The following is a 132,006-nucleotide window of genomic DNA, read 5'->3' as shown; positions in this document are numbered from 1 at the left end:
TTATCTATATTCTAAATATTTGACGTATAAAGATAAAATTTGGCAGGGAGTTACTTTATAATTAATAGATGTTCTCTAAGAACGTATTTTGCGGGCCAAATCAAAAGGCCTAGAGGCTCTCGCAAGTTTTTATGAAAGTCCTAATTTCTTATACCAAAAGCTTGAAATTCAGAGAGAGAACAAGAAAGAAAGGTAGTTAATACTTAGTAGACGTCCGCTAAGACCGTATTTTACGTAGGGCTGTAATAATGAGGTTTAAGGGTCTCGCAAGTTTTTATGATAGGACTTTTTCGTGCTACAAACTTGAAATTTGAAAGAGAAGTAGAAAATGTCTACTAAGAACGGATTTTGTGCTACTAAATTTAAATTAGACAGAGAGGTAGATAACAGTTAGTAGACGTCCACTAAGAAAAAATTTGTAATAGGGCCGCATTAAGAAATTCTAAGGGCTCTCGCAAATTTATTGTGAAAGTCCTTAACTTTTTGTGCTGCAAATGCTACATATTTACACTTAGTAGACACTCTGAGAGTAGTCTAGTAATTGTAGCGCTTAAAAGTTGAACCATAATGTGCCAAGTTTTAAATTATTGTAATATATTATGTAGGTACTGTTTCAGCACCTCTGTAACTATAATCAATATCTACGCGAGCGTAGCCGCAGGCAATATTTAACTATATGTTTTTGTTTATATAAATCAATATTAATAAGGACTAAGAATTAAAATCATAAATTGTTTACGACATATACTTGTAGGTTTTTTAAACGACTTCAAAAAGGAGTAGGTTCTCAATTCGACTGTATTTTTTATGTGGATTACCATTCCAGCCTATAGGCCTCCACAAGTTCGCGCCAAAAATGCATGAACTCATGTGTGTTGCCCATAGTCACCACGCTGGGCAGGCGGGTTGGTGACCGTAGGGCTGGCTTTGTCGCACCGAAGACGCATGTGGATTACCTCAAAAATTTCTACTGGGAGTACCTATATAGGTATTGTATGTATATAATAGGTACTATATTGATGATTCTTCTTTAGTCGAAAGCTGGTGATTATCACGTGGATCCCTTTTAAATTTGATCCTGATCTGACAAGTAATTTTTGAATTATCTCTAATACACAATTCGTTTTCACTAGACTATTTTTTGGTTTACTTACATTATATTGTCGATGTATTGAAGTCGTTTTTTTTTTTGTTTACAATCAATTAAAATAATAAATAGTAAAACTTGTATGATCACAACAGCTAAAGTTTGTTACAGTGTCTATATAAGAAAAAAAAAGAAAAGTCCCTGAGGCGCTAAAGTATAATATTGGTAGATATATATAATATTGACTGAGTAACTATTGTATGAACCTTATACAAAACGAATACTGGAGTCTGAGTTCAATGATGTCAGAGGAGAATAAACGCTAGTCAATAGAGAAAATATGACTAAAATTTGTAATTACAAGAGACTTTGTTTCAGCAAAGGTTGTCGCACTTGCTTACGAAATAACTTATATAAATAACTTCAAGCTGAGAATGTAGTAATTAACATTTGATTATAGTTTGGAGAATTCGATGTTCACTTAACATTATCACTTTAAAATGCAAGAAATTTAATTTTATGAAAAACTTTAATAAGTTGAATCTTAGTGACCTAAGTGGTGGGACTTTTTACGAAACAAAAGTTAATTATACTGAAATACCACATTTAAAGTAGAGTCTAGAAACGTGAATTCAATAACTCGATCTTGAAATATGTTTGAGTTGACAACTTCCGTTTCATCGACATTGAAATTAGTATATCGTTTAATTAATAATATTTTTGATAATGTTTGTGTCGTTCCAGTGTATTGCGAAATATTGTCTTACTGCTTAAAAATGCATGATTGATACTATTTAAGCTTAAATGTGACGCCAGATAATTAAATGATTTTCTAGAACAAGTATTTTGTGTAGTGTTAAAAGTTTACGCAATAAAAATACTCGTAAATAAATACTATTTTTATTTCTGTTATGCTTATATAAATAATTATGTAACTTATATACCTGTTATGTTTTTTTTCTTAAGTTATAAAATATTAAAGTCTTATAAAGTTAAGTATTATTAAAATAAGTACATATGTATATATAAATAACCGTAAAGTGTATTATTTAAAATAAATGACACAAAATGATACGTGAGTCGCTTAGAGATCATCTGAATAATATGAATAAGATTATATAAAATACTAGCCGACCCATGGCCACTTCGTTGGGCGTTAATTATTATTTTTGTGATGCAAATATTAAAAGTTTTCAAGTTTTCATCTCGCTCGTATTTCTCCGACTTAATTTACATATACATTATTTTTCACTGAATTTTTTGTTCAATAACAATAAAGTATAGCTTATATCACTCCTGAATAGTGTAGCTTTTTGTTAGTGAAAGAATTTTCATGACCGGATCGGTATTTGCGAAGATTACCCCTTACAAACACACAAACTTAAAAACTTTACCTCTTTATAATATTACTATAGATATAGATTATATATAAGATTGTGATATAAAATTATATCTTTTAATTTATTATTACTATTCTCTGTGTCACTCCAGATATCTAATGCCCGTCTTTCAGTTAATAAGCTTACATATATGTATAAGTTAAATAGTCGTGGAGTATACCCCAACAGGAGTTCAAACGGTGCTGTGTGGCTACGGCACTAAAGAATTTAGCCACCCCCCGTGGCTATCTGGCATCTTCCCGTGGGTGTCGTAAGAGGCGACTAAGGGATAACAAGGTTCCACAACCATCTTGGAACTTAAGAAGCCGACCGATGGCGGGATAACCATCCAACTACTGTCTTTGAAATACACAGGCCGAAGACGGGCAGCAGCGTCTTTGGTGCGACAAAGCCAGTACTGCGGTCACCAACCCGCCTGCCCAGCGTGGTGACTATGGGCAAAACACATGAGTTCACGTTATTTTTGACGTAAACTTGTGGAGGCCTATGTCCAGCAGTGGACTGTATAGGCTGTAATGATGATAATGATGAGTTCAAACGATTTGAGAAGGCTGAGAAATCGGCCTAAAATACTCGTCAAGTATTACCACCTTCAGCTTCCTGGCTACTAGTGAACCATCACGGATCTCCAGTTACCTCAAATGGTGAGCGAGGCTAATCGAGATCAAATTGTTGGCAGATTGTAGATGCTTGATCGAAATGACGTAAAACAAATTAAAAAGTTTAATGTAAGGGAATATTATTAAACGCTTATTTAATATTACCAAATTTCGCACTAAGATGAATATCTTATATTCCAATATAATATATTTCACTAAACTTACCAGCGAAATGTGGAAGGCATATTTAAAATTACAAAACCTTAAAGTTTTTTTTTTTTTTTACCAGTGACGAGATTTTATCGTGCATGAGAATTTAAAAATTCAATGTTAACAAGTTGCGAAATTCACAATAACTTACAAGGATTGCGCTGTTCGTAAATATATTAATTGGGTAATTATTTATATTAATATTTTACAGATTTACGATTTGTATACTAATTGCTTATAGACCGCCTTTGCATGCTGTCATTGTAACTACTTTTTGTTTAATTTTATTTCTGTTCTGTTGTTTTTTTTTTCTTCTTTTTTTTTACTACGTAAAAGTGTTTGATTATATGTATGCAATAAGTAATAAATAAATAAAATAAAATTAATATAAGTACCTGGGTGACCGAGCTTAACTCGGTATGTTTCGTAAAGCGTAAAGGATTAGCAGAAGAGAGAGTTAAAATGATTCGCTGCCGGTTTGGATGAAGTATTTTTAACCGACTTCAAAAAAGGAGGAGGTTGGTTACTCAATTCGACCGTGTATATATATATAAGAAGGAACGCCGAGCGAATTCTCATGATAGACCGGACTCTCTTCATCATCGTTATTCATAGCGGGTGCTTCCTTAGAATTGTCCATCATGGATGTTGTTTTACAAAGATTTACAACAAATAATCATACCACTACGAAATATTATCGAACTAATTTTAATTGGCAAATTAATTTAAGAAACTAAATTTAAAAAGATTACAAAGAATCAAACTGATTTGGAGCTGATGGGTTTGCAAGTACATGTCCGATCTCAATAAAAAAAGTGACCAGCGACCGAACTGACACCAGACTGACAACTCCATCGAGTGTTTACCCGCTCCAAAATACAATAATCGTAATAAAGCACGTAATTCGTTATTAACGAAAACAATTTCACATGGCAACAGTATTAATCAAATCAAAATTTAATTATTTTCTTTAAAATATATCACGCACCGTTATATATATATATATATATATATATATATATATATATATATTAAATTCTCGTGTCGCGGTGTTTGTATATGATTCATGTTTAGGATAGTCTAATGTAAATACTGGCGTTAAACAAGGTGGCATGTTTTCTTCTCAACTATTTTTAATTTTATATGCTACCAACTTAACGTGTTTGATCTTAAAATTTACTTCTATACAAATTTGACTGTTTTAGCGACATCTATAAATAACTCGAATAAGGACTTAAAAGACTTTCATATTAGGTGGAGCTGTTACAGATTAAATCTTAATCCCTTAAAATATCACGTCATTATCAATTCAAAAACAGTATGCTAAATGGATCGGTCACTTGTAGCACCAGTGATCCTTATTAACGCTGATTCAAGTTAGAGTGACAAAAAAAAAACCAATTTCACTTTTTTTTTTAATATCACTAGGTCGGCAAACAAGCGTACGACTCACCTGATGGTAAGAGATTACCGTAGCTTATAGACGCCGCCAGCAACACCAGAGGCATCGCAAGCGCGTTGCCGACCCATCCCCAATCCCCCCTAGGAGCTCTATTCACCTTACTCACCAACAGGAACACAATACTGCTTGAAAACAGTATTATTTAGCTGTGATCTTCTGTAAGGTCGAGGTACTACCCCAGTCAGGCTGCTCCAGATTTTGAGCAGGAAATTCCTGCTGTCCCCTACTTCAGTTAATATAACCTTTTGTAAATTTCTCTCTTAAACACTTACGTTTTAGCTATAATTTATATTTTATACATTCAGTATTATCATTTCCTAATCATTTTTAACCGACTTCAAAAAAGGAGGAAAATTCGACTGTATATTGTATGTTCGGGGATAACTCCGTCGTTTATGAACCAATTTTGATAATGCTTTTTTTGTTGGAAAAGAGATATCCCTAGTGTGTCCTCATGATAAGGAAACCAGGATCTGATGATAGGATCCTAGAGAAATTGAGGGAAACTCAAAAATCCGCATAACTTTTTACTGGGTGTACCGATTTTGATGATTTTTCAGAATTCAATCGAAAGCCGATGTTTATCATGTGATCACATTTAAATTTCATCGAGATCTGATTACAACTTATGGAGTAATCTTTGATAATGCGTATTTACTTGACTAGTTTTTCGTCTACCTACGTTGTATTACTTGTCAATATAATTGAAGTTTTTCTTCGTTTCGCGCAAACACAGTTATTATTATGTCATATCCTGTTGCCAAAGGTTGACAAGTATATGTTTCTATAATAAAGCAAGTAATATAAAAATAACTGTACAAAAATTTTAAGCGCAATAAAGGTTTTATATGAAGCACAAAGAAATAATATAATTATATTTCTTCGTTTATCATAATACTTATTTTGTTAATTAGCGGATGCAGTAAAGAATATACGAGTATTAAGTTATTACTTTTGTTGTCTTATAATTTTGTTTCACATATTTATAATCGTAGATATATATTATATTCCGTATATAAAGAGAACACAAACAAGGAGAAGGCATGGAACCGGTCAGTGTCGCTCGTAATTACAATATAAGAGGGGTTATATAATAGTACTAGCGACCCGCTCCGGCTTCGCACGGGTATAAAATATAATTATAGCCTATGTCATTCACTGAAAAAATGATTAAAATCGGTCCAGTAGTTTTGATTTATTCATTACAGCCCGTGGCCCGCACGCGTTAACTTAGAGTAAAAGCCGGCCGGAACCGCCGCAAACGCTACGTACCGCAATTTTTAAATCTGTAATATCTTCGAAAATATTCACTTAAATCATATGCTGTAAAGGGCCATATAGATCTATATTAAATAAAAAATATATTTAAGGTATTTAATTGGATAAGGATTAATGCTGTATTGGTTAAAATCACTTCGAAAATTAGCCATTATTTGTCGTAAAAAGTAAATGACAAAAAAATGTTATTGTGGGATATCCATAAGAGTACCTATGTACACCATCGCGGAGTTTTCTGTAGGCCTTTTCAATGTGTACAATACTTAGTACATTATTTTGATAAATCTCGTAGGGTTCAGCATGCGTTTGCAATTTAAGCGAAAAATAAAAATAATTATTTACGACATAACATTAGAAAACTCAAAAATAACAGTATTTCTCCACTATTTAATGGATGTTATTATACATATAAACCTTCCTCTTGAATCAATCTATCTATTAAAAAGAACCGCATCAAAATCCGTTGCGTAGTTTCAAAGATTTAAGCGTACATACATGTGCAGGGACAGAGAAAGCGACTTTGTTTTATACTATGTAGTGATAATCAAAATTGCTAAACGTCTATATTATAAAATATATACTACTAATTTTTCTTTAATTTTTTTTTTTTTTTAATTTTATACTTCTAATTATACGTACTAATTTTTCTAAATTATATCCACGGACGCAGTAAACGCAAGACAAAACAGTAAAAAAAAAACTAAATAACTAAAGTTTACTACTAATTTTCTACACGGCAAGATTAAAAAAAATTCACAGAGATCATTGAACTACATGGTAATTTGAGCATGCAGAGTAATGTGGTACTTAATTTTTTGTTTGATTTTGTTTGAAGGGTATTTTTAATTAGATATCAAAAAAACTTATCACCCAGCAACATATTTTCATTTTTACATCAAATACACACGAAGCAATTCAATTGATTATCAAAAGTGGCATAACAAATATTTCGAAAAATAAAATCAAAAGTTGCTTGTATTTTTTCTCTGATGTTAGAAAAAAATTGTTTTGTACGCAAAATAATTTATTTCAAATGTACGGCAAATTAACTATTCTTGCAGCAGTGTTTCCTATCAGCACATCAAAACTAGCTGAACATAAAATACTTAAAATTTCAAATGAAACGCTCAGCAAATTTATATGTCATGGATCAAGTCATAAATAGAATCTAATAAATAATGCTTAAGGCGGAAGATATAATTATAATTCATTCTTTATCACAATGCCTCGATTATCAGATAATTAGTTTGTTGGGTTAGGTTTAAAAAAAAAGGTTGGGTTATTTTTTTAACTGGCTGTGTATATTTTTTTACTGCGCTGTTTGAATAATTGGTCAAGATTAATCACTTTTGACGATTACAAATTAAATTTGTTTTTTGTTGTTGTCTTCAATCTGTTGTGTTTGTTGTGTTCTATCTGTTGTTGACAGAAATCAAAACCTGCTCTAAAATCTTTACGAATATTACAAATTCGAAAGTAGCTCTGTCTGTCTATCTGTGTGTCGCGCTTTCACGCCAAAACTACTGAACCGGTTTAAATGAAATTTGATACACAAATAGTCTAGAGCCTGAGAAAGGACATGGGCTACTTTAATGCGAAAAAGGGGTGTAAGTGGTTGAAAGGTGGGGATAAAAAGTTGTATGGAAGTATCGTCATTTTTAGAGCTAAAAGCTTGAAACTTATTTTTTAGGCTGTTGATTCGATATAAATAAATAGGTATGCAAAGTTTGTAACATTTTTATCCTCAAGAGAAAACAATAGGGAATAACAATAAGGAATAGAGCATGAAAGTTTGTATGGAAATATGTAAGGTTTATATGAATGTTGACGCTGCGTTGGCGCAACGGTTACAGCTATGGATTGTGCCTGTTGCGCTGGCGGTTGCGGGTTCGATCCCCGCACATGACAAACATTTGTATTGGCCATACAGGTGTTTGCCGTGGTCTGGGTATTTGTGCAGTCCTTGTGGGTCTCCCCACCGTGCCTCGGAGAGCACGTTAATCCGTCGGTCCTGGTTGTTATCATTTACACCTGATAGCGACCGTTACTCATAGTAGGGAATATATCCGCCAACCCGCATTGGAGCAGCGTGGTGGATTAAGCTCTGATCCTTCTCCTACATGGAGAAAGAGGCCTATGCCCAGTAGTGGGATATTACAGGCTGAAGCGTATATGAATGTTTTATAAGTTTGCGACCAGAGACAAAATATTAGAACTATTCTGGTGTCCAGAATAAACCAAAAGATATATCCAAAAAAGCTGTCCAAAGCGGTGCGGTACGTTGCACAAACCCAGGAGCATAAAGCAGGGTCACAACAAACTGCGCCAACGGGCTAGTCAAAATAAATAGTTAATCAGAAGTACCTAGACTTGTTTAAGAGTTTTCTTGTGCACGATACTGTTTTGGTATATCGCGTAGAAAACACGTCACGCCAATCCTAAATGATAAGAACGTCCTCAAAATGTTGATTAGCTCGTTGGCACAGTTTGTTGTGAACCTGCTTTATGCTCCGGGGTGTAATATTTGTATCAGTCAGTTGTTACTTATAACCATATAACTATAACACTCATAAGTTACTTACCGTAGAAACAGTCGTGTGTGTATGTTATATAAATAATAATAATAATAATAATAATAATAATACGGTTCGCTCGCAGCCAGGATGCAGAAGGCGGTGTTACTTGACTCGGCTAGGATTGTCCGCCGGTTTCTCAGCCTACAGCCCTAACCCCCGGCCGTTTGATCTCCCTGCCGGGGCGTATTCCTCCACCCGCTTATATTTATATATGTAAGTATAAGTAAATTTACTATATTATTTATATAAGTAGTTATTATAATATATGTATCTATTATGTATTGGGCGGGCGGAGTGACATTCAGTAAGATAATAATAATTGAATCTCGCCGAAAAATGCATTTGGCGACATTTGGCATCTTGAGCACTAGTTTACCAAAATATCTGTTTTAGATGAAACTAAAATAAAAATAATAATGACGGCATGGACGAAATTAATAAATTCATTACCTGCGTTAAATCTGGTGAGTTCTCTGCTTGCAATTACACACTGGTGTGGGAACTTTTGTGAGCACTTTCATAATAAACTTTTATTAATTAATAATCATGTATATGTAATATATACGTTTCATACTATCAAACCAGATTAAAGTCTTCTTATTATCTTGATGTTGCAATTTTCAATTTAAAAAAAAGTAATAAATAATTAAAAATAGTCATTTTTAATATAATAGGTCTATACCTATGAAATTGCCGTTTTTGATTGAATAAGTTAACGTACTTTTTTTTATATTTTTTATTTTTATTATTCAAAGTAATTACCCATGGAATCAAGGCATTTTTGCCAACGTAGTTGTAACTTATTAATGCCTTTCTTGAAAAACTCTGCTGTACTGTCTGTCTGTTGTTTCGGCTCGTTCGTGCGCTATTTTATAATTAAATATCGAAACTAATGTGTAATAATTAATTAATAATTATATGTGATAAAAAATGGAACCCTTGTTTTATATACAAAAATGATGAGTTTACTGTGCGCTAGTCATTATTAGATATGCGTTCATTAAAAAGTTGTACATTTAAATAAATAGCGATTCGCCACGAACAAAATTTAGTTTGCTGGGCAATTAGTACTTTTGACTAGAATTGGGATGTTTCGTTAGTACAAAATGAACACAACCCCACCTGCAATTAAAAGAAAATACAAGTAAATCATTTACAGTTAACATAACGTCACAAAAAAAAAACACTTTTATGACTTGAAAAACAAGTAAAATACTGTTATCTTTTAACGCTCCAAGAGCACACGTGTTGTGTAGAATTTTAATTGTTTTTGTTTATTTAAAAATAAAATATTATTTAACATTTAAATAGTGCAAGGTTTTATTTTTGCAGTAATAAACAAACAGAATATTGAAGGTTTCAGGTTTGAAGATCAATATCTTTATACAATGTTTTGTTTGTAACTGTGAATGTAGTACAGAAAACAGAATGTCTCCTACATTAATCTGACTGGAAGACTCCGACAAATCTAGACCCGTTAACACAGAGATAACCAGTTTTCGAAGCACCACGGTTCACCTTTTAGTGTTACTGACTGTCGGGTGTCCGTCAATAATATTCAACCAAAGGTCGCAGTGGAAAGTGGCGATTCGCGTAGTGCAAGAATATTGCAAGGAATCTATTGAAGCTACGACAATCCTGGCACGCCTTCGTTAATAATATCGCCCCGTTAAGTACCAGTCCCAAGGCAAAGGATATGTAATTTCTTTCTAATTTTATTTAATTACAAGTTTCAATAAATCTCTCTGTAAGTTATTATTATAAACCCTTCATTCTTAGGTATGTCATATTAGCTCTACCTGCCACTTCGTTCGCGATTGACAGCCGTTGCCTAAGACGAGCTGTTCGCTTAAATTATTTTCTACAATCCATGTATTAAGTTATTTGAAGCTAATGCTGAGTGTTCTGTTATGATTTATAATTCTGATAATTACTGAACTTAAACGACAAACATTTAAAAAAATTACGGAATAATCTATAAAATATTGCTATTCCAACAAAGAATGAATGAATAAAATTTGATTAAACGTTGATGAATTACAATATTTTGAATATTTAAAGACATAAAAAGTATCCAGTAGTCAGTCTTTGTGTGAACTCAAATCGTGTCCATTTAAATTTATATTCATTACATCGTTTCAGAGGGATGCGCTACTAAACTGCACACAGACAGACAACACAACGTAACCATTCAGGTAAATGAAGCATGTAGCGTTTAATTTGTAACAAAAACAATTAAAGTGACATTGATAAATTATATTACACTAATCAAGAATATATTAAAAGCATGGAAAATTTAAAATAATTGTTTTAGTAATAGTTTTGTAGAATAGCTAGTATACGCTGTGTGGTTACGGAATTAAGAATATAACCACCCCCTCTCTTCCTGTGGGTGTCATAAGAGGCGACTAAGGAATAACTTAACTAACACTTCCACTCATCATCATTATCACTTCAGCCTAATACAGTCCACTGCTGGACATAGGTGTCCAAAAGTTCGTGACAAAAATGACGTGAACTTATGTGTTTTGCCCTTAGTCACCACGCTGGGAAGGCGGGTTGGTGACCGCAGGGCTGGTTTTGTCGCACCGAAGACGCTGCTGTCGGCCTATGTATTTCAAAGCCAGCAGTTGGATGGCTATCCCGCCATCGGTCGGCTTTTTAAGTTCCAAGGTGGTAGTGAAACTGTGTTATCCTTTAGTCGCCTCTTACAACACTAACCAGCACCCAAAATCGTAATCTATTAAAAATTACCATTTACAAAAGGTAGTACATTTGTAATAATTGATATTTTTAATATATGTATTTTAAGCAAACCCTCATGTGTCTGCGACTCAAAATGCGAGGAAACGGTACTCTCTTTTCTTTTAGAATACCCGCGGTTTGGTCAAAGAACGACACAGAGCACAGCAGCTATACAAGCTAGCATTTCTCAAACTCCTGTTGTGAGGTCACTGCGAGGTGTCCCAAAAATGCTGCGGAGAGGGCTTGGGAGAGGAGAAACACCGACAGCGTCTCAATAGACCAACCTTTGTGCCACGTTTAAGGAAATACTCAGAAAAAAACGCCTGGGGAACCAAGTATTAGGGCGCAAGGTGCAACTCTTTTCCTGAATGACCCAGCAGAAAAATAAGCATCGGCTTTTGTCGTTTAGAAGGTTCGGATCAATTCACGGTATCGCTGGGGCTCACCCTACTGTTAAAAGAGAGTACCGCAAAAAAACAACCTAAAGCGCGATAAGATTAATGCTCTAGTCTTGCGAGTGTCTGCTTAAAATGTTTAGCAAGATAGTTCCTGCTGTGCTCTACCTTATTAAATTAAATAATTTTATGTAGCGTAATCCCTAATCTATACAAATAAATAAAATTGGAGTGTCTCTCTGTAATATTAAAATAACCGCCTTTTACTAAATTCATGTGTATGTTAAATACACGGTACATATACCAAAATCTGGGGGCACGGTAGTCCCCCCGCCAAGACGAGCCAAAAACGAAAAGCACTACCTATCTTTTCTCGAAGCGCTTCGTCGTTTTTTTGAACCCTCATAACTTGGGTTTGGATTATACCAGATATACAAAATTCTGGGGTTATGATGTCAATAGTAGACTTATGAAACGTATAAAGTTTCAATTACATAGCTCTTATACTTTAGATTTTATTGATATCTAAAAAACCCCGATTTCGTCACTCACTGATGATCATCAAAAATCTTAGAGTACTTCCTGAAGTCCCAGAAAACTGGAATTTGGTACGTAAGCTAGTATTAGGACACAAACAACAAAAAAAATCTAAAACTTGGAACCTTTACCCCCCAACCCCTTAAACTAGGGGATAGAAGTTTGTATGAGACTTCTGCAAATTTTGATGCTAGAGGTCTGAAAATTGATATAGGGACTCCTTGTTACTCCTTGTTATAAATAATAATAATAAAATACATAAAAAATAAAAATCGGTTATTAGTTTATGTCGAAAATTTACTTTTTGTAATTTTGGTATTTAAGTTTTGGCGGAGGTCAACGTTTGCATATCAGTTCAACATAAAATCAAAAACAGCGTACTTAAACCGAATATGGTGAAGATTGGATGATATTTATGGTATAAAATGTGTCGGAGGTAAAATGCAGCTATAATATTGTCATAAGCAACTTACAAAAAGAAGTGAAATCCCACCAAAAACATTTTCATGTAAAATGTTGCCAAGATGAGATCATATGACACGCACTGTCAAAAAGTTATCAGATCTCATGTAGAGCCAAGCTTCTAACTCTACACGCCCTAACTCTACAAGCCCTAACTTCACAAACTCTACACCTTGGTCAAAATATGTGGCTTGGCCGTTACTAACTTATCATCCATGCTGTCCCGCGACGGGGCCAAAATGAAGAGGCAGGGGGCAGCATGGCCAGCAGCAGTAGTCCACCTCACCAGCAGTTGTCATCTACAACATCGGCCGGTAGTAACGAAACGGCCAAGCCACATATTTTGACTAAGGTGTAGAGTTTGTGAAGTTAGAGCTTGTAGAGTTAGGGCGTGTAGAGTTAGAAGCTTAGCTCTACATGAGATCTGATAACTTTTTGACAGTGCGAGCCATATGATCTCGTTTTGGCAACATTTTACATGAAAATGTTTTTGGTGGGATAACATTTTTTACAATTTTTTGCTGTCTGTCTGTCTGTCTGTTTGTTCCAGCTAATCTCTGAAACGGCTTGACAAATTTTGACGGGACTTTCACTGGTAGATTTAATAAGGGTAACTTAGGCTACTTTGATTTGTTTTTTTTTTATAATTGCGAATTGAACAATATATAGTTTGTTAAATTCCACGCGGATGAGGTTACGGGCATAGCTAGTAATATTATGAATGGAAGTTTGTTTGTTACGCTTTCACGTAAAAATTACTTAAACGATCATCATGAAACTTTGTATACCTACATAATCTTGGAGATATTAGAAGTACATAACATAGGATACTTTTTATTTTAAAAAAATCAATGCGAGCAAATTCATTTGCTTTCGCTGCCGAAGAGTACAATAACTCTTAAAAAAAGCAGCTTAGAACTCATAAAAAAAAAGGAGTAATATTTGATATTTTATATATTACTAGCTGACCCCGTAAACGTTGTTTTGGCATATATGTTATTACCCCCTTAATCCCCCTCCCCCATTATAACTTAGGGGTATGAAAAATAGATGTTGGCCGATTCTCTGAGTCACCCGATATGCACACAAAATTTAATTAACACCGGTTCAGCCGTTTCCGAGCAGTATGGTAACTAATATTGTGATACGAGAATTTTATATACGTAAAGAAATAGATAAACTTTTCTTTGATTTGAATGTTACGTACTGGCCGTAAAGCAGTGCTGTCAATGCAAATGAAGAGATTATAAATTGATGGATTGGGAAAAGATGATATTGCGGTTAAGACTAAACCTTATATAATTTGTTTAGATTATTAAAAAAGATTAATAAAGAAATTGACACTGTGAATAATAAACGTTAAATGTCGTTTCTTTGTTTACAGAGCAACACGTCGTTTTATTTCATTGTCAATCAGATCCGTACATTATATATATAAGACTAGCTGACCCCGCAAACGTTATTTTGCCATATATATTATTAACCCCTTAATCCTCTCCCCTCCCCTTATAACTTAGATGTTGGCCGATTCTCAGACCTACCCGACATGCGCACAACATTTTATAAAAATCGGTCCAGCCGTTTCGGAGGAGTATTGTAACTAACATTGTGATACGAGAATTTTATATATAAGACTAGCTGACCCCGCAAACGTTATTTTGCCATATATATTATTAACCCCTTAATCCTCCCCCCTCCCCTTATAACTTAGATGTTGGCCGATTCTCAGACCTACCCGACATGCGCACAACATTTCATAAAAATCGGTCCAGCCGTTTCGGAGGAGTATTGTAACTAACATTGTGACACGAGAATTTTATATATAAGTTAGTAGATTTCGCTAAGCTCACGGAGTGCTGACAAGATACGAATGAGTTTGTCAATCCAACCTGCGTCAAAAAATCGCCTAAATCAACTTTGCCTCTCTGGCACGACTGTGCGCCACTAAACTCAAGAATTTAATTAAGTTAGAACAGTTTTTAATTTAATTTTAGCCACTTATTGTTTTATTATCTCATAAAATTAGGCAAAGATCACAGTACAGACCGTAGGCTGTATTATTCTTATCAACAAATCATTTTTAAAACTGTGAGCGTATTTTTAAATCACAGAAAAGCTTTCAGATATTCACAAGTTTTAATAAAAAAAACGCGTAAATACTTTCGATATTTCATTTAAAAAAAGAATGCATCATTAAATATCGTTCATGACGCATCTAATTAAATTGATGCATCGTATGGTAAACAATGGCATTCATAATGCATCGGTGTCATTGAACGCAACTAACCTACGGAGACTGTATAGACCACAAAAAAAATCTTTCAACTATTATTATATGAAGCCAATAACAAAGTTTACATTACCTACTTTATATTTTAACTTCAAATTAACAACTATAACACACAGTGTATGTACTACACACAATCTTAAATAATATTGATAACCATATTACAACCTATTGACGTTTTAATTGATAATAAACATATTGGTACTTTTTAAAAATATGTGATGAAAATTAGGCAAATGAAAAGATGTTTTTATAGCTAACGTGCGGAGTAATAAAATTTAATTACACTAATAAAATTCATTTAAGATAACTATTTATCGTTCAAACAAAATCAAAAAAGTAACATTTAAATGTTTTTGCTCTGCCGAATTGGTATTGATTCTAAAAATAAAAATCAATTTAACTGTAAGTTATTCTACACCACCCACATAGGGAAAGAAGATTTAGGGTGGGCGTTGCCCAGCTTAGTGTCCTTAACTAACAATAAGTAAAACAAGAATCTACCATCGATGAAATCATGGAAGTACTTAGTCTAATCATTAGTTGACACTCTATTTTGTTAGGTAGACCATAGGACTTGTTAAGTTTTTGAAGACGAAAAAGGATGAGATATAGGATGTATAATAAGTTCTTACTTCATCCACAAGAGAAAGTAGCATTCTGCATTAAATGGAGAACAGCTCAGAAAAACAATATTAAATTTGTTTTAAATCCGGTTGTGGATGTCCCATCAAGTTCAACCGATTTGATTAGATTTTTCAAATTAGTTATAAGTAAATATTTACGGATCGGCTAATACGAGTACATGTCATAGCGTGCTATCTCATAGACTTCTAAGATCTTCTAAGATCTTAAATCTATATAATTATTATAATACGTGAAGCAAAAACTTTGTACCTACCCCTTTTTATGAAAATTGCGCGGACGGAGGAGTATGAAATTTCGCACACTTATAGTTTACATAGAGAAAGAGTGTATTCTGCTATTTTTTTCAATTCTGCATAAAAATACATTAAATCTATATAAAAAAAAAACATTACACAGCTACCATGTTTTTGACACACACATGCATATATACTCTTTTATTATTATTATAGAATTATAGTCTTTGACAACAGAACCTTAATAATGTTCAAGCTTTAGTTTTTCGACCACTAGGGGATCACTAGTTTCTTTAAATCTGTCACCTGTTACATTAATTAACCGTAACAAAAAAATATTTGGATTTATTTATGCAATTCTTAAATACCCTTTGTCTGTGTTACATAAATTATTTCGCCATTGGTTATGGGAAATGTTCGCATCATTAGTTGTAAACGATAGTATGTCCATAGAGCTAATTCTTTATAATATAATTATAGACCTACTAAGCTGAGCCTTGCCAGAGGATCAAAAACAATAATTTCTAACTGCCGAGATTCGCAAATGTATTAAACACGTGACTCTGCAGCGATGTTTGCAGTTATGTATCAAAACAAGCACCTTTCTTTTACTGCGTCGAAGGATAACGTCGTGACTAATCACTAACACAGCTTATGAAGTTTTTTCTTGCTTAGCATTGAGACTAAAAAAAAACTTTTTAATTATCGTTTGCGATGATCAATTAAACTGTTACAAAAGTTAAATATTGTTTTATATATTACGTTTTAAATAAAACTTAAAACGTTAAAATTAACGAAACAGACAAACAGTTAAATGTTATTTTTTTATATTTATTCTAAATGGCCAATATTTTTTGTTTCGATTGTTCTAAATGATATCCAAAATATATTTTAACGATCACGCTGACCTTGTTTATCATTTTGGGCAGAGTATATTAACGGCGAGTTTTATTTTTAATATTATTTTAACAGATAACACAGATAATCTCTTTACATTTTCATATAGAACAAAATAATAAAATAATATATGAGAGTTTTAAAATATTAATTTAAAACGCATTATAAAAATTAATAAAAATATATAGCGCCATCTATTGATATATGGCGAAAATATTAAAAACTATACAGTTTTATTTCAGTACAGCTATTTAACGCTAGATGTATCTGTCTAGACCAAAAAAAATTATGTACACATGAAATATTTACTAATTATTTTATATTTTTTATTTCATTGGTTATTACTAAATAGCATTGTCATAAACCTGCGTGGTTTTTTAATGCTGTTTATAATAAAGTACCTGGTTGACCGAGCTCAGCTCTGTATTTTTAGTAAATCGTGAGGGATTAGTAGTAGAAGAGAAAGTTAAAATGATTCGCTGCCGGTTTTGATGAAGTCTTTTTTAACCGACTTGAAAAAGGAGGAGGCTACTCAATTCGGCCGGAGGAAAATCAATATATATATTTATGTATGTTCGGGGATAACTTCGTCGTTTATGAAAAGATTTAGATAATTCTTATTTAGTTGGAAAGGAGAGTACTGTGTGGCTACGGTACTAAAGAATATAGCCACCCCCTCTCTTCCCGTGGGTGTCGTAAGAGGCGACTAAGGGATAACACAGTTCCGCTACCACCTTGGAACTTAAAAAGCCGACCGGTGGCGGGATAACCATCTAACTGCTGGCTTTGAAATACACAGGCCGAAGACGGGCAGCAGCGTCTTCGGTGCGACAAAGCCAGTACTGCGGTCACCAACCCGCCTGCCCAGCGTGGTGACTATGGGTAAAACACATGAGTTCACGTTATTTTTGGCGTAAACTTGTGGAGGCCTATGTCCAGCAGTGGACTGTATAGGCTGTAATGATGGAAAGGAGATATCCCTGGTGTGGTACCATGATAAGGAAACCAGGATCTGATGATGGAATCCCAGAGAAATCAAGGGAAAATCTCGAAAATCCGCATAACTTTTTACTGGGTGTTCCGACTTTGATGATTTTTAACTTAATCGAAAGCCTATGTTTATCATGTAGTCATATTTCATCGAGACCTCATTACAACTTCTGGAATAATCTTTGATAATGCGTATTTCTTGACTATTTTTTCGTATACCTACATTGTATTACTTGTCGATGTAATTGAAATAGATTTTTTTTCGTTTGCCTGCAAACACAATTATTAATAATGAATTAACGCAAAATAAAAATAAAACTTTACGAATAATTAAAAATTAATACAAAATACACAATTACACGATTGAGAGTAATTGCTTCACAAAAACTGATAGGCGCTCCAACAAATCGTTTTTTTTTTGAAATCATATTTAAATACGAATTACATATTTATAAAATATGAATAATATTTTTTGTACCGACAATAATAAAAAATATAAATAAATATATAAATTAAAAATTAAAAATTAAAAATAATTAAAAAATAATAATGATGAAATCCGAATGAATAAACCGACATAATAATAAAAAATAAGAACTGGCTATTTAAATAAAAAATCATGAGTACAATTAGAAAAAAAAATGGAAAAAAATAGTCAATCTGAAGACGTGGGGATTTGAAACGTGGTCTTCTCTTTTGCTTCCGACCGGCCGATTACCCGTCTAAGCTATTATAACTTTATTGACATCTGCGAAATTTACCTTCGTATTCTAACGATATTGTAGCCATTTTTTCACTGTCTAAAACTAGGATAAAACGACATTTTCTAAAAATGAATCCTAGTTAGGTGGATTTATCTCCCCCGAAACCTCCTATATTCTAAATTTTATGAAAACCGTTGGAGCCGTTTCCGAGATTCAGATTCTATATATATATATATATATATATATATATATATATATACAAGAATTGCTCGTTTAATAGTATTAGATAGATATATAGATTAGATAGATAGATAAGTACATTATTATTTATTTGATAAATAAAATTAAATCACTAACTTATCACGAAATCTCATTTCTCCAAAATTTAAAACTGGTAAATATTAGAATAATGATGCTTACACACCATGCTATGCCAACTCTAGACATTGTGAAATATCATGTTGCTTTTCATCATATCCGTGGCGATGGCGGTTATTCCACCGTGCTATATCGTAATAATTGTATTTTTTAAATTATTAAATCACCTAATGATTTAGCAGTGTAAGTGCAAAATACCGAATAATATATTCATACCATACACAGCTATAAATATACCCACAGACCACGACTATTAAGTTACTACAATATAAAAATGCAATATACGTATGTATAGAGTATTGTAGGGGCCGGTTTTCCCCATTGTATAGTAGAGTAAAGTTTATTCTGCTAAAACGTTACGAATTGACTTCAACAGCAGGAGATAGGGTATTAGGTATTCAATATCTAATAAATATAGTGTATTTCAATGGTGATAATTGTGTTTGCTGGCAAACGAAAAAAACCGACTTCAATTACATCAACACGTAATACAACGTAGGTAGACGAAAAAATATTCAAGTAAATACGCATTATCGAAGATTACTCCCAAAAGTTTCAATCAGATTTCGACGAAATCTAAATGTGACCACATGATAAACATCGGCTTTCGATTAAATTAAAAATCATCAAAATCGGTACACACAGTAAAAAGTTATGTTTCCCTCGATTTCTCTGGGATCCCATCGCCAGATCCTTATCTCCTTATCATGGTACCACACTTAGGATATCACCTTTCCAACAAAAAAAGAATTATCAAAACCGGTTCATAAATGACGAAGTTATCCCCGAACATAGATAAAAAATATTGATATATATATAGAGGGTCGAATTGGGTAACCTCCTACTTTTTTGAAGTCGGTTAAAAAAAGAATAATATATCAAAAGCGTTTATCGGTTGGACACCGTCTTCTATCAAATAGCGTTATCCACATTCAGCGAAACAGGCCCTAACTCAACTAAATTACTGATGCCAGTAAGTACCATAGTTGTAGTCTATCGGACCTAAGAAAAATTCTTACTGATGTTATGAAGCGTAAACTAAATTTTATATGTACAAATATGTGTCTTGAGTGAGTACTAATCGAACCGCCAGCCCAATAGCTAGATATTGAGGTCGTTGCACCTAGACGACAAACAATTTTATGAAATGAAAAAAAAATCTCTCCTCCCTTCCCGTCTCAATGACTCGTTTGTTGCCTTGTCGTATTGATCAGAGGTCATGTCAACCAATGTCAAAGCAGGAAGCTAAAAGCAGAAATACAAATAATCAAATTAAATATTCAAAATTTTTATTGGTATTTATGTATATGTATACATATGTATACAAAATGCTAGACTATGCTAGACAGATGAACACGCATACAACAAATATGTAGATTGAACTGTTCATTTATATTGTAATTCAAGTCTTATGTGTTGTATGATTTATTCATTTTCTGATTCATTGTGTAGTATGATGTATTGATTCTGTTTGTAGGCATAAAATGACTAGCGTTAAGAATTATAATAATTCATCCGGTCAAAGTTCATTACGGGTAAAACTATGTTTCACTTTATTTTAGTACCATAAATATAATAATTAATTTTATAATTGCACAAAAGCTGTTTATGGCTGCAATTAAGATAGTAGATAAAATAATATTTTAAATATTGTTCTCTTTGTTTTTACAATCTATATTAACTCTATAGAGTATTTATCAATACGTATTATGTAAGTTAAGTACCAAAGTTTTGAACTCATTATTAAAATCAATAGAGAAAGTTTTAGACGACTAGTCAAATGTAATAATTTATTTGTTTTCTTTTGAACTTCTTTATAGGATCCCATTATAAAACGACCTTCTCCGAGCTGCGAAAAATCGGTCCTGAATTCCGGTTGTCGAGTTTTCGAGAAGGTACCACCGGTAGAAACAATGGCCAAATACGAAGTTTGACTCATAGATGTGCAATATATTTGCATACAAAAATATAATGTATGCTTTCTACCCTAAAGCCTACAAAGATCGCGATCCGTTTTGATGAACTAACATTCATTAGGAAATATTATGTATGTTACACTATATATTTCTAGAAATTCTAGATTTTTTTTTTTTTTAAAGATTATATGATTTTATCTTAGAAACGGTTTCAATTGAAAATAGTTTTTTATGCTCGCAAACAAAAAAATAAATAAACCAACTTCTTGTTTCGTCCTGTGAATATACATTTTTTTTTTTTTTTGTAATAAAAAAAGTCAAATGCCTCCTTGATTTTTTTTAATTCGTGTCTGCTTCTGTGTCTAAATAATCATCAACAAAGCGTTACGAGAGGAGACTAAAAGCTTCAATTTTATCAATATCATATTGATAGAAATGACGCCGCATCGGCGCAACGGTCACAGCACTGGTTTTTGGCTGTTTCGCTGGTGGTTGCGGGTTCGATCCCCGCACATGACAAATCATTATGCCATTTTTGCCATACAGATGTATGCTGTGGTCTGGGTGTTTGTGCCATCCTTGTGGGTCTCCCCACCGTGCCTCAGAGAGCACGTTAAGCCGTCGGTCCCGGTTGTTATCATGTACACCTCATAGCGATCGTTACTCATAGTAGGGTATGTATCCGCCAACCCGCATTGGAGCAACGTGGTGGATTAAGCCCTGATCATTCTCTTACATGGTGAAAGAGGCCTATGCCCGCAGTGGGATATTAGATACAGGTTGAAACGTCGATATTGATAATTTGATAGAAATATCAAAAATATCGTATGCATCAATATTGTCGGTAAAAAAAGATTTGATAATATCATGTATTGATACAAACGCATGCGATATATAACGATACGATATATCGATACAAATTACTTTTTTGGACATCCCTAGTTTGATCATACTACTAAACGACTAACTATGAAACTTTTTACGGTTATAACAATTGCGTATTCAACTATTATCAATCATTATTTTCTTATTAGGTAGGTGTTAATGAATAAATGTCTTTTTGATGTGGTATGTTTCATCGTTCTTAACTAATTAGATCGGGGAAAAAGTTTCGTCATATTTTATATAGAAATTCAAGGTAAGATTTTACAAATTTTATTTACATTATTAATAATATATATGTACCTTTTTGTTCGATAACTTGCCGCCATCTCATGGGTAGTGACAGGATTCCATTGCTACTTAATTTTAGGAGTTCTCATAAAAAACCGCGACAAGTAGTTTTAATAGTCAGGTTTGACAGTCTCTCAATGTTAACTTTACACAACCTACAGAATATTAAAAGCAGAAAGACATACAGGAAACAATTGCAAAATATCAGTTTGAAATGTAATGTATAAATAATGTATGGATTAAACTTGTTTATCATTAAAATAAATTTTGAAACAATAAGTAATAATTGTCATAAAAATATTAAATAATTGTGTTTGCTCGCAAACGAAAAAAAACCGACTTCAATTACATCGACGAATAATACAACGTAGATCGACGAAAAAATAGTCAAGTAACTACGCGTTATTAAAGATTACTCAAAAAGTACTTATCAGATCTCGATAAAATTTATATATAACCACAAGATTAAACATCAGCTTTCGATTAAATTAAAAATTATCAAAATCGGTATACCCAGTAAAAAGTTATTGCGGATTTTCGAGAGTTTCCCTCGATTTCTCTGGGATTCCATCATCAGATCCTGGTTTCCTTATCATGGTACTAAACTAGGGATATCCCCTTTTCAACGAAAAAAGAATTATCAAAATCGGTATATCCAGCAAAAAGTTATGCGGTATAATACAACGTCGGTCGACGAAAAAAGCGTCAAGTAAAAACGCATTAGTAGATATAACTCGAAAAGTAGTTGTTAGATCTCAAATGGGACCAAATGACACACACTATCTTTCGACCAAAACAAAAATTGTCGAAATCGCTCCACCCAGTCAAAAGTTCTGAAGTAAAATACATTTAATATCTACAATTTGATTTAAAAAAAAAAGAAACAAAAAAATAAAATAAAATTGTAAATAACGCACTTTTTAACTCTCAGATCATAATTAAAAACATTCGTTGTGGATCCTGTAATGTGATGTATATTCTATAAAGATATATAAACCAAAATACTTTCTATGGTTTCAAACATAGGTACTGCCCCGTGGGAGGCGAGTGGTCTGCGGCTAGTAAGAAAAAATGTAAAAATACATTGCCATGCCGACCGGTAGAGACAGTCAGGTATATTTTAATGTATTTTTGATGTGTGTTAGCTTATAACTTCTACTGGGTTGACTGATTTCAATGATTTATTTTAATACCGGTCGTGTGATTCCATATAAATTTCATTGAATTGCGCTTTGTGATTTTTGAGTTATCCCTAAATAGTCTCTCTAATGCGCATACACTTGACTATTTTCGCGTTTACCTACGTTGTATTACTACTACATATAATTGAAGTCGTTTGTTTTATTTTATTTGGAAGCAAATGCAATTTATTTGCTTTGTGGTCAAAAAAGTACGTTAAAAATGGCAGAAGTTTCTTAGAGAACCAAAATTTCTTAACTCTTTTAAATTCGAACTTTTAAGTATTATTCATAATAAGAAGTTCGTAATTAGTAAGCGATAGTCCTCTTGCGAGTCACATTGTAAAATATAACTGAGTATGTATAACAAAGTAGAGTCGATATAGAAACAATATAGATATATGATATTTAATGACTTTTTTTGCTTTAAATTTTATAAAAAAAAAATTCTCTACGTTGCGTACAATAATACAGTAAAACGTGTTTATCAAGTCCCTCTACAACACATCCAATTTAGGAATGATTTCGATCATTTCAGATCATCATGCCCATCATTGCAACATAGAGATAATCTACAAATGTACGTGTGCTTTCTTACAGTGACGCAAATGTATCAAAACGCCAGAGCTTATAAATGTAATGCATAAGTACGTTGTCGCATCTACGCCGGAATACGCGCTTTGAACGAACCGGTCTGGTATACGGTCGCCAGTAGTCAGTATCGCCGCAGTGCCAAAGAACTGCGCTTGTGTCATACAGAATCGTAATTAAACGTAACATTACGAACAAAATTGTGAATAAATAGTCGAAAGTGAAAACGTTAAAAGACTTCTTAAAACACTATTCATCAAAACAATATTTCTTAAACGATAAAGAGATATTTGTTTGAAATTACTATTGTTTTGACCGTCAGCTTTGCCAAACATTGTTCAAAATGCCGGCTCAAGCACAAACTCAAGTTATTCTACGTGATGTTACACCTGAAAGTGAGTAAAAGCTCAAGTTTATGTATTTAATTATAAAATTTAACACAATGTGCTTAAATTATGAGTATCAAAAAAACATTAGAGTTTGCACAGTGCTACAAAATACAGTTCACATATTAAAATAATTTTAAAAAGTTACAATATATCAAATAATATATATGTCATTTATAAATATATCAGTCATTATATCTTAATTTATATAATACATTATCTTGATTTTACTATATAATGCTCAATATAATGTTTAACCGGACGTAATACCCGGACTTAAACTTTAAGTCTTTCCTGAATTCCGTTTAGTAGGAGTACATACTTGAATTTATAAACATAAAAGATCACTTCCTGGGAACCTAGAAGAAACCTAAATTTTATTTTTCTTATTAAGAAAAAGTAAAAAAAATCATCGTTTTTAAAGGCACAGTTCGTATAAAGTTATAAATAGAATATCGTTATATCCTTGAAATTAAATTATTTACATTCCAAGACTTGTAGTAGAGACAGGTATTCTGAATAAAGCTACAAATAAAATACAACGCCTAAGAAATGTATATTTTAACCTTAAGATACTTGTTTATTTATACTTTTTAAACGTTTCGTTTGATATGTTTGCAGAGGTACAACCAGATCGAAAAACTTTTTTCTAACTGACTATTTGGTTTCGATTTTCATATTAAAGACCACGTCAAACGGTGTTAAAAATAATATGTGAAAACTTCTTCTTCGACTTCGTTACGATTTCATTACTACGTGCTTAACTTTTTTTGTCTCCTTGTCTTAGAGTAATACTTCTAATTCTAAACTAAGTAATAATATATATAAAAAGACATAAACAGACATACACATCAGAGCTTAATCCACCGCGCTGCTCCAATGCGGGTTGGTGGATATATTCCCTACTATGAGTAACGATCGCTATCAGGTGTACATGATAACAACCGGGACCGACGGCTTAACGTGCTCTCCGAGGCACGGTGGGGAGACCCACTAGGACTGCACAAACACCCAGACCACGGCATACATCTGTATGGCAAATACAAATGTTTGTCATGTGCGGGGATCGAACCCGCAACCGCCTGCGCAACAGGTACAATCCATGGCTGTAACCGCTGCGCCAACGCGGCGTCTATAAACACAATTGCATAATGTAAAATTTTTGTTACTAACTTAATTTATTCAATATTATAAACAATTCTACAAACCGTGAACTTTAATTCCCATTCATGTTGTTCTTTTATTGTCTTGGAATATTTCGTAAAATATTAGTGCGCATTTAACCATACAATAATAAATATCGATCAAAACAAAATTTACGACTATTTATTACGACGGAACCATTGAGATAAAAAAGTTATCAAGCTTTCCTGGTTATGGCACTGTGATTTATATGGTAAATAGGAAATTCACCATGTATGTTATTAGTTCTTTTGAGTTCTCGATACTTTGCAAGCACCATTGTCACCTCTGAATCCTCTGATCGTGCATAGCGTCTATATCGGCCATTGTCAAAATACGTCTTTACATTTGAACAATAGCAACAGTAACATAAGCTAATTAATCGTTTTATAATTATATAAGTACATGTTATTTCAAAAAATAAAATTGTTAAAACAAAGACGTAACTAAAGTAAACATCATTTTTTTTTGTAACGCGTATATAAGTTCCAGTCTTACACATTACAAAAAAAAATGTTTACTTTAGTTACATACAAATAAATAAAATTGGAGTTTCTGTTTGTAATATTAAAATAACCGCTTTATAGTAAATGTATATGGAGGTATAAACGGTACGTATACCAAAATAAAATATTTTACAATTTTTATCTGTCTGTATGTTTGTTCCGGATTATCTCTGAAACGGCTGGACCTATTTTGACGGGAATTTTACTGGCAGATAGCCGATGTAGTAAGGAGTAAAAAGCTACTTTTATTTTAGGTTTATTTGTTTTATAACTCTGAGAACTGCTTAACAATAGCTTTATTGTTAAATTCAACGCGGGCAGTCGCGGGCACAGCTAGTAGGTAAAATAAAACTAGCAAAAAAATTAAAACATTTTATTTTGGTTAACCTCAACAACACTCTATTAATTATTATCGCAATATTTTATTTAACTAGGTTATTATCTATGTCATGATCACTTGCAAAATAAATATTAAAAATCTGTTACAAAATTGCAAATTAAACAGGTATACTCGTAGGTTGTTGTAATATTGATAAATTAGAATAAATAAAGCATGTGTGTATGAGTAGTTTGACATTTTAAATAGCGCGTATATACCCTAAATACTATCATAAACTAAATAATAAAATAATAATAATATATACTATCATAAACTATATACTAAATAATACATAGTCGGAACTCAAAATATTTATATATTTTATTCAGTTAAGGCACTTACATGAATACTTAGGTATAATGTAGAGTCATGCAGTTGGTTTTCCCATATTCAAAACAAACGTACTTTTTAACACACACTTATTAATGTAAAAAAGTAGTGTTTTACAACTCTATATAATTATTTATGAATGACTATAATTTCAAATCTAAACAAACAACTGTTACTAAATTAGTCCAAATCATTATAAGTAAACGTCATGTTTCTGTTTTTCACCTATTTATAATTAAATTCAAATCTATAGTTCATAGTATATGTTCGATCAAATTCGGTGAGTCACAAACATGACATGAAAGATATTATTTTCAACAAAAACAATTATCGTTTAGATTTTATTTTACAAAACACAACCTTGCTATCTTAAGCTGGAAAATTTACATATTAAGTAACTCAACGATCTTACTTAACGGCTTAGTAAAATCTCCAAGCAATTTTTATTTCTTACGAAATTGATACCATTCATTGACGCAACGGCTTTTTAGGATTCTTTACAATTGGGCTAATATTAAGCATGCATTGCCCGTCCATCTGTCCCTCGGTCCATCATGAAGGCTGTATTTTGTAACTGTAGTAACATTAGTGACAAAATTAAGGGAATTTACTAGAAATTATTTCTTTTTACCTTTTTGGAATTAAACTTAAAAATATCTAGGCTTAATATTGTTGGCTGTAGGTACTACATACTTAACAATTTTTTTTTCATAAGAACTAATTAAGCCGTTTCAAAATTTTAAATTTATAGTTTTCGATGTCGTAATATTTATAACAATCAAAACAACGAACTCCCGATTAATGGTTATATATAAATTACAAAATAAAATAATTTTAATGTTAAACTAAATTTATAAATAAAAATTACATGACCTCACAACGACCTCGGTAAAACTAGGTTTAGTGGTCGATACAGCTCATTGACCTAGAGGCCCTTACACCACTAGTCGTAACAACGATTTTGAGTCTTTCGTAGTATAATTATATTATTTTATACATTTCTATTATAATAATAAGGTTTATTTTAAGAATAAGCAATAAATCATAAAACTATATTAAATCTTACATTAATGTTTTTGTACAATTAAACATTCATAGTAGGTACTTTTTACCCATATTATTTCTTATAATTTAAAATACTTGTCTAATCTTTTAATGTAGTCAAAGGAAAAGTAATTAATACACATATTGTATGGTTCTTAACACTATAATAATTTTGATAGTAGAATTAATAGTTCTATCACAATATTCAAATTAGTAACTTTTATATTTTACACGTATTATTCATATTTGTCTATATTATTACAAAGTAACGATAAAATCATTGAATCTGTATTTCACAGTAAGAGCGTTGATCGTTGATCGTTTTGTGAACGCTTTGTATTCGAGCTGTCATAATGTGTGACAAAAGCAAATGGATGATAAATTGAGGAAGAGCTATGTGCGGTAGTGTAGATAACATCGAACTAAATAGGGCCATGTGTGTTGAGAAATTGAAACGTTATTTCAAAATAAAAAGATAATGTACAATTAAATTCATATTATTTTTTAAGAAAAACAGAATAAGGTTTGGATAGTAAAAAGTAACAAAGGAGCCACAGGTGTAACTGGCTGTAGTGTAGGTACAATATCGACTGAATCAGATGTAGGAAATAGTATGCAATCAAAATAATACAATAACATTATTACTTACTACTACAACTTATGATTATATAGATTAAAAGTTTTGCTAAACAAATTAAGATAATACTTTATTACTAAATCTATTTTTATTATTACGAAAATAATTGTGTTTGCTCGCAAACGAAAAAAAAACCGACTTCAATTACATCGACAAGTAATACAACGTAGATCGACGAAAAAATAGTCAAGCAACTACGCGTTATCAAAGATTACTCAAAAAGTAGTTATCAGATCTCGATAAAATTTATATGTGACCACATAATAAACATCAGCTTTCGATTAAATTAAAAATTATCAAAATCGGTACACCCAGTAAAAAGTTATTACGGATTTTCGAGAGTTTCCCTCGATTTCTCTGGGATCCCATCATCAGATCCTGGTTTCCTTATCACGGTACCAAACTAGGGATATCCCCTTTCCAACAAAAAAAGAATTATCAAAATCGGTACATCCAGTAGAAAGTTATGCGGTATAATACAAAGTAGGTCGACGAAAAAAGCGTCAAGTAAAAACGCATTATTAGATATAACTCAAAAAGTAGTTGTTAGATCTCAAATAAATTTAAATGAGACCAATTGGCACACACAACCTTTCGATTAAAACAAAAAAAAAAAAATACAGTCGAATTGAGAACCTCCTCCTTTTTTGGAAGTCGGTTAAAAATAGATTTTTGTTAGTTTGTAATGCATAAACGTAAGAACTACTCGACCGATTTTGAAAAACACCTTCACCAGGAGAATGCTACGTTATCACTAACAGTGTGTGTCATATGCAATAGCCGCAAGTAAAGCTGCAGACGGAGAACTAGTAGTTTACAATTCTATATTTGAATATATTTCAAAAATAAAAAAACGAGTATGCCTTAGATCACACGACTGAAGTAAAACTTACGAAACGTAACTCTATCTCTTTCTATCGTCACTAACTTATATCTCCCTCTCAACTTCAGTTCGCTTTCGTAACGCTCTCGTCACGCATGCACCAGCTTACTCCCCAAGTCAAGCGTGCGTATAGAAGTTTTACTTCAAAAATTTGTGTACAGAACTAAATATTTAAGTGGGTGTAACTTAGTATTTAACCAACTTTAACAAAGGAGGAGGTTACTCAATTCGACCGTATATATATATACTTTCTTATTTTATAATTATAATTACCTTTATATAATTATCTTTTTTTTTCTCTTTGTTTAAGGAGTTTTAGTCCATAAGGACTACGCCACTCTATAGGAATATCACACATTTACAAATAACTTTACCTCTAATTATCTTAAAAGGATTTTTAAAATCAAAGATCTAAAAACTATACGCACCTTGTATTATTGCTACATCCGATAGTTTCGCTTATAAGGAACGAGTTTAGAGAAGGTATATCGCAATAATGCCTAACAATTTTTTTTTATTTCCGTTGAGAATAATAAATTTTATTATATTTTTCTGATGATCACTTTATCGTTTATTTCTTTATATAGTATTCATATGAACATAATTATAATTTATCAGACAAATTATTAAACCATATACCTATGACTATAATGGTGTTTGCTCGCAAACGAAAAAAAAAAAATCGACTTCAATTACATAAACAAGTAATACAACGTAAGTTGACAAAAAAAATTGACAAACGCACTAGTAATCGTCACTCCGATTTTCGAGGGTTCCCCTCGAATTCTCTAGGATTCCATCATCAGATCCTGGTTTCCTTATCATGGTGCCACCCCTAGGATATCTTCTTTCTAACAAAAAAAGAATTACCAAATCGGTTCATAAACGACGAAGTCATCCCCGGATATACGGTCGAATTGAGTAACCTCCTCCTTTTTTTAAGTCGTTTAAAAATATCAGGAATGAAAAATGACCATCAGTAAGATTTCTTTATAATGTTTACTAGTATTTGTTTAATAAACTTTGACCCGCTCTAAATTGTTATCTAAAATATTCTACAAAAAACATGCATAGATAGTAAATACGTTGACTTTTGTCCTACTTGCAGTTACTCCTCGTGATAACACCAGCTTCAGTGCTGTAAACACATACAACAAAAATGTAACCTCATTTAATATACCTTATTGACTTACAATTGATTGATTTTTTGTTGAATTAAGGCACAGTAGAATATACTCATAACCTGGAGCAGCCTATCTAGGGTACCTCAACCTTACAAAAGATCACAGCTAAGTAACATTGCCCTCAAGTAGTGCTATTTTCCTGTGGTACGTCAGAAAGGTAGCTAGAGCTCCTATGGAGGGTTTAGGTAAGGTTCGGCAACGCATTGGGATGCTTCTGGTGTTGAAGGCTTGTATAGGCTACGGTAACTGCTTTCGCATCAAGACGGCCGTAGGCTTGTTCGCCACCCTAGTCGTATATAGAAAAAAAAACAACCTATAACATTAACGATGAAAAAAATATTTTTGTTTTTATTATTAATTACTACGACAATTATTTTAGTGTATTCTGTGTGTTAGTTAAACATACATTTACTAAAGCACATTAACATCACATACATTATAATAGGTATATTAATTTATAGACATTCAAAACATATGTATGTGTGCAATGTATTGTTACATTTAAATTTAAAGACACAACATTGATATAAGAATTGTCTTTTACAAAAAGTGTTCCACTTTAATTATGTACTTTACAAAAAACTTTTTCTTTATTTTTAACCATAAGAATAAAAAAAATATAGAGACGATTTTTTTATGCATAAGTGGACAAAAATAGATGTAAGACAACACTAGCTATATTATCATTTACTTAGGCCATGTTTCCACACATGTCTCTGGATGTACTTATAGTTCCTGTTACGATCTTAAAAGATGTTGTGTGATCATTTATAGCCTATAACGCATTTTATAAGCAGGCTACGTAACAAAAGGAAAACAAACCCGCATAATACGTTGCATAAAATTTTGATTTAATAATATTATAATATTTTTATACCAACTTACAAATAGCGTTACTAGAGTACTATTTGTAATTGTAAATAATATTTCGTATCAAAAATGGAATTAATTTTACATAAATTACTCAAGAAGAGTAACTCGAAACAAAGAGAAGTGCTTGGCGTTTTTTACACAATGTATATTAGCGATGATTCATCAACTCACTCGCATTGTTTACATTTAGCAAATAGCTTTACTTGGGGTTTCTCTTAAAGATAGGATTAGAAATGAGACTGTCCATGAGAGAACGAAAGTAACTGACATAGCCCACAGAATTCGCAAGTTGAAGTGGCGTGGCGTGGCGGCATCACTTGTGTGGGTCACCTGTGTGGCTGTGTCGCAGGACCGATGGCCGTTGGAGCAAACGTGTCCTGCAGTGGAGATCGCGTCTTGGCAAACGCAGTGTGAGACGTCCTCCAGCTGAATGGACCGAAAATCTACGTAAGGTAGCGGTGTAGACTGGACAAGGATTGAGGAAAATCGGAATGTCTGGCGCGAACTTGGAGAGGCCAGCAGTGGACTACAATAGGCTGAACTGAATGACTGACTGAAAACCTAAGTACTACCCATTCGTCATTATAGCTAAACTAAAAAGGGAGTAGGTACTTATCGTTAGTTCATGTTCACATTACTATGAGTTTTGTGTTTAAGACTTATTATTAGAAATTAGTTGACCTAGCGATGTACGTATTGCCATATTCTTTTGTGACAATATCGTTTTTTTTTTCTTTATATAACCTTGTCTCGATAATAACGAAACCCAAAAAGAATGAATGAATGAAATGATTTGATCCAGACATTCCGAAGTCTATTCTTGCACATACATTTCGGCGTTTAATTTTTATTTGTGTACATATTTTATGTGATACCAGAAATACATTTTTTGAATAAATATATAATGGAGATGATAAAATTAATATACGTTTAATTATTAATTATAAAACACATATATGTAGAATTATTAAGTATAAATTAATTTTTAGTTAATATTTTAAAAAAGGTGACAATTAACAACATTATGATAGAATGATAAACGCGACTTCTGTGCTTTATAAATTCAAATAACGTACAAAACAATGAAAACGAAACTGAATATTATTTTAATATTGTACAGTTCAAATATAAATATATTGTAATATATATAATTATAGTTCAGTATAAGACGATTAAAAACTATAAAAGTCCATTCTGTAAGGTTCTATTTAGTATAAAACAAGCTGAAAATATTAAAACCTCTTCTAAGTAACTATGGCTTCAGTTTTTAAAGTAAAGAAAATTGGATTAAGGGTTCCAAAAAAATTACACCGCATGAGAATCTGAACTTAGTAATTGGATAGATTATACTGAATAAATAAATAAAAATATTGTAAATACAATTTATAAACTAACATCTAGTATTTGTCTTACATGAAATGATAACGGCTGTGTGGCTACGGCATTAAAGAATATAGCCACCCTCTCTCTTCCCATGGGTGTCGTAAGAGGCGACTAAGGGATAACACAGTTCCACTACCACCTTGGAACTTATACAGCCGACCGATGGCGGGATAACCATCCAACTCCAGCCCTGCGGTCACCATCCCATCTGCCCAGCGTGGTGACTATGGGCAACACACATGAGTTCACGCCATTTTTGGCGCGAACTTGTGGAGGCCTATGTCCAGCAGTAGACTGCGATAGGGTGAAATGATGAAATGATAACGGGTAATCATTTAGAAAAACAATTTACAAGCACACGTAATGACATAAGAAGAAGTTAAAGATAAAATTAAAAGATATAAATACTAATACGTGACATATCACTAACGATGTCTATGGATGCTGTAATTACCAAAATGTAATTATCATATATTTTATGAATCATATCAGAAATCTTATCGGACAATAACATAAAGTAAGGAATAAGCACGTTTTGTTTTAAAGTCACGAATTTTTATTGATACTTAAATTACTAAGTAAAACAATACATTAAAGTAGATAGATGGGGATCACTCCGAAATCGTATACCTACTATTCTCTAAATCTGCTCGTATATGTAGATATATACGAAAACCAAGACGAAGAAGGCTGTTGGTGTATTGTGATGTCAATTAAAAAAATACAATTTTAATCATTAAGGACAAGAAAATAAAAATAATACTTTCATTTGAATCACGATAGATACACACGTGAATGTTTTAGGATACAATAACACAGTATATATTGCAAAGATTTTTAATAATTAGATAAAGCTTAAGATATTTAAAAAATATATCTTCATTTTAATCGCTATACGTCAGTCAGAAGTATTCATTAACTCATATATAAAGGACCAGTTATTTTAATCTTATTTCCATCTCACGTTCAGGGTTAAGGGTTAATTGTTAACACTCTTTAAATAGTTAACAATATTTAAATACCTATGATCTTTACTGAGATCATGTGTGAGACCTAAAGTGAACTATATCTTTAAAATAATACAAAAAAAGTAAACAACAGTTTGCTTTCTATTTCAATGACCTACTAATAAGTCTATTTTAAACATACTTTTTTTTCATAAAATTTTGATTATTGAGACGACTTTAAAACTATTCTGTGACTCAAAAAGAGGAACAGTATTGGTACCTTATTTCTGTCAAAAATATCGAAGCTTAAAGCGTACGAAACCATACGAATTATTGTAAACATATCAAGACGAAAATGGTATGATAATAGATGATCATACGTATATGGCTACAATAGTCAACATGGATGTATAATTTTAGTTATACAATAGAGCAGTAAATTAATACATCTGCACGTGTAATAGTTCATTAACCTTTTAATTTTGGCCACCATCCAAACCTATGGCACTCTACTCGATCTGACTATATCAATGGATTCACATCATAAACATTTATCAAAATATTTTTAAACAGTAACAGCATGCAGACCTATATTCACAACTACATATGTCTATAAGTCCACGTGTAGCGATTCTGACGTCACTTAGCTTTTATAAATTCGAGACATCTCTTTAATCGACATTTAATAGACAATAAAATTGTAAGACTGCACCTACGTAGAGTTATGCGTCACATCTTAAAACTTGATCGAAGAGGAAAACTACGAGTATATACTTACATCTAAATTATATAGTAATTAATTATCTGTATAGTTAATCTATATGTATAACTTCTTTACTATTTTTTATAGATAAGTCGTATCAATCAGTCAGTCTGTTCAGTCTATGCAGTCCACTGCAGGAGATAGGAATTCCTCAATTCGCACTAGACATCCCGATTTTCTGCAATACTCATCTAGCCCACAAAATCGAAAAATCTTACGTAGATCGTCGGTCCTTTATTCATGGCTATTAATCACACCTAAATGTATTTCATAGAACATAAATAATATCACAGGTGTAGGTCACAAGGTTTAGCTATAGACTGTTCATCCAAAATATGTCATCAAGGGTATAAATAAAATAAAACTCCACATCAATATCCACTAATTCTTTAACATAACACTTTATATCTTTTATTAAATAATTAATCTACTTCTTATAGTTGAATCTCACTTATACAATGATTAAAACGATTACGTATCGTAAGAAGTGATACAAACGTCCAATAACAAATTTAAATATCGTTAGAATTGGAACACCAGACGATTCAGAACGTTATACTCGTATTGCGCCATACTTTTGACAAAATTTGTCAATACTCGAGATATTCCTTTGCCTTTTGAGAAATCAACAGATATGACCTTCAAACTTTCACTATATTTTGTTTAATACTACGTATTAAAAATCGCGAATGAATATATATTTTTAAATTAGCTCAGTAAAATAATAATTTATACGTACTTTTTTGGTTAAATAGTCATCACCTTTTACGGCTAAAAATATGAATAGTTAGTTTCTGAAAAACTATTGAGGCTAAACATCCAACCAGTTGTTTTCGAAATAAGGTTAACCGTTGCTATGCTACTATTTGATTGTATCGTTAAAGTGAACAAATTCAGGGAAATCATTTCGAAAACTTAACTAAAGGACTGTCTTTTAACACAATTGATTATTTTTAACTCAACTCATCGTGACAAGATTATGATTAACCTATATACCTAACCTTCCTGAATGAAAAATGTTTTTGCTTAAACAACAAGTCATATTGTTTTCACTAATAATCATACTGAGACAAACAAAACCATTATTTTGTAATGTCAACAAAGATGGAGATAAGTTTTTTCACAACAATAGTAATTTGTTATCTTATGTGTGATTCCTATTTTAGATTGCAGTGTGAGTATTAAAAACACATAAGTTTAAAAAATTATTTGTATGAACGCGTAATTTTGTACCGTTGATAAATATAACGGTGTACGTAAACAAGATCCCTAGTCCCGATACCTGAATTGATAATACCAGTGTTAAAGAGGACATGCACTTGATAATATCTAGTTTCCTACTTATATATACTGAATGGACACAAGCGATAGGCCTTTTATTAAACCATATAAACGTCCTTATATAAAAAATAAATCGCTGTCATTAAAAATCGTTCAATTATGAAGACAACATATTCAAAAGTAAACAATACAACAAAAAGTTTAATGTTTTGCATTGTTCTAGATATCTAAAAAAGACTAGTCTTAACGACTCTAGTCTTAATTACTCTAGTCTTAACGACTCTTTTTTTTTTTTTTTTATTACGATATGGGCTTACTCTTGACCTCAGTCTAGCCCTAGAGCACAGACGAGGTCGAAGATGGAGCGAGTTCGCCCAGAAGAAGCCTGTTCACTCGCGCTTTAAATATGTTCGGGTTATATGAACTCGGAAATACAGACGCTGGCAGGGAATTCCATTCCTTGGCTGTGCGCATTAAAAAAGATGATTCGAAGCGCTTTGTACGTATGAAAGGTATATCAATCAGGTAGGAATGAAAGCCTGCGGTACGTCTGAAAGTCCGATGGAAGAAAGGAGATGGGGGTATGAGCTCGTGCAGCTCCAGGGCACACTCTCCAAAGTACAACCTGTAAAAGACCGTTAGACTGGCAACCTTTCTTCGGTGAGCCAGAGTGTGAAGAGATTTCACCAAACTGGCATTACCGATAAGCCGCTTGGCTCTGCGTTCCACTGAGTCCAGTGTGGCGAGTTGATATTTGGCTGAGCCATCCCACAAGTGACTACAATATTCCATGCACGATCGGATTTGAGCTTTGTATAGCGTAAGAAGTTGTTTAGGCGTGAAATATCGCTTAACCTTATTTAAGATGCCAAGCTTTCTGGCCGCAGTTTGCGCTTTGGACTCAATGTAATTGCCAAAGTTGAGGTTAGAATTCAACTCTATGCCAAGGAGGTCGAGGGTATCGGACACAGGGACAGGTGTACCACGGAAAGTAGGAGTCAAGTTGAAAGGACTCCGTTTGGTGGAGAATAAACAGGCCTGCGTTTTGGCGGCGTTGAACGTGACCAGGTTGCAATCACCCCATTGGGATACTTGCTCCAGTATTGAATTTGTTCGTTCCACCATGGCCTCTCTCTGAGAACGTATTACGTCCCTGCTGTCTTTTGCGCTGGACAAATATCTCTCAACAATCGTACTGTCATCTGCGTATCCAACAATGCCTGGTCGTAGCATGTCGTTAATATGGAGCAGGAAAAGAGTTGCAGAGAGAACAGAACCTTGAGGTACGCCGGCGTTTATATCCATCAGGTCAGAGGAGCAGCCGTCCACGACCACTCTGATCGACCGTTCACTCAAAAAGTCTGAAATCCAGCTACAAAAGTCAACAGGGATGCCGTAAGCAGGAAGTTTGCTAAGGAGACTTGCGTGCCAAACCCTGTCGAAGGCCTTCGAGATATCTAGTGATACAGCGAGCGCCTCACCATGTTTCTCTATGGCTTCGCCCCAGCAGTGTGTGACATACACCAGAAGATCTCCAGTAGACCGCCCCTGACGAAAACCGTATTGGTGGTCACTGAGGAGTTCATTGTGCTCTAGGTAGTTCAGCAACTTGCTGTTAAGTACCTTTTCCATGACTTTGCAGAGCATGGAGGTGATGGCGATTGGTCGGTAGTTGCAGGGATTCACTCGGCTACCCTTTTTGGGCACTGGCTGCACATTAGCCAGCTTCCAAGATTTTGGCACCGTTCTAGTTTGAAGAGAGAGGCGGTACAGGCGCGTGAGAACAGGAGACAGCTCAGGTGCACAGGCCTTTAGGACGCGCGCAGGTATACCGTCAGGTCCACTAGTCTTATTCACGTCAAGGTTCAGCAAAACTCTACGGACCTCTTTATTGTGGATCGTGATCTCTTGCATAGAAGAGTCACATCGAGGCAAGGATGGTGGTTGTGTAGAGCTAGCGTCAAGACGCGAATTGCTCGCAAAGAGAGATGCAAACAAGTTTGCCTTTTCCACTGCCGAGTGAGCTAGCGAACCATCAGGCTTCTGCAGAGGAGGCAATGTAGGGCGGCAGAAATTGGACTCTACTGCCTTCGACAGAGACCAGAATTGTTTACTACCAGGGGGGTAGGAGGCAAGTTTAGCGCCTATACGACGGATATGGTCGAATCGGGCCTTTTGTAATATCCGTTTGCAGGACTTGGCGGCTGAATTAAAAGCTTTCTTCCTCGTGCGAACCCTCCGCGCTCCAGCTTTGGCATCGCGGACTTGTACCCAAGCTTTGTAAGCAGACTCTTTAAGGGCTTCAGCATGGGCGCACTCAGCATTGTACCAAGGTCGGGATTTGTGGTCGAGCGATATGTCGGAGAATGGTATAAAGTATTCCATTCCCTGTCGAATCACGCCCGCAACTGCCTCAGCCGAACACGAGGGGTCACCTGAGGAAAAACAGACTTGCCGCCAAGGGAAAGATGCATAGAAATGCCGCATCTCTTCCCAGTCCGCTAACTCATATCGCCACACCCTTCTTGTGCCCCTTGGACAGTTGTCCGGAGGAGAGGCGGTTGATATGGATTTCACCAGACAATGGTCGGATGATCCTAGAGGGGCAGATACTGAGACCGAGTGTCTGTCTGGATCTGTAGTCAGCAGAAGGTCCAGGCAATTGGCTGTATGGCTAGCAATATCTGGTACCCGTGTTGCAACCTGTACCATCTGGGTAAGATCGAGTGCTAACGCGAATTTGCGCGCCTCCCTCCCAGCTTGGCATGTTTTCTCGTACGGGAACAACCACTGCTCGTGGTGGGCGTTAAAGTCCCCGAGAAAAACAAGTTCCGCCGTCGGATACCGTTGCTGCGCTTTGTCTGCCATCTCTGTAAGGTGGTCGAAGAGCCTGGCTGTCTCCTGATCTCCACTGTGCGACCGATAAACACAGGCGTAGACAGTCTTGTCCACGCCGGTGTCCACTAAAACCCACAATGTAGAGAACCCGGTCGCTTCAAAGCACCGGAGTCGCTTATAGCAAATGTCATTGCGGACGTACACACAGACCCCAGCGTGTTCCTTGAACTTATGTTCTAATGAGTAGCATGGGTAGTTGAGGTACGTCGCATCTGCTGGACATTTGATTTGCGTCTCCGTTAAGAAAAACAGATGCGGCTTCACGGTCTCGAGGTGGTGGTAGACCGGGTCAATATTGGAATGCAAACCTCGGATGTTAATGAGGTGCACCTTCAGTGGGAGGAAGTGCAGCCGTTTTTTAACTTTTTTCCTTCTTTGTGCTTTTTTCATATTGAGGAGTGATGATGGGGAAGCAGTTGGATGTCGAGGCGCAGCTTTTACCATGCGGATTCCCTAGGCTAAGCCGACCATTAGAGGAGCTCATCTGGAGACTGCGGGGACGCCCGAGCCCCCCTGGAAATCGCCACCGGGTCCTCCCACCCAGTCGCCAACTGGCACGGTGGAGCCATCCCAGGATTTTTCGCGAGGTGGCGGGGCAGCCTTTGCCACGTGGCTGGCGCGCTAGGGCCCCCAACTGCCTGCGGTCGGTCAACGGCAAGACCGTGCCTCGGATCCCGCTACCCTCCAGTATGAGCTACCCGGTACAGTGCAGTCCAAGATTCCGAAAAAAAAACTGCGCAAGCTGCGCAACTGACACTCTTCTAATCCCCCAAAGGCACTGATACTCCCGCTCACAGACGGAACGCAGTAAGCTGCTTGGCGTCTGGTTCCGACGGGAGGGTGGTCGCTGCCAGGCGGCCCCTGAGTGGGACCTACCACCGCGTTGTGTGGGGGTCGTTCAGCCGTCACCAAAAGTAAATTAGTGGTGCCGTTGCCCGGGGTGGACCACTAGGAGGTAGACCCCAACCACCCCAGTAAATTAGTGGTGCCGTTGCCCGGGGTGGACCACTAGGAGGTAGACCCCAACCACCCCAGTAAATTAGTGGTGCCGTTGCCCGGGGTGGACCACTAGGAGGTAGACCCCAACCACCCCAGTAAATTAGTGGTGCCGTTGCCCGGGGTGGACCACTAGGAGGTAGACCCCAACCACCCCAAAACTCTATTCTTTACATAAACAAAACTGTCTATATCCTATTCAGGATTCAGCTACCTTGACAAGCTTGACTTCAATATTTAAAAATCTATCGGAGTAACCCGGACAACAACCTAATGTTTGATGATGTACCAGAAAAAAAGTGACTACTCTTAGCGCTATAGTTCAGTAGAGTGAATTTAATAATTTGTTTGTCCTTTTCAGTGGCCTTGACCGAGCGTTATACATATAATTATCATTCTCCATTACTTTTCTAGTCAAAACATTGACGCCGCAATTAGGGCAAACGCGTGTAATAACAACGAGCAACTTCATAAATAAACATTGGTATCTGTAATTTAAATCTGCAGTTTCAATAAATATACTTTTTATAAGTAGGTACATATTATATTAACTACATTAAGTAAAATTTTTACAGGTGGCCAGATCATCATTTTAACGCTTTGTTTCCACTAAATTTACTATTAGTCCGTTTTTATATATTAGGATTTAAAAAAAAAAAAACTAAAAGTTTTATATATTCATAAGATATTTAGTTGATCATATAATAACTCCATCTCGAAGTATTAATTCTATATAACTTATCACCTAGATACATAAAACACATCTACATGTTATTCTGAATTACTTGTAAATATAAGTAACGCGGAAACAGCTGAGTACGCAACTAAGTCAACACTCAGCTCATTGACCTCGCAAACACTTCTTAGGTCAGGTGCACGCAGAAAGCGCCGTAACCTTCAATACAGATTTCAATATCAACGCAATTTTAATACAACACTGAGACTCAAATTTTGAGATTTTAATTATTATACATTACATTTGCGAAATAAAACTAGTATCGGAATATAGGTATGAAACTACTTTCCGTTTGCGATTAGAGCACGACGCGCAAAGCGATTCCAGCTCCGTTGTCGAGCTGTCATAATCCGAGCTGATAAAACTATATTGGAAATTTTAAATAGTATCTTCGGATTTGAGTTCATACTACGAACTGAATGCCAAGGGCATTAAGCTAATACGGTTCAGAAAAATGATGGAATAGGAAATAGGGAAAATATAAATAATTGTGTTTGCTAGCAAACGAAAAAAAAACATAGCTCAAAATAACTAAAAAAGTATAATCACTATAAAAGTATTTAACTCTAATTTAAATAGAAACACATGACAAGCACCAGCTTTCGATTAAAATAAGATTCACCAAAATCGCTCCCCTCAGTAAAAAATTATGTGGTAACACATACAAAAAATACAGTCGAATTGAAAACCTCCTCTTATTAATTTGAAGGTAAAAGAGTATCGGTGTAAAAAAAGAAACGCAGATTACGTTTTGAATGGCGTGTTTAATGGCGTAGTTGATTAAAAGGTCCTTTATATTCACAATATACCTACTGTAAACATAATTTAGATAGATTACCTAACAAAATAATCTACTAGGTACTCTACTAATCTACTACCTATTTCAATTCACTAAATTGTCTACTAGTACAAAATATTCGTTGTGTTAAATAATTTTTATCTAACCTTATTTTTATCTAGCCTTGAAATGTCTAACAAAATCAAACTACACGGCTATTTTCCAAAGTTTAACAATTGGAAGGTTTGCAATGAATTACGTCGAAGAACCTTTTCCTTTTTTTAAAAGTCAGTTTATAAGTGGTTACATAGATTAAACATAACACATTATATACATAGATTAAAATAAAAAATACGCGATCACATTTCACCATTGAAGTTTTATATTTTCGAATATATAAATATAGGGATACATTTTCAACAATGTAAAAGTATAATATTAAATAGTTCCTACATTTTTTCTTCAGCCTGTAATATCCCACTGCTGGGCATAGGCGTCTTTCCCTATGTAGGAGAAGGATCAGAGCTTAATCCACCACGCTGCTCCAGTGCGGGTTGGCGGATATATTCCCTACTATGAGTAACGATCGCTATCAGGTGTAATGATAACAACCGGAACTGACGGCTTAACGTGCTCTACGAGGCACACTGGGGAGACCCACAAGGACTGCACAAATCACCCAGACAACAAACTTCTGTATGGCCAATACAAATGTTTGTCGTATGCGGGTATCGAACCCGTAACCGCCAGCGCTACAGCCATAAACTAGTGCTATGACCGTTGCGCGACCGTTTTTTTTCCATTACATTTATTTATTTATTTGAATATAATCTAATTTCCTCTACAGCAATTTAAAGATTCCGATATCTACTGCCATCTTTTGTTGAAAAATTATACTACAAGCATATCATGTTTTCACTATTCAACAGCAGATGGCTCTCGAGTATTCTTAATCAACATTTGATAAATAATTTATTTTATTTTATACATTAAAAATACAGTCACATGCAAAATTATGCTTTTTTTTTAATCATAACAGCGAATAAATAAGTGATAGATAAGAAATAATTTCAAACAACAAGCTCTATTTTTATTAAATCAAGTTTTTTATAGCCTTATTAACTATATTTATTTAATGTTTCTTAACGTGTTTATGTTAATCAAGTTCAATCTAAAAAGAAATATATTTAATTTAATTAAATATGATCACATAAATATTGTTTAAAAAATCTATTTCCGTGATTCTATAATTATTTAAATACCAAAATAATATTACCAACATACCTACATCACAAATACCGTTTTGAATAATGCTAATAATATTTATAGGTACAAAAACCTAACATATTTTTATCACATCACCTTGAAATATTTTGAAATCCATTTATTCCAATTTACAATGTAATTTCTTAATTAATGTAATTCTTAATTAATTCTAGTATGTAATTTCTTAATTAATTCTAGTAATTCTATATTTTTTAAGAAGAAAAATAAGCCGAATATTGTAGGTTATAGGTAACATGAAGTTCTTCGAGTTATTTATAAATTCATAGATGAAACACGTGGTTTTATAGTAGTTTTCAATATATTTAAAATAAATAACAAAAAAAAACGAAGTATGTACAAAAGGTATCCTTATCGCTGAAGAGTGATCTCTACGGACGAGTACGAGACGGTAAAAGTGTACAGTTTTTATACACACAAATAAATAAGAAATATGTAAAAAATCAATAAATTGATATAAATACGTAACGTACGTATACCTAGGTACACATTAATTTTCTTTGTATTGTTCTGAAATCTTAAGTAACCTTTACTTTACAATTCATCTTTCAAAGAAAGGAAACCTCATCAATTCAAAACGAACACTAATAATCAGATACACATACTACATATCTTTCATGCGCAGCCGATGACGAGATACATAAAAACAATGACCCAACTAAAAAAAAATCGTAAATGTATTTACTTACTATACTTCTAACACATTACACAAATACTAACTGCTAATGCAAATTAAAAATCCTTTAAAAGATTTTGTTAAAGAAACGGTCAAGTTAAGGTCGAGCTTCTTCAACACTTTTATTAAGTTTGAGCTGATAATTTATAGAAGGGACCCTAAGTTTTAGTTTGATGTTGATTTATTATTATAACTAGATGCACCCCACGGTTTCACCTACGTTAATTTAGGAAAAAAGTGATACTAAAATATTATATAGCCTATAGCCTTCCTCGATAAATGGGCTATCTAACACTGAAAGAATTTTTTAAATCGAACCAGTAGTCCCTGAGATTAGCGCGTTCAAGTAAGCAAACAAACAAACTCTTCAGATTAATAATATCAGTATTAATTATTAGTTATTTCTTTATCGTCTATTTAAACGCAGACTCAAAAGTGGTTCTAAAAATAAAGTATGCCATCAGTAGAATTTGGTAAAGTAATAAATGGTTTTTAACCGATTTCCAAAAAAGGAGAAGGTTCTCAATTCGACTGTATTTTTTTTTTTTTTTTTTATGTATGTTACTTCAGAACTTTTGACTAGGTGGAGCGATTTCGACAAATTTTCTTTTAATCGAAAGGTGGTGTGTGTCATTTGGTCCCATTTAAATTTATTTGAGATCTAACAACTACTTTTCGAGTTATATCTAATAATGCGTTTTTGCTTGACGCTTTTTTCGTCGACCTACATTGTATTATACCGCACAACTTTCTACTGATTGTACCGATTTTGAGAATTCTTTTTTTGTCGGAGGAAGGTTGAAGAGGATATCCCTAGTTTGGTACCATGATAAAGAAACCAGGATCTGATGATGGGATCCTAGAGAAATCGAGGGAAACTCTCGAAAATCCGCAATAACTTTTTACTGGGAGTACTGATTTTGATAATTTTTAATTTAGTCGAAAGCTGATGTTTATATACGTCCTCCGGCCCGTTGGACCGACGATCTACGTAAGATTGCCGGTGTAGGCTGGATGAGGATTGCGGAAAACCGGGATGTGTGGCGCGAACTTGGGGAGGCCTATGTCCAGCAGTGGACTGCGATAGGCTGAAGTGATGATGTTTATAATGTGGTCACATATAAATTTTATCGAGATCTGATAACTACTTTTTGAGTAATCTTTGATAACGCGTAGTTACTTGACTATTTTTTCGTCGATCTACGTCGTATTAGGTACTCGTCGATGTAATTGAAGTCGGTTTTTTTTCGTTTCCGAGCAAACACAATTATGTATGGTTAATAATAATGGTAATGATGGTTGTTCTTTAAAATCGAAGACTCGGTACGTTTACTGTCTAGAATAAGCACATTTAAACAAAATCTTTACTAATAAAATCGACACAAATAAGCATAAAAGCCGAGAAAGGCTGGTCTGATTTGTTTTTTTTTTTTTTAGTTCTAATACTTTGTAGAAGTTTCTTATGAAACATTGTATTTACAACATTGTTGTTGAACATTTTAAAAAAAAGTTATAGAGAAAAGTGAGAAATTCAGAAAAACTAAGAATTATCAAATTCACGCAATTGGCAGTTTGCTAGACAAGGCACACCGTCTGTCGGATTAGTGAGTTCAAAATAAATATAATCACATTGGGGGTAAATGTTAAACAGCACAGAGCCACAGATGTATTAGACGCGCTAATAGGTAGGTACCGTATAAATCAACACGGATGCCCGGTCGACCGTACAGTACCATTGTAAACGTGACCGCCTTCGTACCGCTGTTGCTCAAGCGAATACCTTAATTATACTTTTTACCGGTAGTGACATCTCTCTTACATTAAAAATGGGAAAAGGTGAGTAATTTTTTTTTAATTTTACATGCATATTTTGTTTTATATATAAGAGTCCTATAACTTTTCTACAATATTTAACCTATAGTAAAATTATCGTAAAATAAATATCTAGAACTATATATCATGTAAAATCGATTCACACGCAATGTTTTAAGTTTGTATTTCGTTGAATGTAAGCAAACAGGTCAATTGATTAGTTTTTTGATTTTTATAATCATTAAATGTGTTTAGTCTCATTTAAAATAACGAAAATTACCAGTGCTATGCCCTGTAGCTATTTCTGATAAATAGAACTTTTTATTATATATTTTCCTTTGGTAAAATAAACATTGCATCAGTTTATTTTAAAAGTTGTTTAATATATCAGCACATGTTTAAATCGGTAACGCATTAGATAATTTAGATATTTACCTTATCCAACTGAATTTATGATTTTGTACTGTGTGAACAGAAAGCACGATTGCGAATAAAAATAATTATCACCTTTCAATTATATTTATATTATAATTATTGAAATTAATAAATCATACATTTTCAAGAAGGGAAAATACGCTAGTTAAGTGTAAGATTTGCCTCATCATTGCAAGAAACCACAGACTACAGAAAGCCACATCTATATTTAAATATCTAATGTTTTATTGCGACAATAATAATCACTGCATTACCTAATAACGACACATAATTTCACCGATTGTATTTCATAATTTATTTATACGTAAATGTAAACCATATATCAAGATCAGATCATTTTCAAAGATCATTTTAAAATTTTAATTTTTGAATCAAAATATATCAAATGCTTCTTTTCATTTGATTGATTTCACAAAAAAAAAACAACGGCCCCCAAGATACGCTAACTGCTAATTTAACCTTTTCTTTTTCATTTTACGAGTAAAACTATACTTTAAATTATTTTATGTATAATTATTAATAAATCAATAAAGATTATTTATTTATTATTTATTTAATTCTTTATTATAAAATAAACACACTAATACAATTGTGTATAAAAAGCGGGCCTAACACTAATGCATTTTCTACCAGCCAACGTTTTTTAATTTACTTATTTACATCCATAGAGTATAGAAGAAAGACTAAATTATTTTCATTTTATTACCTAAATATGATTAATGAAAACTGTTTTCGTTCATAAAATTAAAATATTTTGATAAACCCTGACAACAGCATCCGCATTCGCATCCGCAGACGTCAGCCTCTAATAATCTGCATTCGCATCTGCACCCGTGTCAAAACTTTCGCATCAGCAACAACCCTGCCTACACATTTATAGTAAAATACAGTAGGTACCTACAGTGCCTTTACTGCTCTTTCACTCCTTTAACTGTTTGTAACATCGAGATAGCTATCCTATCTTACCTTAGAATAATGTTGTTATCTACTAGAATACAACATATTTAAAAATCAGTTAAATGAAATAAGAGCTTTGAAACAAAACATAACATTCATCTTAATAACATTACAATAGGTATCATCAAATCATGTATAACAAGTGCACAGGTTTAGTTAGAAAACTCCGAAGTGAAGGTTAAATACATATTTAAGCAGTTATGTATTTACTGTTTAAAAACACGTACGTATTTATATAGCTCTGTTTGAAAATTCTATTAAGACATCTATGCAACGCCACTTTCCTGTTTGAATAGGACAGCCTCAAAGAGTAAAAGATTATAGCGCACTGTATTTAACTAATGATCTTTGAATGCCGGGATATACTATGCTAATAAAATACGGTAGCTTCAATAATATTTGCTAAATTGCCAAGTCGTTACACGAATGAGCAACGCAGAGCTACAATTAGTGTTTCCATGCGTCACGAAATAAATCCAAGTGGACGTATAGTTTCTTTGTTGTCAGAAAACATAATGTAGATACTTATAACTTCTCCAAATATGTAGTTTCCATGTGTATCATAGCATTGCACACACAAAAAAGCAAAAAAAAATATGTTATAATACATATAATATAAAAATATGTATACCTACAACATGATCCTTCGTGAAGGTGGGCTTGCCAATGACGCTCATACTTGTCTTTACTTATTCCTAATCAAAAGTGAAAAAATATTTTCTTCTTTACTTTCTATGTATATTTCTAAAGGGCCGAAATAGCATAAGAACTTTTTATTCGTCTCACACTGTCTTCGATGATGACAAAAACACCGAATCACATGTTCATGTGTAACTAATCTGAAAGCCATACATTCTTTATTTGTATCTCTTGCTTAAGAAATGCTGAATTTCCATTTAAAGCTACGTCTTTCGTTTCTACTCCTAGCCAATTATTTCAAAAAAAAATCCTCTTATAAGTTAAAACCATGCTGACCACATTTTACGTAACCGGGCTATTGAATTTTAGGCTTGAATGAAATCAGCCATGCAAGCTCAGAGGGCGTGTTTATTTAATAAATGCTAATAAAATGAAACGTAAAAGAAATATACATTCCTATTTATTCCGTTGGAAAGGAAGGGAAATCAAAAGGAAGGTGATCCTTTGTGGTCAAAATTTAATTATTTTATAAAGTACGAGTATGTATATATACAACCGCTCTGGTGTAATGGTGCGAGTAGTCGCCTAAAACACCGACGGTTTGTGGGTTCGGATCCCACTCGGGATAGATATTTGTATTTGTACAAATATTTCTCGCCGGTTTGTTTGTATATCTGTTCTTCTGGGCCTCCCCACCTTCCCTCGGAGAGCACGTTAGGCCCTCGGTCCCGGTTTTTATCATAAATAGCTGATAGCGACCGTTACTCACCGTTACCGCGTGCCGTGTGGTTACGGCACTAAAGAATTTAGCCACCCCATCTCTTCCCGTGGGTGTCGTAAGAGGCGACTAAGGGATAGCACAGTTCCACTACCACCTTGGAACTTAAAAGGCCGACCGATGGCGGGATAGCCATCCAACTGCTGGCTTTTTAAATGCACAGACCGAGGACGGGCAGCAGCGTCTTCGGTGCGACAAAGTCAGCCCTGCGGTCACCAACCCGCCTGCCCAGCGTGGTGACTATGGGCAAAAACCCCCATGAGTTCGAACCTAAAAATAAGGCCCTCAGTTCCCGGCAGCCCCACTATTCCCGGCTACGGCAGCGGCCGTGGTAACGGTGGGGTAGAGGGTGCTAAGAATCACCGGGGTACGGGAGGCTGCCATAGAAAAATATTCCTGGCTACGTATAATGGACGCACGCTACGGTTGGACCATCACCTCACCGAACTTGAGGTAGAACTTAGTCACATTAAGTGGAGCATACTGGGGTTGTCTGAAGTCCGAAGAGAGGGAGAGGACACGATGATCCTGGACTCCGGGCACTTGTTCTACTTCCGTGAAGGTGATGGGCTTTCCCAAGGTGGCGTCGGTTTTCTGGTTCACAAGACTCTCACTAACAACGTTGTGGAAGTTAGTAGTGTGTCGACCCGAGTAGCGTACCTTGTACTTAAGCTCACCGACAGGTACTCCCTGAAAGTGATACAGGTATATGCGCCGACCTCGGCACACTCTGACGATGAAGTCGAAGCCTTGTATGAAGATATTACAAGGGCCATACATGGCACTACTTCGACCTTCTACAGCGTTGTTATGGGAGACTTCAACGCTAAAGTGGGAGTACAAGGCCGCGACGGATCGAGTATCGGACCACACGGATTGGAGCACAGGAATCACAGGGGGCAGACGCTTGTCAACTTCCTCGAATCGGAGGGGCTCTTCTTGATGAACTCATTTTTTGAGAAGAAGCCCCAAAGGAGGTGGACATGGCAAAGCCCCGATACTGTGACGAGGAACGAGATAGATTTCATCATAGCGGATAAAAGGCATATATTCAGAGATGTCTCAGTGGTTAACAGGTTTAACACCGGCAGCGACCACCGGCTAGTACGGGGCACTCTGAATATATGTCTCCGAAAGGAGCGGACCCGCTTGATGAAATCTACTCTCCGACCTACGCTGCCCCAAATACTATGTGGCTCCGAGCAGTTTCAGTTGGAACTCCAAAACCGATTCGATTCGCTGGAAACTACTAGCGACGTGGACGAGATAACCGACAACGTGGTGAAGACGGTGTGTACACTGGGTCGCAGGCACTTTCCACCAACAAAGCCAACGAAGCAGTCCAAACTTTCTCCCGAAGCCTTGGATCTGATGCGGCAGAGGCGCGAGTTGCCGGCTGCTTCGCCAGAACAGAGGGCTCTTTCCAAGAGGGTACGGAAAATTATTCGCCGAGACCTCCGCTGCTCAAATACGAGAGAGGTTGCTACTCTGATTGAGCAGAATAGGGGGTCTAAAGTTTTCCAAAGACCATTGGGGAGAAGCCTTCTTGCGAAGCTTAAAACAGCAGATGGCAGAACCGTCTGCTCTCGCCCTCAGGTCCGAGAAGAGGTTGAGAATTTTTATGGACAGCTGTACTCGTCGAGCGCACGCAAGCCTGCGACTTGGGACACCGAAGATCCACGGGCACCATTGTTGCGCCATTATTCGGAGTGTATCCCGGACTTCGAAGAGGATGAGATTGGTGCAGCGCTCGGGCAGCTTAAAAACGGAAGGGCCCCGGGGGATGACGGAGTTACCACTGAACTCCTTAAAGCCGCAGGGCGACCTGTCCTGAAAGCCTTGGCAAGACTATTTAACGCCGACATCCACCGAGGTACCACGCCGGAGGCGTGGTCCAGGAGTGTGGTGGTGCTGTTCTTTAAGAGAGGCGATAAGTCTCTGTTAAAGAATTACAGACCGATCTCACTTCTGAGCCACGTCTATAAGCTGTTTTCGAGGGTTGTTACGAATCGTCTCGCCAGAAGACTCGACGAATTCCAACCACCAGAGCAGGCTGGGTTTCGAAATGGCTACAGCACCGTGGACCACATCCATACTGTTCGGCAGATTATCTAAAAGACGGAAGAATATAATCAACCGCTGTGTATGGCATTTGTGGACTACGAGAAAGCCTTCGACTCCGTCGAGACCTGGGCTGTCCTGGACTCTCTGCAGAGATGTCATATCGACTGGCGATATATCGAGGTACTAAAATCTATGTACGACGCGGCGACGATGACCGTTCATGTCAATGACCAAGGAACAAGACCTATTTCCCTCCGGCGCGGGGTAAGACAGGGGGATGTAATATCACCGAAACTGTTTACCACTGCGCTAGAGGATGTTTTTAAGACCTTGGATTGGGGGGAACGGGGCATCAACGTCAACGGTGAATTCATCTCTCACCTTCGTTTCGCCGACGATATTGTCATCTTTGCGGAGACGCTGGATGAGTTAGGCCAAATGCTGGCCGGCCTAAACGGGTCCTCCCGACGTGTCGGTCTCTGTATGAACTTGGATAAGACGAAAGTTATGTTTAACAACCAAGTCATACCGATACCGGTATCGGTCGATGGTACCCTTCTCGAAGTTGTTCAGGATTATATTTACCTAGGCCATACTATCCAACTAGGCCGCAACAACTTCGAGAAGGAGGCCGATAGGAGGATTCGGTTGGGCTGGGCGGCGTTTGGCAGACTCCGTCGAGTCTTCACTTCGAAGATTCCGCAATGCTTGAAGACAAAAGTTTTCGAGCAATGCGTCCTGCCTGTGTTAACATACGGAGCCGAGACGTGGACACTGACCAAGGGACTGGTCCACAAGTTTAAAGTCGCTCAACGTGCAATGGAACGGGCTATGCTTGGGGTCTCTCTCAAAGACAGGATTAGAAATGAGACTATCCGCGAGAGAACGAAAGTAACCGACATAGCCCACAGAATTAGCAAGTTGAAGTGGCAGTGGGCTGGTCATCTGTGTCGCAGGACCGATGGCCGTTGGAGTAGACGGGTCCTAGAGTGGAGACCGCGTCTTGGCAAACGCAGTGTGGGACGTCCTCCGGCCCGTTGGACCGACGATCTACGTAAGATTGCCGGTGTAGGCTGGATGAGGATTGCGGAAGACCGGGATGTGTGGCGCGAACTTGGGGAGGCCTATGTCCAGCAGTGGACTGCGATAGGCTGAAGTGAGTGACCGTTACTCAAAGTAGGGACACACACACACACACATATATATATATAGAACATCCGCAAACCCGCAGAGGAGCAGCGTGGTTGATTAAGCTCCCATCCTTCTCCTACTTGAAAAAAGATGCCTATATCCAACAGCGGGATATTACAGGCTTATACATAGGATGTTCGACTTCTAACTGCGTTCCTTTAGATGGGGATTAGATGTTATAAATTACGTTGTACGTGAAAATATTTTTAGCCATTTTTTTATTTTACTTTGTCTCAATACACCAGCTACTTTGGCGAAGTAATTTTGCATAACCATCCAATACTATTTTTCTTAGCCCTAAAAAACTTCGGTAAAGTGAAATATGAATACTAATTGCCGCCTACAACTAAAAATCGCATACCTATGAAAACGAATTATTTGTCTCATAGTAAATTATATCCATGCTTACGCGCTCAATAAAAGTATCATAATGAACGATTCTATCAAAGTAGCTCGTGTTTTCAAACGAAGTCAAATTTAAAAATGGACTCGGATTTTTTTTAACGTGGAACGTCATCTTTTACACCTATAGAACACCCTATTTAAAGAAATGCAACTAGGAGTCAAACACCTTTATATTCAAATTGAGCTTAATGCTCTGTGATTGATACTTCTTTCTGACTTCCAATACTGTCCTTATAGCAATGATGTCTGTGAAACATCAATCTACATATACTAAATGCTAGTTTATCTTTTAAAAACTTTTTTCATTCGTAAAAAAATTAGTGCTTAGCAAAATACAACAAAAACTCATAATAAAAAAGGTTAGCAAAGTCTTATCGAACTCCCACATGCTAGGTTCCGTGCTACTACAACGACTAATAATACAAAAAGGTGGAAATTCCATATTATAAAAAAACGCATGGGTGCTATCAAGTAACTTTTTACAGTTACAAACGCCAATATAGCAGAAGGCTCTATATATAGCAAATTACATAAAAGATACGGGAAATACTATTGCTTATTGATATATATTTAAAATATATAAAAGATACGCGATATACATTCTATACCTAGGAATACGTTAATAATATAGGTATAGAAAACGTTGGCCCCTTAGGCTACGTTACTCTATCGAAATACATAAAAAGCTTATACGACCATTATAATTATATAAATTTTCACGACAGCTATCAAGTTAATTTTAGTAACCGAGTCGTGTAACGACATTACTAACATTAATGACAGAAAACTAATCGCTCACTTCCTTTTCCTCTGTATTAAATTAAAATTACCTTTATAGAGATTATAGTGATGACTTCAAAATAAGATTATCGTATACAATAGATATACATTACGCTTGTACTTTACTTTGCTTTGCAAAAAAATATAGACACGCTTGAGGTAATCGTGTAATATCGTATTATATTTCGCCCACTGAGCCCACTTATGAGATGACTAATTTTACGTTTGTAGTCATTTACCTTCGATTCGATATGAGGGCCTCTATATGTTAAAACAATTCTCTAACTTATTGCTTCCTCGTATACTTTTAAATAAGTACACCTACGGTGTAAACAATATAAATAAAAATGAAGTACCGAAAAAAATCAATGTTGGATATTTTTTAACCGAGTTAAAAAAAGGAGGAGGCTACTCAATTCGATCGTATATATATATATAATAACTTCGTCGTTTATGAACCGATTTTGATAATTCTTTTTTTGTTGGAAAGAAAATATCCCTAGTTTGGTACCATGATAAGGAAACCAGGATCTGATGATGGGATCCCAGAGAAATCGAGGGAAATTTTCGAAAATCCGCACAAATTTTTCCTGGGTACCGATTTTAATGATTTTGAATTTAATCGAAAGCCGATGTTTATCATGTGGTCACATTTCATCGAGATCTAATTACAACTTTTGGAGTAATCTTTGATAATGCGTATTTACTTGACCTTTTTATTCGTCTACCTACTTTGTATTACTTGTCGATATAATTGAAGTCGGTTTTTCTTCGTTTGCCTGCAAACACAATTATTTAAAAGATGTACCTTAAAAATTAACAAGTTTTCTATAATAATTATTTTCTTTTAATTTCAGTTTCTCAACACATGCTCTCGGATGTTTCAAAGTTGCCTAGCGTACAGCTAGGAGATTTTTTACTGCAATTTGAGCTTGAAGAGCCCAGGGAGTCGGTACGAGAAATAGCCAGACGAGAACTACGCGAAACGCCGGAAGTTGTAAAACCAGCTGTTGAAGAACTGAGGAAATTGTTAGAAGGTACGTAAGCTTGTGCTTTACTTACTTAGGCTTAGGCTTTACAGTCATGGGCATAGCGAGAGAGGTGCGAGGTTATCTTGACTCTATTTCTTATTTTCATGACTACATAAGGTATGATATACATAGGTATAAATTTTGGTTATAGCTTCAAAAATAAAAGCTGTTACATGTATGAAGAATAAAATCGTATCTGACCAATTGTTTTATTATATTACAAAGCTTAGCGGTTCTGTAAAAATAATTTAACGTTATATTAAGAACAAATCGTAATCTTGACCGCGTCTTGTTTTCATTAATACTACACATACCTACGACCCGGAACATATACATATATACATATATTATACATATGTTTATTGGTACAAACTTGGTTGACACTTCAAGTCAAAGAGTAATTACATTTAATAATATCATATCTGAGATTTTTTTTTTTTAATATAGTACAAATCTTAGCAGTTCTGTGAAAAATAATTCGACCTAATACCAAAAATTAATTATAAAATCTGGGAAACTGTAGGTCTAGTTACATTTACGAAGCATACGTTATTTTTTTTTACTCAATTGTAAAGTCCACGATTATATTTTGACAATTTCTTAGATACGATTCTGTTCTTCGTCTCTGTCAACTATTAAGAACGGAGAGCAAACCCACGACTCGCCTTGTCAAAATTTCGTCAAGAATTTAAATCTATTTATTATATTGACGCGGAAGTGCGCGGAAGGAATAAAAAATGTTTTAATTATGTGATATGCCTGTATAATACAATCAATAACATAAGTATACCTATACGATTTCTTTACTTACAATAGCAGATATAAATATATGCTGTTGCTTACAACAAACACACACATTTACAACAAGTAGTTAGTTATAACTACTACAATCTACAATAATTAAATTTACTAAAACAGTCAAATGTAATATAAGGTTATTTAAAACCTGATAATCACTACATAGTATAAAACAAAGTCGCTTCCCGCTGTACGTATGCTTAGATCTTTAAAACTATGCAACGTATTTTGATGCGGTTTTCTTTAGTAGTGGTGGATTCCAGAGGAAGGTTTATACGTATAATACACGCATAATACAGTAAAGGAACACTGATAGTTTTTTTGCACCCGTGCGGAGCCGGGGCGGGTCGCTAGTATAATGTATGTATAATCTACAATATATGTATAGTATATACAGTACTATAATATACAAAACTTGAATTTCATATTTAAAGTTAAAGAAAATCGTTTTCACTACAAATAAGAATATGTACCTAATAGTTTAAAAATAATCTTTTTAAAATGTTAGGCTATTTTAACGTAATGACAACAATGTTAAGTAAAGACAAATCTTAAATTACTAAAAAAACCAGTAAAGATCATAGTAAATATACGATTAGATAATATCACAAAAAAATCCATACCTAACATACTTTAAAAATATTAACTCCTACGTGGCTTGTAATACGACTCAACGAGTTTGATAAATTATTATTTCTTCCTGGCGTTGACGAAATCACCGAATCACGAATCAAAAATTGGTGCTTATCGTGTGATGTTATTTAAATTTAAGTAAGATAATAATATACATCCTTGTCGAGATAAATTGGTCAGATTTTTTTATTTTGTTTGAGAACAAACACAATTATATTCAATGGGGATTCACAATTTTTTTAAAATATTAATAAATGAGTTTTGGTATTGATTCTCTGAAAAGTTGGTTTATGTAATTAATAAACATGCCACCAATAAAAAAATGTCTAAGTTCACATATGATTATAAATATTGCGAAATAAACAATATACAAAACAAGTATTAAAAAAACACAATAATACAATAACAATAATAAATAAATTTATACTACATTGACACATTAATGTCTGACATAAATAAAATTTAACTCTTTAGTTACTAACTATAAAATGTAGCTACAAAGGTCTTTGATTATCAAATGTGTTTTTTGGGTGTTATTATAGGTTATGAATTTTTGTTTTATTTATAAGAAGTAAACTTAAATTATAACGTACGTAGTGTTTCATGTAAATCATGGATTAGTAATTTATTTCATATATTTATAGTGTAGTAATATTTGTACATAATTCTTTATTTGAAATAATTTTTATTGTGTCTCTTTGTGGCTTAAAATAACGAGTACTGTCTTATAAATGTTATCGATGTAAATTATTAACATATTATTTATTTTATTCAATGTATTTCTTAATGATTACATTTTTAAATATATTTGTAAAAAATATTTAAAAATATAAAAATAGTAGTCGCAGGCAGGTTGAGGCCCAGGCCACCGGTAGTTAAGGCTGAGGAACTCCCTTACAATGCGGGCCGTTTCAAGCAACACTGCCTTTGAATCCGACCGTTGATCCAACAGTTGACTGTTGGATCAGGAATCGAGAGTTTCTTAAGGTGTTGGTCGAAACTCTTCGCTAATAGGCCATTGACCGACACAACAATAGGAACAATTATTGTTGAGTCTACATTTCACATGCTGGTAATCTCGTCGGCAAGCTCTATATATTTACTTCATTTTTCTTTTTCGACCTTTACAGGATTATCGTCATGTGAAACTGTAATGTCAACAATAATTGCTCGGCGCACTGATCGGTCTACTAGCACTATATCAGTTTTATTGGCTGCAATAAACCTGCCAGTTACAATAGACCGATCCCAGTAGATCAATGCACGACCATTTTCAAGAAATGGCGTTGGGTTATACGGGGTATAATAAGGCAACTCATTTTTTAACCGACTTCCAAAAAAAGGAGGAGGTTCTCAATTCGACTGTATTTTTTTTTATGTATGTTACATCAGAACTTTTGACCGGGTGGACCGATTTCGACAATTTTTTTTAATCGAAAGGTGGTGTATGCCAATTGGTCCCATTTAAATTTATTTGAGATCTAACAACTACTTTTCGAGTTATATCTAATAATGCGTTTTTACTTGACGCTTTTTTCGTCGACCTACGTTGTATTATACCGCATAACTTTCTACCGGATGTCCCGATTTTGATAATTCTTTTTTTGTTGGAAAGGGGATATCTCTAGTTTGGTACCATGATAAAGAAACCATGATCTGATGATAAGATTCCAGAGAAATCGAGGGAAACTCTCAAAAATCCGCAATAACTTTTTACTGGGTGTACCGATTTTGATAATTTTTAATTTAATCGAAAGCTGATGTTTATTATGTGGTCTCATATAAATTTTATCGAGATCTGATAACTACTTTTTGAGTAATCTTTGATAACGCGTAGTTACGTGACTATTTTTTCGTCGATCTTCGTTGTATTACTCTTCGATGTAATTGAAGTCAGTTTTTTTTCGTTTGCGAGCAAACACAATTATAACGAGGCCATACCAAATAGCAAGTTGTTGGTGTATAATCCTGGCTACTTGTTTATGTTTGTGTGAGTACTCACCGTTAGCAAGATGACTACAACCGGAAACAACATGTCTAATGGATTCTCCAAACTTATGACAAGCTCGGTATATGTCTAGAGTTCCGTCTTTCGTGATATGTTTCCGATAAAGAAGTTATTAAGATGAATAGTATTCATCTTAATAACTTCGTCCATAATTGTACAGACAAAACCTTCGGTTTCTCCAAAGAGATTCCCATGTTGTAACCAGGATATAGAGCATATATTATTAATTATTATTATTATTATTAATTATTACTTTTTTCACTTTTAGAGGACAAGGATCTTACAGTCCCTCATGATAGAGATGCGTGGCTGATAAGATTTTTACGACCGTGCAAGTTCTATCCAGAGAGTGCTTATGATATGGTAAGTTTAATAAGATTACAATTTAATAAATAAAAAAAGATCAGATAAAAGATGCAAATATCGTTACCATACCAATAAATCTGTTTTAAGTAATAAAAGTCGTACAAGAACATAAAAACGAGGAAGTTTGTTGTTCCACCAGTAGGTAAATTAATAGAATCGAACTAGCGATTGTTATTCCAATACAGCTTTCAATTGGGTAATCCGATTTAGATATTACTTTTTGTATTGAAGAGTATACGGATGAACAGATCTGATCCGAAACAACTGGAATATGTCAAAATGGTGGATAAATGATTCATTAACTATATAAATATCTCACTTATAGAAACAATTGCAATTGACTAACGATAAAGTGTAAAACTTTACAATATGTATTACGTGCTTGTAATTACAACCGGCTCAACGGCCTTAGTTACTTTTCGAAGCACGATGAATCTCCACAAGGATAAACATCTAAACCAAAATCAAATATAAAAATATGTATACAATTTACAGACTTTCGTCACTGCAATGAAAACACCATTACAAATTACAAAAATTAAGTGGTAACTGATATGTCAGAATAATATTATATCGTATACTTTAATCTTGTACAGAAATATAATATTTCAGATAAAAAGATATTACGCCTTCAAAGTAAAGCACCACAAACTCTACGATGGTCTCACACCCAGCAAAGAGCAAAATATCTTCAACCAAAACATACTACGAGTGTTGCCAAACCGCGACCAGCTGGGCAGAAGAGTTCTTGTCCTCGAACTAGGAAGTAAGTGAAAAACATAACTTATTTACCGATAAACTGAAGAAAAAGTGCAAAAAAGTGTAAAAGCCCATTTAGATCGAAACCCATTTAGTCGTCACTTTTGCTCTACTAAAATTATTTTACTTTACAATTATTTTTAAATAAATTATAAGGTATTAGATATGCATAAAATCTTAGTACAATTAAACAATGTAAAATTATTTCAGCCAAAACTAAAAGCGAATTTAATTTTACAGCATATTAGAGCTACTATTATTATCATTAAACATTACAGATGCGTTCATGTTACCGGTCACGCAACGTTAAGAATTATAAAATAGCAAGGTGCAAACAATAATAGTTGACCACAAAAGACTAACCCATACAAATTATATGTTACATAATATTACATCTAATTGCTATTTTTAATTTAATATCACATTTTTTTCATACAATCGTGACTCTTGACACAACCTATAAAGTTTATAACAATTTCTGTAACGATTATGAATCTGAAGAAAGATTTCAATTTTAGTTAATGTATTCGCAATAATTATATGTATTTTTAATAAATTTAAATAACATTATGATGTGGACATTTAACATTTAAAAAAAAATAACACTAAACGCGTTAGAATTGCAGTTTCTTTTTTCATATACCTGCCGTATACACCTTATAAGTGTTATAATTAAAAATTTATCCATTACTTTTGAGAATCACCTTTATCTTCATTTTTTTTTATTTTGCTACTAACTAATTACAATATTAAATTAACAATAAACAATTCTAACTAAAGTTAAACAATCTGAAATAGAAATATTTATCATTAAAAAGAAAACGATAAAAGCAACAAAACAGCTTCAAATATGCGTAGTTTTAATATTTTTTCCTTAATTGTATTGATTTATGAATTAATCACAATAATTTCTTGTTGCTTACAGAGAAATGGAACACAAGTAAGTGTTCACTAGACGAAGTTTTCAAAGGATGCGTGTTGTTCCTGGAGGCCGCCATGTTGGAGCCGGAAACGCAGATCTGCGGTGCGGTCGTCATATTCGATATGGAAGGCTTATCAATGCAACAAGTATGGCAATTCACGCCACAATTCGCTAAACGAATTGTTGATTGGCTACAGGTAAGGAGTTCTGGTACATTGTACTCTCGCTAACCCGACAGAAGTCTACCTACCTTGCGAACTATAAAACGCGTAAACTTTAAATGATCGTTACGTTTAGTAGTACTGTGTGGCTACGGCACTAAAGAATTTAGCCACCCCCTCTCTTCCCGTGGGTGTCGTAAGAGGCGACTAAGGGATAACAAGGTTCCACAACCACCTTGGAACTTAAGAAGCCGACCGATGGCGGGATAACCATCCAACTGCTGGCTTTGAAATACACAGGCCGAAGACGGGCAGCAGCGTCTTCGGTGCGACAAAGCCAGTACTGCGGTCACCAACCCGCCTGCCCAGCGTGGTGACTATGGGCAAAACACATGAGTTCACGTTATTTTTGGCGTAAACTTGTGGAGGCCTATGTCCAGCAGTGGACTGTATAGGCTGTAATGATGATGATGATACGTTTAGTAAGATTTTCGAATTTTACCAATTTAATTTCCATAAGAACCTTATAATATTTAGTATTAGGAAAGTTTAAGAAACAACTAGGCTAGAATTGATTTAGGCTTTCCCAAGTTTTGCTCTTCACAACACATTCAGCTATTTATTTATACGTCTTTATATAAAATTATCGTGCAACAATGTTAGTTACCATACCCCTCAGAAATGGCTGAACCAATTTTTATGAAATTTTGTATGCGTAGCGGGTAGGTCTGAGAATCAACCAACATCTATTTTTCATACCCCTAAGTTATAAGAGGTTATATTACTTCTTAAAAGGCACAAATCTCAGAATCAATACCTATAGGAAACGTTATATTATTTATTTAAATAAGATGATAAATCTTTCCAATTGTAGTACATATATATGATAAACGTGCATCACAATCACAGAGTTAAGACAGGTAAAATAAATCAGGAAAAAAATTAGAAAACATTTTTCCTTCTACTTTAATTCGAAACAGTATTAAATTAAAAGTAGATATTTCAATGTCAATCTTTCTATCTTTCTGTGGCAATTTGTGTTTATTGTTTTTGTTTTAGATTCGCTTACCTTTAAATCGTAATACCGTAAAGTCAGGTTATTACTTTATTTACCTTTATCGATAATCACCTCACGTTTCGATTTGAACAAATAACAAAACGTGACTCCCATACACATACATCTAACCTTGGAAGTGCCTACTTTATATCGGGTTCGCAAAGAGCAGAAGATAAGTCTTGCCACAAATTCTATCATTATTTTCCCTATAATGTAAACTAGCTTACGAATAGAAATAAATTATTAATATACAATCAACAGTGATTTATGTAATTGTGAAAAGAAACTGGGGTATCGCTAGCAATGTAAACTCTTTTTATTAAAATTCTTGTTATCTATTTTCAGGAAAGCATTCCACTACGAATCAAAGGCTTATACATAATCAACCAGCCCTACATATTCAACATGGTGTTCCAGCTTTTCAAACCCTTGCTCAAAGAAAAGCTGCGCTCGCGTATTGTATTCATGGGTAGTGATAGAGAGCTTTTGTATAAGTACATAAGCCCTAAATGTCTCCCGGACTGCTACGGCGGTACTCTCTCAATACCGAATGTTAACGGACCACAGTGGTTGGAACTCTTGTTAATCTGTGATACAGAATTTGCAGGTAACGTCATATAAATTCTTTAATATTTCTTTTTTTAATTAAAATTAGAAAATTATTGAAATAATTCAAGATATGGTTTAAAATAATCTGAGCTTAAATGAATTTAAATTCTTGCAAAGAAAATATTATAAAATCAAAATTTTGTTGATAAAAATCATTTGCTAGAAATGAAATAGAAGATATTTGATTATTGAAATAAATAGTAATAAGTTGTATCCGCCAACTCGCATTGGAGCAGCGTGGTGGATTAAGCTCTGATCCTTCTCCGACATGGGAAAAGAGGCCTATGCCCAGTAGTGGGATATTACAGGCTGAAGCGTAAGTTGTTACTTTCTAAACATAATGAAATTGCTCCCTTTGGCCTTATTTACCATTAATTATTACAAATTAAACGGTAATTGTAAAGAAATTTTATAAATAGTTATTTCACTAGTCTTACAAATACGATAATTAATGGCTCCATTTTAAATAATTATTTTGCTTCGGAAAATGATTATTGAAATAAGTTATACTTACTATGATTTTAAAATCGCTTCGGCCTGTAATATCCCGTGGCTGGGCATAGGCTTCTTTCCCCATGTAGGAGAAGGATCAGACCTTAATCCACTACGCTGATAGAATTCGGGTTGGTGGATATATTCCCTTCTATGAGTAACGAGCGCTATTGGGTGTACATGATAACAACCGGGACCGACGGCTTAGCGTGCTCTACGAGGCATGGTTTGGAGTCCCACAAGGACTGCACAAACACCCAGACCACGGCAAACATCTGTATGGCCAATACAAATGTTTGTCATGTGCGGGGATCGAACATGCAACCGCAGCAGCCACAAACCAACCCTGTGACCGTTGCGCCAACGAATATTTTTATTAATATTTAATGAACCACACCGAACTTTCTCTTCTTTAAACAGATGTAGTGGGACATTTACTATTAGTTAAAAAAGTATTAATTTACTCAATTATAATTAAAAACGTCCTTAAAAAATGTAAAAAAAAAAAAAGATCAAACATGCCTAAATTAATTTAATTTTCATTCTGTTTCAGCAATCAACAATTACGGATATAAGAAGTAATATGCCATTGATTGTATAGTAAATTACTCTTATTCTTATTAAAATAAAACATTGTGATATTTTACTTGAAGATGTGTATATAAACATCATTAGAGGTTAAGACTTTACTGTACGATTTCTAGCGGGATATAAATATTTTCTAGAAAATTTTATAGCCAATATAAAACATATTTTAAACCTTTCGAAAGTTAGAATTTTTAAAATATTTATGGTAATATCATATTTTTAAGTACTAGGCTGTTTTTGTATTTATTTGATTTTATTGATTTTGATATATTCTTATTCTTCGTATTTAATAGTGTAATTTTATTTTATTCACACACCTAGTAGGATATATTAATTACTTAAATAAACGTTTCATTCTCAAAATACTGTCACAAGCGAAGAATTTCTATATTTGATTAGCACTTTTTTGTTTTCACAATAAAAACCATTAGGTGTGGGCTGTGATATTTAAACAAACATTCTTGTTTTTCTAAATGTAAAATAGTATTAAAATTATATACTACTGCACAAGTAAGATTTGTGTGTTATACATACATACTAGGATAGCGCAAAAAAAAATTTTTTTTTTCGAGTATCGTACCAAAATATGTTATAAAATATATAAAGCACTTGTCTTGAAAACTTTGATAAATTTGGAGCGACCTCAAAATATTGAAATTTCGTCTCGAGGTTTTTAGGATCTTGATATTTTTTCTTGTAGAAAAAAATTAAACAATAAAGAAAACAAGTAAAAAATTGATGTTTGACAGTTATTTTTATTAAATTTTTTTATGAGCTGCTGTTTGGAGGCGATTCTAAAACATTGAAAATTACATACTTCAGTACAAGACTCGAAAAAAAAATCTTTTTTTTTTTTGGCCAATACTAATATGTCACTGTGATGTTACAAGCAGCTGTAAAGAAGAAACTCTAGTTTTACTTACGTTTGTCAAGGTAATTGTAACATGTTTTAAAAATACGTTTTACAAAAGACACGTTTAATAATACAACATTTTTATATCAAATAAATGGAATTGTTAAGTGTAATGCACAAATAGCATCTTTTTTTGACGGCATTATTAAATGTGAAAATTTTACGGTTACGACAATTTTTATATAAAAATATCATAAGAAGTTGGTTTCTACTTACCATTTTCTAGACTTGCTATAAACTTAAGAAATATATGTGTATACAACACATATATTTTACTATGGTTATGTAGATACCTCATAAATAAATTTGTGTATTAAAATGATTGCTGTCGAGATTGTTATTACTAATATTCCATAAAAAACATAATATATACAGGGTTCTATCGTACTTGTAAATGTAGTGATATAAGGTGAAAATATATGAATTCCTCAACATAAAGAATTAATGATTATATGTTGGTATGAATTTAGTTGTTACATTAGAAAATTTTTGATTCTGCTATAAGAAATATTTTTGCCATAATTAATCAATGCAAGAATGATTTGCTTTATTACTAGTTTTAAGAATTTAAATGATTTATCTGTATATTAGCAAATTATTGCATCTTATCCTTATTTTATTTTATTATTCTATAACTTGTTAGGTTAATTAATATTAATTTAAGTTCAAATTAAATTTAGTATAAAAAAATTTCATTTTATTCAACTTTATCACACTATGTAAAATATTGAGAAAAAAGATTGATATTGTAATGTGTATAAAAAATGTTGAGATCGCAATAAAGATTTTGTATTCTTATTGTTGGGTTTCTTTTAACACGAGCAATCCCAGAAAGTCAAAAGTAGATTTTTATAGTAGTTAGTTGCTTTGGCTCATTATGATAGGTTGTTAATCAATACATGATAGCTTCAATATATTCGGATTTATTATTGAATATATTATTATAAAAGAAAACATTTGACGAAACTTTCCAGTAAAAATAATAGCAAGAAGAGTAAATTAAAATCCTTTATTTCTTATTTTACCCCGTTTACACCACCATACCACAGGTTATTAATACATATTGTTTCAACTATGCTTTGCATACTTGCATGCTTTAACATACTTAAATAAAACTCGAAAGTTAAATTTTTACTGTTTTTTTTTTTTTAATCTTACGAACCTTAACATAACTAAAATTGTACTAACTTCTTAAAATAAGTTTGCTCAAATTTATTCATGTTTTATTTTTTGGATTCATTTCCATATGAAATATACACAAAACACAAACGTGCCACAAAAAATATGGAACTGGCTTGTTTAAAAAAACATTACGTTACGCTAATTATCTATTATCGGTCAGCAACTTTTATTAAACAAGAATGACGATGATGGTGATGAATTTGATTTTTGTTTTCGAAGGTGATTTGAAATTTTTGTGTCTATTATTTTGATATTTTTAACTGACTTCAAAAAAGGAGGAGGTTACTCAATGCGGTCTTCAAACGGTCGAATATATATATATATATATATATATATATATATATATATATATATATATATATATATATATATTAAGTATACACACACACACACACACTTCAGCCTATCGCAGTCCACTGCTGGACATGGGCCTCCCCTTTTTTAAGTATGTTCGGGGATAACTTCGTCGTTTATGAACTGATTTTCATAATTTTTTTATTATTGAAAAAGAGATATCCCAAGAGTGGTACCATGATAAGAAAACCAGGATCTGACGATGAAATCCGAGAGAAATCGAGGGGTACTCTCGAAAATCGTAGTGACGACTAGTGCGTTTTTTAATTTTTTTCGTCTACTTACGTTGTATCGTCGGTGTAATTGAAGTCGTTTTTTTTTTTCGTTTGCTAGCAAACACAATTATTACTAAGTCCCTACCTTAGTCACAAATCGATAAAATTTGGAATAACTACATTAGAAAGTTTCTTTTAAAATTCTTTAATAATATTCCGTCATACCTTACATACATAAGTTTAAAACATATAACAACGATATGAGTCAAATGATAAAGCTTTTACAATTCCTAAATCATTTTATGTAGGCACCTAAATATAATGTAAATTTAATGTTATGATAATACAAAATTATTCACGGTGTCACTCATGCAAAACTATAATTATATAATCATTTTTGTATCTTAAATTCAAGGACATTTCATAATGGTAGCTATTTTTAACCTATTAGAGTTTTGACCTTGTCATTAAAATCTATTTTTCTAAATCCCTTGTCATTTGTTATTGTTCGTAATGTATCCGTACGAATCTGCTCCTGTAAAAAATAAATACAAAAAATAAATACATTTGGTAACATTTTATGTCTTCTACTTTGTTCAACTCTGTGGTCCCCACCCTTTTCAGTTCGCGAAAATAACAATAAAAAACTTTTTAAGTTAAACGGTTTTATGTTAAACATACATTGCAATGTTTAAGATAAATGTACTAAAAACCAAAAAATAATAAAATAGATACAGTCGTGGGAATTATAAACATATGCATAGACTAGACTAAAATAAAACCGTGGGGCACGTCAATTGTCTACAATCGTTGATTAAAATGTTTGTTTTGTAATGTTACACTATAATTAGGCAGTTGTTCAACCGACAACGATGGACGTGTGATAAGTAGGGCTAGAATGTGGAAACAAGCTAGCAAGCTCGATTATAAGCGAGTTTTAGGGTTTCATAGTGGTGAGCGAGTACTACTTTTATCATACGTTTTGTCGATAGACAAACTACGAGCAGTGAAACGATTCCTCGCCAGCCAGCAGTGTGAATGTCCAACGATAAACTAGTTGAAACATCTCTTTTATATTTACATGGAGTGTATAACTATTGGAATTTCCATGAGCAAGAAAATAGTAAGTAATTTCCTCACCGTCTGCGGGCCAACTGCCTATTTTAACGACGAATTAAACGATTCTTCTATCGCACATTAAGTCGATAATTTGTAGACAATTGACGTGCCCCACGGTTTTATTTTAGTCTAGTCTATGCATATGTTTATAATTCCCACGACTGTATCTATTTTATTATTTTTTGGTTTTTAGTACATTTATCTTAAACATTGCAATGTATGTTTAACATAAAACCGTTTAACTTAAAAAGTTTTTTTACCTATTTTTATTTTCTAGTTTTTAGTTTTTATTTCGCATTCTGTTTAATTCATTTAGTGCTTCATTATTGCAAGGCCCATCTTAAATATTGAGGTTGTATAGTGCACTGTATTCTTCTTGTCAAGCCCTTTTATTTGATACCCATATTGGTGGGATTGATAAAAAATTGTTATCAGACATTTGGTAGCGGCGGCCAGCTTAGATTTCAATTTTGCATAGTAAATTGTATTCTACTTGTTGAGACCTTTCATTTGATACCCATGTTGATGGGATTGATAAAACCTAAGTTATCCGCCATTTTGTAGAGGCCGCCATCTTGGATTTTAATTTTATATAGTACATTGATTATACTGGTTGAGCACTTTCATTTGATACCCATATTGATGGGATCGATAAAACCTACGTTATCCGCCATTTTGTAGCGGCCGCCATCTTGTATTTCAATTTTTTATAGTATATTGTATTCTGCTTGTTGAGCCCTTTCATTTGATACCCATATTGATGGGATTGATAAAACCTACGTTATCCGCCATTTTGTAGCGGCCGCCATCTTGGATTTCAATTTTTTATAGTATATTGTATTCTGCTTGTTGAGCCCTTTCATTTGATACCCATATTGATGGGATTAATAAAACATAAATTATCCGCCATTTTGTAGCGGCGGCCATCTTGAATTTATAATGATAATGAATAAACATAATTGTATTGTCACCAAAATCCAAAGTGTATACAAAATTTCAGATTAATCGGTTGACAGGAAGAGGGTGAAATTTGAATTACTAAATTTGACCCAAGAATAATAAATAAAACAAACGGGGTGAGCTAAATAAAACCGTTTAAAAAGGTTGTTGTTGTTTTGTTTTAAAATTTGTGCATATTCGTTTTCAACGCTATATTATATTGTGTACCTTATGAGTACATAATTTGGAATACATTTTAAAATATAATAAAAAACTTACGCCTGAAACTTTCTTCATAATGATGCAGCATTTTCCACAATACCTCACCAGATATTTCATTATCAGGCAAGCATCCTCCCAGCCTCATCATCAGGGCTTCCTTATTGATATGTTTCAACAAAGATTTTTTATCCGTGCCGTGGAAAAATATCCGCGAGCGAAGCTTCTGCCGTAGAAACGGCTTAAATATCGCGAATAACATATTAAATATGTACGGCTGATTGACAATGTGTACTCCTTTCAATCTAATTGGTATACAGTCCTGTAAATGATAACCAAACAATAAATTTGTTTCATATAAATCTTATCGTTAGATTTTCAGACTCATCATCATCAGCCTAGCAGTCCACTGCTGGACATAGGCATTTACAATTTCGCGCCAAAACTGGCGTGAACTCATGTGTGTTGCCCATTGTCACCACGCTGGGCAGGCGGATTGGTGACCGCAGGGTTGTCTTTGTATTAATGTGTACTATGTATAATGTCAATTTAATTACCAAAATTAATAAAAGTATGTACGTCGTTGACTGTTGTCTATAGATATCTTAAGCATCAAAGTACCTTATCTTAAGAACAGACAACCAATTGTGTATAAGAAATACATAAAAAAATGTTACGGTTGGAAATGGATTTGAAGTAGTGATGCCCAAAACTATACGATATATCGAAATATCGATACAAAATTATACGATAACATTATATCTATATATAATACTATATTATAACCCTGCGATTTGCTACGATATAACGTATTCCTATTAAAATATCGTATAGATTTAACGCATTAATACACTATGATAATATTTTCTTTAAATAAAATTTATATGGATCACATTACTTAACAGCACCAACTCATATCATTTAAATGTAAAAAGTAGTAATACTAGATAGACATTGTTATTAGAAGTTTAGAACTCTACCAGTCAACTTTTAATTACACTTCTGTCTATATGTTTTAATTATTTGAGATCTTTATAAGTTTGTAACTTTGTAAGTACGAGAAGCTTTGCTTAAATTTAAAGCTCATTGCTTGTTTTTGTTCCTTTCGAGTAATATCCGATTTCCATTTTATTAAGGCATCACCAGTGTTGATTGTATAGAGTTATTTTATTAATGCGGATAACGGTGGAAAGTGTAAGTTGAGCAATATATTTGTAAAAACTAAAAAAGTACTACGAATTTATTATTTGGTGGTATTTTAAATGTCCGATAAGGGCGAATGTAGGTTTTTAGTAGGTTTTTTTAATCAATAATTAATGCTTTCTAACCTAAGGCACACATTTTTTCTTTTTGATTTTTTTTATTATTAGAAAGCTGACATGATTTTATCTCAGAAACGGTTTCAATAGCAAATTGCGTTTACTCGTAAACAAAAAAAAAAGACTTTTAGTTTCATCTTGTAAATATGTACATTTTTGTGTTATTTTGGTAATTAAAACGTCAAAATCCCGCTAAGAGAGTAAACTAAAAAGCTACAAGTTTATCTTAAACATTTTGTAATCATAAAAATATCAAAAATGTCGTAGGTATCGATACTTTCGATATAAAGGGATTCGATAATATCGTCTATCGATACAAACGCAGACATTACAATACGATATCGATATATCGATATACAAATTACTTTTTTGAAAAAATAAAAACCAACCTGGATCCAATCAACGACCATCTTCGCAAATGATGGCGTGAATTGCATTATGTGTGTGAAAGAAAGGCCTTTCATGTCGAGTATAACAACAACGCCGCAGACCTGGGTACGTGGTTCCACCATCGCAGACTCCAGCCCCAGCTGCACGCCACGGAAAACATCACGTAGGGGAACATCGCGGGGGTTCCATTTCTCTGAAAAAATAAAGAATTTAAAGTTGTTTGATAATTTAGAAAAAAAAATATCTTATACATTAATTTTAAAAGTAGAGTTTATATATATATATATATTTCAACAACATATTTAATTTGCTTGATAATGATATAAAGTTGATTATAAAGTTGATATCAATATAAGGTTTAATATTAAATAAAAATTAAAGCAGCCTATCGCCCGAAAAATAAATTTATATACTTTATATGCGAGCGAAGCAGTTCAAACAACCTTTTTTAATGTTTAAAATGTATGTAAAAATAAATGTCGTTTCAGGAAATCGATATTTACGGAATACAATTCTAATTTTGTTGTTTTGTATCTCTTATTTCTGTTGCCGACGTTCTACCGTGTGATAATTAATAAAATGAAATTAAAATTAATTATTATCCTTTTTCCTATATATACTAGCTGTGCCCGCGGCTTCGCCCGCGTTGAAATTAGTGTGTCACAAAGTTTTCCCGATAAATTTCCAGTGAAACTCTCATCAAAATCGGCTTAGCCGTTCCGTAAACCTTCCTCTTGCCAGTGGTGGAGCCCTCTCTCCAATGGTGAAACCGCATGAAAATCCGTTCTGTAGATTTTGAGCGAATCGATCACATACACTTTTGGGGACTTTGTTTTATAAATACACTAACTGTTGTCCGGGACTACCTCCGCATGGTTATGAAGATATGCAATACTATTAAGATGGTGAACGCAAATTATTATTTTTATTTTAGTCACTTGAAATGCTTATCAAACTGAGTAACTTTTTAAAAGGCACAATTAAGTATAATATAATAGTTATTTTTATAAAACCTCTCTATACACCACATTTTTAGTTTTGTTTTCAGGCTGTATATGTTTCATACAAACTATCAACCCCAATTAAACCCCCTTAGCGGTGGAATACCGTAAAATCCGTTCTTAGCGGACGTCTGCTAACTATAATCTACCTCCCTGCCAAATTTTATCTTTGTCCAACCTGGATGAATAGACCATCCAGCGGTTTTTGAGTTCTCGTGATTCGTGAGTTATTTACCTTTCTCTTTTATATATATAGATAACGATGCATTATTTGGACACCTTCTCACTATCTATAGAGCATACATTTTAAATTTCAAGTCTCTTACTTCAAAAACATAGGACTAATACAAACTTGCAACCAACTTTTTACCCCTTTAGGGGTGGAATTTCGTAAAATCCGTTATTAGCGGATGTCTACGCCCTATAAGGAGCCTTCCTGCCAAATTTCAAGTTTGTAAGTGTTATAGTTTCGGAGATTTCGTGATCAGTGAGTCAACCTACCATCTCCCGTTTTAACCCCAAAAGGGGGTTGATTTCTAAAAATACATTATTTGGACGCCTTCTTATCATCTATAGAGCATACATTTTTAATTTTTAAGTCTCTTACTTCAAAAACATAGGACTTTCATACAAACTTGCAACCCCCGTTTTACCCCCTTAGGGGTCGAGTTTCGTAAAATCATGTCTTAGAGAATGTTTACGCCCTATAAGGAACCTACCTGCCAAATTTCAAGTTTATAGCTGTTATAGTTTCGGAGATTTCGTGATGAGGGAGTCAACCTACCATCCCCCGTTTTAACCCCAAAAAGGAGTTGATTTCTAAATATACATTATTTGGACACCTTCTCACCATCTAAAGAGCGTACATTTTATATTTCAAGTCTCTTACTTTAAAAACATGGGATTTTCACACAAACTTCCAACCCCCGTTTTACCCCCTTAGGGGTGGAATTTCGTAAAATCCGAACTTAGCAGATGTTTACGCCCTATAAGGAGCCTTCCTGCCAAATTTCAAGTTTATAGCTGTTATAGTTTCGGAGATTTCGTGATCAGTGAGTCAACCTACCATCCCCCGTTTTAACCCCAAAAGGGGGTTGATTTCTAAAGATACATTATTTGAACGCCTTCTTGTCATCTATAGAGCATACATTTTAAATTTCAAGTCTCTTACTTCAAAAACATAGGACTTTCATACAAACTTGCAACCCCTGTTTTACCCCCTTAGGGGTCGAGTTTCGTAAAATCCGTTCTTAGCGGATGTCTACGTTCTATAAGGAGCCTACCTACCAAATTTCAAGTTTGTAGGTGTTATAGTTTCGGAGATTTTGTGATGAGTGAGTGACCTTTCGCTTTTATATATATTATAGATATGACTGTATTTATTTGTACTTTTGTTAAATCAAAAGACAACATAAACATATTTTTTAAGTTCCATCACTATCCAAAATAACTTGTTGAGAACCAAAATGTAATAGAAAATAAAAGTAGAATAACAAAGGTCACATAACCCATCCATTATTATTTTCATTACCATTTATTCATTAATTTAAAATAAAAAATTCCCTTTTCTATTTTACAGCAAAACTGAATTATTATTAAAATTAAACAAATTTTAATTCATAAAATTTGCATTGAATAGTTCCATTCAAATTTATCGCTCATATAAAAAACGAAAAGATAGGCTGGCTCATGTGTGTAAATGTGTGTCAATATTAACAACGTATGTAACAGTTGCCGTTTCATAAGAACAGAGAGGCTTGTTGACAGGAAATTGTTTGTTGATGCAATAAGCAAATATACATTATATTTGCTATTTAAAATTGACTAGAAAAAATATTGTTTTTTCTCAAATGCCAATTTCTAAAGTATCTAAAACTGAGGAAATCTGCCATTACGGCAGTCTAGCAGTGAACAAATTATTATCATAATTTATTTTCCGAAAATTATTCACTTTGAGTCTAGCGACCAAAATCACCGATATTTCAATTATTTCTGTCTCAGGAGTTTTAAATTTATAATTGTTTATTTTGTCCCACGCTTCCGAGTCAAAATAACCTGTTCTGTCATTAACTTTGATATTTTTATGAATTAGTTACGTTTAATTTAGATTGGAAATAAACCTCATAAATATATTATATTGGTCAGCTTCATTCAGCAGCAGACCAGCAGTCATGCTTTAGGTTTTTTTACTTAGTAGTTTGTTTTTTAGGAGTAAGGCCTATAAGAGCCTCAACAGATGTCGCTTACAGGTTGTTATATGACAGCACAGAGAAGAATAAGATATATAGTAGGTATGTTTCTGTTTAAAAACCAAGCAATAACCTTGAAGTCTTGATTTTCAACTATAGTAACACATTATTCGATATCTTCGAATTGTTTATATTTTTTCATTTATTAATTTAAAATATTCTGTAAATTGAGAACAAAATAAAATTTTATACAAACAACACATTATATCATCATTTATGCAAAAAACTACTACCTACATGGAGTATACGAGTATATTGTTTTCTAATGTTTACGCGAATTGTACTCGTTTAAATGAAACAACTTTTTCGGATTTTATCGCGGTTTATTAACTTTTTAGATTCCCGACGTTTCGGATATCTCGTATACGAGTATATTTTATATATCTGATAACAGTTTATATTTTACCGAGGCTTAGTATTTATTATTATTTTTCTTGTAATAAAATTCTCTTTCATATAATCGATAAGAAACCAAAAAACGAGTTGTAAAATTTACGGAAATAATTATGTAAATAATAGGTTAACAGCTCGTACTGCGTCCTAGTATCTTCTAATTGAAATGTATCAAGGATGCATCAATAGAATAACTGTCTGTATCCTTGGAAATTTTAATATACATATATGATAATTACATAAACATTTCGTTAATTTGGCTCATCAACTATCATATTGTATATGAAGTTCCATCATAACATTAATGGATGGATGTGACTCTATGTCCATCCATTCATGTATATCATCCATTTACATAAACTTTTTACTTTTTGTTTATTTTACCTCCAGATTCTACAAACATGATGCGACGGCCGTTTTCGTCTCTTGGCGAGAGGATAGAGATGATAGAGTGATCGAAAGCTACCCGAACGTTGCTCGGGAAAAGATCCTGACAATAGTCCTGGTGTGATAACCTAAACTTGTAATAAGCTTGTATCTGAAATTAAGAAAACGATGAAACAGACTATTATTATAAGTAGAAAATTTTATAATATCGAAATGTCCCAAAGACGTATAGATTTCTAACTATTTTAATATTCGTCAATTCTTTACACGAATAATGAAACAACAGCTTTCACTGTCCTGTTTTCTGCAAGTGTTAAAGAATCTGCATAACGGAAACGATTTATTCGGCTTGTTGTGACAGTTTCTAAATTTATTCTAATTCAGACAGTTTATCTATAACACAAATAAAGGTGAAAAAAAAACTATACATTCTCAAAAAAAATACAAAGTACTTTTACGAAAGTAATGCTTTAGACTCGTTGTGGTTTTAAACTCGATGAAACGAAAATGCGTCACGGTAAAGAAACAAAGTCAAAAATGTATAGGAGTGAATGAGATAGAATATTATGTGAATTGCACACACGTACTTTCATTTTAATTTAGTTTTATATTAAAAACAACACAAATAGAGATGTTAAAAATGTGTTAAATTAACTTACCCTCTCGAATGCACTCTTCGCGTAAAATTTCGCTGGCCTTAGGAACTTAAGTAGAAACTCATCTTCATCTAGTGGTATAACCAAGTTGGTTTCACCTAAAACATACATTATATTGTTTATTTAAATTACAAAAAAAAGACATTAGTAAAAATCTTGATTGATAATATACAAGTGTATGATATTTTTATACAATGTTATAAACATATATATATCTTAAGTCAATACATTAACTCTTGTGGGTTCAATGAACTGTTCTTGTATTAAAACCATTTTAATACCAAGCATATTGTCATTCAAGCTGCATCCAATTACATGTCCTTAATGAGTTACATATATACGCGTCAATCATTTACAACATTTATTAATTATTATGTTTAGAGACAACACAATATTTATATCATATTCTTAATTATGAGCTTATAAATCTTAATACCTTATTTAATTAAATAAACTTTAAAAGCACTTTTAAATCATCATTTGACAAATTAATATTTTATTTTTTAATTATATTTAAATTTTATATTAATATTAATTATATTAATATTATTTAATTAATTAATTATATTTAAAAGTGAAGTTATCACCGATTTGGAATGTAGATTCTGCAGATGAAACGACAAGAATCTCCGCAGTTACCCTTTTAAAAATTAAGTTGTATTACATAAGAGTAATACAACATAAAATTATGAAATGCTATCATGCAATTAAATGGCACGTTGTGTAAATAAAGGCTTTTTCGATCAGTTGATAACATCGTGTATAGTTTTTAACCGACTTCCAAAAAAGGAGGAGGTTCTCAATTCGACTGTATTTTTTTTTAATGTATGTTACATCAGAACTTTTGCCCGTGTGGACCGATTTCGACAAAAAAATTTTTAATCGAAAGGTGGTGTGTGTCAATTGGTCCCATTTAAATTTATTTGAGATCTAACAACTACTTTTCGAGTTATATCTAATAATGCGTTTTTACTTGACGCTTTTTTCGTCGACCTACGTTGTATTATACCGCATAACTTTCTACTGGATGTACCGATTTTGGTAATTCTTTTTTTGTTGGAAAGGAGATATCCCTAGTTTAAAACCATGATAAGGAAACTAGGATTTGATGATGGGATCCCAGAGAAATCGAAGGAAACTCTTGAAAATCCGCAATAACTTTTTACTGGGTGTACCGATTTTGATAATTATTTTTTTGTTGGAAAGAAGATATGTCTAGTTTAGTACCATGATAAGGAAACCAGGATCTGATGATGGCATTCCAGAGAAATCGAGGGTAACTATTGAAAATCCGCAATAACTTTTTACTGGGTGTACCGATTTTAATAATTTTTAATTTAATTGAAAGCTGATGTTTGTCATGTGGTCACATATAAATTTGATTGAGATCTGATAAAACTACTTTTTGAGTAATCTTGGATAACGCGTAGTTACTTGACTATTTTTTCGTCGATCTACGTTGTATTACTCGTCGATGTAATTGAAGTCGGTTTTTTTTTTCGTTTGCGAGCAAACACAATTATGTATTAAAAATACAAAAATATTAACTCAGTGAATGTAATAATATTATGAAATGTAATTAAAAAGGGATGTATAACTTGTACATTAATGATAAATAATGTACAAGACATGTGACTATTATTAACGTTTTTAACAGACTTCAAAAAAGGAGGAGGTTTCTCAGTTCAACTGTATACATAATTTTTTTATTTATGTACGCGGATAACTTTGTCGTTTATGAACCGATTTTGATACGATCAAGTTCCAACATCGTACGTTACGAGGCGTATATACGTGAGGAGACGGTGAGGAGATGGCAGCGGCGCTATGAGTCAACCGTGGCTGGTTCGGTCACGAAGGTGTTTTTACCGTGCGTAAAAACCGCCAGGACTATAATCAAGAATATGACACTAACACCAGTCGATGTCCAAATTCTGACCGGTCACGGGGGTTTCTCGGCGTACCTGAATCGCTTCGGACTTAAAAGTAGTCCCTCATGTGTATGCGACTCGGGTTTAGCGATAGTCTGTGACGTGTGACCGACCTTTGACTACGATTTCGCAAATGAGTACACGGTCCATTAGGTTTCTTTCAGTGAGCTCATGTAGCATTTATATATCAAGCTTTTTGTACAGGCTTTTTTATATAAAAAGACAGCCTTTTATCGACGACGACCACGATGATGTCACGATGAGGTAACTATTCGAAAAACTTTCGTTCCCCATCGGTCACAGTTTCTTCTTGCTTTGTGGCCTACCCATTGTCACTTCAACTTGCAGATTTTGAGAGCTGTCGGTGACCTACGTTCGTCTACAGATTTCATCACTCCGAACTCTTTTACGTAGAGAAATACCGATAATAGCTAATGACCTTGAGCCTATGGAAAGGGCTAACGGAAAAAGACCATGTCTTAGCGCCGTAGTTCCTCACTGGCAACACATAGTGCTCAAATGCTTTTGTCTTCAGGTACTTAAGTATACTGGACGAGAAGATATTTTATAATTTCGAGTTAGATTCTACAAGTTACCTCTCTCTCGAAAGTGGACTTACCCATGCGGATTAGTTGTCCCAGGTAGATGTACTCATCGACAACATCGAGAGTTATTTGGCTTAATTGCTTTCAATAGTTCCAAAATATCAAGGATCATGTCACACTACATGACACAACGCAGGATTTTTTTTATCTTACTAGTAAATGTAACTTTGATAGTTCTGCAAATTTGTGACTTCTAATAGCTTATAAATATGACTTTTATTATTATCTACTTGTCGTGCAAAATTAGTAATAAATACCAAAACATGTCCGTCGTCGTCGTGTCATAAAGTCGAGACGTTTAATTTACTTCGGGAACAATTGATTGATTTGTTTCTATCTACATATACATATATTAGTAAGTATATATCAGTAATATGACCTAATCAAGACAAAGCTTCATTCATGAGAATGAAATAATTGAAAGAATGAATAACTGACATAACATAACGAATGGTTTGAAATTTTTTGTACTATATGATAAAAATAAAAAATAATATAATTAATTAATGATTGAATTGTGTATGCTATGTCCACTAAAAATGGACCAACGTAGTTATTCAGAATTACAGTGACATATCTTTGTACAATTAAAATTCCAATTACTGTCACCACTAGCTCAGTGCGGTTTTCGGAAGAAATCCTAGCCCACACGTGAACAGAGCCTCCGCCGTATTGTACTTTTTCTTATACACTGGCTTGCTTATAGCTCTCTCCTGATCTTCTGTACACTATTTTCCTCTTTTCCTGCTTCTATAAACAGTATCTAGACTCGTCTGAAAACATACCTCTTAACAATCATTCAGAGTCCAATTCTCATGTTCTCTACCATAACTCAACCTTGAGTTTCTATGGCGTCTTTCTAGTTTTTGGCTATTTTTTTTAATAACGTTAAAACGAAGTGTTTTTTGCCTAAAGTAAAGCTGCTATGTGTTGATTTTATGAGCCTCTCTTGATATTTAACTTTAATTTATCCTTATTGTGTATATATTAATACTATAGTCGTACATCTATATATATAGATGTACGTTTCAGCCTGTAATATCCCATTACTGGGCATAGGCCTCTTTCCCCATGTAGGAGAAGGATCAGAGCTTAATCCACCACGCTGCTCCAATGCGGGTTGGCGGATATATTCCCTACTATAAGTAACGATCGCTATCAGGTGTACATGATAACAACCGGGACCGACGGCTTAACGTGCTCTCCGAGGCACAGTGGGGAGACCCACAAGGACTGCAGAAACACCCAGACCACGGCAAACACCTGTATGGCCAATACAAATGTTTGTCATGTGCGGGGATCGAACCCGCAACCGCCAGCGCAACTGATACAACCCATGGCTGTAACCGTTGCGCCCACGCGGCGTCATATATAAACATTCATGTATATATATATATATATATAAATGAATGTTTATCTGTATGTCCTTTATAGAATTGTAAGCTATGCATTTGATCATGTCATGATCTTCATCAGTGCTGTGTATGAGCCCACAAAGGTTTTTGAGTTGGTACGACCAAAAAAAGAAAGTGTAGCACCGCGCGCAGGGTACAGCTAGTATCCTATAAACGTTTCCAACATGTGTCTGTAAGGTTCTAAAGATAGAATTTGCTTTGAATTGGATATACGAATAGACAGTAAAATCGTAGTAGAATTCCGTTAATACCTCATAGATATCAAACCTTATATAATCGTATACTTAATGAAGTAGTCTTGTTCTACTTTGTAAATCTAAAATTAACAAACGACATGAAATGTTACCAGCAATACGTTAATCCGCATTCAAAAATATGTAAAATTGCAGAATAATTAACATATATTAAAGTGTTATATACAAAACATTATTTCACGGTTTTGTAATTGTGAGTTCTAAGTTTAAAAATGTAAACTCAGAGTCAAAGCAACGCATTATACAACACTAACATTGTAAGAAAATATTATTTAATATTATACATCCATACATATGTATTGTGTATATTTATATAAATAAAATGGATTAAAAATATATTTTTAATTAGCTGGTATAATTTTTAATTAGCTGGTATATTTTTTAATTAGCTGGTATAATTTTTGTTATTTATAAAAAAAAAAAATTATAGGTCGGTTTCTTCCGACTTCCAGATATAATTTCTGAAATCGTCTCACCTTCTACTAAAAAATGTTATAACTAAAAAGTTACTAATTTCTACTACTTTATCTAACTGAAGTTCTCTAGTTTTATTTTAGAAAGGGAATTGGAATTTTGCGAATAAAAATTGCACAAAAATTGTTTGCAATGGTAGTGCGTATTCGCTTACGATATAAGGTCTTCTAGTAAATTTACTATTGAAATTTCTACACAAAATTTTACTTAATGCTCAAATAAAATTTGTAACCATCTTGCTAAATTAATGGTCTAGCGTCTCTCGCAAGAGCCTTTTTAACCGACTTCAAAAAAAGGAGGAGGTTACTCAATTCGACCGTATATATATATATATATATTTTTTTTTAAGTATGTTCGGAGATAACTTCTTCGTTTATGAACCGATTTTGATAATTCTTTTTTTGTTGGAAAGGAGATATTCATAGTTTGGTACCATGATAAGGAAACCAGGATCTGATGATGGGATCCCGGAGAAATCGGAGGAAACTTTCAAAAATCGTATGGGTGACTAGTAAATTTAATCATGTTTTCATTAAGTACTATAAAGCGCTACTATTTAATAAAGGTCTGGAGTCGGTCTGATGATGGAGAAGAAAGATAGTCAAGGGAACTCTTCAACAATTTATAGCAACTACCTGCTTTTTGAACTTAATTCGTTTCTATTGATGAGAACTTTGCACCTGTATGAGTTGTAAGTGCCATTACAGTCTGATGATGGAGACAAAAGTTAGTCGAGGGAACTCTTTAACGATTTATAGCAATTACCTGCTGTTTGAACTTAATTCGTTTCTATTGACGAGAACTTTGCACCTATGTGAGTTATAAGTGCCATTTCAGTCTGATGATGGAGACGAAAGATAGTCGAGGGTACTCTTCAACGACTTATAGCAATTACCTGCTGTTTGAACTTAATTCATTTCTATTGATGAGAACTTTGCACCTATATGAGTTACAAGTGCCATTACAGTCTGATGATGGAGACGAAAGATAGTCGAGGGAACTTTTCAACGATTTATAGCAATTACCTGCTGTGTGATCATCTGTGTCGCAGGACCAGGTTTGATGATGGAGTCCATAAACACTCGAGGGAATTTCTCAACAATTTACAGCAGTTACCTTTTGCTGTTTGACGACCGCTTTGATATAATGGTGCATGTACCGTGTCGGCGGCGCCTAAACACCGACGGTCGCGGGTTCTATTCCCGCTCGGAGTGGATATTTATGTTTATACAAATATTTATTTTCGGTCTAGTTGTTAATCCTTGTGGTTCTCCCAACCTAGCCTCACACGCGCGGAGCGGAGAACACGCTAGGCTGTCAGTCCCGGTTGTTATTACGTACACCTGATAGCAAACTTTACTCATAGTATGTCGACGCGTTAGCGCAGCGGTCACAGCACCGGCTGTTGCGCTGGCGTTAGTGGGTTCAATCTCCGCGCACGACAGACATTTGTATTGGCCATATAGATGTTTGTCATTATCTGGGTGTTTGTGCTTGTGTATTGTGTATATTTCCGGACTCCCGACACAAGAGAAAAAGCATCCTTGTTAGGTCTACCCATCACTAAAAATTGTAAAATAAAATAATTTTTAACAAAAAAAAACCGACTTCAAACAGGAAACTAAAAAGTGAAAAATAAATTTACTTAGTACAAAGTAATTCGTATTTTGATTTAGTTAATCAGAAATGATTAAAGAAATATTTTATAATTTTGAAGTTGGTGCCAAGTAAATACTACAACAACTTGGCTACAATAAAAAATATAAACAACACACACACAACAAACAAGTACAAAAAATATTATTAGATATGTCAAAACAATAACAGAATAATAACAGTATTCAACCTTATAGTCAATGAAACAAATTATGAAGGAAAACTAAATATAACTTATGAGTAGATACTAGAGTAGTCATTGCTTTACTTGGCACCGACTTCAAAATTATAAAATATTTATTTAATCATTTCTGATTAACTAAATCAAAATACGAATTACTTTGTACTAAGTAAATTTATTTTTCACTTTTTAGTTTCCTGTTTGAAGTCGGTTTTTTTTTTGTTAAAAATTATTTTATGTAACATTTTTTCGGTGTGTTCTATTATTTCACAAAAAAGCAAATAATATTTTTTTATTAGCGAAATTATCATTTTATTTGTATTTTAATATTAATTACGTAGGTGTTTATCTGACAATTATCTTAAATAATGACGATAAAAAAATTAATCTTTTATCAAAAGGTACGGATAAGGTTGGATTATTTATTACAATGGTTTGTTTCGAGACTATGACCAAATTCTTAACTCAAAAAAAAAAATGTTTTACATATAAACTGTTTATGTATTTTTTTATTGTTTTGTTCCGGCTAATCTCTGAAACGGCGTGATCGATTTTGATGGGACTTTTATTGGCAGATAGCTGGTATATCAAGGAGTAACATAGGCTACTTTTATTTTAGATATTTATTTATTTTGTAACTATGCGAAGTGAACAATAATGATTTTTGAATACCACGCTGACGGAGTCGCGGGTACAGCTAGTATATAATATAATTTTAATTAGTAACAATAATAAAATTTCAACATTGAAATGAAATTCCATATTGCCAAACCTATTTATGTTATATAATTATTTTTTCAATTTTTTTTTTTCTTAATTTTTTTAGAATATCATTTTATGTGTGTATAATATTCGTCGCCTTTAGTGGATATTAATTATAATTTGTCATTTTGTTTGTTGTGCGTTACCAAATTAGCGATAGCATATTCCAAATATGACTTTAAAGTAAAAAAAAATGAGGTTTGTTTTTTTTTTAGTAAAACGCTATATAGCTAGGTAATGTAGGTGTAACATCAACAACTGAAAGCGAAAATATTTAAACTTTTAACAAGAATCTAACAGCAATTATTATTGATATGAACATCATATATAAACCGCTTAGTTTTCTAACCCGAATTCAATAGTTATTTACTAACAATGTTTTACTAAGGACAAAATTTGGAATGAAGTCAAAAGTTTAAATGTAACATATGGAATAATAAATAACTATTGTAAATAAAACAATGCATTAAAAAAACAATATAAATACACTTAAAATTCTATACTTATAAAAGTCATTAATAAAATAGACAATTTAATTTGTTATCCACGTTTTAGTTATTGTTTGTTGGCTTAGTATGACGATTTTGCCGAAATAATTTTCCATAATTATTTCATTATGAAAATAAATTTACCTAAGATTTGTGTAGATATGACAAAGAGTAACTAATTTTGTGTTAGTATCTCCAAGTGTTTACTTACATTTAAGCAGTTGTCTCAATTCTTTTAGGCCATTTTCAATATTTTCCGGAGTCTCTCTTAGTTCATCCCTCGCTTTCTTAACGTAGAAATTTTCTGTTATAGGCTCTTTTTCCAATTTTATTTTATGTTTCTCACACATAACGAAGGGAGTACCATCTGGTTCAAAATGTAAGCTCATTTTACTTGTTATTCCTTTATTAAAACTTTTCTTTATAAAAAGTGAAATAAGCTCGTATCGTTTTGTTTTTATTTAAAAGTATATTTAATATTGGCGCCGCGATTATTGTAATTTCTTAATTTCTTTTTAAAGTTCTGATTTAATCAACCTACATCTAGTAGGCCAGTACTGTCGCAAACCCTTCACTGAGATTTAAGATAGTTAAGCAACTCGACACAGATTTCGCGATGTATTATTTCAACATTTTAGACGTTCAATTAAAAAAATCTACGCTGAAATTTTCTCCATATTATAATTAAACTTAATTTAATTGTTTTAAACGAAACATTAGTAAGCGGTCAACGTAACAAATAATTTTTCGTATTATGTTTGGTTTGCATATGAGTACAGCGATAAAAAGCGCGCGGGCAACTGATGCGAAGTGACCAGAAGCGGCACGAGCGCACTTAACGGAGATTGTCCCACCATAATACAACTGTTTGTTAAACTGGTTGTGCTTAAAAAAATAACGTAAAAACATAAATAAATAGAAACTTTAGGAACATTCCATAGAAAGATGTTTATGAAATTTTTAGAGTTACCTATATGAGATTTTGATGTCTGCGATTTATGTGATTGCGTCAAGTAAATATTTTTCATTATTTCAGATATTTTAATAGTTAAAATATAATGTTGCAAAAAAATCCGTATGGTTTAAGTCACGTAACGTAAAAACTAATGCGTATATTTTTAGATACATGAAAATAATTTATCGTATCTAAACGTTACAATTAGCCATTTTATCGAACAGCAAATATATCTATCGATCGTCATAAGTCTTATAATAAATATTTAAAACTTATTATGTTCTGGTTTTCTATCTAATTCGATAATACTTGATGTTAAATTCATTTATTTTACAAGCTATACTAATATTATAAACGCGAAACAAAGGATGGATGTTCGTTAATCTTTCGAGCAAAAAGTTAACTGTTTATAACGACTTGGTACATACAAGTACATGGCTGGAGGTCCAGAACACATAGACATAAATTTGCATGATCAAGCGTGAGGTGCTACTAGTACGTAAAAATACACAAGGCCAGGAACCCCAAGTCTTATGATTGAAATGAAGCTATCCTAATAATAAATTGACAGTAATTGCTTTTAATTAAGTAGCCGAACAATGTTCTTTTATGTAACGTCTTTCTGAACATCTTAACGTAATTTTAAAGTGACGTGAAATAAAAATTTAACATTTAGGCCTTTTTCGCATTATTGTATACTCATAAATTAGTTTTAGTAGAAGTATTTTAGCCAACTTAAAAAAGGTGTGCTGTGTGGCTACGGCACTAAAGAATTTAGCCACCCCCTCTCTTCCCGTGGGTGTCGTAAGAGGCGACTAAGGGATAACACAGTTCCGCTACCACCTTGGAACTTAAGAAGCCGACCGATGGCGGGATAACCATCCAACTGCTGGCTTTGAAATACACAGGCCGAAGACGGGCAGCAGCGTCTTCGGTGCGACAAAGCCAGTACTGCGGTCACCAACCCGCCTGCCCGGCGTGGTGACTATGGGCAAGGCACATGAGTTCACGTTATTTTCGGCGTAAACTCGTGGAGGCCTATGTCCAGCAGTGGACTGTATAGGCTGTAATGATGAAAAAAGGAGGATGTTCGCAATTCGACTGTATTTTTTTTTGTAACGCAAATAGCGTTACGTCATAATTTTTATTATTATTTCAATGCTTATTTTTATTATTCCAAAGCCGGTGTTCGTCATGTGGTAATATTTTAATTAGAGTAGTTTCGAGTTATTCCTAATAATGCGTATTTAAATAACTTGGACTACGTTGATGTTGTTCATTTTCAACGGACATCAAAAAAAAGGAAGCTGTTCTCAATTAGACTATTTTTTTCTGTGTTACCGTGTACCGTGTTGTATCGTCATTTTACAAATTGAAATCATATTCACACGAGTTCACAAAAAGTGATCAAAGCTTCATTCAGCCCACTGCAGTCCACTGCTGGACATAGGCCTCCACAAGCTCGTTCCAAAAATGGCGCGATCTTATGTGTGTTGCCCATAGTCCACGCTGGGCAGGCGGGTTGGTGACCGCAGGGCTGGCTCTGTCGCACTAAAAACGCTGCTGCCCGTCTTCGGTCTATGTATTTCAAAGTCAGAAGTTGGATGCTTATCCCGCCATCGGTCGGGTTTTTAAGTTCCAAGGTGGTAGTGAAACTGTGTTATCACTTAGTCGCCTCTTACGACACCCACAGGAAGAGAGGGAGTGGCTATATTCTTTAATGCCGTAGCCACACAGCTAGAACAAGTTTAAGTTAACACAAAGTTTAATATAGGTTGTATATTATTATAAATATTCGTTATAAATTACATTTGTAATTAAAATAGTAGTTGCAGTTCAAAGCATATTCAATGATAAGTAGTCGCACTATTGTTTGTTTGTTTTTACTTAAGACTATACAAAGGAAAAAATCTGTGCTAAATTTAAACCTTGATCTACTGTTCTTGTTATTTCTTTTTATAATTAAACCAGTGGATTTTAATATAATCTAACAGTAAATATTAAATTATTTCTAATACGCTAAGTATAAATCAAATTTTATAACAGCCGTTTCTTATTAATTCCTTTCAAGTGAATAACTTACACATCAATTAACTGCTTTAGCTTTAGTTTTGCGAAATACCACTTAGTGTTATTATACAAACAGCATCGAATCAGTTTTTATACTTGGGGACTTCAACGCACACCCCGGTGAGCAGTTTTCAGTAGAACTTTTAAATTTTTGTAACGAAAACATGTGGTCGTGTGTAGATATGGAACTATTACCTAGCAATACCTATACATATGTGAGTGACTCACACGGCTCTCGCAGATGGCTCGACCATTGTATTGTTACTAGTGCCGCACGGCATTCTGTACTTAATGCATCTGTTTTGAATCATGATGTTTACTGGTCTGATCACTTTCCCTTATTAATTGAATGTAACATAAGCAAGATTCAGTGTAAAATTGTGGCCCCCACACAATATTTTAATCAAATAAAATGGGGTGAAAGGGACAGTGATCAAATACAGATATATACTGATAGTTGTAATAGTAAATTACGCTTAATAGACCTTCCGGCGGATTTTTGTGGATGCAATGATAAAAAGTGTTCAAATGTCGATCATAAAATTAAAATAACAGCTATGTATAATAAGATTGTATGTATTCTGAGGGAGTCGGCAGCATGTAGCTATATCGATAAAAAAGTGACGAGGCATAAGTGCATAGCGGGCTGGAATATGCACGTTAGTAGCACTCACAGGGAGGCTCGGTTTTGGTATCAGTCTTGGTTATTGTATGGTAAACCGGACTCTGGTTTTATTTATGATAAGATGCGTGACTCGAAAAAATTATTTAAAGCTAAGTTAAAATATTGTCAAAATAATGAAAAACAAATAAAATTAGATATTATTGCTCAAAATCATGCTGATAAAAATTTCAATAAATTTTGGAAAAATACTAATAAGCTTAATCCAAAATCGAGCCTCCCCGTGAGTATTGATGGTAAGTTTGATCCGTCTGACATAGCCAATGCCTTCCGTAAACACTTTAAAGTGGAGTCTTCCCTCCCTATAGAGTCGCGGGTGTTCGATGTTGGGTGTCGCGACGGGGACTTTACTGTTAGATTTTCTGAAGGTGAGGTCGCTTCGGTTATTAAAGGAATGGCCAGAGGTAAGTCTCCCGGTCACGATGATCTCAGTATCGAGCACCTGAAGTACGCGGGGGTGCACTTGCCTCGAGTTCTGGCCACGTTTTTTAATTTATGTATAAGCCATTGTTACCTACCAAATGAACTAATGTATACTGTTGTTGTGCCTATAATAAAAAATAGAACGGGAGATGCCTCCGACTTGTCCAACTACAGGCCTATATCTCTGGCTACGGTTATAGCCAAGGTGCTGGATGGTTTGCTTGACAGAAGACTGGCCGAAAATATTAAAATCCACGATTTACAGTTTGGTTTTAAACCTGGCTTGTCCACAGAGAGTGCCGTTTTCTGTCTTAAGCAAACTGTGCAGTACTACACGGCTCGAAAAACCCCAGTCTTTGCTTGCTTTTTGGACTTGTCGAAGGCATTCGATTTAGTATCGTACAATTTGCTGTGGAGAAAACTACGGTGTGAAAGCAGTCTACCTCTTGATGTCATATCAATATTTAAATATTGGTATGACAACCAGAGGAATTGCGTCAAGTGGGCTGGCTCGCGATCGGATGAGTACGGGTTGGAATGTGGGATGAGGCAGGGGGGGTTGACCTCACCCAAGCTTTTTAACTTGTATATTAATAAGCTGATCGAGGAGCTCAGCAGCACCTACATAGGATGCCATGTAGGCGGGACTTGCATCAATAACATCAGCTACGCAGACGATATGGTGCTGCTGAGCCCGTCGATCGGTGCCTTGACTAAGTTGCTTCACATATGTGAAGAGTACGCAGTGGCTCATGGACTCAGATATAACGCGTTGAAAAGCGAGTTCATGGTTTTTCGGGCGACGGGCGCGAGGAGACAACGGAGAGTAACTTGTGTTACTCTAGGGGGCTCTCAGCTGAAAAGAGTTGACCGATTCAAATATCTGGGTCACTGGGTCACTGAGAGCTTGACAGACACGGTGGATATTGAAAGAGAGCGTAGGGCGCTGTCTGTTCGCTGTAACATGTTGATTCACAGATTTGCGCGCTGTAGTAAACAAGTCAAAATAACACTTTTCAAAGCCTACTGTCAATCGTTCTACACGTGCGGTCTGTGGGTCGATTTCACGCAGCGAGCATACAGTGCACTCCGTGTCCAGTACAACAACGCGTTCAGGATGTTGTTTGGTTTGCCGCGCTTCTGTAACGCGTCGTCTATGTTCGCCGAGGCGCGCACCGACTGCTTCCACGCGATCATTAGAAAGCGGTGCGCGTCGTTGTGGGCGCGAGTACGCGGAGCATCGAAAACCATCCTGAACGTCTTGGCCGACCGATGGGACTCCCCACTATTTTGTCGCTGGGTACAGCTTCATGCTCCTTCTGCTAACTATAATCTTTAGCACAGGGGTCCCATAGGAAGAAATTATTATATTACATTTATAAGTTTTACTAACTTAGTTGTAAGTTTAGTTTTAAGTTTTATGTACCTAACACGTAGATTATTATTAAAATGTATTTTTTATAGTTTATACTTTGTAATTGTACTAACACTAGATTATAAGAAAAATTATTACTAACACTATATGGGCTAGTCCCGAAATAAATATATTATTATTATTATTATTATTATTATCGTATGGTAGTCATATATATATAATCTGAATCTCGGAAACGGCTCCAACGATTTTCATAATATTTAGTATACAGGAGATGTCGGGGGAGATAAATAAATCTAGCTAGGCTTCATTTTTAGAAAATGTCGTTTTATCCCAGTTTTTAGATAATGAAAAAATATCGTTAGAATACGAAGGTAAATTTCGCAATTGTCAGTAAAGTTGTTACAGCTCAGGTGGGAAATCAGCCGTTCGCGATCTCCCGAAAAGACCACGGTTCAAATCCTCGATCGATTATTATTTTTTCTTTTTTTTCTAATTGCAATCGTTATTTTTTATTTAATAATGTGTGTTAAATCGAAAAATATTCATATTTTATCATTCGCTTCAGCCTGTAATATCCCACTACTGGGCATACATAGGCCTCTTTCCCCATGTAGGAGAAGGATCAGAGCTTAATCCACCACGCTGCTCCAATGCGGGTTCGCGGATATATTACCTACTATGAGTAACGATCGCTACCAGGTGTACATGATAACAACCGGGACCGGGCTTAACGTGCTCTCCGAGGCACGGTGGGGAGACCCACTAGGACTGCACAAACACCCAGACCACGGCAAACACCTGTATGGCCAATACAAATGTTTGTCATGTGCGGGAATCGAACCCGCAACCGCCAGCGCAACAGGTACAATCCATGGCTGTGACCGCTGCGCCAACGCGGCGTCAATTTTATCATTATTATATTTTAATTATTTTTTATTTTTTATATTTATTTATATTTTTTATCATTGTCGGTAAAAAATATCCATATTTTATAAATATTTAAATATGATTTCCAAAAAATACAATTTACTAAGAATACCGAGCTAAGCTCGGTCACCCGGGTACTGTTTTTTTTTAATGTAGGGAACGAAAATGCATTATGTTCGCCTACATGAGGTGTTATTTACACATTATACAGATAATTACGCTGCTGCACCTATCTTTCCAATACATATTTTCCTATTTCTAAAGGTTGTCTGGAAGAGATTGCTACTAAGCGATAAGACAGCCTTTGTACATTACTATCTCTATGTATAAATAACTGTTTTATGTAAATCATTCCTGAGTGGTGTGCAATAAAGTATATCCTATCGATTCTATCTCATTGCTTTAGCCTAATCGCAGTCCACTGCTGGACATAGGCATCCCCAAGTTCGCGCCATGTATTATGGCGCGAACTCATGTGTTTTACCCATCTATTCTATCTATAAAAACATAAATGATTATTATAATATAATTTTAATTTAAATAATATAAATATTTAAATAATATATATTTTATGAGTTTTGAAAATTGATAATTGTTTTGTCAGAACTAATTGATAACTATATCTACGCTGTCATATGACTGTCTGTAAAAGGCTATTTTCACACAGCTGGTTATAGACGGTTCTCCTAAAAATTGTCCTTTGCATGATTGTATGAAAACTCTTTTATATATTGTGACCTATTAAAACTTCAAAAAAAGTACTGCGGTCACCAACCCGCCTGCCCAGCGTGGTGACTATGGGCAAAACACATGAGTTCACGTTATTTTTGACGTAAACTTGTGGAGGCCTATGTCCAGCAGTGGACTGTATAGGCTGTAGTGATGTAGTGATGATATTAAAACTTCTAACGAAAAATCTTATTTTTCAGGTTTTATATGAGTGTCTTTCTATCCGTTTTCTTATGATGCTAAATAATTTTCTCGCTCTTCCGTTCAAAAATCCGTACTTCCAGAAATTTTCTTTAGACGAGATTGAATAGTTATGAACGCAATATGATTTCAACCCTGAGTTGCTTTTTTTAGTCTCTTAAAACAGGTGTTTGTGCAATGTAGACCCCATACTAAAGTTTCAACTTGCAACGGCGTATGTTTGGCTCGTTATAAAAATTTTATAAAACTAAAATATAGTTTTCTTCAATGTGTCTAATAATGACTAATTAATAATACGTTTATGGAAGTGACTATGACGGAATTTAAAAAAAAAATGATTTAATGAACAATCAATAGCATAAATATTACTCTAATATTATTTCAAATTAACAATTATTTAATGAAATGTATTTGCCCGCGATCATAACTTGTTTGGAAGACCCTCGCTTTAACCTAACAACACCTTCGTGGCCTAAACTGCAGCATTTGACCGTTATGTTCTTGTACCAGTCAATTACACAAACGTAATATCGAAAAAACAGAATAAGACGTAAAAAATAATACAATTATATTTATTTGTCTGCATTATTGTCTATATAAATTATATTTTGAAAAATAAAAATACTAAACAATTTTATTTAGAAAGTGAATATGCGATTAGGTTTATTGCTCTCGCATTTAATTTTTTTTTTTTTTTTTGGAAAACTTCTTTACGCATGCTTGATTTGGGGAGTTAGCTGGTGGACGAGAGTGTTACGACAAGTAAGACCGGGAGAGACAAGGGAAAAAGTCGAGAGGGAGGTATAAACTAGTGAAGATAGAAAGAGAATTTTTTGCAGAATATTCGAAACTCGTTTAACTGATGTCAAATGATGATTACCTATTAGGAAGCAGTCGCTACCGAAGTGGAATTATGTAATTACAAAGTACACAGAGTCCCAATCTACTGTTAGTAAAACAAGCTCCACTTACCTTTTATTTATTAAGCTTTTAATAGAGCATTTTTGTTACACCGCCAACTCTGTGTCTGTGAATCATTGAACGTACATACACGTACGTAACATACGTGTATTGTAAGCATTTGTGACATCAGGTGACCTTAGATGCTGTATTATTGATCTATAAACTATCGCTTCTAATAACAAAACTCCAAATTTTAATGTATTACTTTTTAAATAAACTTGATAATCATCGTACAAGCTTAGAACTGACTGAATTGGTAACTTAAACGACAGTTAAGTCAGTCCCAGGTCAATATTGTAGGTAGTCCAAAGTTGATCAGATGTATAGATTGGTCACTTACGGCCGAACCCAATATTCAATCTAAAGATAGAGATAGGTAGTTATCATCGACTGCTAATAACTAACTATCTATCCTTTGTAGTTGTCCCAATAATTCGCATAGGGGAATACTATCTCCAGTTAGCTGTAGATAGACCGGCTACCTGAGCTCTTCCTTAGATTCCAGTATACGCAGCGTCACAGACGGCCTCAGTTATGTTACACAGATGTTTTGTAGTATTTAAATTTGTCATACAAATTTTATTCATATTAAAGTAATCTTGTTTTATAAAAATATGGACAAATTAATTTTTACACAGACTTTTTAATTTATAATAAATGATATTATTTTAATATGGAATCCATGGTAAATCTAGTAACGGAACGTTTTAACACGACACGAAAAGACGCTACGACGCCATTACGCTTTATTGAATCGTTGTTTCGTTTGAATTTGTATATTTTTTTTACAAATCAAATTATACAAATTATTGCAAATTATAGGTACAATCATTCACCAAATTGTTTGTTTTATTCAAAAGATGAGTAAAGTAAGTATTATTTCACAAGAAACATATTATTTTTATTCAATTAATTGTTGCAAAAGAGCAATATCACTTGAACTGCTACTTGAACTTGAGTCTGCCATTATTTTTCACTCGAAATTAATTTTATTTTAAACAAAGAAAATACTTTTTCAATTAATAAATCTTAGTTATCCCCCGAAAACTATAGATCGGATATTGTTATTACTAAAGATAACCAACGTTACTGACAGATAGAACTCTATTATTATTGGGACGCTTACACTGTCATTTTCATACGAACTGTTATCTCTAGTAAGCTATCCTCCCTCTCGTCGATAGACAGCTTTGAAGGATAAGATTGCCTATCGTCGACAAGTTTATTGGGTCAGTAAAATGAATGATAGATAGATATTTCTGTCTCTAGTAGGACATAACCAGAGATAGATTGAATATTGGGTTCGGCCGTTATACTACCTGTAACGTATTTAACAATACTATTCTGAACTACAGCAAGAGTATCTGAGAGACAGAGAATCTGGAGGTAACTCTAGATCAGTTTTCCGTATTTGAGCTTCGCAAATACGACCATGTCTCCGATTTCCGCAAGAAACTCAAGTGGCTCCCGATTCGTTTTCACAGGAATACTCATGTTCTTTCTCTTCTTTACTGTGTAGTTTTCAATTCTGATGCCCCTCAATACCTTAAAGAACAGTTCACGTATCTCTGCAATTCCCATGTACGTTCCCTTTGATCTGACTCCAATTTACTTCTAAAAGTTTTTCCTTCTATACTAATTCTTTCACTGGTAAAGCTGTCCGCCTTTGGAATTCTCCAGCCTGTTTTAAGCAACGTCTAAAGAAGTATTACATGTCCTTTAACATATAATAATTTTCAGAATTTAAACATGTTTTCCATTTACACACGTATATTATACTATCTTGATTATTTATGTATGGATATTCGTATTTGTGTATGCGTATGTATTATTGAATCTATCATACACTATTTTTATTCACCCTTAAGAATATTGTACACTTTCTATCTGCCACTACTATGTCGCGTCCTGTGCCCAAAGGCTATCTGGAAGAAATCGCTCTTCAGCGATAAGATCGCCTTTTTACATCTTTTTTTTTTAGTCGCTCGCCCTGGAGACAAAGGATCGTACTCCATTGCCCCATGCACACTCCGAGAAAGTCTCGAACTGCATCATCAATCTTGTACAGCTCGATGCCATGAATGCTCATGGCTAAGAAGCCATGAATGAAGCACCGAGTCGAAAGCCTTTTTGTAGGCAATCCAGGCAGCCAAAAAGTACCGACAGCTGCGTCTGACCAGCTGGCCCGCCACAGAATCAATGAGAAGGAGCTCTTTTTTACCGCGACCGCCTCTACGAAATCCGTTCTGAGTTGCAGACAATATGTCGTGAGATCTTACAGCACAGAACGGACGCCAGTGTCTTGTAGATTGAGGTCAGACACATTATGGGGCGGTAGTTGGTAGGGTCCGCAGTGTTGGTGGACTTAGGAGCTAAGGGAGTGATCCCGGTAGTGAAAAGGTTCGGGAGTGTCTTCCGATCTATTGCCTCTTGGTATTGTCGAGCCATGGTCGCATGGCAGACCGAGAGCCCTTTCAGCCAGTAGTGATGCAGACCGTCGGCCCCCGGACTTTTCCAGTTGGGAGCCCGCCGGACCGCACTACTGACGTCCTCTTTAGTGATGGCGATCGGGTTCAACGATTCGATTTTAGCACATGCGTCCTGAACCACCGCAATCCAAGGGTCTTCCCCATGCTCCACCTCCCTTGACCATATGTTGCGCCAGAAGGCGACGAGGTCAACCGTACTCGGTTTTAGGGAAGCAGAGTACGGTATCGGGCTCTCCAACTTTCTATAGAACCTTTCTAATCACTCACGAAGAGGCGATTTTGTTGGAAGCGGTAAACTCTCTCAGAGTACCTGCGAATGCGCTTTTCCTATGTCGCGATTCTCTACTTTAGGCCATTAATGTGCTCCGTTAGTCTATCGGCTATGTCAGGCTTATCGAGGCTGATGCGTAGCCCGTTGAGGGCCATTCTAAGAGAGCTCACAATCCTTGGCCTTGTGTTGCCCGACCTGAAGGCTAGCAGCCTACCAATGAGGGCCCTAGCCAGGCTGATACGGCGTTCTGTTCTCCTCTTCCAGGCTGGTACGTCGCTACTCTTATGAGCTATTATTATTATTAAAGTTTTTGCTATAAAAATTTTGTAGGCGTTCAACAACTAACATAATAATAATAATTTACTTTCTATTTCTTGTTGATACTAATATTACAGCCAAAATCATAAAATTATAACGGGAAAATCTTTTTTTTTTACTTTTATGAATCGCCTTATTCTATCAATTGTTATCAAACTTTTATTATTAAAAGAAAATGTTGATACAATTATTTAATTAAGTCATTCGCCTATTTTGTGTTTCCGACATACATATTCAAAAATCATATTAGCTTATACGAAATGAAAAAAAACGTGTGTGTCAGCTTCAATATGTGACTGGAGTTTAAAAAATTAAAATGTTCTATTAAACGAAACAAATTATAATTAGTTTAAATAATGGGTCTCTAAAATGAATACGTAAACTAAATGGTGTAGTAAATGCATGTATACTATTATGTCTTTACCTTACATAAACAGCAAAAAGCGCTGCAAAGCGTCACTGTCAAGCGTCATATATGTCTGTTTCTTCGCCAGATTTCATTCTCCATATTTTTTAATCCTTCAGGCCTTATGTCGTTTTTAAAGAGTAAACTCCAAAATAACATTTTAGATTTTTAACAAAATATTTGACCTGAATATTTTCGAGATTTTCGAGAGTTTCCCTCGATTTCTCTGGTAACCCATCATCAGATCCTGGTTTCCTTATTATGGTACCAAACTAGGAATATCCCCTTTCCAACAAAAAAAGAATTACCAAAATCGGTATATCCAATAGAACGTTATGCGGTATAATACAACGTAGGTCGACGAAAAAAGCGTCAAGTAAAACGCATTATTAGATATAACACGAAAAGTAGTTGTTAGATCTCAAATAAATTTAAACGGGACCAATTAACACACACCACCTTTCGATTAAAAAAAAATTGTCGAAATCGGTCCACCCGGTCAAAAGTTCTGATGTAACATACATAAAAAAAAATACAATCGAATTGAGTGATTTAATAACTTAACGTAGACAAAATACATCACTACGCTCATCGAGATACGAGTATACGTGTATCAGTAGATTTATTTATAATTTGCATTATTCTTACAAGAGCTTGAAAATGCGAAAAAAAATGCGAAAATAAACTCAGAGATTTTATGTTTTTCTTTCAAAATATCTGGTATGTTTTTAGCATAGCATTTAGCATAGCATAACATGCACTCTTTAGACTTACCTCTATCCGAAACATTAATTTGAAAATCGGTTATGGTAACGATGACGAAACTTCAAAACATCCCTTATTAATATAATACCATATACACGCTTCAGCCTGTAATATCTTACTGCTGGGTATAGGCCTCTTTCGACATGTAGGAAAAGGATCAGAGCCTAATCCATAGATTATACACTTATATACGCCTAATCCACCAAGCTGCTCCGATGCGCGCTGGCGGATATATTCCCTACTATGAGTAACGATCGCTATTAGTTGTAAATGGTAACAACCTGCACCGACAGCTTAACGTGCTCTCTGAGGCACGGTGGGGAGACCCACAAAGACTGCACAAACACCCAGACCGCGGCAATCATGTGTATGACCCATGCAAATGTTTGTCATGTGCGGTGATCGAACCCGCAACCGCCAGCGCAACAGCGACAAACCAGTGCTATGACCGTTGCGCCAACGCGGTGTTATATAATACCATATACATTATTATAACTTCATTCTTGCCCGGAAATCTTTTTCTATTACTCTTAAGTACAAGAACTTCGTTGAAAAAAAGGATTGCATTGTAAGTTCAAAGATAATAAATAACCCGGTTTGACCCTTCCTTTGCATCAAATTAATTATAGCTTACTTGATTTAAGTCTTCGAATATTTATCTATAATCTATAATAATAATATTTATAAAAGCGAAAGGTCACTATAACACCAACAAACTTGAAATTTGGCAGGTAGGCTCCTTATAGGACGTAGACATCCGCTAAGAACGGATTTTACGAAACTCGACCCTTTAGAGGATAAAACGGGGGTTGGAAGTTTGTATGAAAGTCTTATGTTTTTGAAGTAAAATACTTGAAATTTAAAATGCATGCTTTATAAATTGTAGAAAGGTGACCAAATAATGTATCTTTAAAAATGAACTCTTTTTTGGAGTTAAAACGGGGGATGGTAGGTTGACTCACTCATCACGAAACCTCCGAAACTATAACAGCTACAAAGTTGGAATTTAGCAGGTAGGTTTCTTATAGGGCGTAAACATCCGTTAAGAACGCATTTTACGAAATGCGACCATTAAGGGGGTAAAACGGGGGTTGGAAGTTTGTATGAAAGTCCTATGTTTTTGAAGTAAGAGACTTGAAATTTTAAATGTACGCTCTTTAGATGGTGAAAAGGTGTCCAAATAATGTATCTTTAGAAATTAACTCCTTTTTGGGGTTAAAACGGGGGATGGTAGGTTGACTCCCTCATCACGAAATCTCCGAAACTATAACAGCTACAAACTTGAAATTTGGCAGGTAGGTTCCTTATAGGGCGTAAATATCCGCTTAGAGCTGATTTTACAAAACTTGACCCTTTAGAGGATAAAACGGGGGTTGGAAGTTTGTATGAAAGTCTTATGTTTTTGAAGTAAAATACTTGAAATTTAAAATGCATGCTTTATAAATTGTAGAAAGGTGACCAAATAATGTATCTTTAAAAATGAACTCTTTTTTGGAGTTAAAACGGGGGATGGTAGGTTGACTCACTCATCACGAAACCTCCGAAACTATAACAGCTACAAAGTTGGAATTTAGCAGGTAGGTTTCTTATAGGGCGTAGACATCCGCTAAGAGCTGATTTTACGAAAATCGACCCCTAAGGGGATAAAACGGGGGTCGGAAGTTTGTATGAAAGTCTTATGTTTTTGAAGTAAGAGACTTGAAATTTAAAATGTATGCTCTATAGATGTTGAGAAGGTGTTCAAATAATGTATCTTTAGAAATCAACTCCCTTTTGCGGTTAAAATGGGGTATGGTAGGTTGACTCACTCATCACGAAATCTCTGAAACTGTAACAGCTACAAACTTGAAATTTTGCAGATAGGTTTCTTATAGGGCGTAAACATCCGCTGAGAACGGATTTTACGAAACTCGATCCATAAGGGGATAAAACGGGGGTTGGAAGTTTATATGAAAGTCATATGTTATTAAGGTAAGAGACTTGAAATTTAAAATGTATGCTCTATAGATGGCGAGGAAGTGTCCAAATAATACATCGTAATCTATATATATATATATATATATATAAAAGAGAAAGGTCACTGATTGACATCACGAGAACTCAAAAACCGCTGGATGGTCCATCCATCCAAGATGGACAAAGATGAAATTTGGCAGGGAGGTAGATTATAGTTAGTAGACGTCCGCTAAGAACGGATTTTGCGATATTCCGTCGCTAAGGGGGTTTAATTGGGGTTGATAGTTTGTATGAAACATATACAGTAGCAACAAGTTCGCCTGATAGGTTATTCATACTGCAGCCTGAAAATAAAACTAAAAATGTGGTGTATAGAGAGGTTTTATAAAAATAACTATTAAATTATACTAAATTGTGCCTTTGAAAAAGTTACTCAGAGTGATAAGCATTTCAAGTGACTGAAATAAAAAAAATAATTTGCGTTAAGCATCTTAATAGTAATGCATATCTTCATAACTACGCGAACGTAGTCGCGGGCAACAGTTAGTGTATTATAAAACAAAGTTCCCAAAAGCGTATGTGACCGATTCCCTCAAAATCTACTTAGCGGATTTTCATGCGGTTTCACAAATGGAGAGAGGGCTTCAAGAGGAAGGTTTACGGAACGGCAAAGCCGATTTTGATGAAAGTTTCACTGGAAGTTTGCCGGGAAAACTTTGTGACAAACTGATTTCAACGCGGGCGAAGCCGCGGGCACAGCTAGTACAGAATAAAAGAAGTGAGGCATACTTGTAACAAAGATCATTATGTATGGGTCAAATAAAATATATATTAATGCAGTCATATAGCAGTTATATATTTCAAATAACATTCAAAACATACAATATTTTAATTTAAGAATTTATAACAACATTAAAGAATGCTACTTTTATTTTACATTTCGAAAGAGAAGATTAAACAATTTTTAATGGACTTTTGTCGTGCATTTTTACCATTATTTACATAAAAATATGGCTTATAGAAATATTATGAAAAACATCTTAAACAGTAACGTTTTACATTCACAGCCATTTTATTATAAAACCGTAACATTCTTAAAGTACAAAAAATCATCGTTTAGTACAAAAATGTCATGAAATCCGCTCAAATATAAATTTATAAACAATCAAACAGCATACGAACACTTATTATTAATCGCTAAAATAATCAACTACTATAAGCCAATATTTACGTTTAAGGCACACATTTTATTATCATAGGAATATCTTAGAAATCAAATGACTTTCTAAAAACAATTTGAGCAAAATTTTTCATATTTAATTCAGCAAAGTTTAAATAACAACGGTGTATTATTAAACTATCAGCTTATATGACATTGTTTATATAAGCATTCACACGATAGACCTTTGTTTATGATAAGAATACATATAATGCGACAGCATCATTTTATTACCACGTTGTAATCGCATAATTCATTAATCATTAAACATCTATAAAATTGTATAAATAAAATTTAAATGATAATAATTTGTACACGAATGTTTATTTTAAAGTATATACTATTTATATTTATTCAAATCATTTCTTAATCGTTCTAATTTTAAACTAATTTATATTAAAAACATCTACTTAACAATATACGCAAAATTCGCATTGAAACGTCTTCGTTTAACAATAAGGCACGTCATCTATGAATGATTACTGTTATAAATAAAAAATATATCATATATTGCGTAGAAAAAAATAAAAAACATCTCGTCATAATCTATAAAATGTGTCATGATTTATGTAACTGAACATGAAAAACTACAATACCTCAATTGTCTACAAATCCTCTAATTATGGCAAATTCCTAGCTTAAACTAAAAACCAAACGATACGATTAGTAATCCAAGAATGATTTTGTTTAACTAAAATTACGTGTTCTTAACGAAACCGTATGAATTCCAGTTGTTAATGTGTGGAAGGACGTCGTTGATGACGGGATACCAGTCAGCGCCGGAGTAATCGATGGCTCCCAGTTCGCCGCCGTAGTCGGCAGGTAAGTGTGTTGGCGCTATATGCTTGTGAAGAGACGCCATTTTCGAGCCATGGAAGTAGATCTAAAAATGAGAATTTTGATATTTAATCAAAGTTATATCCTAATAATTGTAAATTTAACAAAACGAATTAATATAAAAAATATTAGCGACACATTCGTCAATCAACTTACTACTACTGACTGAGGTAGGTCACAGCAAGGAATATCCTGCTCAAAATATGGAGCAGCCAGACTGAGGTAGTACCTCGACTTTATAGAAGATCACAGCTAAATTACAATACAATACAATACAAATACTCTTTATTGTACACTATCAGAGAAAAATTTTACACCGTAAAAGAAAATATAGACATGTACAAAAGGCGGTCTTATCGCTAAAAGAGCGATCTCTTCCAGACAACCTCTAGCATGAAAAGGACATGACTAAAGAATTAGACGGCATGGAGGTGTACATACATAATATATACATATAATACGTGAATATACATACATACACATACACATATATATACATATACATACATACATACATATATACATATATACATATACACATATACACATACACACATACATACACATATACATACACACATATATATATATCAAATATATATAAACATAATATATATACATAATTATATATATATAATATAAAATATATAATTATACTGTTTTCAAGCAGTCTTGTGTTACTGTTGGTAAGGTGACCAGAGCTCCTGGGGGGACTGGGGGTAAGGTGGGCAACGCGCTTGCAATGCTTCTGGTGTTGCAGGCGTCTATAAGCTACGGTAATCGCTTACCGTCAGGTGTACGCTTGTTTTTGCCTTTGTTAGTTGCATAAAAAAACAACTCAAGAAATCTAATATAATTTTACGCTATTATTTACCTAATTTTATATTTTATAATCTTTAAAATTAGTAATTATGACTAAAGGTGTTCCATGTAATATCCACGTGTGAAAAGTAAATATTATAACTTACCCTGTTTTTTAGTTTCTCTCTGATGAAAGGTTTGAACATCTTCCAAACGACGTTGAAGATCATGGGTTCCTTCACAAAATGCACTTCTTTTAATCTAAGAGGCATAGCATCTTGTATAAAAGTCAGCAGACGCTTCGAAAACGCCGGTGTTAGACCCATAGTCTGTGAAAAAATAAATTAATAATTAGCGACAGTAAAAAGTTAACTGAAATTAAATAATATATATCTCTATTATTATCCTTTATTTAATATGTGCGTTTCTGTTGCTACTACATAATGTTCTTTGGCCAATGGTCTCTGTAAGATCTCGCTTTATTAACCGACTTCCAAAAAAGGAGCTTCTCCATTCAAATGTATTTTTTGATGTATGTTACCTCAAAAATTTTGACTAGCTGAACCAATTTTGATAAAAAAAATTATTTGAAAAGTAGTGCATGTCATGTGGTCACAATTTGATTTAATTGCGATCTAACTAGTACTTTTTGAGATATATCTAATCATGCGCTTTTATTTACTTGTTAAAATTTTTGTCTACCTACGTTGTATTACTTGTCTATGTAGTTAAAAATGTTTTTTTTTTCGTTTGCTAGCAAACACAATTTTATTATTAGTGATAAGATTGCCTTTAGACACGTTTTTCTGCAGTTTTACTGTATATGTTTTACAATAAAGAATATATTATTATCTACTTCTGTATTAAGATCGATTTAACAATCAGTACCTCTACCATGAGTTTTTGTTACAAGCGCACATGACATAACTACAGTAGTAAACGTAGAAACGCAACAGGAATAGTTATCTATACCATACCTATTATGAGTATTTCTAAATTTCACTATAGAGTCTATCGAACACTCGATAAGACTTATAGTTTTAAATCCGTTATATTGGTATTAGTTACTAATATCTTTATCTCTTTCTTCCGTATAGAAAAAAGAAAGAGTAAACATGATGACTTTCGAATGAAGTGAGGTCTAAACGAAGTTTAAAATAATCCGACAAAAATGCAAAGCAGCATATTACAGTGTATTCATGCGAGCTCAAGAACTTCTAAATTTTTTCAATTTATTCCGTCAGTTTAAATGTCTAACTTAAGTTGTTGTCAAACACTTGTGAAACAATCATATTGTTTAATTGTTATACAATAATTCTAAAACAACAAAATATAAAAAATGAGAACTAATGCTTCCCAGTTCGAACTTATGGTGGATTATATGAAAAAGTAAGTGTTTATTTAAGTGTTATGGTTATTTATCTCTTTCTTTATTAACGTAAATCGTGATCATAATTTTATAAATAAATTGTATAATTTGTATTATATTATTATATTATTTCGTAAATTGAATATAGAAAATAATATTATTATATCGTAAATTGTGTTTTAGGAACGGGGCTATGTTCTACCAAATATAATGCAATTAAATAGTATATAAACCTAATAATTATAAACTTCTCGCACGATTTTTTCAAGTGAGTGACGCAACTATAATAGTAACGTTAAACAGGGTGACATCTGTCAAATATGTTACTCATGGTAGCGAATTGTATGAAAATATCGGCGCTCTAGAATGACATTTACGAGTGTAGTTAACTTAACTGTCCTGAGAAAACTTATGGTACCAAATATAGTAATGATAGTATCCGGTAGAGGCGCTGCTCAACTTGCCATACAAATTTTCTACTACACTCGCTAACGTGTATCGTCTCTGGAAACTCATGGTAGACGTACAGTACGTCTACCATGAGTTTTTGTTACAAACGCACATGACATAACTACAGTAGTAAACGTAGAAACGCAACAGGAATAGTTATCTATACCATACCTATTATGAGTATTTCGAAATTTCACTATAGAGTCTATCGAGCACTCGATAAGACTTATAGTTTTAAATCCGTTATATTGGTATTAGTTACTAATATCTTTATCTCTTTCTTCCGTATAGAAAAAAGAAAGAGTAAACATGATGACTTTCGAATGAAGTGAGGTCTAAATGAAGTTTAAAATAATCCGACAAAAATGCAAAGCAGTATATTACAGTGTATTCATGCGAGCTCAAGAACTTTTAAATTTATTCAAGTTATTTCGTCAGTTTAAAATTTAAATGTCTAACAGTCTAACTTTAGTTGTTGTCAAAAATTTGTGAAGATTAATTCTAAAACAACACAAAATTTAAAAAAATGAGAACTAGTGCTTCCCAGTTCGAACTTATGGTGGATTATATGGAAAAGTAAGTGTTATGGTTATTTATCTCTTTCTTTATTCACGTAAATCGTGATCATAATTTTATTCACGTAAATCGTGTTTTAGGAACGGGGACCTTAGCAAACCCACAGATGGTCCACAAGGCCGCATAAGAAATATACAACAGTGGACCGATCTGACTTTAACTCTAAATGCTGATGGTACGGGTGATAAAAAAACAGCCGAGAAGTGGAGAAAGGTATGTTAAGCACTACTTGCCCTTTTTTTCTATCATACTTACTTCTAGAGATTAGAAGATTGTGTGATTTTATGTTTTAAAAGCAAATGCCTTCCTTTTTGATAAATGACTAATTTGATAAAATTATAACATAGTCAATAATAACTACTGAAACACAGCAACTATTACACCACTCTTAACTATGCTTGTGCCGCTATAATGCTTTATTTTAAATTCTCTGTATTCGCATTATCTTGCCTTAACATTATTTGTATTGCATGTTGCTAAGGTATGGAGTGACCTCAAAAATAATACCAAAAGAAAGGCAGCTAGATTCCATAGAGCTGCCATAGGAACTGGTGGTGGACCAGCAGCAAAAATTAAATTAAATGATTTAGAACTCCGCATTCTAAATATTATTGGGTCGCAAGCAGCTATGGGGATGGTAGAGGTGATGGAAATTGGCTTACATCAGGTTAATTTCATTTTTTTTTCTTTTATTTCTTTACTTTCATTAAACACTATGTTTGTTTTTGCATCTAAGCATGAATTTATATTATTTATTATTATTAATCAGGTGAACAGTATGACTGTGTAACTTATATCCTGTAACAAGCATGTTGACTTATTTGTTCTTGCTCGTAGTCCTACGGAAATAATACAGAAATTGTACTGCTATAGGTTTTTGATCTTAATGCTAAAAAATACCTAATACCATTATTTATTTCTTTATTTTATACTTTATTGCACAATACAAAAGCATTCTCGACTACCATTATTTATTACTAAAACAGTTCTCACATCTACAGGATAACCCTTTAAACGAGTTACCACCAGAACCTCAATTAAATGCTGTCGAGCAAGAGGCCAGTGATGAATTTTGTAAGTTATTTCATTAAACAGAAAAAAATATTGCATAGTAAAGTATACTTTTTATCAAATTTTGTATTACTACTACAACTGAATTAATATTTTAAACAATGATATAGTATATAATTAATATATATTTAATACTTATTGCAGCAACCTATTGTAGTCAGCCAGGCACAAGTTCAGCCACAGTACCAAGGTTAGAGCTGGCAGCTGTGGAGCCACAATCACCAGCTCAGCCTGTCAGTGTACGTCCTAATTCAACTGCCCTGCCTAACACCCCGCCGTTGCCACCGCCGCCACCATCGCCACCATCTACTGTACAAGCCTCTCCAAGACGACGACCATATGCAACACGCAGACGCATATTAGGTGGTTCCCCAAGAACATCTCGTCCTGCTACTCAGTCAGAATTAGCGAGAACGCAGTTCTCCAGATCAGACGCTGAGTGGCGTGCGTTTCACAGGGAAAAGGAGAGACATGTACATGAAATTGAGAAAGAGAGGCTCCGATTGAGAGAAATTGAGTTGCAACAACAAGCAAGATGGCAGGAGTTGTTTGGTCAATTTCTCTCAATCGTAACTGAGGTAGCAAATAAATATATAAATAAATAAATGTTTAAACTATGTAAAATCTATGTAATAATATATATTTGAGTTTATATACGTAATATGTATATGTATGTATATGTATGTATATTTATGTGTATGTTTATATGTATATATACGTATGTACACCTCCATGCCATCTAATTCTCTTTTCATGCTAGAGGTTGTCTGGAAGAGATCACTCTTTTAGGGATAAGACCGCCTTTTGTACACATTTATATTTTTCTTTCAATGTAAAAAATTTTCTCTGTTAGTGTACAATAAAGAGTATTTGTATTGTAATTATGAAGAGTAATAAATTGTTAGTTTCTTTTAAAACTTTTAAAATTTATTGTAATATTGAATAAAGCGGGAGGACAGTAGGAAGGTAATGTCTATCGAGACATTAGAAATTTAAGTTAATATGTTGATTATTTTGATTTAAGTTAAGGTTGCACATAACACTGGGTATATTACCTAAGTTTGTCGTGTACCCAATGTTAAGATTAAATTTTTATTTTATTTTATTTAATTTTTTATTTTATTGTTTGATTTTTGCTGCCTTAACTTTTTTTATTATTGTCTAGTTTTTTTTTTTTATATTTTTTTTTTTGTTTTTACGTTAAGTGTGTATATCACCTTATGACGAAATAAATGTTTATATTACATTTCAACGCATTTTAACTTCTGATTCTGACATATTTTAAAAAATTGTGTTATGTTTCTGTTTTGAAAGGGGAAATTGTTCAAACTAAAAGAATAAGAATTAATTATTCTATTCAGTATTTATTGATTTGAATGGCTCTCAGCAACTCTTCTAGCTAATTGACTTCTTAGTGTTCTTCCTAAGAGTAAATCTGTACTGGCTTCACTTTCTTGAGAAACATCTTGCCGCTCTGTAAGCAAACAGAATTAATAAGAATCAATAAATAATTGGCTATGTAAGAACATTCGAAATATTGTATTAACAATGCCAGTGTTCATATTAGAAACTAGGCTCACTAACTAGAAACAAGAAGTTAGTGTGGTGAACATGTTTTCAATAAAGCGAAATAATTTTAAAACTAATTGGGACACATTTTGATTACTATACAATTTTTCAGATGAAAAAGCCTCTATCATTAATTACCAATATTAATTTAAAATTATAATTACAACAAAGAGACAAGGTAAAAAAATAAACTAACCTGTTGGAACCTGTACATCAGTGAAAATGTGAGCTGGGTCTGGAACATGATACTGGAGTGCAATATTATGCAATACACAACATGCAATAATAATTTTTGCACATTTTTCTGGCTTATAATGCAATACTCTGTCCTTGTTTAAACATCTCCAACGATTCTTCAACCTTCCAAACGTGTTTTCGATAACTACTCTGGCACAGGAATGTTTTTTATTATATATCTCTTCAATTGAGTCCTGTGCTGCATCTGTATATGGTGTCATCATCCAAGGTCTTTGAGGATACCCAGAATCACCTATCACCAATATAATTTATGAATAATAAACTACTAAACCAGTAGTTGAGTACTATTAGGAATAATTAAAGAATACATACCCAATAGCCACACAGATTCATTACTCCGGTATAAATATTTCATATAATCATTTATATTGCTATTTTCCCAGATGAAGGCATCATGGGTAGCACCACCGAACTTTGCATTGATAGCAAGTATTTTACAGTTCATATCGCAAACCTAAAATTTTATATTATCAAAAGAAACAAACAAATATATTGAGTGATTGATCTCATTATTGCATTTCAAATTAAAAAGTAAAATCCAAAATAATAACTATGCTTTCTGTGAGCTAAGTACTTACTATCTGTACATTCAAAGAGTGATAATGTTTCCTGCAATAATATAGATGCTCAATTTCAGCTTTGGGCTTAACAATTTTGAAGTGACTTCCATCAATACAACCTATTACTCCAGGAATCTGATATTTATTGTAAAAACTGAAAAAAAATCTTCATTTAGCAACTAATGAAACATTTGAAATTTCACTAAAGTATGGAAAGTACCTTTGTTTTATAACATTCCTGTCTTGTTGGGTTACTGGAAACTTAATGTAACATTTTAAAATGCTTTGGTTATTTAATGCCTCAGTTACCTCTTTAATATATACACTCATGGCTTCTTGAGAAAAATGGTTTGCTTCTCCCACTACGCGTTGATAATCTCCATTGGCGTAAAACAGTAATGCACATAAGACCTGTGAAAAATTCGTTGTTTTATAGGGAGAAATACACGAACACTGTACAAGGCTAAGCATTCCGAAATACAAACTTACTTTAGATTCCAATGAAACCCGTTGGGTAGACTCCAAATCTGTATGTTGTCGCAACATTTCACACAAATCAACAAAGGCTTGCTTTGATAGGCGATACAGCTTGACGAACTTGGCTTCACTAATTGTTTCAAGTTGGTTTCCAACTAAGGAACGCATTTCACTTTGAAAGGCTTTTTGCTGCCGTCTTTCGTCTGCTAACGTGGCTGCTTCTAACATTTCCGTGGCAAAATATGTTCTACCAAACATAATGAAATTAAATAGTATGTAACTTAATAATTATATACTTCTTCTTCTTTTAAATTCTAGCTTCCTCTAGGATTTGCCAATGTCCGAGTAATTGAATTTGTTCTGTTATTTTGAAATTGACTCTGAGATTACAAATTTGACTGTGAGATTACAAAATTATGTCAGAGAAAGAGAATAATTTAAACTCTGTTGATCCACCTAAAACAAGACACAAACAACTCGCACGATTTTTTCAAGTGAGTGACGCAACTATAATAGTAACGTTAAACAGGGTGACATCTGTCAAATATGTTACTCATGGTAGCGAATTGTATGAAAATATCGGCGCTCTAGAATGACATTTACGAGTGTAGTTAACTTAACTGTCCTGAGAAAACTTATGGTACCAAATATAGTAATGATAGTATCCGGTAGAGGCGCTGCTCAACTTGCCATACAAATTTTCTACTACACTCGCTAACGTGTATCGTCTCTGGAAACTCATGGTAGACGTACAGATCTCTTTATAGGGATAAACAGTTTACTAGCCTCGTTTAATGACATAATTTAGTATGCATATCACAGAACTTCTTCCGAACGGAATAAAAGATTTCCTTACGATATTTTCCTTGCAAGAAAACGATTTGTAAAATATTTTGCAAATTAAAAATTTTGTAAATTAAAAATACGTTAAGGCTTTTTTCTGAGATTCGATAATAAAGCCTTGTGTGCTTGATTACGGTTGTTCTTACGGGACAACTTTGAAATTTTAGCGATGCCGCAAAATTCATTTCTTCCACTCAATTTCTGAACTGGTTGTGTTGCACGTACAAAAATATGCAGTTCGGAATACAAAAAGTAGTATCTCCCAAAATTTTAAAACCAGATTTGATCGATACGATACGATATGATACGATATATAAACTAAATGTGGTAAAAAAGTGAAATAAACTCTTAATCTTAATGTACTTTTAATTTAGTTCCTTATTTATTAAATATTACGAATATTCGGATTTATAACAATCGAAAATGGAATCGAATAAAATATTTTATTACTATCTCATTAAGAATACCTTAGATTAGGACGACTTATCTAAATGATATTTTTCGTCTTCATCGCTTGTTTATTAACGTTTAAACTACATAATTCCGATTCTCTGATTATGAATTTATGACTATATAAAACATAATATCTTCATATATGTAAGTCTCTATAATATTGAGATTAACTTTGATTTTATAGTTATTTTCTTTCAGATTTACTGACGATGATTTCATACCTTAAACTTTCTTAATAAGCGTAATGATATATAATTAATCTATATAATCAGACTAAGAACTCTTGAAACAAGAGCTTGCATGCAAATAAATATGCAAAGCCACAACTGAGTACTGATATCATACAAAAACATTGGAACTAAAATTCGTAAAACAGCTACTACTACATAGTAACTAAATAAGTCACGATAACTCAATATACCTATCAGCTGTAACAGATCTAAGACACACACATAAGTATGTATACAATTAAGATAAATTGACAAATGTAATACAAAACCTAATTGTGGTAGACTCTCAAAGGTCACAACAGATCAGATAAACAAACATAAAAGGGTTTTTTATTTACGCAAAACCATTTGCGTCGTCCGTTTGCGTTCGTCCTTCCTTTGTAAAGGAAGTGCCGTATCCTTACTTTTGACAATCAACGGAAGTTTAACTAAAACTATTGGTCTATTATCGTATGTAAACTATAAGTACACCAAAATACAATTAGCGATATACAAGTAAAAATATTTATAAATGTTAAATACATTTCTTTGAAGAGTAACTTTGGACTGTGGACTCATGTATCGTCGTTATCAGTAGATTCCATTGGTCTTTTATATATTCATGTATAACTCATACATATAGGTACATTAAATATTGCTAACCAACAATAAAGATTATCTATAATGAAAAGCATTTTACATACTTCTTATATTGTTGCATATTAACAATATTATGTGCTAAATATTGGAGTGCGTTTTGTTGTTGTTCTATTAAATACAAAAAGTAAACATCACTCTATCAAAGATTCGTTGATACTTCAACCTCAGTGTAGAGGTTTAACTTTATTAATACAATATATAGAAAATGTTTACTATAATTTTATTACTTTGCATATGTGCATAGGAATACCTGCGTACAGTATGCAACATTCGGTTTGCTATTCCATGTTTCTAATATTTTCAAAACATTTGGAAAATGTATCATTTATTAAATCTATTATTTAGTAATACGCGTTTTGATATTTCAAGTATTTTACAAAATATACCGTATTGGTTAATGAAACTTGATGAAGAACAAAGATTTTGTCATTTACATACGTAACTGTTGCATTCAAAGTTACATTCAGACGGTAAAATAAAAATAAAAAACTTAATAAGGCCAATTACAACACATTTCTCAATAGCCAACAAACGCTACAGACTTATCTGTTATAATTTTATACAAATAAATATAAAATATACAATCTTAATGTCTTCAAGTTATTGTAAACAAACTATTATTTGAGCACAAAACTTCCAGTAACCAATGAGTCTAATGACCGCGAGATAACTCCGACGTAGATGATAATACATACAGGGAATACAAAATCATTTCTCAGCCTCGAACGTGACGTCCCTTGAGCCAAAACCTTGCTTTATGGTTTTCCTCTCAATACTAGCGATAAATGATCTCATTTTACAGATATCCTCATTTCGGAGGACAGCATTCCATCAAAAGATCATGTTTTTTATATAAACGATTAGGGTGGCAAACAAGCATACGGCCCGCCTAATTGTAAATGGTTACCGTAGCTTATAGACGCCTGCAACACCAGAAGCATTTCAAGCATGTTACCGACACTACCTACCCATTACTCTCATCAAAAGCTCTGGTTACCTGACTCCAAACAGTAACACAACACTATTTGAGACGAGTATTATAAGACTGTGATCTTAAGTAAGGTTAAAGTAATTCCCCAGTCAGGCTGCTCCAGGTTTTAAGCAATATATTGTACCTATATGTATAAATGATTTTACAGATATCAGTTTTCGCTGGATATAACATTTCCAACAAGAGATCATGTTCATCTAGGAAGTGACTATTTTACTACTAGCGTCCGTTTATGCATTTTACATCAATAATATTCAAACAACAATAACAATTGAGACGTGATCTGCGTTTAAACTCATCGTACCTGTCTTAATAGTACTTACTTAATGTACTAAAACGTGAGGTCAATTGCGCTATGTAGGTTTAATTGATTGATTGTATTTGCGAAAAATTATTACTATTGAAGTTTTGAAAGATATTATAAGAACTTTAAAAAAAGTTTCATAGGTTAAAATTATATTTCTGGGTCTGAAATCATGATAAAACATTTGAAACGATTATTACATCGATTTATATTATTATTTAGAACTGCATTATATATTAAAACAGCCGCTAATGTCTACATTTTTAACATTGTTTGAAATTTTTCAAGTAGGTAATACATTCACAATACACTACAATCAAAGATTATTATAATTTGTAGATAGATCCCATCGTCATCGTTACAATCGTCATACCTAATTACAAAATACTTCTCTATTAAAGATAAGGAAAATTGATATAATTTTTATAAGAAGTATCGTATCAGTAAGTCAAGGTCAATTACACCTATATCAGATCCTGTTAGGGAATATTATACTACGTAACGCGAAATTATATAATTACATTTGGTTAACGAATATTTATCATAAATAAAATAGACGAAGCAATACGTATTTTGCAATCAATGAAGCAACTTGCATAAAATTGTTTATATTTAGCCTTATGAAATTAATATTTTTACAACTCGATGTAGTTAATTAAAACCGAAATAACACAGAAATACTGAATTTAAAATGAGTAAAGAGTAAGGTAAAGCCGCAATCATCTAGATTCTAGTAAGTAGACCAAGCGAAGAAGTCAAGGTACGTGCTCCACTAAAGAAACAAAATCTAATATACAGGTGTTTTGTAACTACGCAACACGACGATAAAGAAACAATGAAAAGCTGTAATTGTATTATCCGTATCTTTGTTTAATATTCGTACTTTGTAATTACTTTTGTCACTTTGCTCGTACCTTCCTACCAAAACTCTTTGTTGAGGACTCATGAATCATAGCATCCAAAGGACGTTGTTGTTGGAAAAAAATAAATGAGACAGAGATAGCCCGAAACATTGTCACTGCTCGTTGTTTTGAATATATTTATATATTTTGTAGCAAAACAAAGAATGCATACTTATTACGTGTGTCAGTCAAATATATAAACATTGCCGTAAAACGTTTAAATCTAACAAAGAAAAATATTAATAATATTAGTGTCTATACACATGAATATTTTGCAATCACGTCATGCACACGCGGAGTGAAAGTTATAAGACATCGTCTGAATTGATAACTAATATTTGCCGTTTAAGTACAACAATTCGTTAAAGTTTAAATATTTTGCGAACACGTGTACGTGACAAATACAAAATATATTTGCAATAATACATATAAAAATATATTTTTTAAAAGTACTCTAATTTCGTCACCGCTAATCATCTAAATACAAAATCCCATTACGAAAACGTTGACCTTGAAATTAATTCCTGAAAACAATGAACGATACTAGCGTGCCAAACCTTCAACGTAAAGGGAAACGAACTTAAATTTTTAGCCTACATAAGATAAATCGTTACTGCAAAAAGTATGTACATTCGGTTTTATAATAAACAAAACATTACTAACTGGGTTACAAAACAAAAGTATTTTAATATTTCTGCAGGTAATATTTATTGCGTTTGTTAAGTTTTTATGATAGTTTCATTTCATACTGAACGGTTCGCATTAACGATTTTTGTTTGTATAATTATATTTATTTATGTAAAAAATGTTATACATAATTGTGTTTGCAGGCAAACGAAGAAAAACCGACTTTAATAAACGACGGAGTTATCCGCGAACATACATTAAAAAAAAAAAAAAAAAAAATATATATATATATATATACAATACATATATATATATTTATAATACATATATATATATATATATATATATATATATACGGTCGATAAGTAATTTTCAGTAAATTTTTAATCTAGTGATTAATTCGTTAAGTAGCGAAGTATCCGTGTACTGCTTGTACGTATTGTTTACCATTATGTAAAGTAATATATAGACACTTCGATGGAGTGCAAACAATTGTACACTTTATTTGAGATGTAGTTTTATAAATTATGTAATCTGTGATGGTCTCTCTTGTTTGTTACCTTAGAATATCCATGTTTATCCGTAATATCTATTTCTATACTTATGCTTAATGTTGGAAAAATGGAAGTATTGTTTGATTGTGACAATTGGTTCATTTCAAAAAATATTATTGTTAGATAACGCTGTGTTATAAGCACACTAAATGCCAAAAAGCGTAGTAAAAAATCTTAGCTTACGTTGAGATGAGAGTCAGAGTCAGCATTATTTAGTACAAAAGTACAATATCAGTATTATTTTTAACTCTTAACTTGAGTAATATACATGATGAAGTTTGACTTTGAAGCAAATCTTCATTCATGTTCTCATTTTTAGAGTGCATTGACATTCGTAGAGTTGTATGAAAAAAAAATCAGGCTCAGCAATATACATAGTTATGTGGTAAATTAATTTCTAATCAGTTTGAATAGAAATTTATTTTTGTGCTGAATTGGTTTTTATTTTGAACGTTTATACTTTAGTAATCATATTCCAAAATGTAAGCGAAGCAAAAGGTATCATATTCTATTTATTAAGTGTTTTTATAGAAAAAAGTCGTAAATAATTAATAGATAAAAGAATATCTCGAGGAGCAAAATTTATATATACATTTACGACCAAAAATCATCGATTTTGACCCAGTGTTATTTTTTTTTTTAACACAATGTAGTAGAAAAAAATAATGTTAATTAATATTATAATATCATTATTTGGTTTTGGTTGGTTTGGTTACATGGTTGGTATATTAAATGGTCAAAAAAGGTACCTATACGAAATAATCTAAGTCCTAAGTACGCTTCAGCCTGTAATATCCCACAGATAGGCATATACAAGAAGGATCAGAGCTTAACCCACCACACTGTTCCAATGTGGGTTGACGGATACACTTATTCCTTACTATGAGTAACGATCACTATCAGGTGTACATGATAACAACCGGGACCGACAGCTTAACGTCCTCTCCCACCACAAAGACTAACAACCAGACCAGAAATAAATATTTGTATAAACACAAATATCAACTTCGAGCGGGAATCAAACCCCCTACTTTCGGTATTTAGGTGCCGCGGAAACGGCACACGCAGCATTACATCAGTTCCAAGAATTTTTAAATTACTCATGAGAAAGAGGAAGATTAATCAGTCGATATATTTCCCGTAGTACTGTAATGAACTTATGCTGAAAATATCATTCAATACAATTTACAGAATACATACCTGATTCCAGCCCATGTTATAGAAGTCCATGATGACGACAGTGCCTCGAACCTGGGACTCTGGCTCCAGCATAGCTGCTTCGTGGATCAAGTAGAATAGTTTGAACAATTGGTCGGCAGGAACCTTCTTGGGATCCCACGAACCTAAATAAAATTATAAGCGTATTAATACTTTACATTTTTATATTTTCCCTATTAGAAATCGCATATTTATTTTGTAAAATTATAATTATTAAAAATAACAATAAAACAACATAACAAAAATTGTTGTGTATCTTAATATCACTATGGTCTGTAAAAGATATTGTACTTGTGCCCTATCACACTGAACTACTGCTGACTTAGCAACGTTGTAAATTGGCATCAACCAAATAGTGTTTACCATACCAAAAATTTCTCCATATAAAGTCAATATATTTATTTCAACTCGTTAATTTGAGGAACAACCGTTCTAAAATGTTATAATTATAGCTTAGTCTTCCTCGGTAAATGGACTATCCAATACAAAAAGATTTTTTTTTTAATAAAGATATGTCCACGGGCTTATAATGCCCGTGCTTTTGTTATTCCAATTTTTATTTTTGTTAGTGATCGTTACTTGGTACACTACTGCAGTTTACATTAAGAAAATTAATTATTCTATCTGAGTGTCCCTAATGCAGACGTGAATCCACCGACCAAAATTATAATATTAGTATAGATTCAAATATTCATATTGAATAATCAAAATGCTACCTATATGATATAATTATGATGATAATTAATGTCAATCATTATAATCTTTTTCGCTGTTATAAATGCATCATCAGTATATGAAAGAAAGCTATTTACACAAAATAAATTTCTAAATGCACGCATAAATATTTGGCAACCAATATATATGTGAATCCTTTTTCATTACCTACATTATTAAAATCTAAAATACGCCATTATACGAAAATTGTGGATCTATATTGTATTCGAAACCTTTATTTTAATACGTTTTCTAATTTGAGGGGAGAGTAACCTGTATCGACGGGATGAACATTGAATGCTTGACAGTTACCAAACCCATGAAGATTTTGTATTGGAATTTCGTTTTTCTTTCATTCGAACAAAGACGACTTTGTTTTATATATTAAGAGAAGATAAAATATCTGTAATTTATGAAAGTACTTAAAGAATAGAATAACACGGAACACGGTGCACTGAATTATAAACCTTGTTTTTTTTTTCTATTTTTACTGGTTATTTTTCGCAGTCGGGTTTTTGTTTTTTTAATAATGAAATTTTATTATAATATATTTTCATAAATATTTGATTTTAAATTAACTTAACCCTAAATAATATACTTGTGCATAAAACTTAAGTAGTGAACATATTTTTCAAGTCTTTATCATCATCATCATCATTTCAGCCTATTGCAGTCCACTACTGGACATAGGCCTCAACAAGTTCGCGCTAAAAATGGCGTGAACTCATGTGTTTTGCCCAAGTCACCACGCTGGGCAGGCGGGTTGTGGGCTGGCTTTGTCGCACTAAAAACGCTGCTGCCCGTCTTCGGTCTGTGTATTTCAAAGCCAGAAGTTAGATGGTTATCCCGCCATCGGTCGGGTTTTTAAGTTCCAAGGTGGTAGTGGAACTGTGTTATCCCTTAGTCGCCTCTTACGACACCCACGGGAAGAGAGGGAGTGGCTATATTCTTACTGCCGTAACCACACAGCAGTCTTTATATGTTATAGGTAGCTATTATTGTAAGTTCATTAATAGCCTTCTTCTTGACATTATCAATGGGATAAAACCTGTTTAATAGTTTTAAAATAAAAAAAAATTAAATATGCAATATTACTTTACACATCTTAAAATATTTTATTTCCCATTCATAGGGTCATTGCGCCTGTTCGCGTCCACCGCCCAATTCGCGTCCATTTTATGGATCTCACTTTGAAAAGTCTCGAAATTAAGTATACTAAGACGCCAATAAGTCGAAAAATAATTACCGGCTAATACCTCAATGTATAAGAGGCACGTACGCATAAACAAAAGTTCCGTGCATCCAAGCAATCCTGGATAAAAAAAAATAGTTAGTGAGGGCTGTTCAACAAGAGAGCGCGAAGGCACGGAATAATAAGAAGAAAATAGTGGGCAGCGGTTCGTTTGAAGGTAAGTCTTTTATTGTTTTATGTCTATTTTGGATACATAGCTGTTTCTAGGCGTTGGTTATGATAAAAGGAATTATAATAATTATGAATTTGCTCATTTTTTTTATAGTTAATAGTAAAATAAGGTGGACGCGAACTGCTACACCGAATTTATAAAACTTCCACTTTGCGTCCGCAGTGGACGCAAACTATACCTAAAGGGATTAATAAGAAAACTAAATCGCGTCCATTTTTTAAATTAATTCTATAAGTTTAGTACATAAAACTAAAAGTTTAATACCTATTCTACTTTGAATGAAATAAGTAATTTCTTTCTTATTTTTTTCTATTTAAGATGAGTTCTTTGCAGATAAGAAAGAAGAAGGAAAAAAGAACATACACAAAGGAAGATTTGCATGAGATCCAAGAGAAGAAGAAATCGGTAAGACAAGCACCTATGCAAAAAATATGCTATTTCGATATTGGACAAAATCAGTGGGTGCAGACCAAGAGGGTTCAAAACTTATCTACACAAATAAATAAAATTGGAGTGTCTGTTTGTAATATTAAAGTAACACCTTTTTACTAAATGTATATTGATTTATACACGGTACATATACCAAAATAAGCAATCTCTTTACTGTATGATGCCCTAATAAGAAGTCAGCTTGAGTATAATGCGGTAGTATGGTCTCCACATGAAGTCAAATACAGTCTCATACTGGAATATGTTCAAAATAAATTCACCAGGTTTCTTTACCATAGGCTTTATGGCGTGTATCCCTTGATGTATCCAACATTGTTTGTATTGGGCATGGTTGGATACAACAAGTTGGAGACTAAGAGAGAGCTGGTTCTGGCAACTTATATTTTAAATTATTCCTGGTTGTTGTCAATAATCCAGGGGTACTGCAGTGGATAGGTTTGAGCGTACCCAATAGGTATCATCTACAACGAAGACAGCGACCGAGCTTATTTGCAGTACCCCACGGCAGAACCGAGCTAGTGCGCAACGGCCCCCTTGCTCGTTCAGTCAGAACGCTAAACTTGGTGGCTGAAACACTAGACCTTTTTTCTTGTTCGTGGAATGAATTCGCAAAAGTTACTTTGTATACAATATGTTATGAGAAATGAATTTAATATTTTTATATTTATTATTGTTTTGTTTTTAGTATTATGTTCAAGTCAGCCAATTCCTTTTTAATTATAGTTTACATTTTTTTCCTTTCGCTTTTTGTCTCCTTTACTATGTCTAATGAATTGGGTTATACCTGTAATATTAGATGTAAGAAAATAAATAAATAAAAACATTTTTTAGAATTTTTGTCTGTCTGTCTGTTTGCTCCGGCTAATCACTGAAACGACTGGACTGATTTTGACGTTACCATCTAGATAGCTAATGAAATAAGGAGTAAATTAGGCTACTTTTATTTTAGAAATTTATTTATTTTGTAATTCTACGAACAGAACAATATTTTTTTTATTATAATTGTAATTATAATTCCACGCGGATGAAGTCGCGAGCACAGCTAGTATCAAATAAAACCAAGTAACGAAGAAGAAAACAGCGGTATTATTAATATTTAATGCGAATGGAGATATGTGTGCACCTCGTATTTGGTTTCCATAATTATTATTAATCAAGGCTGATCTTTGTGGTGCTGTGTGCTTACGGCATCAAAGAATATAAACACCCCCTCTCTTCCCGTGGGTGTGGTAAGAGGCGATTAAGTTCCTCTACTACCTCGGAACTTAAAAAGCCGACCGATGGCGGGATATCCATCCAACTGCTGGCTTTGAAATACACAGGACGAAGACGGGCAGCAGCGTCTTCGGTACGACAATGCCAGGCCTGTGGTCACCAACCCGTCAGCCCAGCGTGGTGACTATGAGCAAAACACAGGAGTGAACTTGTCAAGGCCTATGTCCAGTAGTCGACTGCGAAAGGCTGCTGTGATTGTAATTGCAGGCTGATCTTTAGCTTGCTTACATTCCTTTAAAATTCACAGAACAGATAATTGTTGAATTTTAAAGGTGGAATTACTATTTACTGACTACATAGGTTGTACACAGGTTAATTTGTTTTTTAATTTTAAGTTCTATCAATGTTTAGAAGAATAAATAGGTGTATTATTTTCTTTATAGTGATTTATTAATGTTAATGTGTTGATTTTTAAATAACTATAATTCTTCAATAAATAAATTATTAAAATCCAATATCTCTTTAGATTATCATAAAAATATCACCTCTTTATTCCTTTTCTAAGCTGGTGGACGCGAAGTGGTCCAGCGGGTGGACGCAAATTGGATTTTATGGACGCAAACTGGGTAAATCGCCTAATTCTGACGTTTGTATTTAAATAAAATAATAACAAGATGTTTCGAACAAAACTGAAAATGAATCTTTAAATAGACTATATAATGAACACAGTAAATAAATTTTTCATAGAAATTAGTGCGGGGACATTTTTATTTTCTTCTTCAAACTTGCCAACTACACTAAGTGGACGCGAACAGGCGCAATGACCCTACTTTGTCATATTCATAATTGTTAGAAAATTATATTCACGTGTATTAAAATTGATGACTGAATGGATCATAAATATGAATATAAATATTTATCTGTGTAGGTACCTACTTGTACTTTATTATTAAAACTAACATACGCTTACTTACACTACGATTACTGTCGTCTGTTGCGATCTATGAAAATTGTAATTATAACAACAATCAACTGCGTTAAATCGTTAAATGCATAAATTATTTTTATGTCCTTGTCTTAGAAAAAATAAACTGATATCAAATTGACAGCTTGTAACTGTGGTTTGATTACTATGAATAGAAGCTTGATATTTTATAGCCTATAAAACTGTTTCGATTGAAATCAATATTAGATTTCAAAATTGGAAAAAATCAATTTAGTTTCATAAGAAGAAAAGTTGTACGGCTTCTTTCTAAGCTGGTGATTTTTGTTATCTTATTAAAAATATTAAATAAAGCTACTTCGTTACCTCCGACGTTGACAATAAGCACTCTTCTGCCCTTGTCGTCTCTACCCTTCATGACATTGACTACTTGATGCTCAAGGAAGGCTTCCTTCACGTGCTCTGGTAATAATCCGTCCAAAAGACTTGCGTTTTCACGCTTGAACTCCGCAACGCGCCTCATCTAAAATTTAAAACATAACTTAGGACATACTCGTAAATCCCGCAACAAATCTTATTCAACGTAGAAAAAAAAGAACTTATTCAAGAAGTAAACATAATTTTTTTGTTTTGTTGAAGTAGGTACCTATTCTGCCTTTTTTAGCAAATATAGAGTAGTAAGTATAACCTCTTTTTAACTACAGATGAAGCACTAAGTGCATAATAATTATAATGGATATTACAAAAATCTTAGACCATAAGATAATAATCGAAATAAATTTAATTCGTTCTGTCAGGCCTTCAGAATATTCCTTTTCTTTTTCGCGTGTCTACTTGATTGCTATATGATTGTTATCAAAATTGCACCACTTTTCGTCCTTAGTGTAATTTTAAAAATTGTTTCGTCGTATTCTTAAATTGCATAATATATATATTTAGGTTGGTTAATTTTTATTAGGTATAATTTATTTGTAAGGTATACAATGAAAAATTAACTAATTTGCATAGAATAGATAACAAAGCATTGTAGTAATGTAGTTCTTTCGCTTATGTTCTATTTCCGATCACTACAACGAGAATATTGACAATTGATAGGTATATAAGGCGATATACATAAATTTCAAGCGATGTTGTTATAAGATTGTTATCATAATAAAGGAACAGTTTACATCAGTGAGTGAAACATAATGCCGGCGATTTCCTTGTTGGGTACTTTTGATAATGTGGAAAAAAGAACAATGATAAAATTACTTGGTAGGCAGTAATTCATTCTATCGCGCACTAACCGGTAAAATAAGTGATCAAATTTTCTATCATTTCTGTAATCACTGTCTACTATTGCCTTTGAAATGTTCTATTATCAAATTCGTTACAGTAGAAACTGTTTTTTTAAGTTTCTATCTATACTAATAAATAGAGAGTTGTTTTTTTGTTACGTTATACTGCAAAGATTACTAAACCGATCCCAATAATACTGATACCATAAGATGCAGCGTATTTCAGAGAAGTTTTAAATATATAATGTGTTGGTGATTACTTATCATGTAAAAAAATATGAACGGACAGAAGTCGCTAGTGAGTCCTATTTCAATAAACTTAACTTAAACAAAATTCAAACAGTACATATTCTACTTAACTGGATTATTGTAAATGTTTTATTGTTTATGTTTTACTTTTTTTAGTAACTTAGTAATAATTGACGACGCGTTGGCACAACAGTTAAAGCACTAGTTTGTGGCTGTTGCGCTGGCGGTTACGGGATCGAACATCTGTATTGGCCATACAGATGTTTGCCGTGTTCTGAGTGTTTGTGCAGTCCTTGTGGGTCTTCTCACCGTGCCTCGGTGAGCACATAAAACCGTCGGTCCCAGTTGTTATCATGTACACCTGATAGCGATCATTAATCATAGTAGAGAATATATCCGCCAACCTGCAGCGTGGTGGATTAAGCTCTGATCCTTCTCTTACATGGGAAAAGAGACCTATGCCAGCAATGAGATGAGATGATGATGAGAGAGAGAGAGAGAGAATAATTGACCTCACGCCCTTAATTATTTATAAATACTTATCTTTGTTTTTGTGTCATAGTTTGTTGTAACGTTACAATATGCGAATGTAGATATAAAGATTTAAATCATTTAGTCTAAGTAATCATTGTTAAATATAACATTCAATATACTTTCAAATTAAAACAAAGTATAAGAGAGTAGTTCAATAATTAAAAAAGAAACCCATATCTATCTCTTACAATACACTATTGCATACGAATACAAAGTTGCCATGAGTATATGCAATTTAGTTTTATAATAACATTGCTGCCGTATTCAAGAGGCAAAGTTTGGTCTGAATGAATTAGTGTGTTGCTTAAGAGACAGGTTAACGTCTGATTGCGAATACCTAGCAACCAGCGAACACGTACCCGTGCCTTCACTAACCAGAGTGGATCTTGCTTAATCGTATTCCCGTTATAAATTGTATGCACTCTTCATTATAACGGACACATGATTCTAATACTAATAAATTATGTGATTTGACAGCAACGAACATAAATGCAATTAAAGATAAAGTATTTATTTTCACATGTTTAATAAATAAATAAAATAATGTTTTGTTAAACAATTCTTCACCATTATTAAATTTGATAATTATGTTTGCTAATTAACATTCCATAATTCTGTATTTAAACGTTTTTTTTGTTTTGTTTTTGACGTTACTGTTAATAGTTGCAGTTTAAAAAAACAAATTAATGTCAGTTCAATTTATATTCATGGAACGACTTTTCGACAATCAACATGACGTGAATTTCGTCGTCAATCTTCGTCGCAGAATACTGTGACGAAACTAAGCATTTGTTAAGTACCCAATATGAATAAACTCATTAAATACATTTAAATGGGTCGTTACAAATCTCGTCTAAATTTAGTTAGCACTGTGTTGTCGTGTGCATTTTGTATTGTTGTATTAAGTATATACTCAGTAATAAATATTTATATTAAATAAAAATTGATACCTAACACTACCCGTGTGTACATAATTTATATAAAGATGAATGCGTAGATATTTGCTATCCGATTCGAAGGAAATAATCTAACATAACAGACATTAGATAAATATTGTTGTTCGAAAATATATTTTCTTTGTTTTCAATTTCGAATGAATTCGTCCGGATACCGGATCTGAGTTATCAGGCAAACCTCGGTCAACTACTATCGGGAAAAGATAAACGATAGATAACATTTTAAGTGTACAAAGTGCACTAAACTAATCTTATTTGTTTGTCAAGATTCCTTAGTTGGTACTTATTTGTAACGTATTTATTGCTGATAACTGTCTATAGATGTTAGTCGTTCTTTAATTGCCGAGTATTTAAATTACTGTCTACGTACGAAACAGAAAACTAAAAAAAACTTATCAACTACCTACAAAATAAATATTTAATACGATGTATTTGTAATATATTCCAAATATAGCATACTATTTTTAAAGTCATTGTTTTTGTTCTGTCGAACTAAAGTGTATGAATGGTTGAACTAATGTAATATGGATACAGTAGGCCTTGGAGGTTGTTTTCTCCAACGATTAATGTTGCCGATAGTGGAGTATTTATTGCAAATCTTCCGTGTTTTTCAAAACAGTTCATTAAACATAACATTATTTTCGCAAAGGACTATGAGAGTACAAGGCTATAGTTGTTACATATTGCTATTTGTCATGAATAGCAAATAATAACACAATACTCTTTTAGTGTAAGTTAGAGGCTGTTGTTATACATTATACTTTAAAAAAATCTAAATGTTTATAATAAATTCTATGTCTACATTAACTTCTTAAGCATTATAAGAACTAGTTACTATACCTATAGTGTACCATTTAGGCTATATAATCGGTAGGAATAATACTCGTATTATATTGACTGAGGTAGAGCACAGCAGGAAATATCCTGCTCAAAATCTGAAGCATCCCAACTGGGGTAGTACCTCAACCTTAAAGAAGATCACTTAATAATTCTGTTATCAAGTAGTGCTGTGTTCCTGTCGTGGGTAAGGTGACCAGAGCTCCTGTGGAGGATTGGGGGTAGGGTTGGCAACGCGCTTGTGATACTTTTGATGTTGCAGTCATCTTTATGCCGTAGCATAAACCTAATAGGGCTCATTAAATGGTAAGCGATTACTGTAGGTAATCGCTTACCAGTAAATGAGCCGAGAGTATTGTTTACCCACCTAATGGTATAAAAAAAGCGTATTAGAATTTGAGGCTAATGTAAACGTGAAAAAAGGAGCAACAAAATAAAAGGGCAACTTGAAATAACTATTTGTGACAAACTTTGTAATTCGTTCACACATTTGTAAACGTGTGAACGAATTGTGTTTTACCATTTTATAAATATAAAAAACCGTTTTGATACAATATAGTTTGTTTCCTTATTTTCGATATATGTACTAGTATTTATATGCATTACTGTACTGTATAAGACAACAATAACAACGAACGTCAATAGTCGTTATTGATAGATTTACTACCTTCCATATGCAAGACAAGTAGTCAAGTCTTTCTTCACAAACTGCTACACATTTAGTAATATGCAGTGAACAGTTAAATTATTCATTCATCGATATGCAGTGAAAAATTAAATTAAAAAGTTATTCGTGAATGAGAACAGAGATAAAATCGACATGTTATTATTTATAACCGCTTATGTCAAATGAAGGCAATGCTGATAAACTTATCTCTTACTGATATACATTTCCCCTTTGACATTGCTCCATTAGCCTATCTTCGGTCGGCTGTTTCTATCCCGAGCTGAAGCCCAATCCTATTAATTTGACGCTTGTATCTGAATGCAATAATTGAGTTTTAAAAGTGTCTTTTTGAATTTACTTCACAATCACATTTCACAGTTTTTATCAAAGTACTGATTTCAAAACAAAGATTTCCAAGAAATATAAATTCAAACAGGCAAGCCACTACTTTATTCTCAATTATATACATTTTAACATCCAATGTCCTAAATTTCAGGATACAACGTACCTACTGAACATTTACGTACTTAGTAAAAACTCAAATCGTCCCAAGTTTCTCTCAAATCCAAAAAATATAGCTAGTTTTAAGTTCAGTTTGATTAAAGGACACCCTTGAAAAAAATTATACATATACTTCTTGGTCACTGCTGTGTTGTTGCGGCTTTGCCTGCGTACCGTGAAAGAATACTTAAAGACACCATCGAGAAATATAACAAACATTTAAAGGGATTTTGTCACCAGGTGCAGATATAATTATGTTTGCAGGCAAACGAAAAAAAAACGACTTCAATTATATCGACAAGTAATACAACGTAGGTAGACGAAAAAATAGTCAATTAAATACGCATTATCAAATATTACTTCAAAAGTTGTAATTAAATCTCGATGAAATTTAAATGTGACCACACGATGAATATCGGCTTTCGATTAAATTAAAAATCATTAAAATCGGTACACCCAGTAAAAAGTTATGCGGATTTTCGAGTTTCCCTCGATTTCTCTGGGATCCCATCATCAGATCCTAGTTTTCTTATCACGATACCACACCAAGGATATCTCCTTTCTAACAAAAAAATTTAATAAAATCGGCTTATAAACGACGAAGCTATACATAAAAATATATACGAACCTCGAACCTCGAACATACATAAATATATATATATACGGTCGAATTGAGTAGCCTCCTCCTTTTTTGAAGTCGGTTAAAAATTATGAAACTTTGGAATTAAGATAAGAATTTAATTGTAGAGCAGAACCCGTTACTAAATTTAATTGATAATCACTATGAAGAACTTAACAGCAAGAAATCTCAAACCAAGTAGAGTAATTTATCGTACCATAACAAATGTCAGTTGAGAAGATGTACTAGAAATACCTAAAATTGAAATTAAAACAGCTTTACACGAAATTTCTAATGGAAGGTCACCAGGAATATAATATCATCAGAAGATGATAGAGCGGTGATAAATTTGCAATCTCAGTTAAATTTGTTAATGACCCCCTAAGCTGTTTTAGTATAAATATGAGATATTAATATAACTAAGATTTCCGTCCAGAGAGAAATTAAAGTCCGGCTCAGTCAAGTCTCTCTCGTACCCTATAATACGCAAGAAAGTATGAAAGCTCTAACTTTCTACTCTAGATAGAAAAATAATAATTTGCATGTCATATTATATCGCATCCGATGTGTTTACTGTAATTAGTAATATTTCTGGCGTTTATAACAACAGTTATGGCAACTTTTTTATAAAAATTGTAGATAAAAACAGAGTTTAACATAATAGGTATTAAGTCTTTACAAGTTACATACATATTACGAGGTTTAACGTAACGTATTTGCAAACAAAATGACCTCTCATACCCGTCATAACCTACTTTACTATACTTCAAGAGACTTGCATTAATCGTTATAGCAACAAAAAAGACATACCTACGTAGTTCAAATATCTTGAAATTTTGCGTCTGCTCGGTCGTCTTATTACGTAGCTATGATATCTATACATTCTAATTTACTGTTATGTCATACTCAAAACATAAAAGATTACGATAGAGGTCTAGGACGGAGCAATCGGACTGGATCGTAAGGTTTGTAATTGAAGTGTTGCTTAAACTGCACCGTCATCAACTGTTCCTAAGTTACGTAAAGCGTCTTTAGTACCTAGTGACCACGTTTACTTACAAATTATTAATATAATACCAAGTTTATAAATTTATTATTTAAAAAATCTGACTTACTAAAGCCATTGCGCTTTCTGGGTACCACTTGCAAGGCCGCAAAAATATTGTGAGCAATTCATCGTCGTCTCCGAAGTATAAGTCTTTGTTTTCTTTGAGAATTTCCTTCAGTCTCTCTAAGGCTTCTCGGACTCTCTCTGGTGTCTCTCTAAGTTCCTTCTCAGCAATCGCCTTAGTCTCATCCGATAACTCCAGATTTCTTTCGATTCTAAACTCACTTGAAGTCATCTTGATGAACCTAGGAAATGAAAAAAATATATTACAATTTTCAAAAATCAAACAAAAAGATGCTTACATACGTTGACCATTGCTACGCAGTGACATATTATTTTACATAAGATTAATATTTTAAAAATAAACATAAAAAATATCGAAAAGAATTTTAATAAACACTTGACAGTTCCATATTATTTATTACCTACCTTCAATGACTATTGCAAGCTATCTATGATGTATATAATACGTTATTATGTAACAATGTACGTTCTCAGTACATTGACATCGATTTATTTTATTTTAAATTATTGTGTAAATACTTATTAATTTCCGTATTACCGTTTTTATTCAAAGATCATCATCATTATTTAGTGACTAATAGTGTCCGTTTATTGTCATTTTTTTTTATTTTTTTAAAATAGTAGATAATCGTAGCAATAGCAAATAGCAAAGTAAGAATACGTATATAGTAATCGAAAATTAATACACGTCATTATACTATTTTTATTGAGAATTAATGTTTAGTAAAATGTCGACTGAAATAAATGTGTATTATATAATATCAGTCTTATATTTTGTCAAATACAACTACAAATAAGGGACAATTCCGCGTTAATTATGTTAAACCATATATCGATTAGATTCAATGATAGTATCATGGGTCCAAAATCCAATCAATTCGCAAATCGGATTCAATGCAGGATCTGATATAATTAATAATATAAATTATTATAATATTTCAAATACAAGATCGCGGTCAAACATTGCGGTTTTCACATATTTTTATATTATTACTAGCTGACGCGACGTGGCGAACTTCGTATCGCCTTATTTTTTTTCCTAAATATAATAATTACATATATCAAAATAAAATATAGCCTATCTTTCAAGTTGGATCTAACTGCACACGGTGTGCAGACTTGGTAAAAATCGGTTAAGTAGTTTAGGAGTCCATCGCGGACAAGCAACGTGATGCGTAATTTATATAGGTATACTAGCTGACCTGGCAAACTTCGTATCGCCTTATTTTTTTTCTTAAATATAATAATTACATATATCAAAACAAAATATACCCTATCTTTCAAGTTGGATCAAACTGCACACGGTGTGCAAATTTGATTAAAATCGGTTAAGTAGTTTAAGAGTTCATCGCGGACAAACATTGTGACACGAGATTTATATATATTAAGATTTAAGATTATTTTGTGGCTACATCGCTTCTCAACACTGGTGGAAATATTTGTTTAGAAAAAGTATAAAAAAGGTCTTAAGAAGGTCTTCATACCTGTGCCAAAAATCTTAAAAAAAAGGTCATAAGACTTAAAATAATAAGTTCTTATAGCTCTATAGGTAATGTTCTGAAACCATTTTGATCTTTAAAAAAGAATGTTCTGCGAAATTTCGGACCATCGGACTTATTTTTTTAAAAGTTTTATTAAGTCATGAAGTTTTTTTTTTTCAACAAATATTTCCACCAGGGAAGTTACTTAAAAGTCTAAATATAGAAGATTTATAACCTAAAAATAATCAATTATTTAGGTATTAATATTCCAAAAAAATGAGAAAGTTCTTATTTCAACTGTACTTTTTTTATGTATGTTACTTTATAAAATTTTGCTGGGTGTATTTATTTTGATGATTACTTTTGTATTGAACAGCTAGTCCTTATCATGTGATCCCATTTAAAAAGCGAGATCTGACCAGTAAGTACTTTTTGAGTTATCCTTCATAATACGGATTTGAAGTCGTTTTCTTTTTTGTTTTTCGTTTAGGAACAAACACAGCTATTAATATATTGTATATATGTATCTCTTTTGTTCGATATATGTAAAAGTTTACCAATTGTTGAAGCATTTAGTTTACTGCTTCAGTTATTTCGTAACTTATTTTCGAAGTGGTGACTGAGAATCGTAATGCTTTTAAAGTATCTATTGAATCAACTTACAGTAATAAGCATTAATCTTAAATATTGAATATCCTAAAGTAATTTAAAATATTTTGCAGATCAGCAGCAGTCATAAGAATGATTTTAAAAGTTAAATATGATAATGTACTCGCAATTTAAAAGATTAAGTAATACCTACTATTAAAAAGGTCGCAAAACTTCCATCTTGACATTCATAATTACGTATATTTTATCATAATTAACTATTTTGATAAAATTGATTTGATTATTAGATAAAGGGATTATAATTTTCATGTACAAATAAGAAATTACATAAATGCATAAATTATTTATAACTAAAATTGTTTAGATTTACAGATACGTCTCATATTACTTATTATCTACTAGCCGACCCGTGTCCACTTCGTTGGCCGTAATTATTTTTATGATGCAAATATATAGTAAAGTTTTCATCTCGCTCGTACATCTCCGACTTGATTCACATATACATTTACTTTTCACTGAATTATTTGTTTAATAATAATAAAATATGTCTCTCCCGAATAGTGTAGCTTTCTGTTAGTGAAAGAATTTTCATGATCGGGTAAGTATTTGCAAAGATTACCCTCTACAAAGAAACAAAGTTAAAAACTTTGCCTCTGTATAATATTAGTATAGATTGTCTATTTGCTTCAATTTTGCAAAATTTGTAAAAATATTTTTCCATTTTCTTATTTTAATTTCTTATTACTTACCGATATATTATATAACGATAATTATTAGGGTCAGTAGGTATGTATATTTTACACCTTTAAAGATATAGCCTTTATCAAATAAAAATATAAAGTTGCGAGAACATTTGAAAGTTATTTATAGATTTTGTGCCAATTCAAATGATGTACAAAATCAAAACAATGTTTTGTAATCAAATAAAACAACTACATCAAACTTGCTTATATAGGTATACGTGGTCTTAAAGACTATGTTGTATTAATGCTTTTTGAACTTACCAAGAATACTAGGTATTTATGATAACTAATGAAACATGTTTTATTTCTATGTGATTAACGTGTTTTATGTAGACTAAACTATGACTAGATACAACTTATAGTTTAAATTGTTTTACTGCAGGTATCTCCATCGTATATTAAATTACGTTTGTAGGCTTTTGTAAGTTATGCACATGTTTCATTACATGATATGAAGTATAATTTGCATGTACTTTTATAAAATTAAAATGAAACTAATTCGATACTAGCAATTTTAGAAACCGGTCTGAACAAAAAAGAAAACAAAGTATACCTTCTATCAAAATACCTTAAATGATTATTTTCTCGAACAATTTATTTACGACAGAAACGTAAAAATCTTAGGAATTACAAACATTACCCTTTTCATGTTAAATATCCTAGGATAAAATTCCTAGGTAACCTTAAACAATTGTTTCTAATTTAAATAACTAGACTAAAAATTATATTTTTAATTCTTGTATGAATGACTATATCTTAATTTCTTACCAGATACATCCGAATTACGATAAAACTAAATAAATACCACGTTCAATATATAGTATAGAAAAACTTTAACTCTATAAACAAAGAATATTTAAAAAAAAATAACATACACGTAAACAAATCAACCGTCCACGACACAATCGAAACAGCTGAATATACGCTCCAGTTTGTTCGCAAAATATTTAAGTTGCGGAATATTGTGAAAATCACACACTAACCTCACACTCGCGCAGTGGAAACTTACAAAGGGACGGGAAAACGATCGTGCAGTGTGAGAAAGAACGAAGCGAGTGTGCGCTCGCGCAGCTCCGCCGCGGTTATATAGACACGTGATAAGGCACTCGCTTTGTCTCCCTGAGGGCTGTTAACGCCTCTTTGTCGAAAAAGGTCGCTAGGGGAGCGTTGAGATAAGAGACTAACAAAATATTGTAATTAATTAATTGTACTTTAAACTTCTTAGTCTTCTATATGTGTCGATATGTTTGTCCAATTATGTTGTAGGTTTTATTTTCAATGATTACTGTTTGTACAATTTATTTGTTATTTTCATAATAGGTTTGTATATTACATTTTTATTAGAGGTTGACTAAATCAAAGAATAATATAATACCTATTTATTGATGAATAGTTAGTTTCCTTAATAGGTACTTAAAAGATTTTGGTCTTTGTTGAAAATAATTAATGTAATCTATATCTAACATTTGATGGTAATGAGGCAAAATTTTAATGTTACCGATTTTAATATACACTTAGACGTACTCGTAGTCCAGTTACCCTAATGCATAAATCCCTGAAAATTCCATTTAATCTATTAATTGCGCCTCGATTGAACATCCTTGAAATTTGGTCGTATACATTTTGAAATTTAAATACATTGTTTATGTATGGAAATAGGTATTCATCGTTAAAGAAATCTTCATAATTAGTAGTTTGTTAAACGCATCATATAATATATTGTATTCCTAATCTACCTGTTACGGTATGAATAAAGGACTATAATAATAAATAGACAAATAAGAAAAGTTTTTGAAATTACACGAGTGTTACGAAAAGTGTGATCGGGCGAAGTGAACGGAATTTGAGAGGGAGATATAAGTTAGTGAGGATAGAAAGAGAGAGTTACGTTTCGTAAGTTTTACTTCAGTCGTGTGGTCCAAAACACACTCGTTTTTAATACCCATTAGTATTTCTTAATTGTATTTTTAGTTGGCGCGAACTTGTGGAGGCCTATATCCAGAAGGGGACTGCGATAGGCTGAAGTGATAATTATGATAATATGTAATTTTAGTTGACATTGTGCTTACTTGTTCTTCAAGAAGATTTTTTCTTTTTTATTAGGTGACGACCGCTCTGATTTCTGTGTGCCATGGCTTCGATTCCCACTCGGAGGTAATATTTATATTATATTTGTTTCCGGTCTAGGCTGAACCAAAACTCTGCATTCCCTATTCCAGACTTACTATAAATATTAGTTAGATCTGTTGATTTTGATAAATTTGAAATAAATGATAATCTACTTAATAGGTACATCGAGTCCCTACGTAAAGAAAATATTATTAATTATTTTATGAATTACACGTAAAAAAACAGTATAACTTTTCATATAACAGTTAAAGAAGTTTTAAAGTTTTCATAATTATTTATTATTATATACTTTATTGCACTCAAAAAATAGATATAAAACTTACAATAATAGAAAGGTTTATGGCAAAGGTGGACTTATCTCTGAAAGAGATTTCTTCCAGTCAACCCATGGTCATGAGTAAGTGTTTCATATAGCGAGGCAAACAGTGCAAGAAGTATTCATTCAGAAGAAAATAAAAAATAAATAATAAATATTAAAAAAAAAACACCAAAGAAAAAATAAATAAAATAAAAGAATAAAATTTATATACATATACAAAAATGTAACATGCTACATATTAACAAATACATATAAAGATACATACCAAAATACAAATATACTTATACATATACATAAACATATACATACTCACTATAATATATAAGTAAATACATACATATTCTATAATATACAGATGATTACACATTAGCTAGTGAAAGCAAGTGTTTCTTTAATTTATATTTAAAGGAAACAAGGGAAGGACTAGTTTGAATGACTCTTGGGAGTTTGTTCCATAGTATGGAGGCGCGTACCGAATAAGAATTTAACTTAAATTTTGTATTACATTTTGGTATGTCTAGCTTAGCTGTAATGCCAGAGCGCCTGGAACGAGTAGGAGAGGGCAGTAGGTGAAATCGGGATCGAAGATACGATGGAGCATTTGGATCGTGAAGGATATTAAAGAGAGTGGAAAGGATGTGCATATCACGCCGAAGACGAATGGGGAGCCATTTTAACTGAGCACGAAATTGAGAGATGCGATCAAATTTTCGCAGGCCAAAAATGAATCTTATGGCAAGATTTTGGAGACGCTCTAACTTTGTAAGTAGCTCCTCAGTCACATCCAGATAGCATACATCAGCATAATCAAGGATAGGCAGTAGAAGGGGTATTTATTATAATAACATAAGTATATTTTTTAATGTGTAAGTTCGGTAGGTAGAAAACGACTATTTAACCTTTTTTTAAATCTATTGTATAAACTAAGAACATAGACTATGGTATGAAGTCACTTCCGTGCCAAATTAACAGATACGAGCCATGTCTAAGAAATCCTTCCTAAACACGATCCCTCGCAATGTTTTCCTACATCCGACCAGCAGGAAATGAGTTTTAAAAACAGATTTTACAAATGTTAAAGTCAACGTTTCCAGACCCGATTGAAATACACTACATTACATGTGTTACTATTACTTTACGTGTATACGTGTACTGTTACGTTTTGTGTATACTATTACTTTACGTGCTCTATCCACTGGACCATACATACGTACATAATATGATTTACTCATGGTTACATACGTATCTACATGATGTACGTTGTATGTGATTAAGAGATGCGATGAGCGAAGTTAGGAAAGTTTTAATCTTTATTAAAAATATATTCTCGTATGATTAAAATTCTATATCTTCGCAAATGCTTGTTACATATGTTAATATATATAAATTACGCGTCACGTTGTTTGCCCGCGATGGACTCCTAAACTACTTAACCGATTTTAAACAAATTTGCACACCGTGTGCAGTTTGACCCAACTTGAAAGATGGCTTTATTTTATTTCGACATAAATAATTATTAAAATATTTTTTCCGAAAAAAAAAATAAGGCGGTACGAAGTTCGCCAGGACAGCTAATAGATAGATATATAGATACCTATAAATAGGAGTCGTCGCTCTATTTGCTTCTGCTTATCGCTCTATTATAATTACAAATAATAAAGCTATTATTTTTTATTGTTATTGAGTTAATAAGTAATAAATTTTATAGTGAATATCTATTTAGTCACAGTTCATAGTCCAAATTATCGACAAAGAATACATAAAATCGAGCTAAAATACTTAAACACAATACATGCATGCAAGTAAACGTTATTACCAAACTATCATTCAATTGTTCGCGTGAATTTACGTCGTAATAGTTCTGAAACCTAAAATCAAAATGGTGTTTAGACATTGCGATATAAAATAAAATAGTTTCATTAAAATATTACACTTAAATGCGTGTTTATGTGTGTATGTACGTACGTCTATGTGTATAAATGAACTTTATATAGGTATTATATCGCATTCGCATTCAGCCTGTAACATCCCACTTCTGGGCATAGGCCTCTTTTACCAATGTAAGAAAAGGATTGGAGCATAATCCACTACGCTACTACACTGCGGCTTGCTTATGTTCGATATGTTCGATATGTATGTTTGTATGATTATGTATAGGTTGGATATGTTCCCTAATATGAGTAACGATCACTATCGATTTATGATAACAACTGCGACCGAAGGCTTAACGTATTCTCCGAGGTTCGGTGGGGAGAGCCACAAGAACATACATCCAAACCGAAAAGAAATATACCAAATACAAATATCCATCCCGAGCGGGAATCGGGTGGGGGCTGAACTGGTGATGATGAACTGATGAGCAGGAATCGAACCCACAAACCGTCGATGTTTTAAGCGACTACTCGCAACTCTATTTAGTCACTCACTTCAGCTTATCGCAGTCCAAGGGTCAGTCCAGAGGGAGAATATTCTTTACTGCCGTAGCCACTCAGTAGACGATAGAGGTTGCTATTTTAGATATATGTATGTAAAAAGCTTAAAAAAATGGTTGTCACTGCTCATTTAGCCTTCGTAATATATACTTGTAAATTATACGATATATGGACATATCAAATTAAATCTAGTTTTATCTCTACATGATACTACTCGTATTGATGTATATTATGTCAAAAATTACCGGAATCTTTAATATAGAGAAGAGTAACTAGATAGTAATAATGGTAGATAGTAAGGATACTACTATATCTTCTTCGAAAAATAAAATACAGGAACAGTAATTAAAATTAGGGACAATGGTAGATCGATTTATTCAAGAAATTATTTCCAAAATTTTAATTGGGTGTTTTAAGCACATTGAAAATATCAGATAAAAAAGGAAGAAAACAATAAAAATTTAAAAATGACATTCGCTTTAAAAAAATTGACCCTACCGAAAGTACCTACAAAACAATATATTTGCCCATGCACTATAGTTACTATCTTAAAATCAATCCTCCTAAATGTATGAGGAGGTGGTGGAAAATCTGTATTTTTCAGAAAAAAATTACGGAAGTCGTTAATTTATTACAAAAGAATTCTACTTAGAAGAAATAGATATCCAAAATGTACAAAAACTTATTTTATTATACCAGAGACGACTCATCCTAAACAGCGCTGGTGCAGTGCACTCCCACGAAAATTCCACAGATAATCTTAAACCTATATTTCTTTATAATACATACTATCCTTACATTACATTCTTTCTATTCTACTATGCCTATACAATAGTGTATTGTATTAACTACACCTATGCGTACATTGACGTCAATTTGTAACGAAGAGCGCCTCAGAGATTGCGCTCCTATAAAACGAAATTTAGCACGATTCCAGCACTGTATTCAATGAGTGCGAAAGAGAAACATAGACACAGGACGACGCGTGAAACAAAAGAATTCATATGAGAAATTAGCCTACTCCAAAGAGTAAAATAACTTGCTTATACATACTCCTACCGCTCACACACGACGTGCATAGACGGAATGAATTTTCTGTACAAATAAAATAAATTTTACCATTTAGTTAGGTCTAGTTTTTCGTTTACTTTTTGTGAACCTCTACCAAAAAATTACACGAACCACCTCTGTATTATACATGTCACTGTTGAGTTCACTGAATTTCCTGAGAGATTCCCCAACAATATCCTGATAAGATGAATATAAGACCACGAAAGTATAGGTTTCCAGATATATATGTATATATATATATATATATATATATATATATATATATATATATATATATATATATATCTATAATCTATATCTATAATATATATAAACGCGAAAGGTCACTCATCACGAAATCTCCAAAACTATAACACCTAAAAACTTGAAATTTGGCAGGTAGGCTCCTTATAAGACGTAGGCATCCGCTAAGAACGGATTTTATGAAAAACGACCCCTAAGGGGGTAAAACGGGGGTTGAAAGTTTGTATGAAAGTCCTATGTTTTTGAAGTACGAGACTTGATATTTTTAAATGTAAGCTCTATAGATGGTGAAAAGGTGTCCAAATAATGTATCTTTAGAAATCAACCCCTTTTTGGGGTTAAAACGGGGGATAGTAGGTTCGCTCACTGATCATGAAATCTCCGAAACTATAACAGTTACAAACTTGAAATTTGGCAGAAAGGCTCCTTATAGGGCGTAGACATCCGCGAACGAATTCCACGAAATTCGACCCTTAAGGGGATAAAACGGGGGTTGGAAG

The 132,006-nt window shown here is 33.4% G+C and overlaps 4 protein-coding genes across 4 annotated transcripts; 1 reads left to right on the top strand and 3 right to left on the bottom strand.

Moving 5' to 3' along the window:
* The first annotated feature begins 52,816 nt into the window (after positions 1–52,816).
* On the top strand, positions 52,817–61,441 carry LOC123669560 (alpha-tocopherol transfer protein-like). Its single transcript, XM_045603161.1, has 6 exons — positions 52,817–52,990; positions 56,692–56,786; positions 57,402–57,555; positions 58,474–58,667; positions 60,034–60,295; positions 61,343–61,441. Exons 1-6 carry the CDS (start codon positions 52,822–52,824, stop codon positions 61,369–61,371), a joined length of 903 nt encoding a protein of 300 aa, XP_045459117.1. The 5' UTR covers positions 52,817–52,821; the 3' UTR covers positions 61,372–61,441.
* A 2,789-nt stretch (positions 61,442–64,230) lies between these two features.
* Positions 64,231–81,186, bottom strand: LOC123669210 (alpha-tocopherol transfer protein-like). Its single transcript, XM_045602838.1, has 6 exons — positions 80,691–81,186; positions 72,717–72,811; positions 72,055–72,208; positions 68,027–68,220; positions 66,379–66,640; positions 64,231–64,576 (listed from the first exon to the last, which is right to left on the bottom strand). The coding sequence occupies exons 1-6, from the start codon at positions 80,866–80,868 to the stop codon at positions 64,536–64,538; spliced, it is 924 nt and encodes a 307-aa protein (XP_045458794.1). The 5' UTR covers positions 80,869–81,186; the 3' UTR covers positions 64,231–64,535.
* A 14,612-nt stretch (positions 81,187–95,798) lies between these two features.
* Positions 95,799–122,693, bottom strand: LOC123669558 (retinaldehyde-binding protein 1). The gene is made up of 5 exons (XM_045603159.1): positions 122,462–122,693; positions 116,073–116,229; positions 110,943–111,085; positions 98,037–98,198; positions 95,799–97,114 (listed from the first exon to the last, which is right to left on the bottom strand). Exons 1-5 carry the CDS (start codon positions 122,687–122,689, stop codon positions 96,929–96,931), a joined length of 876 nt encoding a protein of 291 aa, XP_045459115.1. The 5' UTR covers positions 122,690–122,693; the 3' UTR covers positions 95,799–96,928.
* On the bottom strand, positions 102,680–103,651 carry LOC123669559 (putative nuclease HARBI1). Its single transcript, XM_045603160.1, has 3 exons — positions 103,475–103,651; positions 103,101–103,394; positions 102,680–102,809 (listed from the first exon to the last, which is right to left on the bottom strand). The coding sequence occupies exons 1-3, from the start codon at positions 103,605–103,607 to the stop codon at positions 102,700–102,702; spliced, it is 537 nt and encodes a 178-aa protein (XP_045459116.1). The 5' UTR covers positions 103,608–103,651; the 3' UTR covers positions 102,680–102,699.
* Positions 122,694–132,006: the final 9,313 nt, after the last annotated feature.

This window comes from Melitaea cinxia, chromosome 3 (assembly GCF_905220565.1).
Source record: "Melitaea cinxia chromosome 3, ilMelCinx1.1, whole genome shotgun sequence".
Classification (NCBI taxonomy): Eukaryota; Metazoa; Arthropoda; class Insecta; order Lepidoptera; family Nymphalidae; genus Melitaea; species Melitaea cinxia.
Note: the sequence above shows the minus strand (reverse complement) of the source record. Positions and strands in the feature narration are given on the sequence as shown.

Coding starts and splice junctions, on each gene's coding strand:
- LOC123669558 (XM_045603159.1), bottom strand. CDS start 122,689: ATGACTTCAAGTGAGTTTAGAATCGAAAGAAATCTGGAGTTATCGGAT. Junction 111,086..116,072: donor GCTTATTGTCAACGTCGGAG/GTAACGAAGTAG, acceptor AATTTTATTTAG/GTTCGTGGGATCCCAAGAAG. Junction 98,199..110,942: donor ATAACATGGGCTGGAATCAG/GTATGTATTCTG, acceptor ATTTTTTCACAG/ACTATGGGTCTAACACCGGC.
- LOC123669210 (XM_045602838.1), bottom strand. CDS start 80,868: ATGAGCTTACATTTTGAACCAGATGGTACTCCCTTCGTTATGTGTGAG. Junction 72,812..80,690: donor ATTGAGACAACTGCTTAAAT/GTAAGTAAACAC, acceptor TGTATGTTTTAG/GTGAAACCAACTTGGTTATA. Junction 68,221..72,054: donor CATGTTTGTAGAATCTGGAG/GTAAAATAAACA, acceptor TTATTTTTTCAG/AGAAATGGAACCCCCGCGAT.
- LOC123669560 (XM_045603161.1), top strand. CDS start 52,822: ATGCTCTCGGATGTTTCAAAGTTGCCTAGCGTACAGCTAGGAGATTTT. Junction 52,991..56,691: donor ACTGAGGAAATTGTTAGAAG/GTACGTAAGCTT, acceptor TTTCACTTTTAG/AGGACAAGGATCTTACAGTC. Junction 56,787..57,401: donor CAGAGAGTGCTTATGATATG/GTAAGTTTAATA, acceptor ATAATATTTCAG/ATAAAAAGATATTACGCCTT.
- LOC123669559 (XM_045603160.1), bottom strand. CDS start 103,607: ATGAACTGTAAAATACTTGCTATCAATGCAAAGTTCGGTGGTGCTACC. Junction 103,395..103,474: donor TGAATCTGTGTGGCTATTGG/GTATGTATTCTT, acceptor TATTGGTGATAG/GTGATTCTGGGTATCCTCAA. Junction 102,810..103,100: donor TGATGTACAGGTTCCAACAG/GTTAGTTTATTT, acceptor GTTTGCTTACAG/AGCGGCAAGATGTTTCTCAA.